Consider the following 127,916-nt stretch of genomic DNA (forward strand, 5'->3'; position numbering starts at 1 on the left):
ACCCAATGTGGGGCTCGAACTCATGACCCCGAGATCAAGAGTCACACACTCTGATTGAGCCAACTAGGTGCCCCTCCACAGTCCTTTCTTACCTAGCTTTTTTTTCAAGATTTTATTTATTTATTTGACAGACAGACAGTGAGAGAAGGAACACAAGCAGGGGGAGTGGGAGAGGGAGAAGCAGGCTTCCCACTGAGCAGGGAGCCTGATGCGATATGGGGCTCAATGCAGGGGCTCAATTCCGGGACCCTGGGATCACGACCTGAGCCTAAGGCAGACGCTTAACTAATGACTGAGCCACCCAGGCGCCTCTCTTACCTAGCTTTCTAGCTTTTTTATTTTCAACTCCCTATTTGTTCCTTATTATATGCCTTTAGTGAAGTTCCTTTCAAAAACAACAACAACCCTCCCCACCAAAATCTTTTCTCCAGTCCTCCCTCATTCACTGTCCTATTTTTCTCTCTCCTTTGCACCCTCAAGCCGCCATCTACACTCCTGTCTCTACTTCCTTACCCCCAGGCCATCCTCTCTTGGTGTAATCTGGCTTTCTCCTATCAATTCTGAAATTCTGCTCCTCAAGGATACCCATGACTTTGGAAGTGTCTTCCCCAGTATCCCCTTAAAGTGGTCTCTGAGAATGACTGGGTGGAAGGAATTAAAAAAAAAAAAGGAAGGAAAAAAACTATTAGAAATTCGATTTCAATTTGTTTATCTTAACTGTTAATATTTAATTTTTTTCTTTTTTTTAGATTTTATTTATTTATTTGAGAGAGAGAGTGCCCATGGGCACGTATGTACAGGAGCAGCGGGGAGGGGGAGAGAGGCAGAGGGAGAAGCAGGCTTCCTGCTGAACAGTGAGCCCGACGTAAGACTCGATCCCAGGACCCTGGGATCATGAGCTGAGCAGAAGGCAGACACTGAACCCACTGAGCCACCCAGGTGCCTCTAAATTTTTTGTTTTCTAACATACATAATATTTAGAATTATGCTTGTATATAGTTTATAAATAAGCATGACTTAAATACATGTATGTAATTTATAAACAAACGTGTAATAGTGTATATGCTAAAGACTTTTTACTGAAGGGGTGCACTTAAAGAAAATTTTTGAAGCCCACTAGTTTTCAGGATAAAGCTCAAACCCTTTATTATGGCATTCAAGGCTGTTTTAGCGTCAACTGATTTTGTGGCTTCCTCCAACTCCCCTCTATCACGTACTATGCTTTTAACTATAATTAGCTACTACACATCTTCCAGTTGTACCAAAACATCAAATTTTAGTTCAAAGTATTTTGCACAAAGTAAATGTTCAATCAATTCTGTTAAACCTCTCTGTAGCATTATTGTCTTCGTCAGCTTTGAAACTTTCCTCCTTGACTCCTCTCAAGGGCACTATCCTGGTTTTTCTCGGGCTGCTTTGACTATTGCTTCTTCATTGGCTACTTCTATACTCATTCTACAGATGCTTACCGAGCTCCTGTTAATATATTATGGTGACAGGCATGAGAGTTACTGTGGTGAACAAGGAGACTAGGTCCCTTACCCTAAAGCTCAATCTCTAGCCCCTTCCTCTCATTTACCTGTCTCCCTATGGCTCTGACTTCCCTTCAGTTTGTCTATTTCTAGCTACTTGTTGAATATTTCTCCCTGCAAATAGTCACATCACCATGTCTGAATTCATGGCTCCCCTCCTTCTAGCTTTCTTTGGCCTTCACACTCAGTTTGAATCTCCCTTGCATTGGCTCCTTTCTACATGTATTCCTAGTGATATTGCCGCCCCACCTGTTATTAGAATCTGCTTGAGGCCGTTTTCTAACTGTTCTTCCTGACTGCAGTCCATCCAAGTTGCCCTTCATCCTATGCCTTGCAGCCGAACTCATTATTTTACAAATTGTTGCCAGCTTTGCCTTTGAAAGGGTGGGAGGAAAAGGGGTTGAGGACAATTTGAGGTCTACTTTTTTTAGGGCATTTGAACCACTTCACCCAACAAATTTTAGGGACTTCTTAAAGACCATTTGGCCTGGGTTTGACCGGTTCAACTTATTCACTCCTGCCCTACTCCTCGCAAACTTGGTTTATGCGCATTATCTCCAAAAGACAATGAACCCATTTCTGGGTTTTCACTAGGTCCTCCCTTACCTGTCCTGGCCCCTCAGTCCAACTGTCCTCTCTCAGCTTGTCATTTAGTACACATTGCTTTGTTCTCTTTTAAATATGTCTTTTCTGTCCAAAGACACTGTGGGCAGAAATGGACCTTTGACTTTTTGCAATCTGAAGTATATTTAAGTTTACTACGTTGTAAGCACTGTTCTGCTTTACAAACGTGCTCATTTTTCCCCCAAGCCCAAGAGATGTGTACTTTTAACACCTTCATGTTATACAGAGGTTAAATAATTTGCCCAAGGTCACAAGAGGCCGAACTCAATTTGAACTCAGGTTACTCCAGAAATTGGGTTCCCTTCAGTGACTGCCTGCCTGACTCCACAGTGGGTGTGAAGTGCATGGTAGACCCGTCTTACCTCCAGGGACTCTTGGAACCAGGTTTGTACCTCAGAAAAAAGCAGATATCCTGTAGAGAATAAGCCTCAACAGATATTTATTGTGTGTAATACTCCCCTCCCACAGGAATTTCTCTTTGCTGTTAGTGATCTCCCACAGTGCCTGGGGTTTGAACTAAGCACTTTGGCACCTAATTGCCCATTGTCTTGTATTGCCATTTTCTAGTGCCTTTGCCTAATCATAGAGATTTTTTTTTTTCTCTCATAAAGTCCAGTCTAGTCCCACGGCTGGTGTGGACATGAGGTTATTAGGCCTTCACAGCAAGATCTTCCTAATCCATTGGTGAAGATAATCAGTGGCACTTAAATCTAAGAACCTTTTGGGGTTTTGTTAAAAATGCAGTCTTCCGATTAGATTTGGGGGTGGGTCCCAGGAATCTGCATTTTTAACACATTCTTAGGCTACAGTCAATGGATCTAGCTACATTCCTGCCTGTGAGGGCTGCCCCATTTACGCAGGATTATTTCCTGGTATAATGACTTCTCTAACATTGCACACAGCTGAAGAATTAGAAGCCGGGCCTCTTTTGTTTCTGGATTCACCACTTGGTAGGTGTAAGAACATCCCCTGACAGGCTGCTTGCCACAGGTGCATGCTCGCCACGTGTACCCCACTGGTACCATCCCCCATTCAGTCCTGGGGCCCAAGACCCCTCCAACCCAATCACCACCCCTGCCCTCTTCCAACTCCTCAAACACACCCTTGACCCGTTCCCTTCCCCCCACCTCAGCCCCTCCCTTCAGCCCCAGCCCAGCCCTTTTCCCTCCCCCATCTCTCCTTTGGGCCCCCCCAGGCTCCTCCCACCTTAGAACATTTTTTTTGTTTGTTCCTGGCCAAGTTTCCCCCGTGAGATTGGGTTGGGGGGTGGGGCTGGCTGGACGGGAGGACACACTGCCATTCATTGCAGTTCCTACCGAATGGGCTACTTTTTCCATCTCAGAAAACCCTTGTTTTCTACCAGAGAAATGGGCAGAGGCCTCTCTCTGGAACTTGGAGGGATGTCACTCTCCGGGAAAGCCCCTCCGTCTGCAAATATCCCAAAGCAGGCCGAGCCTGCTGTGTTCCTTTGTTGGAGCAGAATGGGAATGGAATCTTACCAATAGGTGAAAAGGGCTAGAGAGAACACCAAGGATGGGCCCACCCTTCTCCCTACAAAGGCCTAACGCTAAAAGGGAAGAGAAAAAAAACCACCAACAAAAGAGTTTAAGATAGTAGTTCCCAGCTTTTTCAAATATGAAGCATTTTTTAACCAATCCATTTTTTAATTTTTAAATTCTTGACATTACAGAACTAAACTGAAATTTATTAACATTCCACTCTTACATTTCTTATCGACAAACAGAAATAAAATTCATGAGCCAAAAACCCAAAACAACTAAAAACAGGGAAAAGCTTATAAAACTAAATATGGATCCCAGCATTAACAGCTGAACAGAGAATGTGATTTTTAAATTCTTAGCGGATGATAAAGTTGTGTAGAAACTGAACACTTACAAATTATTTAAAACCTGGAATCACTGACCAGAAATTACACAGTTGGATCATGGGAAAACAGCAGAAAGGGGTTATAAGTGAAACCTACACTGTTCTAGCTGCACCCCATGCCCTTCTCGGAGGAAAGCCTGGCATTGATTAGATATTGGGCCAGACTAATACTGGCAGCAGAACCAGTGATAGTAACCTGCCTACCAGAGGAGCCTTCCACTGGATTGGCAATTTTGATCTGGGCCCCGGACATCTGGCGGATCTCATTAATGTTGGCGCCTTGGCGCCCGATTATGCAGCCAATTAAGTTATTTGGAATGGTGAGTTCATGGGTGGTTTGAGTAGATGCATCCAAACTTGCCCAATAGCCTTTCACCTCTGGAGAGCTGGAGTCAATTCCGGCGAATCCGGTCCCGCCGTGCATCATGGCAAAGTGAGACTGTTGTCTTGCCACCTGGTTCAGCTTGGCCAGATCGAGCGGAGAAATGGTGTGTTGTCCTTGAATCGAGTAGGCATCTAGAGGTGGTCCCTCCAGGTCATGAGTGGCATGGGGGTAGCCCGCAGCGTCGCTGCACCGATCTTGGCCGCCCGCGCAGATGACTGGAGAGCTGGCCGGCATGGGCTGGTACGGAATGGTCATGACTCTCCCTTGCGGAGACTGGGAGAGCGTCTCCAGCATGACCAGGCAGATCTGCTTGACACACTCGGTGACAGACTGCGGCACGCCAGCAATGGTGATGGCCCGCTCGGTGGAGTTGGGCAGCATATCCCCCGCCACCTGGACTTGGGCCCCCGTACTCTCGCGGATCTCTTTGATCTTACACCCGCCTTTCCCAATCAGGGAGCCGCACTGGGTGGCCGGCACCACCAGCCTCAGGGTGACCGGGGGCCTGCTGGCCGCCGTGCTGTTGGTCATGGAGCTGTTGATATCTTCTTCCAGCTTGTCGATGATCATAGCGAAAGCCTTAAAGATGGCATTGGTAGGGCCGGTCAGAGTGATGATTCTCTCCGGGCAATTCCCCTCCGAGATGTTGATCCGCGCGCCACTCTCCTCGCGGATCCTCTTAACCGACTCCCCTTTCTTCCCAATGATGCTTCCTACTTCCTTTCCGTGCATAAGCAGCCGAATGGTGAGAGTCACATTTAGTCCACTTTCAGTCACACCGGCATCCATGGCGAGCGGCGGGCGGCGTTCGGGGGAGTTGGGCTCGTTACGTGGTCAAGTCTTTGGTGGCTGGCGGGGGGAGGGGAGGTGTAGGCCCAAAACTGCCGGCGCGAGGCGAGCGAGGGCCGCGGGAGCGAGCGGGCGCGGGCGGGAGGCCGCGGCGTCGTCGCAGGGGCGGGCGGCGGCGGCGGAGGGGGCGAGCGGGGCCGGGAGCGGCGGGCGGGCGGGTGGGCGAGGGCGCGGCGGTGGCGACTCCGGCGGCAGCCTCGGCGGTCTGGGCGGGGCGGGAAGCCCGCTTTCAACCCCGCGTACCCTCTGACCCCGGAAGTGCTTGCCGCGCAGGACCCCTTGAAAAAAAATGAGGACCCGTCTTTTTTAGGTCACAAGATTGCGCCAACCTCCACATGGTAGTTTTTAAAAACTCTTTTAACAGCCTAGCATTGAAAATAAAGCACCGATGGGCAGACGCTGTGAGCCCGGCAAGATTTTAAAACCAACATGCATTTTATTAGCTCTAGCGGCACTGGCAAATGTTTGGAAATGTTAGTGTTGTGAATGGTGGATGACACATTATTTTCCCGCCTTACAAAAGGGGTTTGGAAGCGGAGCGACACGGGCAGCCCCGACAGTAACTGCAGGCGGCAGCTGGGACGCCGCGGGTTTAAAACGTGCGCGTGAGGCGGCTAGAGCGCGTGCGCAAGGGTGTGGGGAGACGGGAGGGGCAGCCGCGGTCTTCCGGGGGGGAGGGGCGGCGAGGCGAGGCTTGTGGGGTGGGTGCGCGCGCGCGGGAGTGCGCGCGAGCAGGCACGTGGGGCCCCTTCGTCCCCGGTGCCCGGGCGCCCCGCGCCAGCCCCCACCCCTGCCCCGGTCCCCCAGCGGCGGCTGGTGAGGAGAAAGACCGAAACCCACCCCTACCGCCCCCCGAGTTGCGGCTCTGCTGTTGATTTCTGGGAAGTGCTGGAAACATGGCCGTAGAAAAAGAATGGCGTCCATTTACATAATGCTTTGTTTGCATTTTGCAAGTTTCTTTCGGTTGAACCTGCAGAAACCCCACCTCCTAGTGTCGTTTTAGTCGTGGCAGTCTTGTCAGACATTTAAGACAATGGTGTGCCGAGTAGTGCTGTGGGGGGGGGGGGTTCTTCCGATTTTCCCCACGCCGTTTAAGCTCCCGCTTCTGCCTTTTCCCCCGTTTCCCCCCTTGGTGCAGACGCCGCGCCCCGCTCTCTTCGGGGGCGGCCCCTCTCGGGCCCCGCCATCTTGGAAGGCCTTTCTTGCCGGTTCGCCACCGCACGTTCCTCTCACTAAAGAAAGGTCGCTTGCGTGCCTCGTGTACGTTTATTTCTATCCCTTTCTCTTTCCTTCGGCTAAGCCAGACAGTAAAGGCACACAGACAGATGTGTGCGCAACGTGCTTCAGGATCCCTCAGGGAAAGCAGCTAACGTGGCGGTCCCTCCGCCCCCCTTTCTTCCCCACGGGGTGGCCGCCATGTTTCCAGAACACAAAATGGCGACACGTGGCCTGGATTCTTCGCTAACGAGAAATTGGGGTCGACCCGAAAGCTCCAGAATGCCCCCACCCCCCATCCCGTGCGTCTTGGCTGGAGCCTTCCCCCCGCAGCGATTGCTCTGACCACCCTGGTCCAAACCTTGGCTGCTGAATTTTAATGCGTTTCCCCCCATTAATTTAAAATGGAAATGTTTATAACTGTAAAATGTAGGCATAATACTGAGTTGTTAGTTTTAAATTTAATAATGAGTAATGGGGGGCAGTACCAGTGGATAATTTGGGCCCCCAGTACCGAAGCATTTAGGAATAGCTGCTTTAAGAAATGAAATGGGAAATTACTGATTGGCTAGACTTTTAGCACAGGTCTGTGCTGGAGAGACCAAGAAATGGTCTTATAAAAAAACTTAAAGAAAAAAAAAGTTTCCATGAAGCAGGTCGGATACCAGTGACCTTTTTCGGAGGCCAGCTGGCTGGTGAACCTCAGTTTACCCACAACTGGTGTTAACTTTTAGTGTGGAGGGACAGAGACAGATGTTATTGTGCATTTACCAGTGCTAGATGCTGTGCTAGCATTTTACTGCATACTATCTTTAATTTTTACAATGATCTTCTGAGGTAGGTGTTACCTCTCTCTCTCTTTTTTTAACAGACGAATTCACTTAGGCCCAGAGAGATGAAGTGACTAATTCAAGGTCACACTATGGAGGATGGGATCCAGACCTTCTGATTTCCTTATTGGTGAGCACATTTTCAAATTTTTCTGTAAATCATGGTTTTAGAATTCAAGTGCTATTCGAATGTTTAGGTGAGCTTGTCATTTAAAGGAACCCCTCAGGTAAACTTTTGGTGCATAGTCACCCCCAGTTTGTATCTGTTTGGGGATTCCCAGATTTTCCTGGCGTGAGCTATACCTGTAAGAGGGTCAAATGCTATTTTTTTTTTTTTAAATGAGGTGTTTGGATGACAATAGGGAGGGGGAAATGATTCAGCCCTACCCAAAAGCTGAAGTATCTGTCAATCCAGCCTTGTCTGCAGCACATTTAAATCTACCTGGCTCTGTGGGAGCAAGCAGTTTCTTTGTGTGACTCACTTGCTTCCTTCAGCTACCCGTGGGCATGACTTCCGGCTTCCTCACCCTAATGTCCTAACCAAGTAAAAATAAATAATTTTACTTTGGTGCCAAGCCTTCATTTCTCTGCAAATATTGACAGAGCATGACAGCGTTAGGTAAATTGTAGTCTGTGAACTCTTCAGTTTAATGTAACAAATAACTTGTAGGCCAAACAAGGAATATGTGCCTGAATAGGGCTCTGTATGTGTGGGTATTAGAGATGGAGAGAAGGGCTTTTTGCTTCTTTTCACTTACATTAATGTCCTATATCATAGTTTCTGAAGTGCTTTTGCATTACCTTATATAATTCTACAAATAACTTCGGCAGGTGGGTACATAAAAGCAACAATGACAGAAATACTAAGTGCTTACTGTGCCAGGCACTGTGTGAAGCTTTATTCTGTATGATAATTCAGTGGCTCTCATATTTTTTTATTTTGCGGATTTAAGTAATCTCTACACCCAACGTGGGGCTCAAACTCACAACCCTAAGATCAAGATTGCATACTCCACCGACTGAGCCAGCCAGGTGCCCCAACCGTTTTAAAAGCAAACCACCATAAGAGGTAAATTTTACAAAATAACTCATATATGCACACGTATATAAAACAAACAAAATCTTTGCAAAACAACACTTATTCTTACTATATGCAGTGTACTCTGGTAGTTTCTTTTATGTGAAATAAAAAGGCGCATCAAAATTAAAATGATGAGAAACCCATTATTAGGTTGTGACCAGAATGATTAATGTACACATTTAGTCTTCACAAAACCTCCTGAGATGGGGGTGATGTTAATTTCCATTTTGCAGAGATACAGAGGGGTGAAGGATTTTGTCTAAGGCACAGTTATTAAATAGTAAAATAGGGATTTGAATCTAGGCAATCTGAATCCAGAGGCTGTGTATTTACCATTATGCAAGATGTGGTCTCTGCAGAGGGCCTTGTCTTATAGGGGAGACAAAATTGTTTAGGGAATTAAAATTAGTAAATGTTAAAAACTGAGGAGACAAAAAGAGAAATTATATATAATTAGGAATTATATTCCTGATTCAAACTATTCTGGTCCTCTAAATCTGCCACATACTTATTTTCCCTAAAGAAAATTGTATACATTGGGTGTTTCTTCCCAAGACTGCCTATTTTAAACCTTTTTTGCCTGAAGATTTCCCCCCACCCCCCAATAAAGACTTCCCCTTCCCAGCTCTCAGCCTCTCTGTTTCCCCCAGAGTCCTGCAAGCTCTCTCTGCTCCCATAGGCCACATTTAGCTGTTGGTTAAATTGTAATGTGTCTTGGTGTTGATAGTGTGTTGTACAGGCTACAGGTGCTGTGGGTGACCCGGAAATCTGGTAGAGGGCACTGGACTTGGGAATCTGTGGCTCTGGCCCCCAGCTCCAGCTCTCCCACTGTCTAGCTTTGAGAAGTTTACAACCCAGTTCAACACTGGGCTTTGGTTTTCCCATCTGTAAAACAAGAGATTAAATGATGTCTTCTAATTCTATCTAAATTTTATCTAGGGAGAGATGATATTTGATGATCTTGGTTCTTTATCTCTGGAGGGGGGGAGGATTATGTAAACATTTTACTCACTTATGGTAAATTCTCCACTCCCTTCCCCAGACCTGCAGTATCTTGTGGATATATGAGTGAATTCCACACCACCCATTTTACAGATGAAGCCACTGAGATATGGAACAATTGACTAAACAGTCACTGCCCCACCCCTGGAGCCTCCTGCATGACTCTTCTCCCATTTGAATGACTGCAGGTTAGTTAAGGAGTTTAATGAGGTTGTGAAGGTGAGTCAGGCCTAGACTTTGGAATTGAACCACAGGATTTATATTCCATTCAGAGGAAGGAGTTTTGCTCCCTTTTACTTCACATTGGCATGTTATGTGAAATATTTTGAAGTGATTTCACATTACTTAATCATCACAGACAACTTTGCCAGGAAAGTATTATTCCTATTTTATAGAAGAGCCCTCTATGGATCAGAAGAGTGAAGTGACTTGCCCAAGGTGACACAGCTTGTCAGAACCTGAGCTGGGTCTCTCTCTCTTTTTTTTTTTTTTTTTTTTTTGGGGTGGGTTTTTTGTTTTTTTTTTGTGTTTTGTTCTCTTCTTGGCTTCTGATGCTTTGACACATGGAATAATTTTATCTTTAACTCAAAAAGCTTTCAATCCAGTCTTTATTCTTCTGTCCCAGAGCAACCAGTCTACTTATGTTAGGTTCCTGATACTTTTGGTTTAAGAAAACCTCTTTCCTCTTTTTTTCTCTAATGTTGACATTTATGGGTTTGGGAAGTGGTGGGAATTATTCCTCTGGAAACTCGAGGTAGGGACCACATTTCCCCCCCTAATCTACCTGGTCCAGCAAGAATACTACAGCTTTTTAAATTTGCCCTACCAACATGCAGCATTTTTTCAAAAAAACCCCATGATTTCTTTTTTTTTTACTCCTTCAGAATTAGCTTCTCATTTTTCTTTTATTTGAAATTATAGTAAATTGAGGGGGCCTTGACCCTATCACTTTCTGGGATACTACAGAGTATAGCCTAAGAAATATATATATGTATGTATTTGTAACGATAGTTACCACTTTATTTATTTAAAAGATTTTATTTATTTGAGAGAGATAAAGTGGGAGAACACAGAGGGAGAGTGAGAGGGAGAACTGGACTCCCCACTGAGCAAAGAGCCCGATGTGGGGCTCGATCCCAGGACCCTGAGATCATGACCTGAGCCGAAGGCAGATTGATCGATCCTTTTCCTCCCTTTCTTCCTTCCTTCCTTCCCTCCTTCCTTCCTTCCTTCCCTCCTTCCTTCCTTCCTTCCTTCCTTCCTTCCTTTTCTTAAAATCTTATTTATTTATTTTTCAGTGGGAGAGAGGGCACAAGCAGGGAGAGTGGGAGAGGGAGAAGCAGGCTCTCCGCTGAGCAGGGAGCCCGATGTAGGGCTCCATCCCAGGACCCTGGGATCATGACCTGAGCTGAAGGCAGACACTTAACCGACTGAGCAATCCAGGAGCCCTACTACCTTTTTTTTTTTTTTTTTTTTAAGATTTATTTATTTATTTGAGAGCGAGAAAGTGCACCCATGCACAAGAGGTGGATGGGGAGAGGGAGAGTCTTTAGCAAACTCCATGCTGAGTGCAGAGTGCAACTCGGGGCTCGATCTCATGACCCTGAGATCATGACCTGAGCCAAAATCAAGAGTCAGATGCTTAGATGCTACCCTGGTGCCCCTCGCCTAAGAAATATTTCTTACCCATTTTGTGGATAGTAACAAGAGTAATAATACTAATCTCATATACTGATGATCTTGTGCTGCTGTTATGGGGTTATTACTGGGTTTGCTCAGAAACATAAGAAATATATTTGTGTGCTTTACAGAAGTGCCCAGGAGATACAGCAACATTCTTGTCCTTAAGTTCACCTAGTTGGTGAAAGTAATGCCTATGGATTCCCAGGGCGACTCTGACTGAAATAAAGCATGGAGAAGGGAGTGCAGAGAAAAGTTAAAGGGAAAACGAGAATAGAGTGCAAATGCAAAGTACAGAAAATAAGGAAAAAAGGTAAGAAAAGGAAAGAGAAAAGACCAGGGCGGAGGGAAGAGGAGAACACAGGATCAGTGGAAGAGATGTGAAGAAAACAGTTCCGAGGTCCGTTTGCCCCTTGTGTGGTGTGGGAAGCATAGGCTGCTGTCTTGCACCAAGAAAGAGCAGCTGATATGAGAACTTCTGAGCACCACATCTCTTTTTTATCCTCTCTTTGCAATGTCAGGTTGGGAAAATTTCTTTGTTTTTGCTATCAGCTGGGGATGTAATTAAGATGCCAGTAATTTTAATATGAGCCTCAGTTCAATTGGTTCATCAAGGAAAATGTGCTACAAAGATCACATAAAGTATTCCAGGTCAAATTTATCTTATTCATTCAGTCAGCAAATACTTTTTCCTTTTCTTAATTTTTTTTTTTTTTTTTAAATTAACTCAACTCCCAGCGTGGGGCTTGAACTCAGGACTCTGAGATCAAGTCTCATGCTCTACCGACCTAGCCAGCCAGGCACCCCAGTCAGCAAATACTTACAGATTGCTTGATATGTCCCAAACACTAAGGATATAAACATGAATGAGATCCTGTCCTTGCCCTCAAGATGTTTATGATCTGGAGAGGGGTACTGACAAGTAAACAGATTCACAGTACAGTAAGTTAATGTATTAGGATATGAGTAAGCAGAGGATGCTATGGGCTTAGAAGAGGGTCCTTGATTCAGCCTTGGAGGGGATCCAGAAAGGCTACCTAGAGAAGTTGGCATTCAGGCTGAGTCCCAAGTTGGCAAATTGCAAGGTGAAGGGCAGGAAAGGATAACTCTGAGAAGGGAAACAAGCCTGAAGACCGAGAGTGCACAATCCATTCAGAAGTTGAAGGCGTTTCAGAAAGGATGTTTGCATGATCCAGTTTTTGGTGATTATTGTTCTACTGCTTCAGAAGTGTACATTATGAAGACTTGATTATGCTTACTAGAGCACAGAAAATTCATCTTATTTTGTAGCAGTGATTCTCTTTTAAGATGAAGACATCAGAAATTGTACTTCTGGTCTAGAGATTCTAAGAAAATGTACATAAAGCAGTTTTTGAATTAGCAAATGATTGTTAACCCTCTGTGAGTAAAGGAAAGAAGGTATAGGGCATAGCATATCCCTTTCTTATCCAAGTTTTGGATTTGATTGTGTTCTGCTTTGTTTTCAAGGGGTGTGTGTGTGTGTGGAAATTTAGGGTCTTTGTTTAGCTGGTTAGGATGTTTGAGTTAGGGAGGAGGGAAAGGAGTTCAAGAATAATTGCTACTTTATGGCAGAACAAAAGAAATACATTTAAATAGCTCATTTCTCTGATCCCACCTACTGAGCACAAGCAAGACTTAGTTGGAAACTTTGTTGCAGAGACACAATTAATTCAACCAGACAAAGCATTTGTTCAGCATTATTTGCTGTGTGAAATCTTTTGTGTCCGGATTAAGCACATTGATTTTTGTTTTTTGTTTTTTGAGACATGGTTATAGTTGCATTAAATGAAAACCATATGTGTATTCATTAGATAATACTGGGATTTTACCTGAATTAAAAGAAAAAAAGTACTATGTGGAGTAGGGAAGAAGGTGCTTAGAAAGTAGCACACAGATTCAGTGCTCATTTCTCAGTCATCTTGACCTCTCTGTAGCACCTGACACTCCCTCCTTGCACATTAGTTTCATTTGGCTTCCAGGATGCCACTCCCTTGGTTTTCCCCCTGCCTCACTGGCCCGTCCTTCTCAACCTCATCCCCCTTTTTTGGCTTCTCATCTCCAGCCCCCTTTTGAATCCTCCTTATCTTCTTAGTCTCTAATGATGGAGTACTCAGATCAGTCTATGCATCCCTTCTCTGTTTACACTCATTCCCTAGGTGCTCTCTTTCAAGACTTTAAATACCATTTGTACCCTGACAATTCTCAAGTGTATATCATCAGCTTGGATGTCTTCCCCTGAACTCAAGACTCTCATATCTAACAGCCTTCAGGATATCATCTCCACTTGGTTATTTAATAGCTTCTTGAGCTTAACATATTCAGCAAATACTTCTCTCAAATATGTACCTCTGGGGGCTCCTGGTTGGCTCAGGCGTTTGAGCATCTGGCTCTTGGTTTCAGCTCAGGTCATGATCCCATGGGTTGTGAGATCTAGCCCCGAATCAGGCTCCGTGCTCAGTGGGGAGTCTGCTTGAGGATTCTCTCCAGCTCTCCCTCCCTCCACTCCTGCTCTCTCTCTTAAATAAATAAATAAATAAATCTTCAAATGTGTACCTCTGCCAATTCCTCCCCATTTTAGTTTCAGTTGTATTGAATCTATGGAGGACTCTCCTTTGATTCTGTTCTTTTTATTTTCTTTTTTTTAAGATTTTATTTATTTATTTGACAGAGAGTGAGAGAGCACAAGCAGGGGGAACAGCAGAGGGAGAGGGAGAAGCAGGCTCCCCACTGAGCAGGGAGCCTGGTGCGGGGCTCAATCCCAGGACCCTGGGATCATGACCTGAGCTGAAGGCAAACGCTTACCCAACTGAAACACCCAGGCGCCCTGACTCTGCTCTTTTTCTTACTTTCCTCATCCAGTCCACTAGCAGGTCCTATAAGCTCTACCTTAAAAAAAACCCAGGATTTGAAGACTTCTTACCACCTCCCCTGCTACTTTTGGAATAGACTTCTAAAATCGTCTTCCCTCTGTCTAATCTGAACAGTGACCAGAGTAATCCTGTTAAGTGTATATCAAATCATGCCACTCCTCTGCTGAAAACTGTCCTCTGGGTCCCACCCATGTTAAAAATTAAAGTCCTTACAGTGGTCTAGGAGGCCACATAGGATTTTCAGCAGCACCCTCTCCAGGCTGCTCTGACCTCATCTTCTACCACTTTCCCCTTGTGCTCTGGACACATTGGTCTCCTTGCAGTTGCTCCAAAATGCCAAGCTTTGGACTTCTATAGTTGTATTCTTTGTCTGGAACACTTCTTTCAGTTACCAGTATGGCCTCCTCCCTTACCTCCTTCAGGTTTCTGCTCTGTCATCTAGTTGGTGAAGCATCCCTTGACCATCCTATTTAAAGTAAAAGCCATCTCCTGCCCTCTGCCTTCACTCTTCCCTTTCCCTACTTTGTTTTTCTCCACAGAACTTATTACTGTTTGATGTACTGTTCATTTATTATTCATATATTTATTGAGGGATGCCTACTATGGCCAGGCACTGTTCTACAGACTCTCTCTACTATAATTTGTTTATTATTAGTCACCTGCCACTGGAATGTAAATTTCATGATAGCTAGGACTTTGTTTTGCTTGTTGCTGTATCACCATCTCCTAGAATAGTGCCTAGCACATGGGAGTTGAATGAATACGTTTTTCAAATTTTAAACAAAAATGTATTGAATGTATAGGGATCGTGTACCAGGTAATGAAGGAAAGATCTGTATGAGTAACATATTGTTTCTGCCTTCAAGTGACTCAGTCTAAAAAATGTTTATTTTGATCTGAATAGTGCTGTGCTCTCTAATAGGATAAAGTGTTACATCATTTTGGAATTGGGGAGGTAAGGACTGGTTTGCAAAGGTATGGATCTCTTCAGAGAGAAAGTCCTACTTTGTCAGGCTTATTGATAATTTGTACTGTTTCTGGGAGGGCAGGATTGCTGATAGCTCACTGCGTTACTGGCTTTTTGAGTTACAGTTTCTGTTTGGTCTTGTCTTACTAGAGCAGGAGTTTCTTTAAAATCCTGTTACCAGTCTTGGTTCATTTAGATATCTTCTAGGAACCCTCTATCATAGCCACTTCTTCTCAGCATAAGTGAAGGAGTTTACTATCTTTACCTTCCTCCATATCTGAAAATTCTTATCCAGAAACCCTGGTCACCCACGTACTAGCTATTTGGTCTTGAACCTCTCAGAACCTCAGTTTCTGCACTTGTCAAATGGAGATAATGATGGATGACACTTACCTTACTTCTTGTGAGGATTAAATGACTAAATAAAGACTGATTTTGAGAATGGGGGAGTGGAAAGGGGAAAGAGATAGAGGACAATTTCTTTTCTTTTTGGGGGGGCAGAGGGAGAAGGAGAGAGAGAGAATATCAAGCACCCAGCATGGAGCCTGACATGGGGCTTGATCTCACAACCCTGAGATCATGACCTGGGAGCCCAAATCCAAGAGTTGGACACTTAACCGAATGTCAGCCACCCAGGCGCCCCGAGGACAATTTTTTTTTCTTTAGTGAATAGTGTATATTTCTATTTTGAAAAAAAAAATTTTTAAAGATTTATTTTATTTATTTATTTATTTATTTTTTAACTTTTATCTGTTTATTTATTAGAGACAGCACAAGCAGGGGGAGCTGGAGGCAGAGGGAGAAGTAGGCTCCCTGCTGAGCAAGGAGTCCAGTGCGGGACTTATCCCAGGAGCCTGGGATCATGACCTGAGCCTAAGGCAGCCGCTTAACCGACTGAGCTACCCAAGCGTTCTAGAGTAGGAGATTTTTAGAAAATACTTCCTTGTCTTTCCACCCAGATACTTACTTCTGTATTATGAGGGCAGTGAAATACTAGAACCCCACCCCAGGCTGCCCAGTGAGCTGGTATGTAGGTATAGGCAAACAACCATTTCCTTTAAGTGAAGTTGGAACTCAGGAAGTAGTATTTGAAGAGTATCAAAGGGATTGATGATGATAATAGCAGCAATAATAGTAATGGCTAACTGATGAACCAGGTACTTTATGTAGATTGTTTTCTTTTAATAGCATAGCAACCACATGAAGGCTGGTGCTATGAGAAATAGAGCAGTGCAGACTTCCTGCCCTGACTTCTCAGCTTTGTCAGTAATTAGCTGAATGGCCTTGAATTAGAAAACTGCCTCTTTTTCCTTATCTATAAAATGAGCATAATAATAGTACCTGCCTCATAAGGTTGTGATTAAATGATGTAAACCATGTAAAGCACTTAGCATAGTGCTTGGCACATAGAAAGTGCTCACTATGGGGTACCTGGGTGGCTCAGTCGGTTAAGTGGCTGCTTTCAGCTCAGGTCATGATCCCAGGGTCCTGGCATCGAGCCCCACATCGGGCTCCTTGCTGAGCGGGGAGCCTGCTTCTCCCCTGCCTGTCATTACCCATGCTTGTGCTTGCTCTTTCCTTCTCTCTCTTTGTCTCTCTCTGTCAAATAAATAAAATCTTTATTTTTATTTTTTTTAAAAGATTTTATTTATTTATTTGACAGAGACATAGTGAGAGAGGGAACACAAGCAGGGGGAGTGGGAGAGGGAGAAGCAGGCTTCCCGTTGAGCAGGGAGCGCAATGCTGGGCTCAATCCCAGGACCCAAGGATCATGACCTGAGCGGAAGGCAGATGCCTAATGACTGAGCCACCCAGGCACCCCTAAATAAAATCTTAAAAGAAAAAAAAAAAAAGAAAGTGCTCACTAAATATCACGTTACAATAATTAAAGCAGTTGGAGAAGCAGAGGCTTAGAAAGAGGTAAGGTATGCCTAAGTGACATAGCAAATAAATGACAGAACAGTAATTTGCTCCTGGGCAAACTTCAGGGCTCTTGTTTCTTTCTTTTTTTTTTTTTTTTTCCAGATAGGCTCCACACCCAGCATGGGACTTGAACTCACTACCCTGTTCAAGAGTTGCATGCTGTACCAACTGAGCCCGCCAGGCACTCCGTCCAGCGCTCTTGTTTCTTACCATTATACTGTACCACCATCATGGATTGAAGGGAAGAGATTGGGCATGAACTGTATTTTGTCCAACTTGAGAGGTGAGCATAGATCTGAAGGTCACAATGGGTTCAGACCTACATAAGCTTTATTTGTGATCTTAAGCATCTTATCACCATAGCATGTACTGGTTATTCTCTGAAGTGATTTTTCCCTAGATCCAAAGAAATCAAAGAGTGATGGGTCATTTTTGGTCTTCTGCTGAGGGGTTGAGTGTTCCCTGGCTGGGGCCAGGAAATGGAGCTGAATAAACACCTGTATCTTACTGCCTTTGGACCTATGTAGGAGCTTGTCCTGTCTCTTGTTACTATGATTGTGTTTCCTAATACAACTGGTAATGATGAGAAGCAGAGCAGTGTATACATCGAGCACTTTATGTGCCATGCATTTGACATGGGTTATCTCATCTATTCCTTAATGTAACCCTAGAAGCTAGTCACTCTTATCCCTATTTTATAGAAACAAAGAGATTAGGAAACATGCTTAAACTCACATAGTCAGTGCTGGGATTTGAATATGCAATCTGGCTCTAGAATCTACATTCTTAACCTCTACACTCTACCGTTTCTATTCTTTCCTTACCTGTCTAAAGCACATAGTATGGGGCAGATGGCTTAGTAGGGCCAGTCCTATTTTTCCCATCTGAAAAATGGGAAGCTTTTGACTACTGGGCTAGAAATAAGGAGGCCTGTGATCTTGTCTTAACCTTGTCACCAACATCCAGGACTTCACTTTTCTCAGCCTTATTGTCCTCATTCATTAAACAAAAAGGTCACTCTAGATGGTCTCTTAGATCCCTTTTAACTCTGATGTTCTGATTGACTTTTTGAAGTGAGGAGAATAATATTTGCTCAGCTCCTTGATTTTGGAGTGGTGGTATTTGTGAGATTTTAGGGACTCTCTTTGTGCAAGGGAGGATGCCAGATTTCAGGACAGAGAATACTGCCTTCCTGAAGAAGGTAGGGCTGGGCTCTTTTTTTGAGGCTGGTTGCCTAGGGAACCTAGCCTCTGGCCAGCAACAGTCAGGAATGCTTTGGTTGAGAGTTGGGTACAGATAACTAAAACAAGCAGCACATTTAGGTTTCACTTTCCACCCTCCCCTGCCCCCCCCACCCCCCAGCTACCTTTCCTTTAAAGCTCCTAGTTTTATACACTTTCTGTATGTTAGTACTTTGTTAAGAAGTTTGCTATTTAATCTTCATAGTAATCTTATCAGATAAGTGTACTATTTTAAATTCACAGATAATGAAAGCGAGGCAAATAGAGTTAAATAATTTGTCTGTAGTTACTCAAGTGGAAAGTGGTATCCAACCCACTGTATTGTACTGCCTGGTTGGAACTTAAAAAAAAAAAAAAAAAAAGCAGAGGGAGGACTCTATTTATTAATGATGTTTGTTTTGGTTTTGTTTTATTTAGAATGATAGACTCTTGGAGCTGGAAAGGGCCTTTGCGGTAATAGTCAATCTCCTTGTCTCCTGTCTGCCATCCAGTTACAGGAATGCTTTCCATTATCCCCCTGACAGATGATCACCCAAGTTCTTTTTGAATGTTTCCATTGCTGGGGAGCTCATCACTTCTTGAGGAATCCCATTATATGTTGAATAGCTCTCTTTGCTAAGATATTATTTCTTGTTTTGAATTGAAATCCAATTGAGATGACTTCTCATCAGTTTTAGGCCTGTTCCCTGGAACCATGCAGGATAAATATAATCTATCTTTCACATGCCAATCTTGTGAATGTTTGAATACACTCTTCCTATTTATAAGGCATTTTGCAGTTTTCTCATAGCATCTAAACTTGATTTCAATTTGGATTGGTCTGCACAAAAGCAATCTCTGTTTTTTACTGCTTTACAAGTACAGCCTTGCAACAACAAATCTATACTTCATTTCTTATGGTTAGGCACAAAATACGGGCCCTTCCCACATCTTTGGAGAATGAATGGATAGTGAGCTGAGTCTCTACAATTGTATATGAGTCTGGAGGGTTTGCAGTCTCCTACTTTTGTTATCTCTAGGACATTAGACTGTCAGAGCTTCACGCTGTCAGAGCTCACAAAATGGCTGGAAGTTTATCCGGGCATTTGACAAAACTGCATTTACTTCATCAGGCCACTAGGTGATGAACAACTCACAAACCTAGACTTCAAGGATGGTTGTGTATAGGACAGTTTCTGTTTATACTTGGAAAGGCCGTCAGAAGTCATCTGGTACAGCCTCATTAAAAGGTCTTTTTTGGGGGAGGGAAAACATGTCTTGTGTACACTTTGTCTTTCCCAGCTTTGCTCCAGTTTTAAATATTAATTTGAATAGGATGCTTCTTTCTCTGATTTCTTTTTTTTTAAATTTTTATTTATTTATTTATTTATTTATTTATTTATTTATTTATTTATTTAAAGATTTTATTTATTTATTTGAGAGAGAGAATGAGATAGAGAGAGAGCATGAGAAGGGGGAGGGTCAGAGGGAGAAGCAGACTCCCCGCCGAGCAGGGAGTCCGATGCGGGACTCGATCCCGGGACTCCAGGATCATGACCTGAGCCGAAGGCAGTGGCTTAACCAACTGAGCCACCCAGGCGCCCTAATTTTTATTTATTTATTTTAAAGATCTTATTTATTTATTTATTTTGACAGAGAGAGACACAGCAAGAGAGGGAACACAAGCAGGGGGAGTAGGAGAGGGAGAAGCAGGCTTCCCGCTGAGCAAGGAGCCCGATGTGGGGCTCGATCCCAGGACCCTGGGATCATGACCTGAGCCGAAGGCAGACGCTTAACGACTGAGCTACCCAGGTGCCCCTTGGTTTGTGTCTTTTTAAAATAACTCTGCCTGCCACTTGTTGAACTGTTTAGACTTAAAAATTTGTCTTTTCTTAGTTCAAGGAAGTTTTATCGCTTTCCTTCCATCTGTTTCCAACCTCCTTACTTTACAGATGAAGAAACCAAGTCCAGAAAGGTTAAGTGACTTGTTCAAGGTCACTCAGCTAGTTAATAGTGAACCTCAAACAAATAGCTTGATTTCTTTGATGAACTAGACTTTCATTGTATTGACTATTGCTCTGTTGAGAGAGCCATCATGAAAAACGTGGAAATTTTTTAGTGAGACAGGGATTTTGCTGAGGGTTCGTGAGGAGATGAAGGAGGAGGAAGAGATGATAAAGTTCATTACGATTAAAATATGGCCCATTTGGGGTGCCTGGGTGGCTCAGTCAGTTGGGTGTCTGACTCTTGGTTTTTGCTCGGGTCGTGATCTCAGGGTTATGGGATTGAGCCCTGCATTACAGAGTCTTCTTGGGATTCTCTCCCTGTCTTTCTCCCTCCCCATCTGCCCCTCCCTCCCTCTAGGATAAATAAATAAAATCTTTAAAAAATGTGGCCAATTTGAAGGACTATAAAATTCACAAGGTATCTCAGTTACTAGAGTTACCCCAGAGCTCTAAAACTTAATAAAGCCAGGAAGTTGAGTGAATATTTGGAGAATTAGATATCTAATTGTCAGGAGTTGGATAAGCATGGTCATGCCCTGTTGTAAATATTGGAAAATATGTAAGTATCTGAAAGCTTGGAGACAGGCATCATAAACTGTCTTATCAGTGGTCTGGTTTCTGTTTTGAGTTACAGCCTGGGACCCTTTTCTACTGGGAACCACCTGTTCCTGGCTTTGTTGATCTTTGGATTTCCCCAGCTCTCAGTCCCTTTCAGTTTTGAAATGAAACCTACCCCAGAGGGTGAGGTCAGGTACTGAGAAGACTTTGACAGCTCACACCAGGTTGTTTTTTTCTAGAGTCTGGTATGTGACTGTGTGAAGTGTAAGGCTCAGCAGGCTGTGATATAGACTGATTGATGGTGAATCAGCTGTTGGGTAAGGGCCAGGTAGTGCTATTTCTTTGGGTAATCAGGAAAACATGTAGACCAAATATGTTGTCTTTCATCTTTAGACAGTTGAAAGTTAAGAGTACAGTCATCAGAGATCTGCCATGATCTTGCTGCCTTTGGTTTACTGAAGAAGGAAAGGCATTATTTCAGTGTCTTTTCTCCTCGTTTTTAGAGCCTCCTTTCTTTTCAGGAAGGAGCCAAGTCCTTGGCTTCTTTCTGCTGCTCCAGCTTCTAAACGTTTATACTGTGCCTCCTGGAATTGCTGCTTTGATGTGAAGTGACTCCTCTAGATACCCCTAGACACACATACCCCCATGTCCTGACCCCAAACCCTTCACAGAATTTGGCTTCCCTCTTCCCTTTGTTGTGAAACCGGTTTCCATGATACTCTAGCGCTTTGCTTGGAATCTTTATAAGCAGTACTGGCTCTTTCTTTAACTCACCCCATACCACTTCCCCCTGATTTTGCCTGACTGTCCCCCAGCCACATCCCTCAGTACTACAAAGCTGCTTGTAGACCTTCAAGTACCTTTTTTCTATTGAGATTTTTACTGGCCAGCAAGGCCACCTGATTCCTGTCCTTAAGGTTGGCATCTATACTCATTCTCCCATGGTGGTGGTGGTGGTTGTTTTTTTAAGATTTTATTTTTTTAAGTAATCTTTGCATAAATATGGGGCTCAAACTCACAACCCCAAGATCAGGAGACGCATGTTCTACTGACTGAGCCAGCCAGGTGCCCCATGTTTGTTTAAGACTTTGGTGTCTGACCTCTCTTCCTGGGACTCTGGCCCAGGCTAGGGGATTGATGGTCAGGCTTGGCCTGGGTCTAGTGATTCAGGGTAGACCATGGAATTAGGGAGCTTCCTGTTAATATCTTAGATGTGGGGAGATGGGAAGCCTTAAGATCTGAACACCAAGGCCATTGGGAGTGGAAGGGACAGAGAAAATTTAGCATCTGAAACAATGGATATCCTTTGTAGGCTCCCTCTTCTCCCATTTGTAGGCTCCCATTTAAAAAAAAAAAAAGGTTTTTTAGAACAGTTTTAGGTTCACAGCTAAATTGAAGGGAAGATACAAACATTCCCGTTATTACTGTACTTAAGTAAGCTCTGTGCCCAAGGTGGGGCTCAAACTCACGACCCTGAGGTCAAGAATCACATGCTCTACCTACCAACTGAGCCAGTCAGGCGCCCTGAGATTCCCATTATTTTTTGAAAAATTGATCTTTAGCTTTATAGGGAATGTAGTAACATAATCTAAAAAAAATTAAAATCTGTAGATATTTTGAATTCTCCTGCTCCCCCCACACCCATTTCAGTTATTTTTGTATTCCTCAGAGGTGGTAACCTGTTAGTGTTTGGAATTTGTACATACCAGACTTTTTTCTCTGTGTTTACATACATAATGTATGAACCCAGAAAAGTGTTATTTTTGTGTCTTATTTATACAAATGGGGTCACATTTTATGGATCATTTTGGTATTTCTTTGATTCAGTAAAGTGCCTTGACAATATTTCATATTGGTACATAAAGATACTTCTCATTGATTTTGGCTACTGTATAATATTTTCTAGTATAGATATGCTGTATTTAGCTATTTTCCTATTGAGAGACATTAAGGTATTTCCATTTTTTTGTTGTTATAAAGGATTCTTATTGTGTTTTAAGTGTCAGCGTTCTCTTCCTAGGCCTTTTATTTTCTCATACTCTTCCTGGGTGATCTCAACCCTTCTGACAGCTCCACTTAACCATCTACATATGGATGATGCCCAAATCTTTCTCCAGACCAGTGTCCAGCTTGCTCATGTGGACAGCATCACGGGGATGTTTTGCATACTCGCCATCATGCAGCCTCCTGCTTTTCCCACTTGCCTCATCCAGTGTCCTGTCACATGGTAAATAGCTTGCAGTTATTAGGCCCAAAGGCTAGTAGTTATTGTCACACTTCCCTTTCCTTCCACAGTCAACAACCAGCCTGTCACTGGGACTTTTCCTCCGTAGTGTTTCTTGGATCCAGTTGCTTTCTTTCCTTCTTCATTGCTACTACCTTGTACCTTAGTTTTATGACTTATAAAAGAGAATACTTGTGAATATTAAATAAATTAATAACATGTAAAATGTTTAGAAAAATAGATCAGCACCCAGTAAGTGCTATGTGAATGTTGGTTGTTGTCATCATCATCATCATCATTGTTGTTGGGTTCTTCTCATCTTAGTGTACATAATACATTTTCATCTCTACCTCCAGTCTTGATTTTATCCTTCCCCACCTTCATTTCACTCTGCACATTGCAGTCAGAGTGATCTTTCTAATATATATGAATGATCATGGTCTAACTTTCCTGCTTAAAAAACTTCAGTGATCTTGCCATTGGACTTTTACATGAATTGTCACCCCCACCTAGAAGGCTTTTTCCCTTGATCTTTTAATTACTGTTTTTTGGGGTTTGTTGTTGTTTTGTTTTGAGGTATATGTTTTTATTTATTTTTATTTTTTCTAAAGGTGTTATTTATTTGACAGAGAGAGAACACAAGCAGGGGGAGCAGCAGCGGGAGAGGGAGAAGTAGGCTCCCCACTGAGCAGTGAGCTCGATGCAGCTCGATCCCAGGACCCTGGGATCATGACTTGAGCCAAAGGCAAACACTTAACCGACTGAGCCATCCAGACGCCCTGAGATCTCTGTTTTTAAATGTCATGTCCTCAGAAAGGCCCTCCCCTGACCACCTAATTATTCCAAAGTAGCCACCCATATCCTTTCTATCACATAACCTATTTTAATTCTTTCCATAGCACTTATTAATATGTGATATTTTTCTAGTTTATCCATGTATTTGTTTATATAGTCTCCTTCAATTAATTTTTATTTATTTATTTATTTTTTTAAGTAGGCTGCACGCCCAGCCTCAGATCAAGAGTTGCAAGCTTTACTGACTGAACCAGCCAGGCACCCCTGGTCTCCTCCAGTTAGAATTAAATTCTCTGAGAACAGGGATGTTGTCTGTTTTATTCACTGTTATATTTCTAGTATGGATAACAATGTCTGGTACATTGTAGGCACTCAGTGAATACTTGTGAATTATAAAACAGTTTCATATGTCTTATGAGGCCCTTTTTGGTCTCTCCAGCATCTTCTGCTTCAGGACACCCTCTGCTTTGGCCTCTCCATCCCCCAGCTCATCTCTTCAGATGTGTTTTCTTGCTGCAAGACCTTTGCATATGCTGTTTCCTCTACTTAGAACACTTCTTTTTTTTTAAAAGATTTTATTTATTTATTTGAGAGAGAGAGAATGAGAGAGAGACATGAGGGGGGGAGGGTCAGAGGGAGAAGCAGACTCCCCGCAGAGCAGGGAGCCCGATGCGGGACTCAATCCAGGGACTCCAGGATCATGACCCGAGCCGAAGGCAGTCACCCAACCAACTGAGCCACCCAGGCGCCCCTAGAACACTTTTCCTCAAGCGCCCAGCCACTGCCTGGGTATCTCCTATTTATCCTTCAAATTTCACCTTAGGTGTAACTTCACTTGACTGCCCTTCTTAGTCTTACAGCTCTACATGCATTACCTTTAATTATACATACTGTAATTATTTGTCTGTCTCCCTCACTAGATGGTAAGTTTTGTTGGGCAAAGGCCTATGTCTTGCTCACCATGTATTCTTAGTCGTAACCGCTGTGGGCTGGAAGCATCTCTTGAGGTGGGGTGCTGGGTAGGGCTACCCAGACTACCAATTGAGTGCTAAGAAGGTGCGTCTTCGAATGCCAGGGTAAGGTCTAGGCATTTGGCCCTGGCTCATTGTCATTCTCCATCTTTGGTGATTTCAGTGTTTGCCTGGATGAACTATCTAACATGCTTGAGAGGAATCATCTAATACACTTGTCTCTCTCTGAGACGTATTCATAAAAATCAGTGTAGCTGGGGGGCACCTGAGTGGCTCAGTTGTTAAGTGTCTGCCTTCAGCTCAGGTCATGATCCCAGGGTCCTGGGATCGAGCCCCACATTGGGCTCTCTGCTCAGCGGGAAGCCTGCTTCTCCCTCTCCCACTCCCCCTACTTGTGTTTCCTCTCTCGCTGTCTCTCTCTGTCAAATAAATAAATAAAAATCTTAAAAAAAAAAAAAAAAAATCAGTGTAGCTGGCAGAGGACTTGCCCATGAATGGGGCCTGAGTGCTGAGGATAAAAGTTGGGGATCTGGGTAGGCAGATTATTTACTCTGAGTGGCTGATGGCAGAATAACTGAGAGTGGAGTGGAATTCTAAGCAAGGAAGGAAGCAAAAGGCCTTAGGGATAAGGTGAGGCAAAGATGAAACAGGAAGCTGAATCATTAAGTCAGAAACCTAGAGAATCAGGATAATGGGTGGAGTGTATGAAAGGACAGGGCAAGCAGTTCACGATTAGGGCCATAAATAATCTTGGGGATTACTTAAATCATCTTTTGGCATTCTTACCTCTTTAGTGTGGAACCAGCTTTTGGATTAGAAGAAGGATCAGGTAGTTGACATATAAAGGTTTGAGCTAGATTGCATATTACTTTGTATTTTATGTGTTAATTACCTGAAAGTCAAATCCTCAGAAATCCTACTGTACCTTTTCCCCCACGCTTCAGTTTCTGCTCCCTCTTAAATATACTAGGTTTAACTAGCTAATTTTTGAAAAAGTTTCCTGTATAGAAGCCTGTAGCAATCCTGGTGTTCCTCTAAGGTAGGCTGAGGATACTCCCTTCAGGTAGGGTGAGCACTCCTTCAGGCTGTACCTCCTCCCACCAGATCATGCATAGGAGCTGGCCTTAGCAGCCTCAGGAATTCAGGACTCTGCCTAGCCTGAATCTGTGGATTTCTCTCTGAATTTTGGGGAGGGACATGGGAGTGTAAAATATAGGGTGGTATTCTATCAGTGAGGCATAGTAGGAGTAGTAGAAGATTGGCTGGGTGTGCATAGATGGAGGATCTGAAGGTGTATAGGCAGTGGGCTTCAAAGATTCTGACCTGGAATGGTCCTTGAATTTATGGCAGTATTAGGTTGTTTTAATGTGTCAAGTAGAGAATCTTGGTGAGTGGTGCCTGTCATTAGCCCTTGGAGGTGTTCTGTATATTTTTCTGTGTGGCCTGGAGGTCTTCTATAGACTGACTGGTAGCTGGCATCTTGGTGGGTGCTTGGTGAGGGGGAATCATGGGGATAGGAACAGTACATACTGAAGAGAGGTATATTCTCTTTTGAAGGTTGGATAGAGTGATTGTGTGCACATCCTGGGCAGTCTAAGGGACTTAGAGCCCCTGCTCCCTGTCTTTGACTCCTCTTGTTCTCTAAGCCTCATGCTCTGATGTCCTGCCTTTTATTTTCTGCTTTGGTACCTTCAAATTTCATAATCCGTTCTGACTCCTCTTTCTAGATTACTCCATGTCCAGCTTGATTCTTGGTTCTACATGGTCCCCTAATTTTGACATTGCCAGCCAACTTCATGGAGGGCCTTCTCCATTAGTCCTGTTTGTAGAACTGTGATTTTGAAGCCTTAATGCATCAGAAATACCCATGGGGGCAAAAGAGGAGCATGCTGGATACTTATTTAAAATGCAGATTCCTGGGGCGCCTGGGTGGCTCAGTCGTTAAGCATCTATCTGCCTTCGGCTCAGGTCATGGTCCCAGGGCCCTGGGATCCAGCCCCGCATTGGGCTCCCTGCTCCGCGGGAAGCCTGCTTCTCCCTCTCCCACTTCCCCTGCTTGTGTTCCCTCTCTCGCTGTGCCTCTCTCTGTCAAATAAAAAAAAAAAGATTTAAAAAAATAAATAAAATGCAGATTCCTGGGGGTGCCTGGCTGGCTCAATCAGAAGAGCATGTGACTCTTTTTTTAAAAAAGATTTTATTTATTTATTTGACAGAGAGAAACACAGTGAGAGAGGGAACACAAGCAGGGGGAGTGGGAGAGGGAGAAGCAGGCTCCCCGCTGAGCAGAGAGCCCGATGTGGGGCTCGATCCCAGGACCCTGGGATCATGACCTGAGCCGAAGGCAGATGCTTAACGACTGAGCCACCCAGGCGCCCCGAGCATGTGACTCTTGATCTTGGGGTTATGAGTTTGAGCCTCATGTTGGGTGTAGACCTTACTTAAAAAAATAAAAAAGTAAAATGCAAATTTCCGACCTCTTCTCCCTAGCTTTTCTGATTCAGTAGGTATAAGGTGGTGATCAGGAATCTGCATTTTGATTGGCCTCCCAGATGACTTTGACTACAGTCATCATCTGCAGACCATATTTGGAGACACTGACAGAGGATTCTGCTGACCTCCCATCCCTAAAGGGGAAGAATAGGGTTTTGAACCCTTTACTTGGATTTAAAGGTCCTAGGAAACTTAGTCTGTCATCCAGTGGGAATAATGGATAACTATCTCTATGTACCAGCATCTCATCTCGTTGCCACAGTAGATGCAGAGCCAGATGAGGTGTAGAAGGCCTTAATGACTAACCCATGGCAGGTCAGCACCTCTGGGATTTACAGGAAGCTTTAACTTTGGACTCAGAAAACAGGCTAGAACATGGACCCTGAAGGCTATCGGTTGCACTGCAGATTTTCTCTAGGGTGCCTCTCTTTTCCTGTGCACATTGACCCTGTCCTAGTGTAGGCGGTCTTTATTTGGTTCCCAAGCTGTCTTCACTCCCTGTTGTGCCCATCCTATACACAGCTGCCACTATCCTCCTATAAGACAACCCAACCTTGTCTCTCCTTTTCAAGTCCTCTGTTGCATTCCTGTTACCTATATGATCAAGTCCAAATGTCTTAGGTTGGAATACATAGTCTTACACAATTTGGCCCAAATTGTGGCCTATAAGATCAAGGAAGATCTGGTCCCTGCCTTTTTCTCAAGTCTTAATCCCAAGCCCTTCTCTCATCTCCTGCGGCACCCTTACCTGCTCGTAGTTCCTTGATCTCTTCTTCTATTCTCTGGTTTCAGAGCCTTTGTAGTGCTCTAGCCTCTGCCTAAAACAGTCTTTACCCTGCTCTTCACCTCATTAACTATCCTTACTTTTAAGTGTCAGTTAAACATTATCTCCTCTTAGAAGTCTTTTCTGGCCACTCTATACAAAGCAACTCCATGTTACTTTTTATCTTCATACCTCATTTGTTTCCGTTAGATCACTTACTGCTTTTTACTAGTTTGTCTTTCTCTCCTATTAGATTATAAGTTCCATGAAGGTAGGGACCTTCTTGCTCGTGGTTATATATTCAGTGCCTAGAGGCACTCAGGGAGTATTTGTTGACCATAAATTACTTTTCACCTTCTTGTTAGTAGCTGTGTGGGTGCTTTGTGGCCCTGCACAACTCTCACCCTTTGCATGTGTTGTTGCCTCTGCTGGAAGCACCCTTTCTCTCATCAGCTGGTCAGATTTTTTTCTTGTCTTTTTCCATTTCTCTAAGCAAGTCTTTGACTTCCCCAAGCAGTGCTAGTTCAATAGAGGCAGCTTTTTGGTTCTCTCGAATGGACTTCTTGCCCTATGTAGTGATTTCATCTATGTAAGAGATAGATGGTATTGCCCTTGGTTTATAGGTGATAAGCCAGAAGCTCTAAAAGGTGGATTAACTTGTAAATGGCAGAACTGAGATTCTAGCCCCACTGTAGAGCCCTCACTCATTCTACCTTGCTGTGATCTAAAAGAAACCAAATAGCAGACCCAGAGACACTGAAATGAAAGAGATGTTTTTTTATTTGGGTAATGAAAGTGTGTGTGTGTGTATAGTTTATTTATTTGTCTTACACTTTTTTAGAGTTAAACACAGTAAAAGGTGTACTATTAATAAGCCGTTTATAAGGATGATGGAGTAAAGGGTAACCAGAATATTCAGAGGACAATATGTATTTCATGTGTTTTCTTGATCATCTTTGGTGACATGACACAGTCAACATATACCCTAGTAGAAATAAGTCAAGGTGAAACACTATTAAATTCAAACCAAAGCAAGTATCAATGATCATTAATAGTTGCTTGGAGGATATATAAAGAGTTAAATCTGAACATTTTTGTTGAGGGAAAAAATATGCAAAATTGGTATGCATAGTCTTTAACACATTTTGCTTAAAAATACATCTTACTATATATTGTTAAGATACTAGTTGAATAGGGATGCATGGGTGGCTCAGTCGTTAAGCATCTGCTTTTGTTTCGGGTCATGATCCCAGGGTTCTGGGATTGAGCCCCGCGTTGGGCTCCCTGCTCAGTGGGGAGCCTGCTTCTCCCTCTGCCTCTGCTGCTCCCCCTGCTTGTACTCTCTCTCTCCGACAAATAAATAAAATCTTAAGAAAAAAAAAAGATACTAGTTGAATAAATTGTAGTGAATATTGCCATATTATGTCGCTGTTAAAAAGAATGACACATACAGGCATGTACACACTCACACCCTGATATGGAACAATCTCTAAGATCTGTTATTAAGAGGAAACTAAGGCAAAGTGCAGAATAGTGTTTGTGGCATGCTAGTAGTAGTATTTGTGTGAAAAAGGGGGAGGATTCTATCTACTTATTATGCCCAGATTACCTCTTGTTTGTTTTGTTATTGTTTTTGTTTTGTTTTTAAAAATGTATTTATTTGAGAGAGAGAATGTGCATGTGTGAGAGAGAGAAAGTGGGGGGAGGACCAGAGGGAGAGGGAGAGAATCTCTAGCAGATTCCCCACTGAGCATGCAGAGCCCATTGTGGGGTTCAGTCTCATGACCCTGAGATAATGACCAGAACTGAAATCAAGAGTTGGATGCTTGGGCGCCTGGGTGGCTCAGTTGGTTAAGCGACTGCCTTCGGCTCAGGTCATGATCCTGGAGTCCCTGGATCAAGTCCCGCATCGGGCTCCCTGCTCGGCAGGGAGTCTGCTTCTCCCTCTGACCCTCCCCCCTCTCATGTGCTTGCTCTCTCTCATTCTGTCGCTCTCAAATAAATAAATTAAAAAAAAAAAAAAATCTTTAAAAAAAAAAAGAGTTGGATGCTTAACTGACTGAACCACCCAGACACCCCAAGTTTTATAAATGTTTAAGTACTTCGCTTTACCCTATAAATATGATCCTGAAAAGTTGAATGTAAATGTGTGTGTGTGTGGTGTGTGTGTCAACAGGGACGGGCTGGGGAAGCATCAAGTTGTATCTCTAAACTTCACAGGAAAGAGGAAGAAGGAAGATCCTTTTTGTCTAGTGAATGATCCCTAACTTAATATATTTGGACTTTTGTGTATGACATTTTTCTTGAAGTAAAACACATCTCTACTGAGAATGGAACAAAAAAAGGGGAGATTCTGTTTGAAATTGAAGATACCTGTGTATGTCAGGATACCCACTATTTGTCTCTTCTTCCTGTTCATGCACTAGAAATCTTGGAGCCCCCCTTTTATAATGTTTCCTGTGTGTTGATTTTGTCTTTCCAAATGGAGTAAGTTCTTGAAGGTGGGAGACATATTTTATGATTATATCTTATAGTGACAAGCATAATAGAAGTTGCTCAGTAACTACATATTCAAGGAAGAAAAGAGGGGGGTGGAGAGAGAAAGAGGCTCCTCTATCAAAGAGATGATTGCTTTTGGATTTTCTCTGACTGTCTTGTTCTCTTTACTAGTAAAGAATTTCTTCCACTTGTAGACTAAGTGTGTTGGAGGATTTCGTGTGTGTGTGTGTGTGTGTGTGTGTGTGTTGGAGGGATATTCCCTGCTGAAAGCCCAGGAAAGAGCAGAAGCTGGAATGGGGCATGAAGGCTGTTGACCTAATGGTGCGTAATGAGACTTCTGTGTTGTAGCCCTGAGGAGAATCTCAGATTTCTGACCTGTTCCTAATTTCAAGCTTGGGTATTCAACTGTCAGCAGGGCAACTGGACCTGTATGTGCCATAGACTTCCTAAACTTAGTAGCATGTGGTAGGAATGTTTGATTAAAGTGATTTGTTGTTTTTGGTGAGAGTATGTGAAAACTCTTAACATTGGGCCTTGTGTATTGTTGGTATCCAAGAGGTGACAGAGAGTATGTGAGAAATATTTTGAAACTGTTAAGTCTTTCCTTAGGTCCCCTGCCTCTGTTCACGTGCCTCCTACTCTCAGGCTAAATAGGAGATAAAAACATGGATTCCACCTTTGGGAAGTTGCCAATTCTTTACTGGTGGCTTTATGCTCAGGCAAGAGGTGTAATTGGCTTCCACATATCTGACAGCAAGTATATCTAGACCCTGTTCACCAGGTTACTCAAAACCTTACCCCAGACTGAAAATGTCACCTTGGGCAACATTCTTGGTAGGGACCTAGGCTTGAGCATCTTAGTAGGGAAGGCTGTGAATCTCTAGGGTAGTCATGCAAGGTGGTGAGTGTATGGGATTGGACATGAGTTTAACTTAGCCAGGGTAGCTTGTTGGGTGTAGCTATGGAGGAAGGGATAAAGTAGGGAGTGAAATGGACTCAGCTCTGTGTCATTTCTGCTCCTAGGAAGATGTAGGCACTTGTGTGCCAGGGGCAGAGCTCTGGACTGCTGTGGCTAGTCACTTCCCTTTGAGAGTCAGTCTTACCCCTGGCTGCCCTGCAAGGCATTTGGGGTTTAGAAGGAGATGAAACGGAATCTGAATCAGATAGCCTTGCTTCAGATCTTTTTTTTTTTTTTTTAAGATTTTATTCGTTTGAGAGAGAGAGCACAAGTAGTAGGAGAAGCAGAGGGAGATGGAGAAGCGGACCCCCTGCCTAGCTGGAGCCCGACATGGGACATGAGACTCAATCCCAGGACCTGGAGATCATGACCCAAGCTGAAGGCAGACGCCCAACCATCTGAACCATCTAAGCGTCCCAGCCTTGCTTCAAATCTTACAGATCTGCAAGGAGGAAGTGTGCGTCCTAGGATCTGTTTCCCATGTGCTGAAATAAGGAATCCCATCCAGGTGTATGGAGGTTTCCCTCCATCCTTCTTAGGCCCCTTCAGCTTGCCTTGATCTTAAGCTTTGATCCTTTTCGCACTATCACTGGCCTGGCATCTGGAAAGAGGAGGGAGAAGGGTGAGGAAGGAAGGGGAGAGTTAAAGAACTTGTAGGGGTAGGTGGATTTGTGGTCCTTAAATCCTTTCTGGAACAAAGTGTAGGGGGTGACTCACTTGGTTGGGATCTGACTTTTTTTTTTTTAAGATTTTATTTATTTTTTGACGGAGAGAGACAGCGAGAGAGAGAACACAAGCAGGGGGAGTGGGAGAGGGAGAAGCAGGCTTCCCGCCGATTAGGGAGCCCGATGTGGGGCTGGATCCCAGGACCCTGGGATCATGACCTGAGCTGAAGGCAGACGCTTAACGACTGAGCCACCCAGGCGCCCCAAGCATCTGACTTTTGATTTTAGCTCAAGTCATGATCTCGGGGTGTGGAGCCTGTTTGGGATTTTCTCTCCCTCTCCCTCTGCGCCCCTCCCCACAAGAAATAAATAGATGAAAGTGTAGTAGGTGTGGGGAGAAGGATGAGCACGGTGGAGAACAAATAAAGGCTGCCGGCACCACTGGTCTGCCTGGACCCTTGGTTGGTATTATCAAATTCTTCCTGTGTTGTTCCTCTATCCCATTTAAGGCATAAGCATGTATACACATGTAATTTCATATCAATGGAATCATACCTTAATACTGTTTTTCTTCTTTATACCATTTTGTAATCTTTTTTCACCTTTTCCCCCACTTTATTGAGATATAATTGGCATATAACATTGTGTAGGTTTAGGGTGTACAATATGATGATTTGAAACACATATATATTTTTAAATTATTATCACAATATGGTTAACACATCCATCACCTGACATAGTTCCCTATTTTTTGTGCGTGTGGTGAGAATCTTTTCTCATTTTGTAGTTTGTTGTAGACTCCTTATTATGTAAATAAATGTAGAATAAATGGCTAAATTATATTTTAATGTGAGGATGTACCATAATGCTTTTTATTTTTTAATATTTAATCTGTTCATCTGATCTGTTATCTATGGGGCCTTCCCTGACTCCCTTACTTAAAATTGTAGCAAACCCCCTTTCTTTCCTAACTCCCGTCTCTCCTTTATTTTTCTCTATGGCATTTAACACCACTTGATATACTGTATACTTTTCTTATTTGTTTATTGCCCAATATCTTCCATTAGAATGTAAGCTCCATGAAGACAGATTTTTTTTTCTTCTTTTTTTATTCACTGCTCTCTAGCTGTTACGTAGGACAGTTCCTGGTTGGTATTCAGTAAATATTTGTTGAATGAATGAACTTGTTGGACTTTTGGTGTATTTGTTGGACTTTTTATTTGCAGTATTTTTTTTTTTAAGTGATCTCTACAACCCAGTGTGGGGCTCAAACTCAGGACCCTGAGATCAAGAGTTGCACACTATTGACTGAGCCAGCCAGGTGCCCCTATTTGCAGTATTTTTGTTATTATATACATTCTGTGATAAACACCCTGTATATAATCTTTATACACTTGTCTACTTATCTCCTTAGGATAAATTCTAAGAAATAGAATGGATCAGTTAAAGGATACGCACATTTAAAAATTTTTTTTTTTTAAGATTTTATTTATTTGACAGAGACACAGCAAGAGAGGGAACACAAGCAGGGGGAGTGGCAGAGGGAGAAGTAGGCTTCCCACTGAGCAGGAAGCCCGAGGCAGGGCTCGATCCCAGGACCCTGGGATCACGACCTGAGCCAAAGGCAGATGCGTAACAACTGAGCCACCCAGGTGCCCCCATATTTAAAATGTTGATTCATGGAACCAACTACCCTTAAGAATGTTAACTTCTACCAATAGCACATGAGAGTGCCTAAATTGTCAGTAATACTGGGTTGTATGTTTTTCATCTTTCCCATCTGACAGGTGAAAAGTGGTCTTGTCACTATAATATGGTAGTTGAGAATGTGACTCTGATAGATGTGATGTGATACAGTATGTGACTCTGGAGCCAGCCTGCGGGGGCCTGAATTCTGACTCAGCCACTTACTGTGTGACCTTGGGTAAGTCATTTAATTTCTCTCTTTCTCAGTTTCATCTTTGATAAGGTAAGCATGATGATAGCACCTGTTTCAGGAAGAATAAGTCAATTAAGTAAAATGCTTCAAATAGTAATGGAGACATGTCACTCAATAAGTATGACTTAATGATGTTTTTTGTATATTAAAGATTGAACATCTTTTCAAATGTGTTTTGGTATATTTTTTGAGTCACTTACGTCTTTTTTTTTTTTTTTTTAAGATTTTATTTACTTTTTGACAGAAAGAGACAGCGAGAGAGGGAACACAAGCAGGGGGAGTGGGAGAGGGAAAAGCAGGCTTCTAGCAGTGCAGGGAGCCTGATGCAGAGCTTGATCCCGGGACCCCATGATCATGACCTGAGCCGAAGGCAGATGCTTAACCGCCTGAGCCACCCAGGCGCCCCACTTACTCATGTCTTTTGCATATTTTCCCGGTAATATTTTCTTAATAACTTGTAAGTGGTAAAGTGTTGACTATAATATAGCAGAACAGTTCCTAGTTTGTCATTTGTCTTTTGACTGTGTTTATGCAATTTTTTTTTCTTGGGAAGTTTTACATTTTTAGGTAGTCAAAACAATCTTTTTTCTTATGGTTTTTCCTGCTGCTAGGCCAGTATTTAGAACAGGCATATCTCCCTACCTCAAAAATATAAAAAATAGTTATTCATTCTCTTTGAGTACTTGGTGTGTGTGTGCACGCGCGCGCGTGCTTTTAAATCTTTAAATTTAATCTTTAAATCTTTGATCCTTCTGGAATTTATTTTGATATGAAGATAGCAGATGAGATCTGGCTCTATTTCTTTCCAGTTGTGTACTGTCCCAGACCTATTTATTAAAGAAGAAAGACCAGGAGCCTTTAATCTTTTCTCCCCTCCCCTAATCTGAAAGTAAGATATCCTAGAGATAGGAGATCTCCATTTCAGAGAATGAATTTCATGTTTGGAATCAGTCATTCAGTTGCTAAGCTATGGGATCAGAACTCACGGTTTGACTAAGCAGTGAAACTGCTGCATTCACTAGGGTAGCTTCTCTGCTGGCTCTTCTCTGGAGGCTTCTTCTAAATGGATCTTAGTTTGAGGACTGCTTTGAAGGGGCCATTGTTAGTTTGGAATGATAAGTTCTGTGTTTTTTTTTTTTTTTTTTTAAGATTTATTTGACAGAGACTCAGCGACAGAGGGAACACAAGGAGGGGGAGTGGGAGAGGGAGAAGCAGGCTTCCCGCAGAGCAGGGAGCCTGATGCAGGTCTCAATCCCAGGACCCTGGGTTCATGACCTGAGCCGAAGGCAGATGCTTAATGACTGAGCCACACAGGCGCCCCAAGTTTTGTGTTCTTAAACAAATGAAGTGATTATAGTGGATATTTCCTCACTCCAGCCTGAGAGTATTGGTAGGGTATTGATGAGGGGGTATTGAATGGTAATGAACACATTGTGTTCTACCTGTGCCCTCATCAGCTCTTTTTGGAACTCTTGTCCCATCTAGTTTCTTCCCTCCGACTCAAGATGGAGGGAGAGCGATACCTATATGACAGAGCATTCATATATCCCATGGCAGCTATCATTTGCCAAAGACGTCAAGGAAGGGTAGCTGACTCTTACATGGCATATGCTGTGTGCCAGCAACTGTTCCAGGCACCTTACATATATAAGGTTTTTATGAGATTGGTGCTCTGTACTAGGTTGAATAGTGTCCTCCCCAAATTTCATGTCCACCCAGAACCTATGAATGTGATCTTATTTGGAAATAGGATCCTTGTAGATGTAATCAAGTTAAGATGAAGTCATAGTGGATTAGGATGGGCCCTAATCCAGTGATTGGTGTTCCTATATGAAGAGGGAGATACATAGAGGGAAGACATCCGTGTGAAGATGGAAGCAGAGGTTGGAGTTGTGCTGCCACAAACCAAGGAATGTCAAGAATTACTGGCAACCACCAGAAGCTGGAAGAGGCAAAGAAAGATTCTTCCCTGGAGCCTTCACAGGGAGCATGGCCCTGCTGAAACCTTGATTTTGGACTTCTAGCCTGCAGAACTGTGAGAGAATAAATGTCTTTTGTTTGAAGCCACCCACTTTGTAGTGTTTGTTATAGCAGCCCTGGGAAACCAACACATGCTCTTTTATTATCTCCATTTTCAGATAAGGAGACAGGCCCAGAGAGATCAGATACTTTGAGATCTGTCTAGGCCACTGCTCTGCTGGCTGGGCACTTACTCTGAAGTTCTTGATGTTGCTGTTGTCAGCTCGGCACCTTCACCATGGCTGTCACACCTTCTGGTAGTGCTGGGACTGAGCTGCTGGAATGGCTCCTTCCCTAACACAGCAGGCCACAGACTTTCCCCATTCTTGCCCATTTCACGCCCTAAAGCAGAAACTCCTCTCAGAGGCTTCTGGCTGTAACCTGATCATTTCAGCAGGTTGCTTCATGACCCCACTCTTCCAGGTGAAATCAGGCTTTTATTTTTCATTTCCATGCAGTGTCAGAAAAATGTGGGTGACAGTTGTGGGGAGGGTCACTCAGCTTCTTCTGGCAATTATTTTTATGCTTCCCATTTCTGGCCTGCTATACTTCCTAGAATTTCTGTCAGTAGACAACTCAAGTCGTGGTTGTTTTTGGAGCTTTAGGATGTCACACACAGCTCACGTTGCACATATCACAGTTCATGGCTGTGAGCAGAGAAGGAACAGCATCATGACTGCAGTGACTCTGAGGGCCCTGGTCACCTGTTCTTGATAAACCCAACACACCACAGTGGCTCTCTTCTCTGCCCAAGTGAGTGGGGGGATAAGGATGTTATCTGACCCAGCCCACCCCCCTAAACAGCTTCTTGTTTGCCCATGGCCTCTTTTGCTGGCATCCCAGAAGGGATCTCCTCCCTTTGCATCCCATTGCTGGCTGCAGAATCTTGCCTGCTTTCCAATATGAACCTTTTGCTTTGGATCCTGCTCTTACTCTTTTTTTTTTTTTACTTATTTTTGAGAGAGAGTGCAAGAGAAAGCACGAGCAGGGGGAGGAGACGAGGCAGAAGGACAAGTGAGAGAAAGTGTGAGCAGGGTGAGGAGAAGAGGGAGACGGACAAGCAGACTGCACTGAACGTGGAGCCTGAGGTGGGGCTCAATCCCACAACCCTGAGACCGTGACCTGAGCTGAAACCAAGAGTCAGACGCTCAACCCACTAAGCTACTCAGGCACCCCAATCCTGCTGTCACTCTTTTTTTTATAAAGATTTTATTTGACAAAGAGAGACACAGCGAGAGAGGGAACACAAGCAGGGGGTAGTGGGAGAGGGAGAAGCAGGCTTCCCACTGAGCAGGGAGCCCGATGGGGGGGCTCGATCCCAGGACCCTGGGATCATGACCTGAGCCGAAGGCAGACTCTTAACGAGTGAGCCACCCAGGCACCCCTCCTGCTCTTATTCTTAACAACTCTCACTAGACTGAGCTCCAGGAATTCAGGAACCATATTTGTTTTGTTTGCTGCTGTATCCCAGGACTGAGCAAAGACCTGACACTTCTCTAGCCCCTGAAGAAATGTTTATTGAATGAAGAATTGAATATTGACCTTGAAGCTTTGGAATCCTGGTTTTTCTTGCTTCTTGATAAAGCCAAGGACCAGATGAAGAACTTTAGAGGCCTAAGCAATAGAAAGATTATGATGTCCCTCATATTTTCAGCCCTCAGTATGTATTTCAAAAACAATATTAAACACAAAATCAGTGTAAGGAAATCCAGTGAAGTATAAGGAAAATCCAGCAAAATTCTGTTTTTTACCATGGTGGCTAATTAGATAAATAGAATTTAAAACATTTGCTATTACTGTCTCTGCTTTGCTAGTTCTCTAAGCACATGCTTTTGGATAATCCTGCCTGGACCAGTGCTTTCCTCCCCTCGGACTTCACCTTCATTTCCTCTTTATTTCATCTGCTAAAGTTGCCAGCCAGTTCCTTTCACCTCATAGGGGTGTCTGGCTCCTGAGACCCCAGCCAAGGCTAAATGCCCTGGGCTCCCTGGGGGTTTGCCAAGAAAGTCAAGTAGAACATGCACACTACTAAAGAGTACCTCAGAGAACTTCCATGCTGAATTGTGATTTATAGTCAGCATAGCACATTGTGCCAAGTGATTACACTTGGGCCATATTTAGTTGTAATAATCTGCTCTTGTGATCCTATATGTCCAGCCCAGAAATGTTCCTTTGGTCCTTCTTCCTGGGTCACTGAGAAGTCAAGACGTAGTCCCACTCTACCGTCTGTATTAATCTGGCTTTGTTGAAACCATTCAGAGAAGCAAGGTATTCTGGAAGTGTAGAGCCCAGGCCTTATACAGGCTATTCCAAAGCTGTGACCGTAATCAAATCTGTTGCTGTTTCATTTCAAAGAGCTTAAAATAGTGTTGGAAACCTCCCAGGAAAAAAGCACCACTATAATTTCTTGGCTAAGGAAGGGTTGTGTGCTGGCCAGAGCAGAAGTGGTAGCCAAGGCTCCCAAGTTCTTTTCTGGACCTGTTGATTTGAGGTGTGATATTTGGCAATCTGAGATGCTGTCCTATAGCTCTGATGGTTCATCTTCAGCACAGAGAGTGATGTGGGCCATGCCTGTAGAGAGAGAGGCTGACATTGGTCCCCTGTGATCTAGGGGAGCCTCATCATTAGATGTCATTTCTTTCATTTGAATTTCTAGTTCTTTTTAAAAATTTTTTAAAGAATTTATTTATTTATTTATTAAAAATATTTTTATTTATTTATTTGACAGAGATATAGCAAGAGCAGGAACACAAGCAGGGGGAGTGGGAGAGGGAGAAGCAGGCTTCCCGCCGAGCAGGGAGCCCGATGCGGGGCTCAATCCCAGGACTCTGGGATCATGACCTGAGCCGAAGGCAGACGCCTAACGACTGAGCCACCCAGGTGCCCCAAGATTTTATTTATTTAGAGAGAGCGAGTGAGGGGAGAGGCAGAGAGAGAGGGAGAGAGAAAATGTCAAGTAGATTCTACATTGAGCGCAGAGCCCAGCGCGGGGCTCCATATCACCACCCTGAGATCATGACCTGAGCCGAAATCAAGAGTCCAAGCCACCCAGGCACCCCTAATTTTATTTATTTATTTTTTTAAAGATTTTATTCATTTATCTGAGAGAGAATGAGAGAGAGAGCATGAGGGGGGAGGGTCAGAGGTAGAAGCAGACTCCTGCCGAGCAGGGAGCCCGATGCGGGACTCGATCCTGGGACTCCAGGATCATGACCCGAGCTGAAGGCAGTCGCTTAACCAACTGAGCCACCCAGGCACCCCAGGCACCCCTAATTTTAAAAATTTTTAAAGGTTTTTATTAAGTAATTTCTATACCCAGTGTGGAGCTCAAACTCACAACCCTGAGATCAAGAGTTGCATGTGCACTGAGCCAGCCAGGCACCCCTCTAGCTCTTCTTTTTAATGTAGAAATCCTGCCCCTCCCCCGCAGAATTAATATAGGATTAATATCATCTACATTTTACTTGAATTCATTTCATCAGAATTGCTTTCCTTTTAGTGGAGATCAGTTCTTTTTTTTTTTTTTTTTTTGGTTTTTGTTTATTTATTCTTTTTTTTTTTAAGATTTATTTATTGAGAGAGAGTGTGCACGAGCAGGGGGAGGGAGACAAGCAGACTCCCTGCTCAGCAGGGAGCCTCATGTGGGGCTTGATCCCAGGACTCAGAGATCATGACCAGAGCCGAAATTAAGAGTTGGATGCTTAACCGACGGAGCCACCCAGGCGGCCCTAGATCAGTTATTCTAAGGGATGGGAATTTTAATAGGGTTTAGGAAAAGAAGGTTAGGTTTGTGTGGGGCACACACCTTGGCCTTGGACAGCCAGAGAGTAACATTAGGGCACCAGGTGCATGATGAGCCAGATGGGGGAGAACAAACTCCTATCCCTGGAGAGCCAGACATATATTAGTTGCTTTTCATATATTTTCTTATTTAATTATCATAATGCAAACCAGTGAAGTATCTTCACTTTTGCACATGGGCAAGCTGAAAGTCAAAGAAGTTATGTAACTTGTCCGAGGTCAGACAGCTAATAAAAGGCTGAGCTAGGATTCATTTCTCCTCAGGTCTGTCCAGTTCCAAAACCCATGCTGTTTTCACAGAGCTCTTCTGTCTCTGACAAGATTTAGGGAAAGGAGAGAAGATGGAGAGATGACATCTTTCTCTACCTCACAGTTCTACTCGTTGAGATGTGTTTAGCCAGAGCATCCTGTTTATAGAATGCTAGGTTCTATATATAGAGATGCTGCAACAACATATGTGGGAAGGATACCAATTGGCTGTAGGGGAGGATTTAAAAAAAAGCCTTTGTTCTTTACCTCTAAGTTTTCATTGCAGTGTAATCCACAAGTGTCAAAACACCACTGGTAACTCTGGTTTACTGCTTAAGAGGCCCTGTCCTATTCTCCAAATAAAATTTGTTGATGTCCCAAGGAGTAAGCCATGATGGGGGCAGAGGTGAGGGTGTGGTGTGCCCTTACTGTATGTTCTGGAGCTGGTGACACCTGTTATGTGACTATTTCAGTGAATTATGATTGAGTAAACAAGAGGTGTCTCTCTTTTGCCTTTCTAAGGGAGACCAGATGGCATTGGGTGCTGGCCCAGGTCCAGGGGAGCCTGGCCTCTGGGCTGGCAGAGGAGACAGCTTGAGTGTGTCAGGTGATGGAATAAGAAGAGACAAGGCTGGACTGTCAAGTGGTATAATTTGAGGGGCACCAAGAATGTGTGTTGTCCCTCAAAGACTTGCTTCAGCTCTTTGCTAGTGCTTGGAATTCTACAAGTGAAATTTATTTCCCTTGATTTAAGTCTTCAAGACCCTATTAAAAATGAAGAGACTCCAGGAAGGGGTCTGATTGTGAAGCATTTTGGTCATGTAAGTGGAGGAGTGAATGAGTGTATGTGATTGATTTCTGAGAACTGAACTAAGGGACAGAGAGGAAAGGGCACTTGGCCCTAGTCAAAGGGACAGGAAGGAGAAACTATTGAGTTTGAGATAAAGGCCCTGAAAAGAGAAGTTGAGTCCCTAAAGAAACAGTTTGTGTTTTTTACAGTTTTGACTGAGAAGCAGCTGAGGTCGATGGGGATGGAGGCTGATGGGGATGATTCCAAGAGGGCGTGTTGGGTGGAGAGACTTCCCATGAGCATGCTGGGTATTCAGGCATGATGTTGTCTGGAGAACAGCTGACAGGCAGAATGTAAAGTGTAGGACCTTTGGGTCTGTGGTTTGCTGTGATGTCCTCAGACAAGACCGGCACAGATCTTAGGAAGTGGGAGGCAGCTTCCCAGAAGTGATGTAAAATGGTGGCGCAAAAGAGGTTGCTGATGACAACATGGGCAGGGCACTTCCTCAGAGGCCGCTGGTCGCAGACAACTTCTGGTCTTGATTTCCCAATGTGCTGTGCTGAGATAGGGCTTAACCAGAAAGCAAAATACGCCATGTCAAAAACAATGACAAAGCATTTGGGGTGTCCACACAAAGGTGCAGTTCCCTCTTGTCCACTAACTTTCTGGAGCCAAAATAGCTAATCCAGAGGCTGCCAGAATAGCACCTGTGATTCAGATCTACAACTTTTTTGGCCTGAATTCCTGCAAAGAGAGCCTTTCTAGTTGACTGTTCTTCATCATTCATCCAGCACTGCTTTCAAACAGCCTTTGTGATCTGAATTCTCACAGAGAATTCACAAAGACTCCTGGGGAGTCTTTGACAGAAGGAACTCAAATCTCAGTGCCTTTTCCAGCTCCTCACAGTTGGGTTCATGGATGCCCTTCACCTTCAGGCTTGAACTTCTACTCTGTCCACGTTCCTACCCTAAGTCTAGAGCATTTTGTTTTAGCTCAGACTTTTGGTTTCATTCAGGCCTCTGGGGTCCTTCCAGCACATTTCCCTAGAAGGCTATTCTAGGAATAGTCTCCACCTTTCACCTCCTGAAGTTTGACAGGGTCTGGGCCTCCCTCCTTAGTGGAATTAGCACAACTCTGTAGAGTTTCTGGATGTAATATACCCCTTCATCTCTCCCCAACCATCATAGCCCCATACAGAAGATCTAGTGATGTAGTTAGATCTGCTGATCACCAGGATTTTGGAGCCAGTGCCCCCAGCAGGGGGGACTCCTGGATAGGTGTACTATACTGTGAGTGACAGCTCTCTCCATTACTCTCTGCCTCTCCTCCATCTCACCTTTATTTTGGCTTTTTCCTAAGAGGATCAAGCTCTGTCCAATTGCCCTGCCTGGACCCTCTAGCCTTGTCTAGGACTATAACTCTGCTGTCAGCCCCTCACCAGAGGCTGGGGCTTTTGCTTTCCAGCCTCTCTCAGGCCAGTTCCCTTCTGATACTAGAGACTCCCCCCCCCCCCCCTTGCCCCTACTAGAGACTTTTCTTGCATCTAGGCTTCTGTGGATAGAATCTTGCCCATGCACAGATCTCCCAGTTGTTGACTATCCTGAACTCTGCCTGCTACTCTTTGGGCTAATTGGATGTCATGCTAGTCTGCTCAGCTGTACTTCTGGAACAAGCTTCTTAGCTTAGTTGGGCCTGTCCTGAATTTCATGCTAGTTCTCCAACTGCCTCTGCCTCAAAGACAGTTTTTAATATGCATTTATAAAGCTTCAAAAGGGAGAGAATATAACATATTCCAAACTTATTTAACTAGAGAACCATTTTTTTTGAAGGAATATTAAGATCTCACAGAATATGGTGTTTGATAGAGCACAGTTTTGGAAAATATGAGGCTTTATCCTAAAGGGATGGACATCAAATGGAGGAATTCCAGGTGAAGGTAATGTGACAGTCGGTGAAAAAAACACTATTTGGGGGTAGGAAATCTCTCTTGGTCTCTTCATTCAACAAATGCCTACTGAGCACCTGGTATTTACGTCTTTCTGCTGGAATCACATCATGTGTTTGACTACTTAACTGGGTGTCGTCTGCATAAGGACAGCTCTGATCTGGAGTGTAGCTCTAAGGTGGGGAAGAGGTAGGGATTCTACATTCTTTCTCCCCCATTCAGATCTTCCTCCTTCCTCCAGTTAAAACAGGAAGTAGTGAATGGGATGATGCTATCATCAGCTTCTGGATCCAAGGAAGGAGGCTTCCCTGAGGCTGCTTTCCCCAGGTTTTACCTCTTCCAGGATTTCTCTGGCTCTCCTGAGCACCCCTTCCTTCTCACTCTGGGAGTATTCATCTCAGCATCAGTCTCAAGTCTCACTGCTAGTTCAAGATTTCGACTTCACATATGGGATCAGTGCCAAGTGGGATGGAGCTCATTCTTATGGAATGATTATTGCATTGTAAATTTTCTGCTTTGCCTGTGAAATCCGTCTTTTATAGCTCATGGGTAGTCCAGACTATTATTTTTTTCAACCCTTCAGTGGAGATAAACCCATGCACTGTAGGCAGGGCAGTCTTGCAGGTGGAGATCATTTAAATCTGGCAGGGTGGATGACCAAGTGCCAGGAGCTCCAGCTGGCAGAGCTGGTAACCAAAGAGGAAATTAGCTGCTTTCTCTGTATGCCATTCTCAACCAGGACAGCCAGGAAAAGACCACTTGAAGCAGACAGAAATCTCTAAGACTCCTGATTAAGAAATTTTAGGTCCCTTTGAGACCCTGATGTATGTATGTGCCTTTACTGTCATGAGTGAGATCTCTGGTTGGCCAACTTTAACTCAGTTGGATGAGCTAATCATGAAACAAACTATATGCAAAGGCTTAGCTTTGATCCTGCCCTTAGGTATGATGTTCATTTAGTAATTAGCATCTTCCTACCCACAGGCCCCACCACAGGGGCCTTGGTCCAGGGCCCATGTCCATTCCTTCCACTTCCTCTGAAATGCTCCAGTTTTAACTGAAGATCAGGGAGTGAGCTCACTTACAGGAAGATCAAAAGAGGGCTTGAAATGGGCATTTAGAGGTCTTCAATAGAGCCAGTTATTTGGTCCATCTATTATAAGTATTAGTTGGCACATAACTATATAAATGTAACTGTAACTTCATATAACTGTAGAAGGCTTGTTTTCCCCAACAGGCTTCCTACATGAAGACATTTCCCAAGATTCTATCCTTAGCCTCCTTCTCTCCTCCGTCTATATACTATCCCTGGGTGATATCACATGTGCTTATGGTTTTAGCTACCACTGATATGTTAGAAACTCTTAAATCTCCCTCTCCAACCTAAATCTCTCTTCTGCATTCCAGATTCGTGATGGCCAAACACTATTACCATCATAACCTGGGTGGCTTTTAGGTATTTCAAACTCAGCATGTCTCAAGCCAAATTATATTTTTCATTATGCCATCCTCTTCCCCCTATTCTTCTATTTCTTCCTATTCCTATTCCTCCTTCTTTGTTCTTAGGAGCATCACTATCCAGGGTCATTAGTAAACTTGCTTATGCATCACTGTCTTCCACTATTTCCCCACCAGGAATTAAGTAGGCTCTGAGTGTAATGTAAGATGTTTAGAATGTCCCTCCCTCCCACCCTCCCTCGCTTGTGCATGTGGACACTCTCTCTCTCTCTCTTATTGGGGTTCTTGTCTACAAGGCATCTGTAGTTGAATTTAATAGAGAAGGTAACAAATAGGGAAAAAAAGAACAATTAAAGTTACACTGAGGTTCAGATTCTAGGTAAAATGGAAGTTTTGGAAAAGAATCATCTGAGAGCTGAAACCTTGAGAGAAAGCTTCATGGAAGAGATGAGAGTTGACCGAGGACACACTAAGTAGGGTAGGGGCCAGAACACCTCTACAGGAGCATGTGTAATTGGCACCTCCCCCACTGGTTTCTTCTGTAAATCACCACTGAACCTCATATAGTTTGGTCCTTTTTAAAAGCTTCTGAGGATTGAGTATCCTAATGTATCCCATTAGTTAGCTGGAACCATCTTTTCCCTTAAAAATTTGGCTCAAAGTGTCATTCTACAGCTTATAGAGAGTCTGATTCCTTCACCCAGATTCTTCAAATTCCTGGGAGCTCATCTATTTATGGTCATTCTAATTTTGAGCTCTTGCTTCCACTAAATTAGTTCAGATTATAGATGGTCTTACCATCTCAAGCATGCTGTTCCTGTTTCCATCCATATTCACCCAGATGTAGAACTCAGATATCTCCCAGCTAAAGCCTTTATGTGTATAGCAGACTTTATTAAAGATTTAGGGTAATGTAGAGTGTTTTACATTGCCACAAAGCAAGCAACTTAAATTCTAATACTGGCTATCACTGTCCCTTAAAGTATTTTATTTTGTCTACCTCTCCATTAGGATTTCATCATTATTCATATCACGCATTTGTATGGCTTTGGCCTCTTATAATCGTATCTTTCCTCTGCAAATCTTCCTAACTCTATTGCCCCTTAGCATCCCAGATACTTCTTACTCTATTATGCAAAGCAATTGAATTCTACTCTCCCAAACTTCCTTCCGTATGTCCAAAGCCCACTGGAATGGGTCTGCTGAGTAAAAAGTTCATCCTCTTCTTTAGCCACACAAAGTATTTGTAGAACCTCTGATGTGTTCTTTTACATTATTTCTCTCCTTTGAAAGCATTTCTTGTTTGGGGCGCCTGGGTGGTGCAGTCAGTTAAATATCTGACTCTTGGTCATGATCTCAGGGTCATGAGATTGAGCCCCATGTCAGGCTCCAAGCTCAATGTGGAGTCTACTTGAAATTCTCTCTCTCTCTACCTCTGCCCCTCCTGCCCATGCTCTCTTTCTCTCTAAAATAAGTAAATAAAAATTTTTTTTAAAAAGGCATTTCTTGTTTTATTTTTATTTTTTAAGATTTTATTTATTTGGGGGGGAGAGAGAGAGAGAGCAAGTGCACAAGCAGGGAGGAGGGGCATAGGGAGAAGGAGAAGCAGACTCCCAGCTGAGCAGGGAGCCCAGCGCAGGACTTGGGGATCATGACCTGAGCCAAAGGCAGATGCTTAACCAACTGAGCCACCCACGTGCCCACATTTCTTGTTTTAAATAGCATTTACTACTTTTTCTCTTTTCTTTTTTTTAAGTAAGCTCTATACCCAATGTGGGGCTTGAACTCATGATCCTGAGATAAGGAGTTGCACACTCTGCCAACTTAGCCACCCAGGCACCCCAGCATTTACTACTTCTTACCTCAGAAATGGTTTTGCTTTGAAGGATCTGTGGAAGGAAGATAAGAGGATGTTCCAGGCAAGGACAACATTGTGTATATAGGTAGCAGTCTACATAAAACTTGTTGTGGGCAATGAAAAAAATATTCCAACTGGAAATAAGAATTTTTTAAAAGATTTTTTTTTTAAATTCATTTATTTGACAGATAGCACAAGCAGGGGGAGTGGCAGACAGAGGGAGAAGCAGACTCCCCACTGAGCAGGCAGCCTGATGCGGGGCTCCATCCCAGCACCCTGGGATCATGATGTGAGCCGAAGGCAGACGCTTAACCGACTGAACCACCCAGGTGCCCTGGAAATAAGAATTTTTGTTGGTGAGCAGAGCTCAAAATTGATTAGAAAGTCCAGAAACAGATCTAGGTTTTAGTGGGAAAGGATAGTGTTTAGGGTAAATGTCTAACCATTAAAAAAAATCCCTCTCACCTTCTAGCAAAACATATTCTAGATGGATTAAAGGTTTTTAACACAAAAACTAAAGTAATAAGTGTACTTGAAAATAGTTATTTTATTTTTTTAAAGATTTTATTTATTTGAGAGAGCATGAGCAGGGGGGAGGGCCAGAGAGAAAGGGAGAAGCAGACTCCCCACTGAGCAGGGAGCCCAACGTGGGGCTTGATCCCAGGACCCTGAGACCATGACCCAAGCCGAAGGAAGATGCCCAACCGACTGAGCCACCCAGGCACCCTGAAAATAGTTATTTTAGTATGGCACCCAAGGCAGGAACTATAAAGGAAAAAGTGCAGTGTATTAGCTAAAAAAAAAAAAAAAAAAAAAGGCAAAACAAACACCATAAAAAGTAGATGACAAACTGGTTAAGAAAAGTTTTTGGGGCACCTGGGTGGCTCAGTGGGTTAAGCACCTGCCTTCAGGTCATGATCTTGGGGTCCTGGGATGGAGCCCCGTATTGGGCTTCCTGCTCAGTGGGGATTTTGCTTCCCCTTCTCCCTCTGCCCCTCCACACTGTTCCTGTTTTTTCTTGCACCCTCTGTCTCAAGTAAATAAATAAATAAAATCTTAAAAAAAAAAGTTTTCAACATATCTCAGTGTGCACAAAGCTCTTATAAATCAATAGCAAAACAAAAACAAAAAGAAAATAGGCCAAAGTCATAGAAGAATAAATACTAATGACCTGTAAAACCCATAGAAAAAGGGTATTTACCTTATAATCTAGAAGACACAAATAGAAATGAGACATCATTTTTCAACTGTTAGATTGACAAATATTAAAAGTAATATTTATTGCTGGCGAGAGTTTGAAGAAACAGGAACTCATACTCTGGGAATTTAAATTAATACAGTCTATTTGGCAATATGTATCAAATTTGAAGTACACACACTCTTTTTTTTTTTAAGATTTTATTTATTTGAGAGAGACCGCATGAGTAGGGGGAGAAGTAGAGGGACAAGCAGACTCCCCACTGAGCGGGGAGCCTGACGCAGGGCTCAATCCCAGGAGCCTGACATCATGACCTGAGCCAGCCAGATGCCTAACTCACTGAGCCACCCAGATGCTCCTGAAGTACACACATTCTTAAACCAGCAATCTGACTTCTAGGTATTTATCCCCAGGGCAATGTACAGGATATATTTATGGGGATATTTGTCACTGCAGAATTTATAAAACAATCAAAATGGCCATCAATAGGGGATTGGCCAAATAAACTGGTAAATCCATACAATGATAAATGAAGTAAATCTATAATTATTGATACATAAAGATGGCTATAATATATACATGAAAAAATAAATAGCATATGAATCTGTTTCAGTTGAAATAAATACAGCAATAGCTATGTGTATATATTTTTAAAAAATCATACAGCAGGGGCACCTGGGTGGCTCAGTCGGTTGAGTGTCCAACTCTTGTTTTCAGCTCAGGTCATGATCTCATGGCTTTGTGCTCAGCGGGAAGTCTGCTTGAAGATTCTCTCCCTTTGCCCCAACCCCCCTTAAATAAATAAAAATAAATCTTAAAAAAATCATACAACACATTGTTAACGGAAATTATCTTTTCTGATTCAGGAAAAAAAAAAGGCATTTAAAAAATAGGAGGGGCACCTGGCTAGCTCAGTTGATAGAACATGCAACTCTTGATCTCAGGGTTCTAAGTCTGAACCCCCTGTTGGTTGTAGAGATTATTTGAAAAATAAAATCTTAAAAAAAAAAAAGGAAATAGATTCTGACTTGAGGGTGGTGGGTGGGCCAAAACCACAGTTATATTATGCCAAGGTGTGTGTCTATCCTGTGAAGTTGGAAAATTACTCATCATGACAGAAAGGGGGTAACTGGAAAGGAGAACCACTCTTCTAGAAAGGGGAGACAGATTTTTTTCTTGGAGTTAAATTTGAAGGGCCAGAGGTACATCCAAAAGGAAGTATTCTGTAGATTGGGGATTCCCATTTAGAGGAAAAGGTACTTCTAAAGTAGAGGCAATAAGTAAGAGTGGGACTCTAAATTTGACACCCTTGAGATGTTTAGGGGAGGGGTGGTCTTATCTTGGTTCTCCCTTTCTTGTTGGTAGTCTTGACAGACCCTGGAGAGGAGTGTGTGGCAGTGGTCTCAACTGGAACCTGAGAGTAGAGCTTGAGGAGAGGTAGGAGTGGGCAGTAATCACCATAATAAAACAACAGCCACAACATTATTTAAAAATCACTCTGCAATTTATGAAGGCCATTGTATAGTGACATGGCTAACAAAGTCCTGTATGCTGTGCATTATTTTTTTTCTTCTTTTATATGGACACTGAATCTCAATCAGAGAGTAGAATTAGGACTCAGACTCAGGTATTCAGGCCTCAAATTCCATTTCTCATATCTCCACTTTGCATTTCTTCGAGATGAATTTTCCAAGGAGGGAAAGACTAGAGTAAAAGTGGCAGTCTGGAGCTAGGGATACCCACAGTGAAGAGGTGGAAGGAAGAAGAGGGCCAGGGAAGATACCATGCTATTCACGGTCATCGTCCTGTCCTCCGGCCCTGTAGGTCCTGACATTCCTCTAAACCAGAGAATGTGGGATGTTCTGTTGATTTAAGGGGGATAAAAAGTCCTAATCTGTTCATAAATAGCTTGAGGTGTTTTGGAAGTAAGGCTGGCCAGTTTGGTTACAGCAGAGTTAGTGTGGTGGCTTCGTAGTTTATTGAATTCTGGCTTCATTTTTTTGAAAGCAATACAGTAGAAGCATATTGACTGAGACCCATGAGGGAAGGGCTTGTCTGATTTAATTACATGAAAAAAATATATTTGTGAAGTCATTAAGTTTGGAATCACATGTTAATTCACTTATGCATGTATGCACTAACTAGTTGAGATCCTAAGAGGACCTGCTTTAATCAGTAGAAAATCAGAAGTCTCAAGTTACTTCAGTTTTCCAACTGACAATCATATTTATGCAACTAAATATTTTAGCTAACCCATTCTGATAGCATAAACATAAAAGGCAGTTATCTCCAGTCAGAAATTCTGAACCAACAGGGTCCACTTTAGAGAGGTTCTTGGGCAATTGCTAGAGTGGTGTCTGCTAAGAGTTCTGCAAGGCATTCTTGCTGCCCAGTGCTTGGAGCATGTGGCCAGTCAGAAAACTGAGGTTGAATGAATGAGTGAGTAAGGAAAGGACTGAAGGAATCTTTATCTCTGAGGCATGTTGAGCTATGTAGAACAATCTTTGTACTATAGTTTGACTTGGGTGGTTCTGGGACTAGTCTCAGCACTTGGATTTTGTATTAGGGAGAGAGGAAACAAGTACCATGGGAAATTTCTGCTCTGTGAGCTGGTGACTCCACAGAGGAGAGATGTTTCCAAAATCAGTAAGCTGGTGTCCCTTGAGTCCCAGCCACATGATCTCTCCTTCTAAAAAGATCAGGCTGCTGAGAAAGACTATGGAACAAGTGAGGAGGCCCATGGAGGTAAGAGATTTCCTATTGGCAACCTGGATCTTACCCAAAGAGGGCAGCTACTTTATAAGTCCTCTGTGGGAGGCTCTCCACCACACTTCTTCTTTTCTGCTTGGATTCTAAATCAGGAGCCTCTCTGGCTCATTGCTGGCTTCTGTGTACCCAGCCTGGCCCTGCCCTCTGGCTGTGTGCCATTGGCGATTTTTAGCCCTGCTGGAAATTACACCGTCTGTGAGGGTAAAGCAAACTGGGAGGTTCTGGCTCGGGCTCCAGAGGGACTGGAGCCTGTCACCTGGCCCTGCCCTGTGTTTCCTGGCATGCATTCCTGGCCACCTTTTTGCCCTTAGCACAGTCCTCTAAGCCCATAATTCTGCCTCAATAAGGATTTAAGGACTGGCTTCTTCAGAGGGACTTTGGGGGGCAAGAATGTCAGTGCTTTGGATGAAGCTCCTGATACCAATCTCTGTGTCCTGCTTTAGGAGAATTATTGGTCTCACGTAGATGATCTAACAGTTATGTTGGGGGTGGTTGGAATATGAAGATTCTTCAGTATCACAAAAGGATTTACCACTGGGTTTCTTCAACCTGCTTTTCAAAATTGAACCTGCTTTTCAAAATAAAATTTGATTTTCACACTGTAAGTAGCGTGGAGTTATTTACATTAAAAAACCTTTGAGGGGCACCTGGGTGACTCAGTTGGTTAAGCATCCCACACTTGATTTCAGCTCAGGTCTTGATCCTAGGGTCCATGCTGGGTGTGGAGCCTACTTAAAAAAAAAAACAAAACTTTTGAGATTTTCTAGGCAAACTTCCTTGTTTCAGATATGAGCAAACTTTGGGAGGTTCAACAAGGGCAAAGCTGTGCCTTTGTTGAGGAGCTGACTTTCAGATTATCTGAAAGGAATTGGAGCAGAGGGGAGCAGACATTGTGTGAGAGGAAGTCTCAGTCCCTCCGGGAGGAGCATTTCTTGGGGTATTTTTTAGGTGAGGGAGTGGAAAGATGCATTCCTTCCCCTTGAATGCCCTGCTCACAACCCTTGGATTGGGTAATTCCTGCCTCATTGACTTTTACCTTAGTCCTTTCGGACTGAACCCAAAACGACATGGTAATACCTCAGTATTTGAAACTTTGCAAGGTACATTTAAGTAAGTGAAAACTTAAATTATAGGATATGAGTGACTGAATGTAACTTTATTAAATTCAATGTGTGAAAAAAGCCTTATATTAAGTTAGCAAAATGTCAGTAGAGGTTCTTTAGGCAGCCTGATTTAATTAGTTGATTAGATTGATTAGATTAGATTAGAATTATCTGATCTATAATAGGTACTTGTAAATTCTATTCATTTATCAAATATTTATTAACTGCAGAGAGTTTTGTGATAACTCAAGATAAAGTGGTAGGGTATGACAGATATAGACCAATGCTGTGGGAACTCAGAGGAGAGATTGTTTCTAGTTTTTGGATCTAGAGAATCAGGATAGTTTTGGGAAAACAAACAAAACATTTCTTTGTTTTAAAGAACACTTTAAATAATCTTGCTTATATTCTAGTCAGAAGTAGTATTGATATGAAGATAAATCTCATTTATATTATTAAAATTTATTTATTTTCATTCATATTATTAAAACTGAATAGCAACATAATGTATTTCCTTTTACTATGCTTCTTTGCTAATCTCTAAAGCAATTTTTTTCCCAAGGAACAGACCTTTGGCAAGTAAGAGCAAGAGCAGTCCAATCTTTTACTAGCCAGTACCTCTGCAGCTAGTGAATGGAGGCAAGGCTATGGACAGAGAGGCCACTCTTAACAAGAAGCTTATTTATGAAGTGAGGACAGTTCGTGAAGGGGCAACACAGGGCCTAGGGAGGGTTATTTATTTATTTATTTATTTAAAGATTTTATTTATTTATTTGACAGACAGCAAGAGAGGGAACACAAGCAGGGGGAGTGGGAGAGGGAGAAGCAGGCTCTCCACCGAGCAGGGAGCCCGATGTGGGGCTTGATCCCAGCACTCCGGGATCATGACCTGAGCCGAAGGCAGACACTTAACAACTGAGCCACCCAGGTGCCCCTTGGGTTATTTATTTTTTTTGAGATTGGAGCATGTCCTTGTGCTATGGGAGAAAGAGCTAGTTAAGAGGGAGAAGTTGAAGATAGAAAAGAGAAATAAAAATTGAGCAGGGCCCCTGAGGGAAAGGGTCTACTGTATCCTAAACACTGGTGGAGCGATGAAACTTGATTTGAACAAAGGACAAAGGCTGCCATTGAATTTAACTCCACCACCACCACCACCACCATTTATAGCTTTCCTACCTTTTGCTAGCACTCTGCTGAGAATTTTCAAGTCTTATTTGATAGGGGCAAGGGATGTGATGGGACAGAGGGACTTGTGAATATTTGGGGGAGACAGAAAGTTGGAGTTTCCTTCTGTTGGGCTTTGTTTTCTCTGAACAGAAGAATTTTTTTTTTTTTAAAGATTTTATTTATTTATTTGACAGAGAGAGACACAGCGAGAGAGGGAATACAAGCAGGGGGAGCGGGAGAGGGAGAAGCAGGCTTCCCGCGGAGCCGGGAGCCCGATGCAGGGCTCGATCCCAGGACCCTGGGATCATGACCTGAGCTGAAGGCAGACGCCTAACGACTGAGCCACCCAGGCGCCCCTGAACAGAAGAAATTAAAGTCATCTGCTGGGAGCAGGTGGGATAATGGGGACAGTGACATGGTTTTTAAAAGCTGTTGAGCTAATAGTGATCTGAAGACATGTAGGTGGATAGCTGAGTAGTGCTGAAGGCCCAGGTAATGTTGGAGATGATGACTTTCTAGAGGAAGAGCAGCCCTCATGACTTAATGGTTATTTTAGCAGTGTTCAGCAACTGAGGACATTTGTATTCAAATAGGGGCTGTATTTTGTGATCCAAGTGGAAGACTTGGAGTAAGAGGAGTCTAGAATATTGGTAGCAAAGTGGTTTTTGTCAAGGTGGTTAAGAGAAAGGAGTGACTCCAGAGGAGGACTGATAGGCAGCAAAATGATGGGGGTGGGTGTCAAGGGACTGGAAATCTCAATGAAGTTGAAGAATGAAACTATAGTAGTAAAGACAAGGAGAGGTAGAAATATAGAAGGATATAGGAGGTCATGACCAGGCCAGAGGTCTGACTTGGAGTGTAAAGGCACACTGTGATCAAGGGGCCAAAGGTCTTGATGACCGAGAGGTCAGTAGCTGACAGCAGTGAGGAGTGTAATTGTTTGGTATAGACGTTGGCAAAGGAAGGATTTTTTTTGTAAGGTGGTAGGAATAATGGCTTTGAAGCCACATTGAGACAGACCATCTGTTTTTCTTCTTGGTACCACTGGGTGCTGAAGAGTGATTTTATGGCAGAATCTTCATTGCCCAGAACCAAGTTCCTCAGGGAGTGCCAGGTTCCAACTAGTGGGGAAGGAGGCCAGAACCATCTTTTAGGCCTACATTTTGCACTGTGTGCCTAAATGTGATGTTGGGGGAGAGGAGAGATATTCTGGCCAAGTGGGACAACCTCCACAAAGTACTGGACCTTTAGGCAGAGTTTGCCAGAATAGGGACTAAGTGCTCTTCGCAGGGAAAATCCCATTTGGCCATGAGCGTTTTTTGAACTGTTCAGGATCAGATTGAGTCAGTGCTAATCCGTGAGAGGCTGAAGGGAAACTGAAGGTTTCTTGCTTAAAACTCCACGAGTCAATAGACTCTTGAAGCTTTCTATTCCTGTGGGGTCTGGAATTTATTTTTCCTTCCACAGTGACAGCAAATAATGCCCTAAAGCCCACACAGTTTGAAAGAGTCTGGAAATATTCAGATTTTTGTTTATAAAGATGTTTTTGGGTTTTTAATGGTTCAGGATTCTTTTGACATTGTTAGTACATGATTCCAAACGTTTAAGAAAGAGCCTCCAAATAGCTGGAAACAAAGTCTTTACAATAATTTTTGCTCGTTCTTTGCTTGATTCATTTACACCACCGCCCTGGCCAGATGTGAATAGCTCAGAAAATGATTGCTTAATCAGCCATTTCATCACAGGAACTCAAGCAAGATTGAGTTCCTGTGGCCAGCAGAAGAGGCTAGTGGCTCAGAGCTCGGGGTGTGCTGCTCCTGTGACAGTACTTTCTGAATCGTTTTTAACTGCTTTTGCCACATAAAAATGAGAAACTTCTGTCTGGCAAAAGTCATAAACAAAGTTAGAAGACAGCCCACAGAATGGGAGAAAATTTTTGCAATATATGTAATAGGTGATGAATTAATATCTATAATCTATAAAGGGTTTCTATAAATCAATAAGGAAAAGACAGACCCAATAGAAAATGGGTAAGAATACAGTAGGTGAGACACGACAGGGTAAACTGTAATTTCATCTAAAAAAATGCTTATATCCATTTCATCCATTCCAGATGAAACTAGAATTTCATTTAAGATATGAGCACAGACTTCTCTGGATAGGAATGTTCACTGTCTTGGTAAATATCCATGAATAGGGTACTATGAAATACTCTGTGGCTGTGAAAACTTTTTTTTCTTCTTTTGAATGAGCACAAATGTCCATGAGCGGGTTGGGGGTTGGGGGGCAGAGAGAGAGAGAATCTCAAGCAGGCTACACGCCCAGCACGGGGCTCGATCTCACAGCCCTGAGATCATGATCTGAGCTGAAATCAAGAGTCAGACACTTAGGGCGCCTGGGTGGGTCAGTCGTTAAGCGTCTGCCTTTGGCTCAGGTCATGATCCCAGGGTCCTGGGATCGAGCCCCGCATCGGGCTCCCTGCTTGGCGGGAAGCCTGCTTCTCCCTCTCCCACTCCCCCTGCTTGTGTTCCCTCTCTTGCTATGTCTCTCTCTGTCAAATAAATAAATAAATAACCTTTAAAAAAAAAAAGTCAGACACTTAACCAGCTGAGCCATTCAGGTGCCCCAGATGTGAAAACTTTGAAGTTAACTTTCTCTGTCAGTGAAAGGAGCAAGTGCAGAGGAATATGAATAGAATGTTCCCATTTACTTTTTAAAAACATTCCTATTTGATTTGGAATGTATTTATTCTGTTTTGAATTTTATAAAGGATTCCTATAGATTAAAAAATATTTAAGGTTGTATTCTTCTAATTACAGTATTAATGAATGAAATGTCAACTTTTGTCTTCCCCTTATGTAAAAGATTTATCTAGTATTATAAATCTTAGTCTCTGAGAAGAATTTAGAGGCTTTTCACTACCTTTCCCTTCCCAGAAACTAAAAAAAATTCCTGAAGGAGGCTACTGGGCCATGGTGTCTACAGTTGTACTTCTTGGTGTGAGGAACAACGGAATTCAAAGCTCAGAATTCTTTTTTCCTAGGATTTGCTACATTTTGGTATTCACAGCCTTCTAGAGCCTTTCTGCCTCCTGCCTATGAGGCAGTGGAAGGGGCTGAGACCTCCTCTGGTTGGAAGGCTTTGATGTTCCTTCCCTTGGAAGAAAAAGGAAAATTACCTGATAAGGCCCAGGTAGGCAAGACTTAGGGCCAGCCTCAGTCTTGGGAGAAAACCTGCTTCTTGCATTTGTCCTTGCCTCTTCTTTGGAGAAGCCTCTCAGCCAGTTTTAGTATTGGTCTCAGGCCCCCACCAACCTAGGTGAAAGGAAACCTTGAAGCAAATAGCTTAGTTTTGCCTATTTCACTGGACTTTGAGGCTCTAGAACTCTAGCCTGGAAACAAGAGGAATTCCATCACAGGGTGGCACAAGACCAAAAAACCTCTTTGTCTTTCAAAGACAGGCAACACTTTTGGGACATAAGCTCCGCTTTCCTTAATTACATTACTAGTGTCAGTAGACCTCAGTATGGATGTGTGAGGATTGTATCAGACTAGTAACATAGGCTTTTCTGTGAGCTGGTGAGTTTACATAGAGTGGTATAATAGAAACCTATTTAAAACCAAAATTGACTCCAGCCAGTTCTTTTGAAAGAGGGGTGGCCTAATTCATATTCATAGGGGGAAAAAATCATTCCATTCTCTCACCAGTACAGAATGGTGGTGCTGAGAGAGTGAAGTTCAAAACTTCCTTTTGTTCCTCAGTGCTGGTCAGGTGTGGAACCTGGAGTGGATAGTTCACAATGGGGCTGACTCTAGGTATGGGGCATTGGATGTCAGAGGAAGGGGGATGGAGAGCTAGGTTGCTCTGAATAATATAAGGGGAATTTAGTTTCCTGAGCAAAGGGAAATACAAGCAGTGTCTGCAGAGGGTGAAGGAGCCACGGAGCATGGTAATGGTAACAATATAAAACCACTCTGTCTCTTCATAACTTTAGGAAGGTCTGATGAAGACACAGTGTTTCGATTCAGGTTGTGTATGTGTATTTTTTTCTTTTTTGGTAGCGCATGGAAAAAGGGAACTGAGTCCCACCTCTGGGACAGCTCAGATCAGAAAGAAGAGATCAGCCTCAGTGAGTGAGATAAAAAAAATCCACCAGGAGCTGGAGTCAGAACCAAAAGAGGCTGTTTAGAGCATTAGCTGCTGGGAATTTGCAGACATTGTGGGAGGATCATTGGGTGGGGGGATCCAGGCCGATTTTAAAACATGCCCACAGACAGAGTGGTTGCAGCTGATTATTGTAGTGCTTGCTGTATAACTCATAGAATGTTTAGCCTTGATCCTCCCGCAGGATCCTTCTTATGGAGGTCTATTTGTTAGATGTTCCAGGAATTACCCTGATATTCCTCTTTCTGCCCAATGGAAGCCATTCGCAGTTCAGACTCCAAAAGGGAAGCAAAACTTCCCAACAAAGGGCTTCTTATTCCCTTTCCTCCCTATAATTTACACAGACCCTGTGATGCTGGTCAAAGAGCAAGAGAACTGCAGCTTTGCTGGTCACACCAGGACTGAGTAGGGCACATCATTTGGGAGTTGAAGGGAGGCAGAAAAGTCTTCCACAAAGTATTGGGACTTGGAGACTGCTCTGAGTAAGTAAGCAAATATTAAGACTCCAATAAGTGCCTCAGAGCAAGAAGCCAAGGTCTCTGAGCAGCTGGAGTAGGACCAGGGCAAATCCAGCCAGTGTCACACTAAACGAGAACTCTTGCTCACTTCTTAGGGAGGAATACCCAATTGATGGAGGAACATATGGTATAGTCTTAAAATCCACTGTAATTCCATACTTCGAGGACAATAGAGATTAGTGGACTTGAACGGCCCAGCATGCATTCTCTCTTCTTAGGTGAGAGCATATTGATTTTCCTTTGGGAGGGCCATGTCCTTCTCTCTTCTCAGACTGGATTCTGGTGGGGTCAGGTCTATCCCTTGGCTCTAGATGGAGGACACATGACTGCCAATCAGAGAACAGCAGTTGACATTGGTATGGTCTCAAATCCAGGCCAATTAAGGACTCTGGAGTTTTGTTGGAACTATTAAAAAGTGAGTTCTCATTTTTTTTTTCCAACTGAGTTGCCAAGCCTGTAGAATGTGCATAATTCTGAAGCTGCAAGTGGTCATCTTGACACCCCAGGGGGAGTGCTGAAGCCAGCACAGGTGAAAGCTGAGTTGTGAGTTGGAGACGGAGCCTAGGTGGCATCTTTGGAGCACCTGGATCTAACCATGCTTTATGCTAGTCTCACTCTGGCCATTTACATGAGTCCAGGCTTTCCTGTTTTATTTTTGAAAGTGTGATTGGGATATTTGTCACCTGCAGCCAATAGAGTCTTAATTCATGTTATGAATTGTATATAGTTCTCATAACAAAGTGTGGTTTGGCCTTTCTCATCAGACCCTTTTGTCTTAAAGTACTGAATTGTAAGTTTGTTATATGAACCAAATGAGACCATACATATAAAGAACTTAGCATTATCCTCTGTACATAGGAAAAAACCCAGTAAATATTTACTACAGGAAGCAAGGAGGGAGGGAGGAGGAAGGGAAGGAAGATCAGATGCTGAATTAAAAGGACCCTGAAGTCCCTAGGGTAATATTCTAGGAACCCTCAGGCCCTATCAGGTCCCTCTGATCTAAATGCCCCTAGTGCCCTACACGTTACCCTCCATAAGCCTTTATCATGGTTTGTAATGATATTTTTATGTAATATTTTGGTTAATGTCCATCTCTCTCACTGAACTGGCAGTTTTATGAGGGCAGTGATTTTGCTCACTCTTATGTCCATAGCAGGTGGTTAAATGTGTGGCATTCAGCAAACATTTTTTTTTAAGGTTTTTTTTTTTTTTTTTGAGAGAGAGAGAGAGTGTGTGTGTGTGTGTTGGGAAGGGGAAGTGAGGGGGTGAGAACCGGGGGGGGGGGGGAGGGGGGGTGGGGGGGGGGGAGGGAGAGGGTAGGGGAAAGAATCTCCAGCAGACTTCCTACAGAGTGCAGAGCCCTGCTCAATCTCATGACCCCAGATCATGACCTGAGCCAAAACCAAGTCAGACTTTTAACTGACTGAGCCACCCAGGTGCCCCTCAGCAAACATTTTTTGAAGGAATTGTCACCTGTAGGTACCCAAGTTGGACTGGCTATCCTCAATTATTGGGGATGGGACTGTGGCAGAATTGGCAAAATCAGGGAAAGCTATCCCTGTCCCCTCTGTATCTCCTACACTAGCGATATCCCCAACACACATACAGACAATTTTGTCTTAATGAGATAATTTTGATTTGGTTGTGAAATCTGGAGAGGCGGGAAAATGTTCCCTTCTTTCTTCCTAGAATGTTTGTCTGGTCTAATAACTAAATTGATATAAAATAGATTGCAGGAGAAAAACAAATTTTGTATGTATGGGAGCCCCATAAAAATATGAGGCCCAAAGGGCAGTCAAGTAATTGAAGTTTTATATAACATCCTGAGCTAAGGAAAGAGGTAGAGGTCTGGGGATACAAAGGGAAGGAAGGCCATTCACAAGAGGAGATGTTTGGGAAAAAAAAGGTTGTCCTTTTGTGCAGATAAGTTTCTTAGGTAAAAAGGTATCTCTGGTAATAGTGTCCTGGTATAGGCCCCCTTCCAATGTAAATTTAGGCAGTTGAGGGGGGAGGTAAAGAGCTTTTCCTAAATTTGCTGTGTTTTGATTGCTTTTAGCTCAGAAAAATCCTTATGCCAAAGAGACATATTTTGGGGTGGCAAAATCTGCTCCCCTTCCAACCCTTTACCAAATCTCTAGTTATTATATTTTTATTGGCTCATTTTATTGAAGAATTGAATAGTATGGTGGATGGAAATAAATGGAAAGCAGAGGAGTAGGTCAGGTCTCTGTGATTAACAAGCAGTCTTCCTTGCTCCTGTGTCTTAATAAAATCATACATTTAACGGGATAGTCCACTCTGAGTAAGGCTTGCTCAGGAGTGTGTTGGAGGCTGTTTGAAGATTCCAGGAAATTGAAGAGGGATGCGGATGCTGGAGACTTCACTCTTAGCAAGGAACAAAAGCAGTTAAAAGGTGGCCTGGGGAGGGCAGGTAACCTGAAGCTCACTCCTTTAGCCCTGGTGTCTGGGCCCAGCGGGAGCTCCAGGCATCCCACCCAACCCCCTGCCTGGATACACAAAGCAGCCTCCTTCCAGCTTAGGCTATGGTTCATCCCTTCCCCCAAGCCTGCTTTCCCTGAGGTGGGGAGAGTGTTTCCCAGGGCCCATGTGACTTCCACTGGCAAGTGACGATTACAGACGGTTTACCAGTCAGTAAAACTGCCAAAGGCTTTTGTGCTGTAATAATCCTTTTCCTGTTTAAAACTCTGGGGATTTTCTACTCTTGCCAATAGTTTCTCAAGTCAGCAATTACGTTGTGGATTATGTAATGGCTAGGTATTAAAAATAGAAAAGACCAGAGTTTGCATCTATTTTAACTAAATCAAAACAGAGCAGAGGGAGGGGAAAGGAGGAGAGGGAGAGACCAGAGGAGGAGGGAAAAAGAGATTACGTGACAAGAAGCAGCGAGATCCCATCATGTGACTGGGCAATCCAGCCCACAATTTACCGTGCTCCTTTCCTGCCATTCTTGGCCCAAGGGGCTGTACTCCTGTCCTTGGCCTCCTCCAGGGAGAAGACGCTGCGGAGAATTCCTTTATTCCTCAGCTCAGCCTTGGGTGTTTGCCTGCCTCTGACAGGCAAAATGACTAAGGGTTGGAGGGAGGGATTGATTTTGATGTGATTAAAAGCTATTTGCTATGAAAATGCACTTTTATTATAGATACTCCCAACCCTCCAACTTCCCCACCCTCACTCCTCTTCCCACTGGATTGCCATCCCTAAGCCCTCATCTAGGAATTCCAAGGCTGCCGTTCATTGTTCTAATGTGACTTCTCACTAATCCTCCACCTTCACCCCGAGTTGAGATCTTTGTGTTTTTCTGGGAACCTACTGAGTAACTTTAAGGGCCCTCTAATGAAATTTTAGGTGCCAGGTGGTCTGGAGTAGGGGGGATATTTTTGGAAGGGGGACTTCTTCTAAGGGCCTGACAGATCACATCAAAATATACCAGGCTTCTACTGTGTCACCTCCAAAGTCCCTCACTCCATCCCGCATACAGAGGCAGCTGCAGGGGGAAGTCTTGAGTTAATCACCTCTAGCCCTTGGGCCTACATAGAGCACATGCTGAGCAACCTGATTTAGTAGGTCTCCGGTTGCAGGGAGTGGTGGGTACTTTGAAGAAGCAGCTTACTGTTTCTGAATATTGAACCCAAATAGGTTTGGTGGGGTTAGGGAGAGAGACCTGGAAGTCTAGACCAGCAATAGAATCAGTAACTGGCAATATTAGAAAGCTGTGTCCCATTGTTACTTCCATCACACTTCTTCCTCAGAGTCTTCCTCTGTACTGGGGTGGAAGAGTGCCAACTGCTCAGAGTAACCCTGGTCCTAGCTTCACCCAGCACTGCCCAGACTAGTGGAAGTACAGTGAAAGGAAGAGAACTCTAATTTGGGGATTATAGGCATAATTTCACTAGATAGGTAGAGGGTGTGGGGACCTTCCTTAGGGCCTTTCAAATCATAATACCAGCCTGGACTAGGAAGTGCCTGTGACTCGGCACCTCTTTCTTACTCTTGTAGGTTTTCAGTTCTCTGTTGCGGATTCCTATCTGCGTTGTCCTCCAGAGGCTGACTTTGGTAAGGACCACCAAACAGCTGGTATGGTACGGATTTTAAATTGTTCCAACCCACCCTATTAATGCACTTGAACATGCCTAGTCAACTGGCCTTGGGTGTGGTCAGTGTCACTGCAGCATCGGTTTTCTGTTTTCTGTTGTCTGACAGGCTGGCTACTGCAGACCCAGGTAGTCAGCAGAAGTTGTAGGTCACAGTGAGTATCTGTCCTCTACAGCCCATCCCACCCCTGAGGCTTTGAGTAAGGTTAGGAGTTCACTGAAGCACCTGCCCTAGGGGCTGTTAGGGGCTAGGGTCAATCGAAGGCTAAAGCATTGCAGGGTCCACCAAGGAACCTTTTCTGTCTAAACTCAACTTTCTGTTGTGGCCTCCTTCCCACTCCTACTCCCCACGACCTCACAATTTGACCACAGCAGTGTTGTATACATTGGTCATTCCCATCCTGAAGATCACCTTTTCTGTCATTATTATAACATTTAATTGATTTCTACCCCCAACACACGCATGGACACACACACACACACACACACACACACACACACACACTGTAGTGGTGGTGCTTCTGGTGTCTGTTGCTTGAGATAATGCTAGTGGTCACAAGCTGGTGTAGACAGAGTAACATATTTTAACAGATTTAACTTTTATTCATCCAACTGACAAATTAGAGACACAGTAGTGCTTATATGTGTTGGACGTTCATTTGGGCCACAGACAGTGTAAGGTATAAAGGATAGATCTGTTGCATTAACTCCCAGTAACAGGGCTCAGAGCTAGACAATTACTTCCCTTTACTGCACACACCATCACATTCCTTGGACCCCTTCTCTATCCCATTCCAACATCAGACTCAGAAATGAATTTGGGGATGTCGGGTTGTGATCCCAGGGTCCCGGGATCGAGCCCCATGTCGGGCTCTCTGCTCTCTGCTCGATGGGGAGTCTGCTTCTCCCTCTCCCTCTGCCTGCTGCTCCCCCGGCTTGTGCTCCCTCTCTCTCTGTCAAATAAAAAATATTTTATTTATTTATTTGAGAGAGAGATAGTAGAGCATGAGTGGGAAGGAGAGGGAGAAGCAGACTTCCTGCCGAGCAGGGAGCCCGACGCAGGGCCCAATCCCAGGACCCTGGGATCCTGACCTGAACTGAAGGCAGACACTTAACCAACTGAGCCACCTAGGCGCCCCATAAATAAAATCTTAAAAAAAAAAAATGAGTTTGGGGAATGGACCAAGACAGGCTGAGGGTTATTAGGCTTCAGGCCTCCACATATTTGCTGCAATTCCTGTGGCCAGAAGTACCAGGTGGTGGGCATGGGAAGCGGGCTGGATGTGGGGAGAGGTGGTGTAGCACCTGATATGACTCCAGCCACACCTGGAGCTCCTGTGTCTTCCAACAGAAGATGGGGGAGAGGAGGTTGGGAGAGGGAAGAAGAGGAGAAGGAGAGGAGAGGAGGGAAGGAGGAATCAGGTAAGAGAAGAGGGGATTACAGGCTGACACTTCGGGCTAGGCAGAGCCAGATTAACAGAGGCATCTTAGTGCCCACCTGGGACTGACAGGGCAGGTGGAATCTCTTCTTGAAGGTGCTGAATCTTGTGGAAGCAAGCAGGGGATGTCTTGGCAGCCTGGTCTAGCCTGGTAATCTGACTTCAGGCCAACCAGGGTTGCCAAACAAGGGGCCGTGCTAACACCTCCTCTGTACTCTCAGCACCCTCTTCCATCCAGATAGGCCTAGGTTCCAAAGACCCATCTCTTGTGTCACAAAAGATGACCAAGGAAGGAACTCATGAGCACTTACTTCCCTGAGGGGTTTGCATTTAAGAGACACCCCAAAATATTACTTCTACTACTGCTATATAAATTTTACTATAACTATTACTTCTCTAGTCAAGTAATTTGGTAGTTTAAAATTTTTATCAAGGGGTACCTGGGTGGCTCAGTCGGTTAAGCATCTGCCTTCGGCTCAGGTCATGATCCCAGGGTCCTGGGTCCTCAGGGGAGAGTCTGCTTCTCCCTCTCCCTCTGCCCTTCCCTCTGCTCATGCTCTCTCTCTCAAATAAATAAATAAAATCTTAAAAATATATGTATTTTCTCAAAATTTAAAAATTATTAGCATAAAATGTTCATAGTCTTGTTTTTATATCTCTACTGTACTTTATTTTCCCTTTTTCATTCCCAATATTGTATATTTAATGATTCATGCTTTTTTCATGATTAGTTTTGTTAGACTTCTGTTTTGTAAGAACCAGCTTTTGTGTTATGTCTGTTGTTTGTTTCTCTTTTATTTCATTAACTTATACTTCTTAATCATTTTTAAAAGATTTATTTATTTATTTTGGGGGGCACGGGGTCGGGGAAGGGGCAAGGGAGAGGGAGAGAGAGAATCCCAACACAAGGCTCAATCTCACAACCCTGAGATCATGACCTGAGCCAAAATCAAGAGTTTGATGCTTAACTGACTGAGCCACCCAGGCACCCCACTTCTTAATCATTTTAAAACCAGTTTTGGAATTGAAAAGCAATACAAAGGGTCACTTTTTCTTACAAACTATTACAAAACGATCAGTTACCCAAAAGAATGAACAGAGGTTTAAAAGAAGAAATCTATGTGGCTTATAAACGTAAGAGAAGACTTTACATGTAAAATAATGCATCTTTAATGATGGACCTCTAGGCTTGAGTGGGGAAGAGAGGCATCATAGAGTTAGTGCCCAGTGGAAGGAACCCAATGCTTCTGCCCGCCCTCCCCATCTTTTGTTTACTGGTTGGTGTCAGGCAAGACACAGACCTGTTTCCTCCCCTGTAAATAGTGACTAATACAGAAAACCCCACCTGCCTTACTTGCTTCATTGGCTATTGTATCAAATCAGATACTGAATGTGAAGGAGATGACACCTGAACTCCCACTGAGCCCTCTGCCCCCAGTCTGTCTTCTCCCACAGGTGGCAGTAGGAAGGGGGTGTGGAGGAACCCAGCCTACCCTGGCAGGGTTAGTTACCAGGCCGTGGCCCTTAAAGGAACATTATTTTGAAGGGAAGGAAAGGGTCTTATTCTCTGCTTAGCTCACTGTACCTGCTGTCTCATCTCTTCTTCAGCTAAGTTTTATTTTTTATTTTGTTTTATAATTCTATATTTTACGGAGAAGTGCATGGGAGGGGTGGGTGTGCTAGAAATAAGCTCCTAGAACTGGGAGGCAGGAAAGGGTGGTCTATATTAATGGTTCTCAAGTATTTTGGTCTCAGGACCCTTTTACACTTTTAAAAATTATTGAGGACTTCAAACACCTTTATTTATGTGGGCTGTAGCTGTAGATATTTACCATAATACAAATATGGAAACAAATATTAGAAAAAGACTTTAAAAGTATTTATTAATTATGTAAAAATAACACTAATAAGTCCTTTACATGTTAACATACTTTTTATAAAAATATATTATCTAAAATGAAAAAATTCAGAGAGTCATTATTTTACAGTTTTGCAAATGTCTTTAGTGACTGGCTTAACAGAAGACAGTTGGGTTCTTGTATCTGCTTCTTTACCAGTCTATCATGATACGTTGCTTTGGTTGGAGTAGATGAATAAAAACCCACTTCATACAGATTTGTAGCTGAAAAAAGTAGGAGTATTTTTAGTAGCCTTTTCAGATAATTGTGGATACCTTCTTTGATATTTCACCAAAACTGGACAAATGGCAGTTTCTTAAAGGTAGTTGCAGTGTGAGATCTGAAACCATGTCATTGAACTTCTCATCCTCAGCTATATTAAACTCCATTGATTTGTCTTGCACTTTGAATGGTTCTTTAGTTCATGCTTGAGACATTATGCAGTGGTCATTTGGAAAATAATGGCTCAGTGATTTATGGAGATCTTCCCAATGTAGACACATTTCAATCCATAGTATTACATTCCTAGTATTACCACTGATGTCATCAGCAAAGTCTTTAAGTACCAGGAGGCTGTGAAGCTCATGGTGTGGAGACAAGTTTTTAAAATCCTAATTTTCAGGGCGCCTGGGTGGCTCAGTCGGTTAAGCGGCTGCCTTCGGCTCAGGTCACGATCCCAGGGTCCTGGGATCGAGTCCTGCATCGGGCTCCCTGCTCAGCAGAGAGCCTGCTTCTCCCTTTCCCTCTGCTTGTGGCTCTGCCTACTTGTGTTCTCTCTCTCTCTGTCAAATAAATAAATAAAAAATATTTTTTTAAAAAAAATAAAAATAAAATTCTAATTTTCGCTTGCCAGATCAAATTTTATCATTGGCAGAAAATACTGTCAGTTTTCCTTGATGTGACAAGCTCACTTCATTAATTTTTGAGAAAATGACTGCCAAAGGCCCACATCTGAGTAATCATAATTTGTCAGTCGTTCTTTCCTTTTTTGGGGGGGAGGGGGTCATTTTTCTAATAAAAATGTTTCATGAAAAAAAGAGGTGGTTCATTTCTCAATGCAAACAATCACATAAATTTATCTAGTACTTTGGTATATAGCAGAAGTGCTTTATGCACAGACTATTAACAAAATGTACTCACGGTAATTTTTTTTTTTTTAAAGATTTTATTTTTAAGTAATCTCTACACGCAACACGGGGCTCAATCTCACAACCCTGAGATCACGAGTCACAGGCCAGCCAGGCACCCCGAGGGTCATGTTAAAAAATCAGTAATTATTGTTCTATCATGGGCACTCTTATGTGAAGCTAGCCTTTTTTTAAACCAAAGTGCCTGGGGAGCAGAATATGACTTCACTAATTTGTGCTAAGTCCCCAGCAGTTTTACCCACTGTTGCTTTTGTATTATCAGTTCAAATGTCAACTAAGTGAGTACTGCAAAAAAGTCTTGGTATTTTTCTTTAAGATTTTATTTATTTATTTGAGAAAGAGAGAGCACATGAGAGGGGGAGGGTCAGAGGGAGAAGCAGACTCCCTGCTGAGCAGGGAGCTCTATGCGGGACTCGATCCTGGGACTCCAGGATCATGACCTGAGCCAAAGGCAGTCACTTAACCAACTGAGCCACCCAGGCACCCCAAGTCTTGGTATTATTATAAAAATGTTCTTTGCCTCTTGGGCCACACCGGAAGGGTCTTCGGGACCCCCAGGACTCCAGGGATCATAATTTGAGAGCCACCAATGTGTGTGATCGTGGGCAATAATAGTTTGTGGCTTTGAACACCTCAGTATCCCTAGACCTCAGTTTTCTCAACTGTTAAGGGGAGCCAGGGCTGGGGCCAGCTCTGTTTCTACATACTGTTAGACCCTGTTTACTACTCCTTGAAGCCACTTCTCCCTTGTGATACTGCTCTCTTCTCTCTTCCTATCTTATGTCTCCTTTCCCTTCCATAGCCCTCCCCCCCACACCTCTTACAGGTGGGGATCCTCCTTGTTGTTTTCCCTCCTCCTTTGCTCCCTGGGTTATCTTATCCCCTCCTTGATCTTTAACCATCACCTGTAGACTGACAGCTCCCAAATCTCTATCTTCAGTCAAGATGTCTGTCCTGGGCTCTAGTGCTATGATTCCAGCTGCCCTTGGGACCTCTCCACCTGTATGCCCTACAGGCATGTCAAAGTCAACATGTCTAAACTGATTTCATCATCTTCCCCAACACATTGCCTCCTCTTCCAGAATAGCCAGTCTTGGTTAATCTGTCATCTACCCACCGCTTAAGCCAGAAGCCCAGGAGCCCTCCTCTCCTTAGATAAGGAGATCCCCTCACTTCCCTCATCTAATCACCCAAGCCTATCAGTGCTGCCTTCTAAATATTTTCTCAATCTTTTTCTGCTCTCTAGTTCTACCACCACTGCCTCAGGTCAGGCCCTCGTTACTCCTTAACCAAACTATTGCATGAGCTGTCTCCCTGGTCCCCCTGTCTCCCCTTTCCAAATGTAATCTGCAGCTCTGGCTGGAAACCACAAGACTGTCTTCTCACAGGCTTTGTTGTTGTTGTTTTGTTTCCTACTAAATAAATGCATATTGAATACTTACCATGCCAGGCCCTGTGTGGGGTGCTGGGGATAGAACACAGAACACAGCAGATGTAATCCTTGGCCTCCAGCACTCACAGTGTATGAGGGGACAGAAAAAAGTACAGGGCACAGGTAATCAAGACACAGCGTGATGGGGAAGGAAGAGAGGGTGGTGCTTGGGAGCCTCTAGAAGCCTGAGCTGAGGGCTAGCTGTGTCCAAGAGGTGGTCAGCGAACACTTCCTGGAGGAAGCAACACTCTGAGACTGCACACTCGGTGGGAGTTAGCTAGCAGTGGTAGGAGTGTGGTGGTGAAAAATTTGCCTGGTAATGTGTTCATCTCATTTCCCTGCATAAAGCCCTCTTCTGAGCTTCACCATTGCCAGCAGGATAAAGTTCAAATTCCTTATCATGGAACACAATCTGTGTGGCCTCACTGACCACTCCCCTGTATTGAGTCTGAGGTGCTTTCAGATAGTTCCCCCAGTCTCTGGCTAGCTCCCTCACAGCTCCAGGCCTTTGCACATGCAGTTCCTCATGCCATCCACCCTTCCCACCCACTCTGAACTACCAACGTCAGTTGACTCAGGAGCCCTTCCCTGACCCCTCCCATGTAGACTTTGTGGCTCCCTCTCTGGTGCTCCCCGCCTGTGCACACACCTGGACACCTGTGCACTCATCACATCATTAGAGCTTGTCCACGTGTATCTCTGACTCTTGCTCCTACCTGCCAGTGCAGAATTCCAGGTCTTGCCTACCTCCCACAGCCTCACCCCGTGAGCATTTTGGGCGTCCCCAGGGTGTGTGTCTCCCATGTGCTGGTGGATAAGGTTAGACAGCTACACCCTCCCACTCCCAGCTATCTTTTCCCCTCCTCCACTCTGCAACCTCCCTTTGCCCCTGCCACACCCCATGAAGCTATCAGTTCTGCTGGACATTGCCCCACCCATTAGACACCCCACGCCTGCTGGGAGCCACTGCCACTCCTGTTGGCATGAGGTCAGCTGGCTCCTCTGTAGGAGCAGGGCTGTGAGGCTGCTCATGCCCCCATTGCTTTATAGGGTCTTGAGGTTTGGTCCCACAGGTGTGTGTCCATCACAACTACTGCTTCAGCTCAGGATTACTTCCTCCTTCCACTGAGCAAAGCTTTGGCCCTGGGTCAGTTCACTGTGCTCTTCTCCTTCTTCCCTTAGAAAGAATTCTTTTTCCTAACAAGTCTCTCAGCCCTTCATGCAAATACACTCCCCAAGGTTCTGCTCTTCAGTGGGCTAAACAGGTGTGACCTGCATCACCCTCCAACTCCAGCCTGGAGGGAAAAATATATATGTATTTGTATGTTTCAAATAGTAGATGATATATGCAATACTGAATAGAGCTTCATCACTAAAATACAAAAGCAGTTTAGAAATACATACAATAAAAAGGTAAAGCTCCCCTTCTAGCCCTTGCCCTGTCTTAAAAGCTTACCCTACTGGTAGACACTGTTAATTCTTTGGTGGGAATGTTCAGACTTTTTGCTCTGCATTTACACATCTGTGTGGCTGGCATAATATTTGAGAAATTAATCACTTTCCTCCTTGTGGATTTTCCCCTTTCCCACTCTCACATCCTTGGAGCTCATTTCCTCCTGAACTAGCTCCCCAGATTAGAAATTGGAATCAAGTTTCAGGTGTCTCTGGCTTTTGTGTGCCAAAAGCTTATGCGCTTAGGAGAACTTTAGGGTTTGTGGAATAGCTCATTGAAGGAAAAGGATTCTTTTGCACAGACTGAATACCTTGACTAGAAACAAGAAAGAAGAAGGATTTCACCTGGAGTGGCAAGACCCCCAACTCTTTGCAGAGCTCTCCTCCCCAGACAGGCTCAGGGCAGGAGAGACAGGGGAGAAAGATCTGTGGTCTCCAGAGTCCCACCTTGCCTTCTAGCAGATCACCTGGGCAGGCAGGAGTAAGATTCCAGAGAGTGGTGGCCACGTGGTGGCCGCATGTTGGGACCAAGCTGTAGGGACACGGGCAGCCTGGTCCAAGATTCTTGGATGCCCATGGGTGGCAGAGAGTGGCAGAGGCTATTGGATATGGCTTCAGCCAGCTTCACAGCCACCTCCTGTGTTCCATGCTGGCACTTCTCAGTATTCTGGAGAACTCAGACACACCTAGAGTTGAGTTTCCTGTTGGTACAATGGAAGCTTACCATAAACATTGAGTTGAGTTATAGAAACTAAAGTTTGGTTTCCTGCACACTTGAATTTGTGAACCGAGATTCATTCCTGTGGCTTGTGCTATTCATATTCTGCCACTTTTGAAAAAAAAGTGCAATAAATCTTAAAAATGTTTCCACATCAGTAGATATAAATTTATCTTGTTCATTTTTAAAAAACAATATTAGGGACGCTTGGGTGGCTCAGTCAGTCACTGTCTGCCTTCAGCTCAGGTCATCATCCCAGGGTTCTGCGATTGGGCCCCGCATCAAGCCCCACACTGGGCTCCTTGCTCAGTGGGGAGCCTGCTTCTCTCCCTGCCTGCCATTCCCCCTGCATGTGCTCTCTCTCTCTCTGACAAATGAATAAATAAAATCTTAAAAAAAAAATACTGTTTTCAAAAACATACATGCTCACAGTAGAAAATTTTAACAGTACCAAAGGAGAAAGCAAAAGTTCTCCAGTCCTCTGTTCCTACTCCCTAGATACAACTATTGCTAACAGCTTCTTCTTTTTTTATTTTTTAAGATTTTATTTATTTATTTGACAGAGAGAGCACAAGCAGGGGGAGCGGCAATCAGAAGGAGAGGGAGAAGCAGGCTCCCCACTGAGCAAGAAGCCCAATGCAGGGCTCAGTCCCAGGACCCTGGGATCATGACCCGAGCTGAAGGCAGACGCTTAACCGACGGAGCCACTCAGGTGCCCCACCAACAGCTTCTTGATGGTTCTTCTAGAAATTTTTCTATGCAGATAAAGACATTTATCCATTTCTATAGAGCTCTTTTTATATACAAATAATCCCAAACTATATATACTTATCTGCAACATATTTGATTATTTAGCAATTTGATCTTATTAAATGAATTCTATCATTTAAGTAGATATAGTTCAACTTCATTTCTTTTAATGATGCCCAGTATTCTATAGACTAGATGTGCCACATGTATGTAACCAGTTGATTGGCATAAATTTCCAGATTTTTAGCTATTACCAGTTAAGGGCACAATGAACATAATAATATCTAACATTTGTTGACCATAGACCTTATTCTTGGCATGTAGTAAGTCACATAACCCTTGTAATAGTCCAGTGACATAGGCCCTGTTATTGCCCCTGCTTCACAAATGATTGAATTAAGTCACAAGGAGATCAGTAACTTTCCTATAGTCACCATCTGGTAGGTGGTAGATCTGGGATTTGAACAGGGCAGTGAAGTCCCAAGCCTGTACTCTAGATGAGGACACCACAGGCCCTGTGTAGATGCTGTGCACCTGGCTAATACAGCCATAGAATGCATCTGTAGCAACTCCTGGGTCAGAATAAGTGCATGTCAAGTTTTAATAGTGCTATGTGGTCAGCAGGTTATTTTATGAAAAGAGTAGTGTATTTCTTTTCATAATCAAGTGCAGAGCCTGCTTGTTTCCTGAGAACAGAGGGGCTGCAGAGGCTCCTGTGCCCAGAGGCCTCACTAGGTGAGAGCATGTTTTCTGCCATGGCCAAGGCTTTAAGTTTGAATCCTATATGGCCTTCTCCCCTCTGGGCTCGACAGGGCTCTCTCTAATTAAGGCCACAGACACAAGCTGCCAGAGAAGTCAGCTCCTGGACTCCCTTTCTCTCTGTACCCTCTTAGTCTCTCAGGGGTGAGGGTCCCTCCCAATTAGAATGGCCCCAGTTTCCCATTCCATCTGCAGGGAGAGAAAATGGCAGCTATCTACAGAGACGGAACTGGCCACTCTTTACTTCCCCACCTGCAGCTCCTACATCAAACCACAAGGGGCCCCACTGTGGGACCTTCAGTCCGGGATCCATACCAGACCTGCTCAGAGTGTGTGGCATAGCTTCTTTTTTTTAGCAGTGGCTTTTTTTTTTTTTTTTTAAGATTTCATTTATTTATTTGAGAGAGAGAGAGCACAAGCAGGGGGAGGGGTGGACGGAGACAGAGAAGCAGATTCCCCGCTGAACAAGGAGCCCAATGTGGGGCTCAATCCCAGGACCCCTGAGATCATGATCTGAGCCAAAGGCAGCCACCCAACTGACTGAGCCACCCAGGTGCCCCACTCCCCTTTTAAGGTAAACTCTACACCTAATGTGGGGCTTGAACTCATGTCCCCGAGATCAAGAGTCAGGTGCTCTAGGGGCACCTGGGTGGCTCAGTAGGTTGAGCGTCTAACTCTTAATTTCGGCTCAGGTCATGATTTCAGGGTCGCAAGATTGAGCCCTGCATCAGGCTCCATCCATGCTGGGCATGGAGCCTGCTTCAGATTCTTTCTCTCCCTCTCCCTCTGCCCCTCCCCTCTAAAAAAGGAGTCCATGCTCTACTGAGTCAGCTGGGTGTCCCCATGACAGTGGCTTTTATAGGACTATATCAGTGGTTCTGAAAGGGGTGATTTCACCCCAACCCCACTGGCAGGGGACATTTAGCAATGTTTGGAGATATTTTTGGTTGTCGCAAATTGGTATGTGGGAGGGTTAGGGGGGTACTACTGGCATATAGTGGGTAGAGAGAGGCCAGGGATACTGCTAAACATCCTGCAATTCACAGAACCGCTGCTCACAACAAAGAGTTACCCAGCCCAAAATGTTAATAGTGTTGAGGCTGAAAAACCATCGGCTACAGAAGGGCAGACAGTTCAACATGGCTGTCACCGTGTGACTCCTTCTGTTAACAGCGGCAAACACTTATGTCTTGTTCACTTGTAGCAACTGTTCTAAGTGCTTTATCTCCATTAACTCATTTAATCCCCACAACAAGTCTGTGAGGCAGGTTCCACTATTATCATCTCATTTTGCAGATGAGGAAGCCGAGGCATGGAGCTGTGAAGTACCTTGTCCAAGGTTCCCATGGTGGCAGTCTAGGCTTGATCTCCAGATATGCTCATGGTAAGCACATGCGGGACCTCTCTCGCTTCTTTGCTACTTCTAGAACCTTTGGAGCACCAGGGATTGTTTATATCTTTACAAGGAGGGGAAAAAAAGCAGTTGACTGGTCTTTTCTCCCAGATTCTGACTCTCCCATTTCTGATGGCTTTTGTATTTTTTTTTCTCCAGACAGTTTAACCAAAGTGAGTACTGATTACAGAGATTATGGACAACCATGAAAATTAACTTACTGAATTTGCATAAAAAATCCTGTGTCCTTCCCACAGTGGTCTCTTAGGGCTCTTTCATTCTATAGGCTGGACTGCTTGGGTGACAGATTCGCTTAAATATGAGAGCAGACCTGATCACTCAGGAGGACAAGGAGGAGCTGGTGAGTCAAGCTTGGGATACCAGGGACACAGGACTATTCTGATTAGGCCCATAGTTTTGATGAAGGGGGTACTTTTCCAAAGGAGGCCTCCAACAGCCAAGATGGGAAGTTGTAAGTGGGGTGAGGGTGGCGGAAGAAGTAGGAAGGGATCTGTTGGATCAAAGCCAGAGGAAATACTTATTGGTTCATTAATTATAGGATGCCATAGGATTGGCTTTGCCTCTGGGTGTGGGGGCAGTAACCTATGCTTTAAACAAACAGCCCCATCACTCAACAATAATTAGCAGCAACAATAAGCATCTTCAATGGGGCAAGATTGACAGGTGGCCCACAACACGCAGTCTCAAGCCTGGCCTGAGCTTGAATGCCACACCTGTGGAGCCAACCAGTCCATGCTCAGGCAGCCCACAGGGTCATGGGCACAGAGGTGACATGTTCTTTCTTGGGCCATTTGCCAAGAACTTGCTATGTCCTAGGCACTGTACCCACGGTCTAGAGAATTGAAGAGACAAGATTAAGTTTGAAAAGTTAAATAGCAGCATAAGAAATACCACATATGTCCATATAAGGGATGTAGATACTCAGAGTCAAATGGGAATTCTGGACAGGGATTCCCCACCAGGCAGATGGTAGGGAAGGAGGTCTGTATCGCACCACCATGTTTCGTTTCTTTTCTTTCTTTCTTTCTTTCTTTCTTTCTTTCTTTCTTTCTTTCTTTCTTTCTTTCTTTCTTCTTTCTTCTTTCTTTCTTTCTTTCTTTTCTTTCTTTTCTTTCTTTCTGATTTTATTTATTTATTTGACAGAGACACAGCGAGAGAGGGAACACAAGCAGGGGGAGTGGGAGAGGGAGAAGCAGGCTTCCTGCTGAGCAGGGAGCCCGATGCGGGGCTCGATCCCAGGACCCTGGGATCATGACCTGAGCTGAAGGCAGACGCTTAACGATTGAGCAACCCAAGTGCCCCACCACCATTTTCTTTTAAAAATGGGAAACACAAAGAACAAAAAAGGAAGTAAATCATACTAATAATACTAGTCAGAAGTGTGTATTATCACTATTTTGGTTACATGCCTAAAGATCTTTTTTCTGTGCATGTATATGGATGTGTACACACTTACATATTTCATTACATAAGTGAGTTCATATCATACATACTGTTCTGTGACTTGCTTTTTATACTTAGCAATATATTGTAAACAGTTTTCCTTGAGAGTAAATAAACTTCTTACGGATCTGTAGTATTTCACTGTGCACCTACCATGATTTAACTAATCTCTTATTATTGCCCCTTAGGTGACTATCCCACTACTCGATCCCAGTAAGACTTATATGTAATACTGACTTTGTGTACATCGTTATTTTTATCCTTAGGATATAGTCTTGAAGTAGAATTGCTAGATCAAAAAATATGCACACTTCCAATGATTTTCATATTGCCCAATTGCCTTCCAGAAGGGATAGATCAGCTTAGGCTCTTACCACCAGTCTTATGAGAGCATCTCTTTGCCTACATCTTTCCCAATATTAGGGAATACTGCTTTTTTTTTTTAATTGTAAATTTGATAAGCAAAACTAGTATTTTATTGTTGTTGCTTTATTTTTCTTTTCTTATCTTTTTTTTTTTTAAGATTTTATTTATTTATTTGACAGAGAGAGACAGTGAGAGAGGAAACACAAGCAGGGGGTAGTGGGAGAGGGAGAAACAGGTTTCCTGCCGAGTAGGGAGCCTGATGCGGAGCTCGATCCAGGACCCTGGGTTCATGACCTGAGCCGAAGGCAGACGCTTAACGGCTGAGCCACCCAGGTGCCCCATATTTTGCTTTTCTTTTTAAAAAATTATTATTTTGGGGCTCCTGGGTGGCTCAGTCATGAAGCGTCTGCCTTTGGCTCGGGTCATGATCCCAGGGTCCTGGGATCGAGCCCCACGTAGGGCTCCCTGCTCGGCAGGAAGCCTGCTTCTCCCTCTCCCACCCCCCCTGCTTGTGTTCCCTCTTTCACTGTGACTCTCTCTGTCAAATAAATTTTTTTTTTAAAGATTTTATTTATTTATTTTGACAGAGAGACAGAGAGAGAGACAGAGAGAGAGGGAACACAAGCAGGGGGAGGGGCAGAGGGAGAAGCAGGCTTCCCACCAAGCAGGGAGCCCGATGTGGGGCTTGATCCCAGGACCCTGGGATCATGACCTGAGCCGAAGGCAGACGCTTAACGACTGAGCCACCCAGGCGCCCCCTGTCAAATAAATTTTTAAAAAATTTTTAAAAATTATTATTTTATTACTTGGGCTCTTTTTCTACAGGCCAATTAGTCACTGGTTATTCTCTTTTGAAGAATTGATTATGTGCTTTATTTAGTTTTCTATTGGTATGTTCTTTTTTTCATTTCATTTGTACAGTATTTTATTATTATTTAGTGTGGCTTATTCTTTTTTTGTCTTTTTGATTTTTTTTTTTTTTGACAGAGAGAGAGACAATGAGAGAGGGAACACAAGCAGGGGGAGTGGGAGAGAGAGAAGCAGGCTTCCTGCGGAGCAGGGAGCCCGATGCGGGACTCGATCCCAGGACCCTGGGACCATGACCCGAGCCGAAGGCAGTTGCTCAACCAACTGAGCCACCCAGGTGCCCCCGTCTTTTTGATTTAAAGGAGAACTTGATATATATTCAAGCTATTAACTCTTTGTCTTTCTTATGTAACAAATATTTTATCCTAGGTTGTCATTTGCCATTTAGTTTTGTTCATATTTAAGCATTCATAAATCTAAAATGTCCATGCAATCAAGGTGGTCTTTATAGGCTTTCCAAGCCATTGGGCTGGAGGTGGCTGTGACTAGAAGCAGAGAGGCCCATGGGCAGTCCTTGAGCTGGTAACAGGGTGGCAGGATGAGGCCTTCAGTCAGGGCCAAGCTGGAGAGGTTCAACCTGGACAGATTCAAGGCAGAATGAGAGGTGGCCAAGAAGGGGTAACCCTGGGAGGGGGGAATGAGGAGGGAGCAGGAGGAGTCTGGGGTGATTCAAGGATACTGACCTGGATGGCAGAGTGAGCAGGTGGAGGATGAGCCAGAATCAGGGATACATGAAAAGGTAGGGGTGGGGGACAGGGGTGGAGATTGTTATAATTCACCTTGGGATTGTTGATGGAGGTTCCTGGTGGAGAGAACTCATTGGTATTTGGATCTCTAGGCCGAGCCTATGTTTCTGTCTTTGTGTCAGGCTTTGAAAGGTTTTTTTCTGCTACAGAATTATATATTCATATAAATTCTCAATACTTAAATGGTTTCTTTTTAAAAATTTTACATTTATAAGTAAAAAAGGAAAAACAAAGAAAAAATTTACATTTAATTCTTAATCTAGATGGAATTTGTCATATTTTGGTGAATTGTGAGAATTAAGGATTTAACTTCTTTTTCCTAGTCACTGATGATTAAAATATTTATCCTTAGCCTCCTGATCTGAAATACTGACTGCAGGGCACCTGGGAGGCTCAGTTGGTTAAGCATCTGTCTTTGGCTCAGGTCATGATCCCAGGGTCCTGGGATCAAGCCCCGCATCGGGCTCCCTGCTCGGCGGGAAGTCGGCTTCTCCCTCTGCCCCTCCCCCTGCTTGTGCTCTCTTTCTCTCTCAAATAAATAAATAAAATATTTAAAAAAAATGAAATACTGACTGCATCTTACAGTACATTTCCATGTATACCTGGGTCTGCTCTAGGACTCTCTGGTCTCTTCCAGTGAATTGTCTATTTGTACACCAGTAACTTCTGTTTTGATCACATTTTCTTTAAATATATCTTAATAGGTGCTAGTGTGAGGTATACATCATCACACTGTTTTTTTCAGAATTTTCTTTGTTCTTTTAAGGTAGACTTCAAAATCAAAGTGCTAGGCTCTCCTCCCTTGGACTGCACAGTGGAGCTGGAAACATGGGTCATCCCAGTGGAGTCCTTTGTATTCATAAGCACCAAACATACCAGGAGCTGGATTTGATGGGCCTGGACTTTCTTCACGATGCAGAAATCACATGGCCTCTTTAAGGAAGAAGCCCCTCACTGCCATTGACCTCCACATGGGAAATTCCATGGTCTCTGACCCAAAGACAGTCCTGCGGACCTTCAGAGCCCCCGTGTCTCTGCTGCTGTGGCTGCTATAATGCCATATGCCCCCCACGGTAGCCCAGCCACCCTAGCCTGGGGTTTTCCTGTCCATCTTGCAGGGGACCCTGCCTCCAGCCAGGGCCCTCTCCAACCCCAATCTCCTCTGAGGATTTCCTGTGGGTTAGCCCTGGGGATCTTCTCTTAATCTGTTCTTAAATGTGTTATTCCAGAAAGAATTGTTCGTAATCACCAGCATTGTAATGGCTTCTTCCTAGTTTTTTTTTTTTTTTAAGATTTTTATTTATTTATTTATTTATTTGACAGAGAGAGAGAGCACAAGCATGTGGAGTAGCAGGTAGAGGGAGAGGGAGAAGCAGGCTCCCTGCTGAGCAAGGAGCCCAATGCGGGGCTCGATCCCAGGACCCTGGGACCATGACCCAAGCTGAAGGCAGTTGCTCAACCAACTGAGCCACCTAGGCCCCCCTTCTTCCTAGTTTCTAAGGTGCATGCATGTTTTTACCTATTTCACATTTGCTTGGTTCTTTCTTTTTGTTTGTTTGTTTGTTTCTGGATTGATTGATTGATTGATTGTTCTTTCTGAAGTGACTTTTTGCAGGATCTTTTTTACTGAGGAGTAATGAACATACAGTAAAGTCACAAATCCTAAGCATACATCTCAGTGAATTTTTATAATGTGTATACTCTATAACCACCACCCTGATCGAGATATTTCTTGTAGTGTTAAGAAGCTGTGGTGGGGGGGTGCTCCTGGGTGGCTCAGTCAGTTAGGCATCTGCCTTTGGCTCAGGTCGTGATCCTGGGGTCCTGGGATCGAGCCCCACATCAGGCTCCCTGCTCAGTGGGGAGCCTGCTTCTCCTTCTGCCTGCAGCTCCCCCTGCTTGTGCTTTCTCTCTCTCGCTCTCTCAAATAAATAAATAAAATCTTTATAAAAAAAAAAAGAAGAAGCTGTGGTGAGAGATTGATGGAGAGGGAAATCATGAATCTGTTCCTAAGCTCCTGTCTTTTTTAAAAAATATTTTTATTTTTTATTTTCTTAAAGATTTTATTTATTTATTTGAGAGAGAGAGAGAAAGCAGGAGCAGGGGGAGAGGCAGAGGGAGAAGGAGGCTCCCTGAGGAGCAGGGGGCCCAATGCGGGGCTCGATCCCAGGACCCCAAGATCATGACCTGAGCTGAAGGCAGGTACTTAACGGACTGAGCCACCCAGGTGCCCCTCTTTTTTTTTTTTTTTTAAGATTTATTTATTTTAGAGAGATAGAGCATGCACGGGGTTGGGGAGGGGAAGAGGGAGAGAGAGAATCTCAAGCAGACTCCCCACTGAGTGTGGAGCTTGACACCCGGTGCGATTTGATCACGACCCTGAGATCATGACCTGGGCCAAAATCAAGCGTCAGATGCTTAACTGACTGAGCCACCCAGGCACCCCTCCCATCTTTTTCTGGAACTGTCTTTAAAGGGTGTTAAGGAGGGAGCCACACTTCAAGTCAAGTGTATAAGTGGTGTAGAGAGCAGAATGGTAAGGAGCGGTGGGTTGTGTTCTGGTCCTCCCCTCACTGGCCATGGGACTTCTGTGCCTCAGTTTCAGCAACTGTAAAATGGGAGTAGATGATAGCTCCTACCTAACAAGGTTGTCATGAAGATTACATGAGGTAGTACATGTAAGTGCACAAAAAATGTTAATTGTTGTTTTGTTATTAATTAGGAGGAGGAGGAGGCGGCAGTGGTTCTTAATGAAGGGTACACATCAGAATCACCTGGGGCACTTTTGCAAAATACACGTGCTCAACCTGGCCAGATCTACTGAGTCAGAATCTATATTTTAAACACCTCTCCAAGTTACTCTGTTGCTTATCTGTGGTTAAGAACCACTGGGCTGGAGGTGGCCGTGACTGGAAGCAGGAAGACCAGTGGGTGGCCCCCGTGATAGTGAGGGCTGGAGAAGGTCAGAGCTGGGCAGATTCATGGCAGAATGGAGAGGTGGCCAAGATGTGGTGACCTTGGGTGGGGAGCAAGGAAGGAAGGGGAGGAGTCTGGGGTGACTCATAGGGTGCTGACCTGGATGATGGAGTGAGCAGGTGGAGGATGAGCCAGAAACCAGAATACAGGAAGGGGGTATGGGGCCAGCGAGCCAGCGATTGTTATAATTCTCCTTGGGATTGCTGATGGAGGCTCCTGGTAGAAATAACAAGTTAGAATTTGGGTCTCTAGGCCTGCACTTATGGTGTTTTTCAGGGAGTCATTGGTGTGAAGGAGATAGAGCCATGGACCTAGTCATAGAGCAAATGTTGAGGGCCAAAGAGGGCCAAGTTCATAAGCATCTACCTCTGGGAAGGCCTGTGTCCACTTTTTCTTACTCCCTCCCTAGAAATAGAAAAGTGCTTATTTCTTGTGTAATAACCCCCTTGCTGAGGACTATTGGGGAATAAACTCTCACCTGAAGATGAATAATAACTGTGGGTCACTTTGTCACAGTTCTCAAAGTTTTCCACATCCCCTGATAGAGGAGCTTATCTTTATTCTTCAGTATCCTCAGCACATTCGGCTAGGGCAATGTCTTCTGACATCCCTTCATTCCCACGTGCTGGCACACATACTCAGCCTACGATGGATGGCTTCTAAGGCTCTGGCTTTCTTCATATCAACCAGTTACTCTTTGGTAAGAATTTAGGTCATTCCAGTACCTCTCCCAGAGACATTTGCATTTAGAACTATAGGTATAATAGAAATAATGGAAGTTGTTGGATTCCTGAGGGAAGGCAATCCTGGAATAAATTTATCATTTGCTCATTCTAGAATACCCCTGTCCAGTAGACCTTGATGCATTGATGGAAATGTTCTGTGTTATACAACATGATGGCCACTAGCCATATGGGGCTATTGAGAGTTTGAAATGTGGCTAGTATAACAGGAACTGAATTTTTCATTTTAATTAATTAAAAGTTAAATTTAAATTGACAAAAGAAAAGCAGGCACTATCACTGAGAGGTAGGGGCACTAGGTCAGACACCACCCCCCTTGACCCTCCCACCCTCAAGTGTCCCCCAAAGGTAACTTTGGGTCTTTGGAATCAAATCAGGCTTCTTCCTCCCACTCTTCTAGCCTCAGCCCCTCGGTTTACCTCCCCAAGAATGCAGGCATCTATAGCTATCCCCCACAGGCCTTTCCCAGCCCTTGTTCACCCCACTCCTTCTTACCATAGGACACTGCCCATGCCTTTCCTTGTGCCCTTGCTGCCCCCTCCCTATTCCTGCTCATGCCACAGCAAGCCCCATTTCCCCCAAGAAGGCTTCCCTTACTCCTGTGCCTTCCAGATGAGGCCAATTTTAGGACCTTGAACAGATTCCTTTTGACTTCTCATCAGGGTGGGGAGGTAGCAGGGATGGGTCTCAGGAAGACGTAGGTACAGGATGGATGTGTGTCAGATTATTGCATTTCAAACTTCCTTGACCACCACTCCCTGTGAGAAATATATCTCATGTCCCAACCACCACACACCTACATACAGGTATATAAAACCGAAGCAAAAGTTTTATAAAAATAACACCCTCGCTGTATGTGATGCACTTGGATATTTTCTGTTCTACTTATTTTTTAAAGAAGATTGCTGGTTGTGACCCACTAAACTGATTTCATAACCCAGTAATGGGTCACAACCCATGGGGTGAAAAATGCAGAGTGAGCTTATTGCTCAGAACACCTGCAAACACAGGCTAAGTGGCCCCGTCTAGACATTGCCCTCTGGGTTCCTTGCGGAGCTGGCACATGATGGCACCGGCAGTTGGATGCCCCTGGTGGTGGTCCACCTGGTGGTGCTCTGCTCTCTCTGTGGAGTCTCCTTTCAAGGGCCCACCCAGTTGGTCATCCCACAAAGTGGCCATGGTCACGGATGCCGCTGCAGTGCCATGGCAGGAGGTTGAAGTCTGCCAAGTGCTCCAGAAACCTGAAAGATGGCAGCTCGGTGTCAGGTGTCACAAGGACGTACATTTCATTTCTCTTGCAGCTCCTCATGGAGGCAAAGCTCCCGGGCCGATTGGGGCTCATCAGTGCTGCTCACCTGGCAGGGCTATGCATAATAAACAGAATAAGGGCAAAACATGGAGCTCTGCATGCAGCATCACAATAATAGAAACATCTTACCAGCCAGAGGATGGTGGAAGGAACATTCTGGTGGGATTGAGTCTTGAAGCCTCATCTCTCTTTGGACTTTAGCCCTGAACTGGAAGTTATTGAAAATAGGATCTGCAGAAATAACTACGTCAAAATCCTTGCATCTAAACCAGGTGTTTAGCCTTTGAGGGCCTCAAGTCTGTTAACACTTAGCACACTGTTCAGACAAAAGTGTCTCTCTGATTTCCCAACCACTACGGAAGAAAAGAAACAGCCTGGAACGTTGGGGCTGGTAGGTTGTTTTTAGAGACAGACATGCAGATGACAGGAAAGTAAAGCCATGGGGAAGGACAGAGCAACAATAAGGAAACATAATCACATTATTGTCTAGTTCCATAGGGAATGCTCATAATGATGACCACTTCAGTGGGAAAAGGGTAGTTTTTTGTTTGTTTTTTAAAGATTTTACTTATTTGAGAGAGAGCACGAGCATGGGGCGGGGTTGTGGGGCAGAGGCAGAGGGAGAAACAGACTCCCTGCTGAGCTCAGAGCCCATGGGGCCTGACACTGGGCCCTGAGATCATAACCTGAGCCAAAGTCAGACACTTAACTGACTGAGCCATGCAGGCGCCCCAGAAAAGGATAGTTTTTTGTTTTTTAAAGATTTTATTCAGGGCGCCTGGGTGGCTCAGTTGGTTAAGCGACTGCCTTCGGCTCAGGTCATGATCCTGGAGTCCCGGGATTGAGTCCCACATCGGGCTCCCTGCTCAGCAGGGAGTCTGCTTCTCCCTCTGACCCTCTCATGCTTTCTCTGTCTCATTCTCTCTCTCTAATAAATAAATAAAATCTTTAAAAAAAAAAAAAAAGATTTTATTCATTCACTTGACAGAGATAGCGAGAGCGAGAGAGGGAGAGCACAAGCAGGGGGAGGGGGAGAGGTGGGCTCCCCACCTGAGCAGGGAGCCGGACACGACAGGGGGCTGGATCCCAGGACCCTGGGATCATGACCTGAGCTGAAGGCAGACGCTTAAGCTGAAGCCACCCAGGTGCCCGAAGCTTCACTTTTTAGGGAAGGTATTTTATTGGAACCTCAGTGATTCTGGATAAATTTGATGCTGTTGAGCTGATCCTGATTAGGGCTAGCCATATTCCTCATGGGTTTGAGGCATGCTGTGATCTCAGGTTCTCAGCGCAGGTCCTCCCCACCCAGCCCTGGTCTGACTCACAGCCTAAAATCCTTCCGTTTCTGTTGGATTCCTTTGTTCATCCGAGTGAATTTGTGCATAGATACTTTCTCATCTGCAAGCTTGCTGATGGTGGTTCCCTGATGCCCTGAAGATAGATGCAGAGGAGGCTCTGAGATGGACACTCCCTGGGGAAGGCAGGCCTGGATGGGGTGACCTATGAGCAGAGGGCAGGACAAAGCCACTGGGATTTGGGCTGGAATGAGTTTTTAGGGAGTAGCAGGGGGTGGGCGGAGGACAAACTCCCCCCTCTTCACTCTGCATTGCCTGAAGATGGCCCACTCACTGAGACAGGGCCAGGTATCTGTTTCTTTGGTAGCCTGTCCCCTCAAGTCTCCCTGGCCACCTAGTCCCCAGATCTGCTTCTGTGAGTCACCCCGCATGACTGCAGGGGTGCTCCAATCAGTGAGTGAAGAGAAAAGCCAAGTATTTCTGAGACAAAGATTATTTATTCCACACTATCTGAGAAAGGGACGTTAAGTAGAAGGCAGTGGGATTGGAGATGTGTTACGCCACCAGGAGGTTTCTGTCTTAACAATAGATGATTATATAGTATGCATGCATAATACATTACACATCCTCATGTTGGTATTTGCAAATGCTGTTTGATTACCAAATGATGAAACATTTCTTCTAATGGGGGAGAATAATAATAAACTAAAATAACAATATCAAAAGTCTTTGGAAATATTTCAGAGGTTTGCAGAGCCATTCATTGATGTGTCCCCAAGGCCAGAAGAAGAGTAGGGCTTGGCCAAGTGGTGGTTCTAAGAAACTGCATAATAAAATTCTTTATATTTTTTTTTCAGTAGGAATATAATGCGAGGGGTAGAGAAAAACCACCCAATTCCATCTAACTAGTGGAAATTAGATTCTGATGATGAAGTCAAAATGATTTTTATAGGGAGAAGGGTGGGCAGCAGCAAAAGAAGACAGATGAGCTTAGATTTTTAGTGAATCTACTGGTTTGTCACGTGTATATGATACCTTGCGTGTGATTCACCCATGTCAGACTATCCAGAAGGACCAAAGTCCAGAATTAGCAGTGATTGTAAAGGAAGTCTGTCCAGCACAAAGGTTGCTTGTCTGCTTCCTTATTGAAGTCTGTATGAGCAAGAGGATGAACAAGGCAAAAACAGGCCCTCTGTTAGGGAGAGGCACAGAGTGTTAGTGTAAGAGAGAAAGAAAAAGTGCCCTATTTCCATTTGTTTCCAGTTCTGCCTCCCTTGAGAATAGTCCTCAAATGACAGGAGGGTGGGTAGGTTGGGGGCATCATAGGGAGTGAAATGAAGTACCCAATAGTAGAGGAGACGTTAGTGGGACTCCCTCAACCCCTGCCTGGGGCAAGGTCCACCTGTCTTCAAGAAATCACAGCCCAGTGTGGAAACTGTCCCGAGAAGGGATGAGTTCAGGGCAGGCAGGGTGTGGCCCCTCAGGAAAGGCTCCTGGGGGCGGCAGGCAGAGGCTTCCTTCCTTGGAAACCAGCTCCAGAAACCGTGACTCGGCTCTAAAGCATTTTTAGGCATCTGGGGGCTGCTGCCTTTGTCAGTCCAGTGCTCTCCGTGGCTATTTGTTCTGGGGGTGGCTGTGCACGAAATGCTCCCCAAGTGAGTGCTAGGACTGGCCAGGCTGGCCTGGCAGGTTCAAGGGTGCGGGGCCTGCCCCACAACTGGGGCCCACGACACCATTCCTGAGCTTCAGGGCCCAAACACTAAAGTTCCTTGTGTGTGTGTCCTCTGTGCCTGGCACTGTGCTGGGCGTTGTCTGGTGGTGTCATGACACATCATATCCTGGGAGATGGGTGGTGTCAGGCTATCCCCATTTTACAGCTAAATAAAGAGGCTGGGACGTTTAGTGTCTTATAAAGGGCAGAGCCAGGACTTGGAGCCAAGGTTTCCAAGGCCAAAATAGGGGTGGGGGGGATGCTGTTTCTATACCCCATCCTGGTCAAGACCAGAAGTGACTCAGCTGAGAAAGCTGCCCTTGGGAGGAGATGGAGCCAGAGATCCAATAACTGACCACCTCAGCCCAGGGGAAGGGCTAGAAGGGCCCTGGATCCACTCATGGGACCCCTTACCCCCCACAGAGCCAGCACCTGCCTGCAAAGTGCTTAGGGGATCCCTCCTGCAGAGTAGTCCTTGCCGGCTCACTCTTCATGAAAAGTTCTCTCAACCAGTGGTCATTTTAGAGAAGGAAGGTAGTAGTTTAGAAACATGTTTTTAGGCAGTGGTGGCCTTTTCCTCCCCTAAAAACTATTTTTTTAGAACAGTTTTAGGTTTATAGCAAATTAAGAAGATGGTACAGAGATTTCCTTTATGCTCCCTGCCACCCAAACATGCATAGCTGTCCCCATCATCAACATCCCCCACCAGATCTGTACATTTGTTACAATTGATGAATCTATGTGGTGGCTCTTTTTTTCCAAACAAAATTTCCTCTGAACATGCTTAAAATTGAAAACAGATACAAAGGGGGCTGTTCTGTGTGAGAAGATTGTGGGGAAACCTGCTCCTGCCTCCTGTTTTCTACCCCCTCCTACTACCCCACCCAGATTCTCCAGGGCCCAGATGTAGTTTATGGCTCCTGTTCTGAGGTGAGGAGAAGTAATGCTACTCTATTAATGAGCTCTTCTCCCAGTCCGTGCCTCTAGAACATATACTGCAAGTGCCAGGTTTAAAAAAAATTACAGTAAAATATATATGACATAAAATTTACCATTTTAACCATTTTTGAGTGTATAGTTTAGTGGCATTAATCACCACCGTCCATCTCCAAACATTTTTCATCCTCCTGAACTGAGTCTCTGTACCCATGAAACAATAACACCTCATCCTCTCTCCCTCCCTCCAGATTCTGGCAACCACCATTCTACTCTGTCTCTGTGAATTTGCCTATTTTAGATACCTCATATGTGGAATCAAACAATATTTGTCTTTTGGTGTCTGGCTTATTTCACGTAGCATCGTGTCTTCAGGGTTTATCCATGTGGTAGCGTGTGTCAGAATTTCCTTCCTTTTTAAGGTTGAATAATATTCCATTGTATGTATATCCCATATTTGTTTATTCACTCATCTGTTGACGGACATTTGAGTTGCTTCCACTTTTTGGCTGTTGTGTGTGAATAATGCTGCTATGAACATTGGTGTATGTGTTCCGGTCTCTGCTTATAATTCTTTTGGGTATATACCCAGAAGTGGAATTGCTGGATCATGTGATAATTCAATGTTTAACCTTATTTATTTATTTATTTATTTGAGAGAAAGAAGGAGTGGGGGGGTGGGGGGGAGGGGCAGAGGGAGAAGCGGACTCCCCGTAGAGCAGGGATCCCGATGCAGGGCTCGAGCCCAGGACCCTGGGATCATGACCTGAGCTGAAGGCAGATGCTTAACCGACTGAACCACCCCGGTGCCCCATGCGGGGAGAGAGAGTCTTAAGTAGACTCCATGCTGAGCCAGGAACCTGATGCGGGACTCGATCCCACAACCCTGAAATCACAATGTGAGCCAAAACCAAGAGTCAGATGCTCAACCACTCAACCAACTGCGCCACCCCAGGCACCTCGTATGTTTAACCTTTTGAAGAACCATCATACTATTTTCCATAAAGGATGCACCTACCATAAAGGATGTACCTATATTCCTACCAGCAATGCACAAGGGTTTCAATTTCTCCACATCCTTGCCATCAGAGCAGGTGTTTTTAATCTCTTGTTCATAGCTGTATCTCCAGAGACAGGGACAGTGCCTAGCACATAGTAGGTACTCAATAAATATTTGTGGGGTCGAATGAGTGGGAGGCCTTGGTCTCTGGGCAGCTGTACCCGGGAGCCCTCCTACCTGTTAACCAGTCAACAGAACCTTCCCCTTCTAGTCCCTGCTCAGCTCTAGGAGAATCACCCTTTTGATTGGGTAAGTAACCTAGAAGTGCCCACTGGTGTCAAAGAGGAAATGGTGGATGTGGGGTGATGGATGTGATGAGGGACTCTAACATGCTGGCTAGCATAGGAGTCTTTCAGACTGTGGGTCTCAACTCATTTCTGGCTCCTGAAACCCCATTTTTAGTGGTTAAAACCAGCATTTATGAAAAATGAAATACAAAAAAAATACCAGGGTATACCACATGGAAGAAAGAGTAAATATTTTGTAAAACTCTTGTTTTTAGTGTGATATTTATGTATGTTTATAATGGATCACAAAGAATTTGAAAAACACTGTTGGATAGGGTATGCAGCCTCTGCTTAAAGAATTCCCCATGGGGGAGAGGGTTTACTGCCTTACAGGGGAGCACCTGCTGCTTGGGGGTCTGCTGGAACATTGGAATGTTCTTCCTTTATTGAGCAGAAACCATTCAGCTGAAAGATCTTTCCTTTGAGGTCCTTCTGTGTGCTAGGACTTGTAACAGGCACTTGAGATGAAGAGGAGTCCAGGGTGCCCTCAGGAGTTAATGGAGAAGAGAGATAGGAGAACAATAAAGGGACAGACTGATGTGGGAAGGGAGGGGAGAGGAGCGCCAGGAATGCTGCCTGGAGGAGTCCAGGAAGGAGCCAGAATGAGCCTTGAAGGATGGATAGGAATTTGCTACTCTCTACCAAGAGAAAAACTTATAGGAAAGTATGAAGATGAGAAAGGGCAGATTGTGTTCCAGAAATGGCAAGTAACCTGGTCTGGCTGGAGCCCAGGCTCCCTAAGGAGGTCAGGGGTAGGGATGGCCAACCTGGGGGACATGAGGCTGGAGAGCAGGCAAAGCTCAGATGTGAAAAGGTCTTTGTGTCAAGAGCTTAGATTTTCATCCTACAGGCAGAGGGGTGTCTTTTGAATATTTAAAAAACAAATACTTGTCAGGATGTATACTGGGCTCTGAGGAATTAGGGTGAATGAAACCTGAGAAGCCATCATCCTGGTGTAGGGAGCTGGTATGAAGTAAGGAAACACACAGACACAAATGGTTATAGAAAGGGAGACGAACAGGATGATGGGAAATAACAGGGTCCCATGAAAAAGGGTGAAGGAGGTACTTGGCTTACACTAGGGGGAAGGCCTCTGTGAGGAAGTAATGGCTCAGTTGCAGCCTGCAGGTGAGGAGCCTTCTCAGCAGAGGCGGTGGCTTGGGCAAAGGCCATGAGGTGCAGAAGGCCGGGGGCAAGAGGCAGCTGAGAGAGGGGGTGGGAGTGGCTGAGCCAGCCCAGGGAGGGCCCAGGGACCAGGTGGGGCAGGCCTAGGGTAAGGATTTGGGATTTTATCCCAAGGGCAGTGAGAAGCCATTGGAGTTTAAGCAGGTGTAGGTGTAGGGGTGTGTGGGGGGGAGGGGGGGAGGGAGAAGGGGAGAGAGAGATTGAGAGAGATTATTTATTTATTTTTAAACGAAAGGGTAAGTACATCCAGGGCAAAGATCAGAGTCAGGAGGTGCAGAGGAACGGAAGGAAGGGAGGCAGTGAGGGGCTGTGGAAAGCCCACCCTTGTTTTCTGTGGCTCCTGGAGCCTGGCTGTTTGGACCTGGGGTTGGGGATAGAAGTGACCGGAGATGCCCAGAGGATATGACACTTGGGGAAACACTGGTTTCTTCTGCCAGAGGGCGGAGAGTGGGGAGGAGAGTCTTTATTCTTCAGGATTCCTTTTCCTGGTTTCTTCTTATTCAGACTGGACTTCTGACTGAACACTGTGTTGCCACCTCTGCCTCTTTGTCCAGACTGTTCACCCTCCCTGGAACACCATTCCTCCTCCTTTCTCTTTCTTCTTGACCCAAGGTGGCTCATCCCTCAAGGCCCAAAGGAAGGCCCACGTCCTCTATAAGGCTTTCCCCACCATTCCGGCCCCCTGTCCCTGCCAAGCCCAGCCCTGCACTGTCTGTGGCCAGCAGGAATAGGAAGAATGGTGTTCCAGGCGTGTGTTATGACACTGCACTTTGGGGAACCCTCTTCAGCTCCAGCTTCGAACAGGACGAGAATCTTCCCCACTGAATGACCCTCACAATCCCCTCCTACTCTCCTGGCTCCCAGTGAGAGACACACATGGCAGGGGCCCCAGTCAGTGTGTTCCAGTCAGCATGAGACCAGCTGTGAAGTCCCCAGAGGGGGTTCTGATGGCCTTCATGTCCCTCACCATCTGGGTCCAGTGGTCCCTAGGCCCTGAGTGAGGAGGGGCTGGGGACTGGTGTCAGAACCACCTCCTGGGGTCTCTTTGGATGAAGTCTGGGAAACGCTGATCCCACTTCCAAATGAAGGCTTTCTATTGCTTGAAACAGTGGGCTGGGGACATAAAGGCTCAAGTTAAAGAAGCTTTTAGGTGTCCCCAAATGGACTGGCTGATCTGGGAGGCCTCAACCTACTCCAGGGGCGGCCTGTGATGAACAGACTCTGTCCTGAGCACAGTGAGCAAGAGAGAAAACAAGCTGGGGGAGGGGCAGAGGGAGAGGGAGAAGCGTGGGACTTGATCCCAGGACCCTGGGATCGTGACCTGAGCTGAAGGCAGTCGCTTAACCAACTGAGCCACCCAGGCGCCCTGTCCTGAGCACACATGTATCTAAGCAGAGGTGGTAGTGGTAAGGGTTCTCAGTGCTGCCTTCTTACCTGCTGGGCAGCTGGGCTGCTCAGGAGAACCATTCACCACTTTTAGCTAATCTGCCCCCACCGCCACCTATCCTGGACCACATGGAGAATTACCCTTGTGGGAAGCAGCCCAGCCATTACTCTCACCTGCAGGGCAGAGTCTTCTGTGTCTTTTGATTGGGATTTATATTAGATACCCTGTTTGTTTTCTCCAGTGAAGGCATCTGTATGTGGGGACATCCATGTCCCACTCGATAGGCCTCCCTTGGTCCCGGTCTCCACAGGTCTAGTCTAGGATGACTGCTTCCTTCTCTGAGTGTCTCTCTGGACTCCTCGCACTTAAATTTACTGCATGCCACATAGTCTCCATTTTAATTCTGGCCATCCCACACTTCCCCTCCAAGTGTGATGAAAATTCCACCCACCATTGTTGCATGATGCTGAGGCAAATGAGCGGAAACAAATATACTTATAGATTTATATTTCTTCATGATTTCTGGGATTAATGTTACTATCCAAGTCATGCCCAGGCCTGGATTCTGTCTACCCAGCTTTGCTCCATATCCCCTATCACAGCCTTGTGACAAAGGTTTAATTGCTTAATTGTCTTCTTCCCTAGTAGACTCTTAGCTCTTAGAGGGCAGCAACTGTTGCAGTCATCCTTCCTATCATTGGACCTGGCACATGAGGTCAGTTCTCCATATGTATTTTCAGTGGACCATTGTATGAATTTTAAACTTCTAGAGGGTAGAGACTGAGTCTTTCTCTTTCTTACCAGTTCCACATCTCATTCTAGCCCAGAGCTAAGCTAATAATAAGGCTAATAGGTTGGCTATTGGATGGGAGTGCTAGAGAGTCACCTGGAAAAGTTTCTCAGGTCAAACTAGATTTTGATCCTCAAGGAAACAAAGAAACCCAAAGTCTAGAGTCCCAAATATCTGGAGTGCCTGTCAGGAAGAGGTCAGACCCTATCACATGTGAACTGTGATCCTGGGCATTGGGAAGGTGGTGTGGTAGGGTGGGGAAAACTTGGGTGGTGAAACAGGAGAGGGAACCGGTGGTGCTCAAGTGCCAGGAACTGAGGAATTTGGTTAACTCAGCTCTCTGCCCCCAATGTCCACAAATTTAAAAGAAAGAGGAAGGGAAGGGAAGGGAGGGGATGGGAGGGGGAAGGAGAGAGAATGAGCCTAGGCTTGGAAGCTAAATTAAAGTGGATCTGAATCCCCTTTTCATCTCCTTTATTTTTTATTTATTTTTTAAAATGTTTTTTTAAAGATTTTTATTTAATAAATAAGATTATTTATTTGAGAGAGAGAGAGTGCATGAGATGGGGGAGGGTCAGAGGGAGAAGCAGACTCCCCACTGAGCAGGGAGCCTGACATGGGACTCGATCCTGAGACTCCAGGATCATGACCTGAGCTGCAGGCAGTTGCTTAACCAACTGAACCACCCAGGTGCCTCATCTCCTTTAAATATGGAACTCCAAGACATGGTATTAATCTCTCTGAGTCCTAGTTTCTGCATCTGTGGAGTGAGCATTAGGTTAATACATGTGATAGGCCCCACACTGTTCTTGGCACATGGTAGACACTCAGTAAGTAATGGGAATTATTAGTACCATGGCATCATGTTTCTTCTTTTTTAAAATTTTTTTAAAAGATTTTTTATTTACTTGACCGAGAGAGAGAGAGAGAGAGAGAGAGAGTGCATGTGCATGAGCAGGGGGAGGGGCAGGCAGAGGGGGAAGCAGACCCCCCGCTGACTAGGAAGCCCAGCATCGATCCCAGGACCCTGGGATCATGACCTGAGCCAAAGGCAGACGCTTAACGGACTGAGCCACCCAGGTGCATGGCATCATGTTTCTCATGTTGTATCAGTGAGGGTCCAGCTAACATAAGCCAAAAAATGTCATTTATTAGAAGACTCCCAGCTCGTAGCCTTGAAGAAAGGGTTGGCTCTGAGGCTTCAGGAAGACCAGAAAACTTGGGCCTGGGCTTTCAGGAAAAGGCAGGCTGCCTTAACTAGGGGCCATGCTAGCCTCCTTGTGTGATCGAGACAGAGTCTCACTGGCTGGTCTGGATCCTGTGCTGACAGTCCCGCTGGGGACTGAGGGAGATGGAGTTCTCCGTCAGAAAAGTGAGGTGCTGTATCCAGAAGAATGGAGGGGAGATTGCTAGACAGGCAGAACTGTTGACTATCACCCATGAGACTCCCCCCTGCCCCACCCTGGTGCTCCTGTAGGCCTGCCACGTGACTCCTCAAGTGCAAAACGATGTAACTACTGCTTACCTCACCTGTTTTCTTTAACTTCCTCCATCAGTTTTTCATTTCAACACTCTCTCTGTCCAGCCTGGCCCCGCTCCACCCTGAGCAGGAAGGTGGCATCTTTACTCAAAGGGCTACCCTGCTCCAGGGCCTCCAGCCTCCTCCCTGACCCTCCCCAAGAGTCCCAACCCCAAATCCTCACCTGATCTTTACAAAGTTCTATATGCCCTGCAGAAAAGAACCTTGGGCCAGTTTAAAATTTTTCATTTGCTTTTTCCTACTTTTACTTTTTCAATACTGACTCTTCTTTTTACTTTACCTTTGGCCCAGTCCTGGGGAGGGACCAACCCCTTGCTTTGTTCCTTTCCCCTTTTTTTGTGCCCAGTATTCTACTGCAGCAATGTCATCCACTCGGGGAGTCTAAAAGGCCTCTAAGCCGGAGGGTCAGACTTCGGAGGTGGAAGATTTCGTGATGACTGCCTCAGGCCTGATAAGGGAGAGAAGCAAGCCTACCTTCTCAGGACTGATCAGTCAGCATATATTGCCTTTGTGCCCCTGTCTTCCCCTCTCTCCTGGAAGATTCCTAGTACCAGTGCCCTCATACCCCACTGAGGCTTGTCCATTCCGGGAGCTATTGCCTGCTGTGGGCCTGCCCCATCCCTTTGCCCCTATTAGAGCTTCTCTCTGTATCTCTTGTCTTTTCAGCCTGCTGTATGTTAGATCAGTTAATTCCCACAGAGCTGGTAAGTTCAAAATCCCAGAAAACTTGTATTTTATAGGGGAGATTTAAAAGGACAGAGTGTCAGTTTTAAAGGGTAGCTAGCTATAAGGATTAGCTCCTCACTGTGGGGGCCCCCTGGATAGTATGGCTTTAGTGCTTGAGGGATGGAGGATAGGAAGGAAGGATAGATAGATGAACGAACTGGAGAGGATGGAAGGAACGATGGGGAGAGATTTCACAATCACAATCACAATCACCTTCTCAGGAGTCTGTCCATCATATAAATGGACGGCCACCTGTCTGCCTACATGGGCCTGGCTTGGGGGGCATTTGTACTCTACCAGCCTGAGCATCACTTAAAAGTAAGGAGAAGGATTTTGGGAAAGAAAATTGTGAGAAGCAGTGAAATGTGTCATTTGGACAAGGGAATTTTTTCCTTTTTCTTTTTTTTTTTGAGATATAATAATCCACAAACCACAAAATTCACCCTTTAAAGTGTACAACTGAGTGGTTTTTAGTGTATTCACGAGGTTGTGCAACCATCATCACCAATTGCAGACCATTTTCATCACCCCAACAAGAAACCTTGGACCCATTAGCAGTTGCTGCCCATCCCCCAGCTCCCAGCAACCACTAGTAGACTATACTCTCTGTCTGTAGATCTGCTTATTCTGAACGTTTCTTATGAATGAAATCCTATTATAAATGCCCTTTTATGTCTAGTGTCTTTCACTTAACATAGTGTTTATCCATGTTGTGGCTGTGTCCGTGCTCCATTCCGGTTTCCTGCTGAATAATATTCCATTGCATGGATATGCCACATTTTTTTTAACCTGTTGGACACGTGGAGGGTTTCTACTTTTTGGCTATTATAAATAATATTGCTATGGATATTTATGTATAAATATTATTGTGGACATATGTTCTCAGTTTTTTGTTTTGTTTTTTTAGTTTTCTTGAGTGTATACTAGGAGTGGAATTGCTGGGTCATGTGGTAATTCTGTTTAAATTTTTGAGGAACTGCCATAGGTTGGGGATTTTTGATACCTTTTTTTCCTGATTATAAGCAGAAGTCCATTGTAGAAAATTTACAATATATACAAATATACTCAGAATAAGATTCTCTATATGACTCATTAATAACTATCTTTAATATATCAGTGTATTTCTTATATTGTTTATGTACATCACTTAAAAATTGTATTGAGGGGCGCCTGGGTGGCTCAGAGGGTTAAGCATCTGCCTTCAGCTCAGATCATGATCCCAGGGTCCTGGGATTGAGCCCCATATCGGGCTCCTGGCTCAGCGGGGAGCCTGCTTCTCCCTCTCCCTCTGCCTCTCCCCCTGCTTGTGCTCTCTCTCTCTCTCTTTATCTCCGTATCTCTGTGTCTCAAATGAATAAATGAAATTTTTTAAAAAACTGTATTGAGTTTAAAATATATATAGTTTGTGTCTTAATTCTTTCACTTTACCTTCTATTGTAAGCATTTTCCATGTCAACAAATATTATAATATTGTTTCTGACCACATTCTATCATCATTTGATGCATTATAACTTATTTAATTAACGTGCTGTTCTTGGACATGTAGATAATTTCCACATTTTTGTCATTATCACAGGTGGTGCAGTATCTTTATAAGTAAATGTTCATCTACATCTCTGATAAGTTTTTTTTTTAATATACTAGGCATTACAGGGATGCCTGGGTGGCTCAGTCATTAAGCGTCTGCCTTCGGCTCGGGTCATGATCCCAGGGTCCTGGGATCGAGCCCCATATCGGGCTCCCTGCTCAGCAGGAAGCCTGCTTCTCCCTCTCCCACTCCCCCTGCTTGTGTTCCCTCTCTCGCTGTGTCTCTCTGTCAAATAAATAAATAAATAAATTCTTTAAAAAAATATGCTAGGTCTTTCTTTTTTATTTTGTTTTGTTTTAATCTGCTGGTGTTTTTTTTTTTTTTTAATTTTTTTTTTTTGGTGAGCTGTGTGCCCAACATGACGCTTGAACTCATGACCCTGAGATCAAGAGTTGCATGCTCAAGGGGCTTGGGTGGCTCAGTCTGTTGAACCTCCAACTCTTGGTTCTGGCTCAGGTCATGATCTCAGGGTGATGGGATCAGCCTCACATCAGGCTCCACGCTCAGCTGGGAGTCTGCTTGAGATTCTCTCCTTCTCCCTCTTGCCCTCCCTCTACTTGCACTCTCTCTCTCTCTCTCAAATAAATGTTTAAAAAAAAAGAGTTGCATGCTCTACTGATCGAGCCAGCCAGGAGCCCCATATATCTGTGATAAGTTTTGAGGTAAAATCTTAGAAATGAAATTTCTGGGTAAAAGACTTGTGAACATTTAAAAAATAAACTTTTCATTTTGAAATAATTTTAGATTTACAAAAAGTTGCAAAGATAGTACAGAGAGTTCCCATGTACCCTTCACAGAGCTTCCTCTAACTTTAATATCTTACCTAAAACTAATAAATTAACATTGGTACGTTACTATTAACTAAGCTCCAGACTATATTTGGCTTTTATTAATTTTCTTACTAATGTTCTTTATCCAGGATTCAGTCCAAGATGCCATGTTGTATTTAAGCATGTGAATACTTTTAAGGCTTTTGATGTGTCTCTGTGTGTGTAGGAAAGTTGTGTCAATTTATATTCCCATCAATAGTATAGTATGTTAATACCTAACAGGTATTATAGCAACAGCAATAACATCAATTTAGTGGGCATTTATTTTTCCTTTTTTTATGTATATGGATATGTTATTAGATAATATATGCAGGAGAGTTTTAAAACCACTTCATAAATGAGAACATTTAAATGGTATGATGCCAGCTATAGAAATAAACATACAGTTTTGGAAACAATGTTTGTCACTCTTTTTAAATATTGTTCTTTCTAGATTTTTTCTTTTTTTAATTAAAAAATTAAAAAATGTTAATTCCAGTATAGTTAACATACAGTGTTATATTAGTTTCAGGTGTACAATATGGCGATTCAACAGTTCTGTACATCACCCAGTGCTCATCACAAGTGCTGTCTTAATCCCCATCACCTATTTCCCCCATCCCCCCCCCCCCCCCCCCCCCCAGTTTGTTCTCTGGCTTTTGGTTTGTCTCTTTTTTCTCTGTTCATTTGTTTTGTTTCTTAAATTCTGTATATGAGTGACATCATATGATATTTGTCTTTCTCTGACTGACTTATTTCACTTAGCATAATACTCTCTAGCTCCATCCATGTTGTTGCAAACTGCAAGATTTCATTCTTTTTTACAGCTGAATAACATTATATTTTACACACACACACACACACACACCACCTCTTAATCCATTCATCTGTCCATGAACACTTGGGCTGCTTCCATACTTTAGCTACTGTAAATAAAGCTGCTTATAAACATAGGGGTGCATGTATCCCTTTGAATTAGTGTTTTTGTATTTTTGAGGTAAGTACCCAGTAGGGTGACTGCTGGATCATAGGCTAGTTCTATTTTTAACTTTTTGAGGAACCTCCATACTGTTTTCCACAGTTGTTGCACCAATTTGCATCCCCACTAACAGTGCATGAGGGTTCCTTTTTTTCCACATCCTCACAACAGTTGTTATTTCTTGTGTTTTTTGTTTTAGCCATTCTGACAGGTGTGAGGTAATAGCTCATTGTGGTTTTGATTTGCATTTCTCTGATGATGAGTGATGGTGAGCACCTTTTCATATGTCTGTTGGCTGTCTGTATGTCTTCTTTGGAGAAATGTCTCTTCATGTCTTCTGACCATTTTTTAAGTTAGTGAGCATTTCTTCATGGCTAGTGGGTTTACAGATTTTTTTCATCTGTTTGGTAACCACTTGTACTTTTTGTTTTTGATTTTCCAATCATTTATAGGGGCTTTTGTTAACATCTAAGACTTTAGCTTCCATTCAAGCTGACATACAACCAGTGTCAGGTAAACATCTAGAAAGCCATCCCTGCATCCTGCAGAGTCACCAAGGCAGTGTCACCCAGGAAGGGGAGGCCCGCCAGATGTTTCCTGCAGGCCTTGTTTCTCCTGCAGAGGCCTGCCCAGGGCCGTGGAACCTGGGTGACAGTGAAGTGTGCTCTCTGAGAGAGCAAGCTCTCCTAGTGACCCAGAGGCCAGCTGTGTACAAAGAGTGGTACAGGGTAGGCAGTGACATGTCGTAAAGAGCACTGTCCAGGAGTCCGGGGAATGGGGGTTTCGTCCTGGTTCTCTTACTACTTGTGTGAACTTGAGCAAATCTGGTCCGTTTTCTGGGGTCTCTTTTTATTTTTCATCTGGTTAATGGTCAGGATCTCAGGGACTAAATGGACTGTTGCAAAGCACTTTGTAAAGCACTGTACGGATGGGTGATACCGTCATGGGAAATGCTGTCATGAAGAGGACTGAGTAGTGCCTTCTGTGGGTAGTATGAATCTCAATCTACCATGCCAGGAGGGCAAGAAATGCTCCTGAGATCAACTCAGTTCCAACCCTGAACTCCCGTCTTACCTGACGGCGAGGAAACTCTATTGCTGTCATTATAGGCCCCCTCCTCATGAGGGTCACCCATGAATCCAGGAGGCCTCTGGTGCTGCCCAGGAAAGGGGCACTTCTATAGGCTGTACTCTCTCTCATGGGCCCTGGTACCCTGTGAGGTTCAGACTCTGCTGTCAGGCCCTGCTTGAGGCTTTTGTGCCCCGGGCCCTACCTCCCCAACTCCAAGGCCCACTGCTCGCTGAAGGTGCAGAGCACTAGTCTGGATCCTCTTCCCACTCCCCAGGGTCCCCTTTCCCTCTCCCCTTCCATTTTCTCCCTCCCAGGGTGGCCTTCAAGACACCCCTCTGAGTCTGCAAGGAGCTCGGGCTCAGGAAAACAGATGCAAAGGAGAGAAGGGCCTAGGGGTGGCTTCTGTCTCAAAGAGGACAGATCCCAGGCCTTCTTGGAATGAGAAGGCAAAGGAAAAATGCAACCCATCTAAACACAGATTAATATCTGAGAAAATAATCTGGCCACACCAAGAAGAAATTGGGAGATATGTCCTCTTGTCCAAATACTGTCACAAACCTGTGGGGTGTCCTCAGGCATGTCATACATTGTCTCCGAGCCTGTTTCCTCCACCGTGCAGTGAGGGGCTGGTTCCATAACCTCTAAAGCAGCCCTGGACATTCACCATTCTAGAGTCAGTACTTCTGGGAAGGGGTGAGGTTTTCTTTTATTTTGACATTCTTGGTCTTTCCTAGTCACTGTCACGTGACCTGACCACGGCCCCTTTAGCAGCACTGCCGACAGATTTTTCCCTAGGCCTATTGTTGGTCTAGTCTGTGAACGTTTCTTTTGTAGCTCTGTGTAATCATCATGGTAAATTTGAGCTAGCTTCAGGCTTGGCCTCAGTGCTCTCTCTGCATGATCTCATTTAATCCATATAACTGTTTGTTGGGTTGGTCCTACTGCTTTCATTTTATGAAAGAGGGAACAGAGGCCAAGTAGCTTTCCCACAGCCAGATAGTAGGTGAGGGACAGAGCTGGCTTGATTCTGAAGCTGGGTTTTCTAGCCCACTGGGTTTCTAGTTTTCTAGTTTTCAGCGAGGCAGAGGGGACTGGAAGGCAAATGTCCTGGGAAGACTGTGTGACCATCCTTAGAACCAGTCTAGGAAAACCCTCCCTGAAACAACTCCCAGGTACACGAGTCTCCCTGGGGCCCGAAGAGATGGAGAGAGTGTTGGGAGAAGCACAAGAGCCCCCTCCCTTGAGTTCTCTGGGGGTGAGAGCAAGCATTCCTCAGAGTTCCGGGGTTGCTACCTGGACGTAAGGCCCGGGACTCTGGCTGCATGCCGACTCTGCAGAGGGCTGTCCTCCTTTCTCCAGGGGCTGGGGACAGGCACATGGCTAGTTGTGTTCATGCAAAGGTGGTCTGAGAGTGCCCCAGCCTGCTTCCTTCTTGGGCTGGGGTGGGGGCGATGATGTCTGGGTTTACATCCACTCACTGGGCAGATACTTGGCACCGTCCTCACCACCCAAGGGCAGGGACCCACATGCAGGCTCATTACTAGAGTAGCAGGTCCAAGACTACTTGGAATGGTGTAGCTCACACTGACACAAGCAAGCCTCCCCCTCAGTGGTTCTGTCCCACCAATCCCTCCACTGTCCCCACAGAGTTATTCCTACTTCTCTCTTTTTACCCCATAGGCCAAAAATTGGCTATGGAAGAAGAGAAAACCCCAAGACCTTGTGACCTTCCAAAGATGCATTCTATCCAACTTCCCTGATGAACTTGTTAGGAAATGGTATCTTAAGCCAGGTTTGGAGTTATATTCACTCAAAAATCATGTTGGACAGGGCGCCTGGGTGGCTCAGTTGGTTAAGTCTCTGACTCTTGCTTTCAGCTCAGGTCATAATCTCAGGGTTGTGAAATCAAGCCCCGTGTCTAGCTCCACACTCAGTGCAGAGCCTGCTTCTCTCTCTCTCTCTCTCAGCCTCTCCCCCTGCTCATGCTCTCTCTCTCAAATAAATAAGTAAATCTTTTAAAAAATCACGTTGGACCATTTCTTCTCATTTGTACTTATTAAGCCCTCCCTAGGTGACACTGGGCCAGGCAGTGTGAATATAAGAAATCCAAGACAGAAGATTTAAAGCCCATCTTTCATTTTACAGATGGAAACAGGACAGCCCAGAGATGCTAACAAGCTCATTTAAGGTAACACAGCTACTTGGGCAGTTGCGGATTTGGAACTTGCGGTTCCTGCTTTTCAGCCCTGTGCTCTTTTGACAGCATCTTACACAACTTACAGTACGGTTGGTTGCAGGAGCAGGAACAATGGCTCTGGAACAATTATAGAACTCTTAGAGGGGAGCAGAGTTCCCCTTGCTGGTGATTTCCCACCCACAGTGGGCTTGCTGCCAGTGTCTTTATATTTTTACTTATAGATGCTTGTCTGGGAGTTGTAATTTTCTTTTGAGACACTGGGAAATCCCATAATTAAAAAAATGATTTGGTGAAATTGAATTCCTACATTTTTGCCCAGTTTGTGCTTCTTCAGAGTGAGTGAGTGAGTGTGTGTGTGTGTGTGTGTGTGTGTGTGTGTGTGTGTTATGGGGGGCATTCTAGCACTTCCTGTCCTCAGACAATTTCACATAGGTTGATCTGGTTAGGGCTCTCCATATGTGCTTTGACAGGGCACAGTGACAAAGAGGAAAGTAGGAATGAAGTGTGGAGAAGAGTTAACTCAGGGCCATATGGAAAGGAGATGTGATCTTACTGACTGGGACACTCTGTGGAGGGAGAGGGGGTCTGCATGGCTATTCACTGGTGGGGTGAGGTGGGGTCTCAGGGTGAGAAGAAAGAGGCTGATAAGGGTTTTTTTTTAACCCAGAAGTGTCCAGGTTCTGAAGGCTCCTGACTCATTGTCAATATCAGTCATTCATTCACTCAGATAATTCTGGAGACCATTCAACAAATAATGATCTAAAATCATTGGGCAAAGGCCCTGTATCAGGTTCCAGGAAGGATGTGTTCTATGTCCAGGGATATGTCTTGGTTGGTCTCTGTGGTATAGGAGAGAATAGTCTCCTCCAGGTCCCATGGCCTGTGTGAGGGCTCCCAACTCAATGTCATTGGCTCTGGAGCTGACTCCTGGCTCCCGGGGTTGGGATGGGGATGAAGACTGCACATCCACACTGCTGCCTCACCAAGATCAGATTGGAGGGAGCAAGGTACTGTGGGGCTGGGCCTGGCTTCTAAGGAAAAGTATTACCGCAACGCCTCTGAGAGGCCAGTGGGCCAAGAAGCAGGGGTTGGAGGATCATGGTTTTCCATCCCTCCCTGACTCACACTGGACTTTTTGTTAGAGAAGATGAAAACCAGGCCCACTATCTGGAAATGAACTCAGATTTGGATCTCATGAGAGATCAGAATAGAGTCTCAAGACAGAAGGCTGGGGAACTTGGTACAGGCAGGGATATAGGCCTGAGGTGGCCAGTCCTGGGTCAGAGCCTCCCTGGGCCACACAGTGGGGAGAGGCAGCACTGGGTGGGGCAGAACCACGCTTGGGTCACATTTCTAACTCCTGTTTTTTTGGAGCTATGAGTCGGACAGATTTTATCTTGCCTGTTTTGACCCTCCATGAGGCAACAGCTGGGGGCCAGGGGAGAGACAGAGAGCAGCAAGCATGCTGGTTCTTCTTTTGGTCCATTTAGCAATTTCCTGTAATTTTTGAGCAAGAACAGGTATAACCCTTTGTACCCTGAGGTGTGCAGTCTCCAACATATATGCCTGTGGCCCTGAGGCCATCTAGAAATTGACCTGGCTCAGTCCAATCAAGAACAAATTCATTGACCACGGGGAAAGGTCAGGCGTACGTTATATATGCAGCCTTGGCCAGGCTCTTACATTCATCTGGCTGTTCATTCAGCAAATAGTTTTGGGGCACTTATTTTGTGCAATGTGCAGTGAAGGTCAAGGTCCACATTTTACCCATGAAGACATGGGACCACAGGGAGAAAACCACGACCTGGCCTCAGTTTCTAAGTGAGTGAAGCTGGTGGCAGTTTCTTGGCAAATTCAAATGTATCTGCTGCAAACAGATTCTTTTCCTCAAGTAATTCTGGGTGCTTTCCAAACTTACCAATTCCCTCAAGAATGGGGGAGGAGGCCAGGAAGCTCTCCAGGAAGAGGAACAGAATGGTCGAAAGCCCTCTGTTAAAGGGAGCAAGGTCCCTTTAAAAAAGCTGAGGGAAGACAGTGTGACAAGGAAGGGAAGGTGAGTTTGCAGGTTGGGCTCTTGGTGGGTAAGTGGGGTCTCTCTGAGCCTCACTCACGATCCCACTTCACCATCCCTTCTCTTCACCTAGGACACCCCTTTCCTTCCTCAGATCTCAGTTCAGGCATCCTAGCTTCCAAGGAAAACTGCTACCATAGCTACTCTGAGAAGCCAGTGGGCCAGTTCCATTACCCGGCATCTTGATTCTTACCCTGTATCTCTCCATTATATTTCTCAAATCGATCTTTCCAAAAGACCTGTAATTCTTTTTTTTTTAAGTAGGCGGGGCTTGAACTCACCACCCTGAGATCAAGACCCGAGCTGAGATCGAGTTGGACACTTAATCGAATGAGCCACCCAGGGGCCCCAAGGCCTGTAATTCTAGACTGGGAAGACTTCCATTGCTCCCCATTGCCTTCATCAGTATCAGAATCACCATTTTTCAAGCTTTCTCCATGTGCCAGTTAAAACCCCTCTAGATCTCGTCTTGCCTTCCTTCATGGTCTTCTCTTGACCCCCAAGGGCTAGCTAAAGTGAATCACATGTAGTGGGACCTGCATTCTCATGCCTCAGGGCCTTTGTACCATCTTCCTGGAGTACTCTCCCACATTCCTCACCTAGCCAACTCCTACTCATCCTTCAAAGCTCAGATCAAGGGCTACAGCCCCCAGGAGACTTTGTAAGGGCATCCCCCTTCTGCTCTTCCCCATCACCCTCCACAGAGCTCTGTCTGTCAGGGGGCTGATTGCGCTAGTTCTGTTTTCCCTATTAGAGCTTTCCAAGAGCCTAGCTCATTTCTGCATCCTCGGTACCTAGCATAGAATCTGACACATAGTTAGCAATAAATAAAAATCAGTACTGAAGGAATGCATGAGTGAACAAATGAATGAATTCTGCTTGGAGTTGGGGTGCTCACTAGGGAGATAATATTTGAGGTCCAAAAGAATGACCAAGAATTTGTGAAGTAGGAATTTTAATTTTAGGGACAGGGAATGGCATGGGCCAGGCATGGAGGTTTGGGAGAATGGGATGTGTTAAGGGAACTACCGCTAGTTCTGTAGCTGACGCAGAAGTTGAGTGTGCAGGATATGCCAGAGATGGATCTGGAGAGACACGACAAGGAACACTGACTAGTCTGGACTTTGCCCGGTACAGAACAGGGCAGGACATAGAGAGTGCTTTTGATGCCATGAGGAAAGTGGGCAGGAATGGGCAGTGCCAGGCTGTAGGGGACTGGGAAGAAGGCAATGGGGGTGTGAGCCTGAGCAGGCCAGGCGATAAAGAGCAAGGGCGGACTTGGGTGGGCTTTAGATGACCGTGACCTGCAGCCAGAGGAGGTGTGGGGCTTGTGGGATGGTGACATTGTGGTTTCTGGCTTGGGTTCCTGTGTGGCTGGTGAAGCCATTCCCCAAGATGTCAGCCTGGAGAGGAGCAGATTTGAGAGCAAGAAAATGAGTTCAATTTTGCTTATAAGACCTGAAAAATGTACATTGGGAGGGGCCATCAGGTTTGGAGAGCTTTTTGAGGTCCCTGTTCAAGGCAGACCTGGGGGGATGGGGTCGATCTAGGTGTGCTCAGATGATACTAGCTCCCAAGAGCTGATGTTAAATATTCAGGAATTTTGCGAGACAATAATTAAACCTGCCTATTACTAAAAAAATTAAATTAGGGGGGTGGAGAAAAAATTAAATTACATAAAATTACAATTAAGTAAATTATATTAAAAACAAAGGTACTCAAATCATCACTTCTAAGAATTTCAGAATATTTTATTGTTTATGGCTTTAAGATTATTTACATCTGTTATGTCTCTGGAAATACTATATGATGTTGTTTTACTGTGCTTTTCTTCCTAATTCCACATTCAGTGGCATCACATTGGTAGCTTGAAATCAGCCATCGTGGGAATATTTGCACCATGGAAATTGACAAACACCACACATTGGGGCCTGATTTATTGCTTTGTTGACTGCCTTGACTTAGGAAAATTATGGAGAAAATGTTAATAATGCACTTTGAACTTTCATATATCTTGTGCCTATAGCCATTATGTTGTGAATGGTACAGAGAAATTGAGCAGATGTTCTTCCAGTATTCAAAAAGTATTACAGGATTCAGTAAAGAAGTTGCTTACACCATTGACAAAGGAGTGAAGTTGCAACACGTATCTTCGTTGTTTCACTTTTTCTTATTAGTCGGCATAAGCAAAAATATCAACCAATATTCACATTAGAACTACACTCATTTGTCAAGTATAATTATAGGTTAGTTATGGATTTAGCAGGTTGGTAAAAATCAATGAAAGCTTTCTCTAAGACTCAATTTGCTATATGCAATTTACAGTATAGACTACTGTATATTTTATTTTATTTATTTATTTGACAGAGAGAGACAAAGCGAGAGAAGGAACACAAGCAGGGGGAGTGGGAGAGGGAGAAGCAGGCTTCCCACTGAGCAGGGAGCCCGACATGGGGCTCGAGCCCAGGACCCTGGGATCGTGACCTGAGCCGAAGGCAGACGCTTAACGACTGAGCCACCCAGGCACCCAAGACTACTGTATATTTTATTGCTACTTGTAAATTGCTAAACATCCTTTATGTCAGTAAAGTTTAAAATGAACTCATATGTGATTACATTTTTTCTCCAGAGTGCCTGTTGTTATGTATTTACCAGCACACCACTGGGCAGATTGCCTTAGGCTGAGGAGTGACCAGAGACCAGATTGGACTCTTTGGAAAGATTCCCAGAAGAGGGAGGGAATCATCGATGGAAAGAAGCTTCCATCAGTGGAGGGACTAGGGGGTGGGTAAGTGAGGCTCAGGTGGAGGGATTGGGCTGGAGGGAGAGTTCTGAGAAAGGATGTAGAAGTGAAGAGAGCCTGGGGTGGGAAGCAGCTGGGCCCCACTATTTCCTCTGCCAAGGAGGGTTCAAGCTATGTCCTGAGAGTGAGAGGCAGACGGGTGAGGAGGTGAGGTGGGGTGAAGGTTTGGCCCAAGTGGGCAGCGAGGGACACAGAGGAGGGGCCTGGGAGGATGAGGCTGACTCAGGAAGCCAGCAGAGACCACAGCAACAGAACTGTAACCGTGAGGGTGACAAGATGGGGTGTGAACCAGATTCCGGCCACGGGCCAAGCACTGCCATGAGGATTGCTGTACTATCTCCCAGGACAATCCTAGAGGAAACCAAGGCTGTGAGAGGTTAAGTCCTTATCCAGAGCCCACAGCCAGTTAGTGGCTGAGTCAGGATGCGAACTCAGGCACCAGGCTCTGTTGACAAGACAGGAGCCTGCACTGTGGCACTTCTCTCCTTGGCAGAGCCCCTCAGACTATGCAAATAGGAATCTCTTCAGGGCAGAGATGGGCAGGGTAGGTGTGGCCGCATGTTAAGGGCTTATGGGCATCAAAGTTCTGGGAAAGCCTCCCCAGCCTGTAGCCCCAGGCTGGTGTCTGCCTCCCAGCACATTCTTGCTGCGCCACTCCACAGTGTCTACTGGAAGTTAATAATAATGAATTGGGGCTTGCATTTTTTAAAATATCTTTGTTACTTTATTTTCTAATAATTCATTTTATTGTATTTTTAAAAAATAAAGTACATGACAGATTGGGAACTTACAAAATTGGTCCTTCCCCTTAGAATATTTGAGAAGCATTGTTATAACCTACCCTTATTTTATTTTATTTTATTTTATTTTATTTTATTTATTTTGAAGTAATCTCTATGCCCGATGTGGGGCTTAAACTCACAACCCTGAGATTAAGAGTCGCATGCTCCACCAACTGAGCCAGCCAGGTGCCCCTCTAACCCCCGCTTCTAATCCCATTGCTCCCCTGCTAGAAACCTTTAGTGATCCCCACTGGCTATAGCAGAGGTTTCAAATAGTGGGTGGGGGCCAGTTTGTGGAACTTAATTGAATGTGTCATTACCAGCATTAAAAAAAGAAAAGGCAAGTGAATTAGAAGGTATCAGATGATACTACAGGTAGTAAATACATTTTTGTTTCAGTTACTTATATATTTCATGTATTATAATGCAGGTGTGTACTAGCATATGATGAAAAATGTTTGTCTTTCTATGCTTACAGTAAATAAAAATGTTTGAATGCCACTGTTCAGCAGCTACAGACAATCGCCAGGCCTGATATTCCAAGTCTGGAGGAGAGAGTGACCGCTGAGGAAGAGCAGGGTGAAGGTGAGCAGGGTTTGGAGGACGCCCAGCTTATGGATGAACAGAGGGAACAATATGAGCAAAGACAGAAAGACCATGACTTTCATGCCTAGATTGTGTCTCCAACTTTAAGAGGGCCTGGGTCATGCCACTGGGAGCTTGCAGGTGGCATAAGGGTTATAGTCCCTGTGATGGGAGCTTAGGGGGGAGCCCCTAAGTCTGCCAGGGAAATCAAGGGAGACTTCCCAGAGGTGGCAGTGCCTCAGATGGGAAGAGTTGGGGTTCTCCAGAAGAACAGGCCTGTGGGGAAGGCTTGCCTGGTAAGGTGAATGGCTTATGAAAAGGCACAAGCAAGCCCATCATGTCTGGGGAACCATGAGCCACTTGGTGTAGGCGGAGCATGAATTAGGGAGGAGGCCTTGTTGTGAGTTGAGATTTTATCTTGGGATGAGTAGCTATGGAGAATTTTGAGCAGAAGGATGACATGAGTGGACTTACATCTCAGGACTCGGGTGGCCGTGAGGAGAGTGGATTAATGGGGAGGAGATCTGCAGCACCATCACTGCAGTGGTGGGGCCCGTGAAGGAAGGCAGTGGGGGTGCAGGGGCAGGAGGACTCGGGAGGAGGAGCCGGCCGGCTGTGGCCACCCGTCCACGATGGGATTGGGCTCTGAGAAGAGGGAGGAGGTGAGGGTGCCCCCGCTGTGGCTGACTCAGGAAACTGGCTGGGTGGTGGTACCTTTTACCCAGAAAAAGAACACAGGGGCCACAAGGGCCTGGGGAGAAGATAAAGCGAGTTCACTGTTGAAAGGGGCGCCTGGCGGACTCAGGTGATAGAGCATGCGACTCTTGATCTTGGGGTCATGAGTTTGAGCCCCAAGTTGCATGTAGAGATTACTAAAAAAACCCACAAAACTTAGAACCAAATGGAAGCGGCAGCTGTAGGTGGATGTGGCGGTGGGCAGCGGGAGCAAAGCAGAGAGGTTAGGCCCGGGGTACAGTCTGGGGAGAGTGCAGAGTGAGAGAGAGGGCACTATCGAGGGGAGAAAGGAGCCCACAGGAGACTGAGGAGAGTGGTCTTGGAGGCACAAGATCCAGAAACTTGGGTCCCGGGAGCCAATGGGACAGAAAAGACTTAGGAGGAAAAGCAGTGATACAGATGCTTCAGAAAATCAAATTCCTTGAGGGAGCCATGGGATGTGGCCATTGGGAGGCCACTGACATGCTGGGCCGGGGTGCAGTGGGGGACCGGGGGGCAGGAGCCAGGGGCTTTGGGGGTGAGTGGAGTGACACAGTGAGGCAGGCAGGAAGCAGGGCTGCACCTTTGTGCAAATCAGAAAGGTGGGCTCCTTCCTCCAGGCCCTCATCCCGGCACGCTGGCCTGGCCAGAGGATGCAGGCTGGACTTCAGCCCTTCTAGGCAATGGGAAGGAAGGAGAGAAGGAGTCATTGACCAAGGGGGGTGCTGGACCATGTGAGGGATTTATTTTTTAAGACATGAGAGACTGGTGCATGTTGACTTGGCTGAGGAAGGGGAACCCATGACAAAAAAAAAAAAGTATAGGACAGGGACACCTGCAACAAGCAGTTGGTTGGGGCGGGGGGACGCGCAGCCAGGCAGGAAGGTGCACGCCTCTGGTGCATCAGGGGCAAGGCTGGTGTTGCTGCCATGAGGATGGGGCCGGGACTGAGGAGGAGCAGGGTTGTGTGCTGAGCCCAGAGCCTGGGGCCCAGTGTGCAGGTCAGTCCTGCTGGCAGGAGTTAGCTGAGAATCTCTTCAGGGGGGCCTGGGAGAGGATGCCGAGCAGGGACACTGAGACACAGCTGAGACTGCCTGTCCCGGGGGACCAGTGGTTGCAGTGCCCAGGACAGGGTGACATCTAGACTGCCCAGGCTTTGGGCCTAGAACTGGGCAGACCAGGCTGGAGAGGGTCTTGGCACAGAGCTTTAGTTTACTTATTTTACTTTTTACTATGGAAAATTTTCAAACACACCCAAAAGTTGTGGGAAACTGAAATGAACCCTCTTGTACCTATCATTAACCTTCAGTGATTATTATGATTGTCAATGTTATTGTATGACTTCCCCCTGTAAGTACCTTTTTAAAAACTTTACAAAAATAATTTAATAGATTTTATTTTTGGGGTGCCTGGGTGGCTCAGTTGTTAAGTGTCTGCCTTCGGCTCCTCAGGTCATGATCCCAGGGTCCTGGAATCGAGCTCCCTGCTCAGTGGGGAGTCGGCTTCTCCCTCTCCCACTCCCCCTGCTTGTGTTCCCTCTCTCGCTTTGTCTCTCTCTGTCAAATAAATAAATAAAATCTTTTAAAAAAATAGATTTTATTTTATTTTTTAGCGAAGTTTTAGGTTCACAGCAAAATTGAGCAAAAGGTATAGAGAGATTTCTCACATATCCCTGGTTGAAAACTTTCTTTGGAAATAATTTTAAGCTTACAGAAATTGTAAGAACAAGTTTCTTTATTTTTAAATAATTTTTTTCTTATTAGAGAATATATTCTCAGAATGTATATGGAAGAAAATTAAGATCATTCATGATCCTACCACCCCAAAATAAGTACTATCACTGTTTTGGTGTATTTCCTTCCAGTCTTTTTTCTGTGCTTTTATGTACATATTTTTAACTGGATTTTTTTATCCAGAAAATAACTCCATCCCCCAAAACCTTCCTGTCTGGTGTGTCCATATGAACTGGCTCAGTCCCAGGGCCCTCACCCCCAGAGCCCTCCACAGAGACTGCAGAGAGCAACCACAACTGATTCAAGTCTGTGGTTTGTGGGTGCCCTCATTCTTTGGTTTCAGTGCCAATGCAGGTTTCCCCTTAACATTCCTTTCATTTTTGTTTTTCTTGAGTAATATAGGTTGATTTCCGTGGGATGAGTTGCCCAGTGCTCCTTGGACCACTGTCTTGCCCACCTTCCACACTCATCTCTGGATTCAGGGCATCTGTGTCTGAGCCTGTCTCCCCAGCTCACCTGAGCACTGTGTGAGGGTAGGGCCCCGCTGATTCATCTCAATGTGAGGCACAGTTGGCCTCAAGAAATATGTATGGAATTGAATCAACCCACTTATTTGGCATTGCCCATTCCCATTTATGCTGCAGACTTGCCTTACACTAATTTACAGCCGGCAGCATGGTGTCTGGCACACAGTGGGTGCTCAATAAATGTTTGTTACTGCTACTCCCAATAACCTGGGGATTTCTATACATGTTAGGGCTCTGCTGTTTTTCCTCCTTCCCTTTCCCGCCTCCCCCCACTTCTTCCAGATGGCAAGGAAATGACACCACTTTGACATGCCAGAGGGAAGGTGTCCCCGCTTTGTCTCCGTCTTCTGTAAGTTAGGAGCAAATCTGAGTTGGCAGTGGATTCACAAGAAGCAGCTCCCTGCTCTGCTCACAATACCAGTTATCATTAGCAGCAATTAAAACTATTTCAGGATCAGTTCAAAGCTGCCTTTGAGGTATTTTAAGTTGGACCAAAGTCTCCATGTGTCTAGCTCTAAGCCAAGTTTCCTGGTGTCATTAGAAGCCCACTTGTATTTGGAGTATACCCAATCTGTATATTTTGATTGCCTGAATGTTTCATAAATTTCAGGGGTGTTTGCCACAAGTGGGTCAGTGTCCCCAGAGCTGTTGAGACTGTCTTACAAGTCCCACTCCCACCCTCAACTAAGTGAAGGGGACCATGGAGATGGGAGAGGAGGAGGGGGTCTGCCGGGCCCCTCTGGCCCGGCAGAACCCCTGGGCTCAGAGGGAGGGTGGCAGAAATCAGAGCAGGAAGAGATGAGGGCTTGGTCTAGGGTGGGGGCATCAGGGCTTGGGAAGAAGGTGGGAACCCAATTGGAGGGCAGGCTGTGGGGACGGGAGAAGGGAGGCCTTCAGAACACCTTAAGTGATACTCATATTTGATTGAAAGATAAACATAGGGAAAGAACCACTTTCGGCCTATTGGACTTGTAGGGAGTTAGTCAGTAATGTGTTCTGACTCTTGGCCATGGCCCTGACCCCAGGCCTGGAGGACTGGCAATAGCACTGAGGCCTGAGATCACTGTTCCGGAAACACCTCCAGGACCCTTTGGGACCCTCCAGGGCCACGATTGGCACCAGGCATCTTGCTGCCTGCTGACAGAGTGGGTTCAGCTGGTGGGCTGTGCTGGGCGGTTTTCTGGTAGAAGGGTTCTGAACTGATGGTAAAGGAGGGTGAGGGCAATCCAAATGGGCAAAGAGAGGTTCTGGAGAACTGGGCAAGGGCCCCACGGGCAGAAGTGCCTGTTTGGTCAGGGCAGTGGCAGGGACCAAGAAGGAGGACCAGTTAAGGAAAAGCTATCTCTGCTAAGTGCCTTTAGCCATGACTGTTGTGAGGACTGGGTACTTCCTGCTTGGGAACGGTGGTGCTGGTAGTCCGAGGCTTTGTGGTTGGAGAATAGGGAACCTGCTGGTGCCTTGGGTTTCCCCACATGTGTTGCTTTGGTCAGAGCCCACCAGCCCCACCTTGGTCTCTGATCTGAATCCCTAATTAGATTTTTGTGCAGAATTCACCTGTTTGCCCTTCTTTTCAGCTTGAAGACCCGATGCCAGGCCCCACTGAAGCAGAATGTCAGAACCAGCTGTGGCTCCTGCTCCTAGGAGCGGTGCGTCAACCCTACACCCCACGCACCCGCACCAGCCCCGGGACCAGGGCCTCAGCACGGGTGGTGAGGAGCTGCGCGGGAGGGGGGCCGGCAGTGAGGGCCTTGCTCATGGTGGCGAGTGCCCAGAGAGGGGAGGAGGGGAGGCCCCCGTGTCCTTGGCCCCGCACAGTCGAGGGGAGGCTGAGGGCAGAATGACCCACTTTCAGAGCGGCGTGGCTGTGACTGGGATTGCTTCACGCGGTCAGTCTGCATATACATGTCCGTCTTAAACTCTTCAAAACGGGCTGTTAAACATCTGTATCCTGTTTTTATTAGCTTGTAAGCCATGGTGATGGGGACCTGCCTAGTTCTCTGAGCCAACAAGTGTGCCCAGAGGCTAATAAACAGCAGGTGCCTCCAATAAATCTGATTTTAATACTCAGTGTAAATGTGTGTGCAAATACATCTGGGAAATGAAAGGTGGGAGCTGAATTCTATATGCAAGTTACACAATTTCATAGCCGTTTTGAACTGAGAACTGTAGTGTGACTGTGTTTGCATGGGTGGCATGGGGTTTACACGTACAGGAGGTGTGTGCAGTGTGCAGGGAGGACAGCCGATATGAGTGCAGTGTGAAGGGGTATGTGCGTGTGTGGATGGGGATGGGGATGTGGAAGAGAAGTCCCCATCAAATCAGGTGGAGACAACACCAGCTATGTACTTTATAGGGCCTGGGTCAGAATGAAAACATGGGACCCCTCGTTCAAAATTATTGGGAATTTCAGGATAGCGCAGCGCCAAAGCCAGGTTGGCCTTTCTGAGCGCAGAGCCCCACATGACGTCATATGCTAAACACCCACAGAACCTGCCCAGGCTGGAGAATGTGGACCTCCGATCTCCCCTCAGCCTACCTGTGCTGCCCTGGTAAGTCCTTGAATCCCTTTGCTCTCTCCCCATCCAGCTCCCAGGGTGACCCTGATTTGGGGGATGGCGGTGCTAGCCAGAGGCAACCTGGAGAGGAGCTGCAACAGGTGGCCTGTGCATCTCCTAATCCTCCTTACATTTCAGTTGGGACCTCATCACAGGCACCATAAGGTGTGTGTCTCTCTGCTCTTTGCTCAAAACAATCTCCTGAGGACATCCAGGCCCCCTTGCCCCCACTGCCCGCCGAGGGCTTCAATTCTTGGGGGCCCTAATGGGCCCTCTACTGATCTTGTGCGTAGCACAACTGCCCCGAGGGGGAAACGGCAGAGGGGGCCAGGGAGCTGGGGGCAACAATGGACCAGCAGAACTCACAGCCCCAGATTCTCAGTGAGGGGTTGTGGAGGGTGGGGATTCCCTAAGTCCTTCCTGTTTATTGTCCTGGTTTGCCTCCTTTCCGGTTGAGTATGGTGTGCCTGCTTCAGAGCACACTCAGGAGATGCTGATGGATAATAAAGAGGGTGTTCCCGCCCCAATACCTATACTTGTCAATAATTAACCATGATTTCCTAGGTTCTGGGAGGAGGCTGTGGCGCCTGGCCTGCCCCAGCTGGTTTAGCTCATCATCGTAGATTAGCATAGCAATTCCAAGGTCCCTCAGTGGTTCTGGGGTGTTCCAGGTATGGCTTCTCCCAAGGGTTAAGGGAACGGGAGAAGTTATTTCATCATGTTCCTGATCCTAGCCAGAGACCGGTCCCTAAACTCAAGGCCTTCCCGCTCTCCTAGTAACTGTGAGGGCCCCGTGTGCTTCGGTCTGGGGATCCAGATGGGTCTGTACGAACAGAACGCCTGCTGGGCCTCTGAGGAGGGTCCCCTGCCTCAAGCCAGAGGACCCAGAAGTGTAAAGGTTGTTTGGGCAAATGTCAAGGGCAAGGTGGGCAAGAAAGGGGATTTAGGCCCACGTGAGTGGGCAGGAGTGGAGATTTCGATAAATTTGTTAATCACTGGCCACGGGGCTTGGCCTGCCCCAGAGAGAGGGCATGACCGAGGCCCCCATGCAGGGGTGGGATGACCAGCTGGCTTTCCAGGAAAAAAAAAAGTCCTGGTTAAGAATTTGCTTATGTCTGTGGTGTCAATACTGCCACCAGGTCCAATTTCAAGCTACCAGCTGGTTTAAGAACTGACTTACAGAACTCTTGAACATTTAACAACCCTCTCTCACTGCCCATTAGCTCACCGTCCCCACCAGAGGCCATCAACCACACAAGCCCCCAGGACCCACCCGCATGTCTCCCTGAACCCGACTCCCACTTCCCTGCCTGTATTTGCAAAATATCCTTGCGTTGGACAGTGCGTGAGCCTGGGCTTGAGGCCAGCCGTCGCCCTTCACACCCCTTTGCTGCAGGCCTGGAGGAAGGCCGGCTGGTCGGCCTCGCGGGTTTCCGTGGTGCTGCGGAGGTGGTGGATGTGAAATGGCTTTGCCAAAGGGAACACCAAACCCAAGCAAGTGCCACAGCCCAAGTCTCAGGGACGACCTATCTCTAGTCCGGAGCAATGGGGAGGTATGACTCAATATCTGCCCGACGGTTTGACAAGCCCCAGTTTGGAGCATCTAGCAGTCTGCCAGGTGACAAGCCACCTTGCCTCTCACATGCCTCCATCACACGCAACCTCCTCACACACTCCCACTTCCAGGGGACCAGGTGCGCCCGGTGAGGAATACCAGGAAGCCAGGAAGCCACTACTAGGTCAGTTCCCTGGACCACAGAATGACACAGTGCCCATCCCAGGAGTTGGGAGCCTGTCCACAAAGTTCACTGGCAGATGGGGCTTCCTGGTCTTGTGGGTGGCCAGACCATTTCTCTGCGTGCAGGTTTTTCATGGTGCAATCTTCTTGGAGACCCACCTGCACTTGACACCTTCCCAGTGACTCCATTTCCCCCTCCGCTGGGCTTCTGGAATGACACGAGGGCCCCACCTTAGCCGGGCAGCTGTGATGAGAGGTGTTGACCCAGCTGCCTCTCTGCTAGCTCACTGTGTCAGGTGGAAGGGGCTGAGGCAGCAGCGGGGACTAAGGATCTTCCGGTATAGCCAGGGACCCTGGGCACGTCCAGAGGCAGGACTGGGGCCAGGGTCCTCTGGGAGTCAGCCAGGCACTGGGGGATGAGTGGTACAGGGAACCGATGAGAAACAGGCTCTGGGCCAGGAAAAACAGCCCCCAGCCACAGGTGTGCCACCGTTCCTGCTCCTCTCTTGTCTTAATCCCTCTTGCTTGGTGACAGCACTCAGCCAGGTCTGGAGCCCGGCAGGGAACACCTGCTGACCTGAGAGTAAGTTTCTGTGGGGGCTGGAGACAGTCACATGTGTCTGGTTTGTGTGAACCTCACACTCTGGTTCATTGCAGGAGACAGAGTTATGAATGAACCAGCACACCACACTGCAACACGTGCTCAGCCGGGAGTGGGCTCGTGTGTGAGATGCAGAGGAGAAGGCTCCATAGAGGGGATGACATTTGAAGGAGTTCATGAAAGTGGGTCCCCCCAACAGCCCCAGTCTCTCTACACAGGCCCAAGTCAGGCTCCAACCCTGGGTCTCACAGATCTGCCTTCTGGGAATCCATGGGGTGGCCCAAGGCAGCCTGCACTCCCCAGCCGGAGGTCACACAGCCAACTTCCTCCATCCAAAGCCTTCCAGAACCTCACCACTGGCTTTGCCAACATGGCGGACATTTCCCCTTCTCAGAACATAAGGGAGTGAGATTCCCTGGCTGCTCTTTCCACGCATGAGCACAGAATGGGGGGGGGGGGAGGGCTGCGGAGCTTGAGGAAGGGGCTCTTGGAAGGTTCCTGGAGGGTGAGAGGGAACAGGAGGGGAGGAGATGACATCGGTGGCTCAGAGGTTGGGGCCCGCCCAGTGCTGGAGCTGGAGCCCATCCGGATCCTGATGTACACTCCCAGAAGTTCAGGGTTGGCACCAACCCACTTCAGGGCCTTAATGAGGGTGCTCTGGCCTAGGCCTGCCCCCTTCCCCTCCCCTCCAAGTGCTGACTCTGAATTAGATGTGATCAACGAGGGAAAAATGACTGTAGCAGTCGAGTTCATGGTAAATGCTTGTGTGTGTGTGTGTGTCCCCTCACTTAAACAATTTCTGTGCATTCTTGATTCTGGGACTATCCTCTGTTTTCCCTCTAGAGAATCTTACAGGATTCCATACTTGGTTTAGAATGTATGAGAAACACCTACCCCATGCCTTGCACATAGTAAGAGCGTAGTGAATGTATGCTCCTTTTCTTTAGCCACTCAAAGTGGCCACTGGGGGTTGAGGGCAAAGGGGCTTCCCCAGGCTAGAAGCTGATGGGCCTTTGGTCCTTGCCTCCCCCTTCCTTCTCCAGCTGATGACAGACACCTGGATGTCATAACATACTCTGTGTCCTCATCTGTTATTCTCGGACACAAGCTAAACCCTCTGGGGAGGGTACCTGAGTGGGTCCCCTCTGACTGGGGCTGGACTTTCTTGCACTGTGGGCTGGCCTGTACCAGTCCCAGGGATGGATGCAGAAGGGTGAGGCACTGATCCTGCTCGTTGGGCAGGATGCTGGCAGGAGGGCGGGCTGAGCAAGGGCGGGGCTTCCAGAACAAAGGAGAATGGGGAGCCCTGGGGGCCTAGGCTAGGCATCAAAAAGGCTCTGCAGAGTGAGCAGGCCATAGCAGCTACCTGTCTCCGTGCCCAGCAGTCAGTCAGACAACCTGTGCCGGGCCCCTTCCACCTGCCCCAGACGGGCAGCAAACAACACTCTGCTCAGAGAGGCCTTGTTCTCCAGCGTGATTGCGCCCACACTGCTCTGTGGTTTGCTCTACTTGGCGTGGGTTGCTGCCGCAGTTCCAGAGGAGGGCAGAGGGATGGCGGGGAGTGGAGCCAGGAGCCGGGAAGGCCGTCAGGAGCGTGCCTTGATCCCGGAGCCCTTTGACGGGACCAATGTAGCCCCATACCTCTGGCTGCACCGCTTCGAAGTCATCAACGATCTCAACCACTGGGACCATGCCACCAAACTAAGGTTCCTGAAAGAGTCCCTCAGGGGAGATGCCCTGGAGCTCTACAGTGGACTCAGCCCCAAGGACCAGGAAGACTATGGGGCTGTGAGAGAGACCCTCCTGCAGGCCTTCGGGGGGCCCGAGGCCGCCCCCAGCCACCTGCCCAAGGAGATCGTCTTTGCCAACAGCATGGGTAAGGGCTACTACCTCAAGGGGAAAATTGGCAAAGTGCCCGTGAGGTTCCTGGTGGACTCCGGGGCCCAGGTCTCTGTGGTCCACCCCAGCTTGTGGGAGGAGGTCACGGATGGTGACTTGGACACCCTGCGGCCCTTTGAGAACATGGTAAAAGTGGCCAATGGGGCTGAAATGAAGATCCTGGGCGTCTGGGATACAGTGGTGTCCCTGGGGAAGCTGAAGCTGAAGGCAGAGTTCCTAGTGGCCAACGCCAGCGCTGAAGAAGCCATCATTGGTACCGACGTGCTCCAGGACCACAATGCCGTCCTGGACTTCAAGAATCGCACGTGCACCCTGAAGGGGAAGAAGTTCCGCCTCCTGCCTGTTGGAGGGTCCCTGGAAGATGAGTTCGACCTGGAGCTCATAGAGGAGGAGCCCTCCTCGGGGGAGGGGGGTCAGGAGCTCTCCTATTGAGAAGCCCCCTTTTCTTTACCCCCCAAACATTGGTGGGAAGACCTACCACAGTGGAGGGGAAGGGCAAATATCCTCAGGGGTCACTGGGTTTGCCACCTCTCTGGAACCAACTCTTGCCTCCTCCTCTCCCTCCTCCTCCATCTTCAGGGGCCTTCATCTGTCCCTGGTTGGGGAGGCTTCCATCTGAAAAGGCACAGGTGAGGGAGAATAGGCTGGCTAACTCAGAGGAAGGGAGAGTCCTCATGGGTGGTCAAGCTGCTATTGGTGGCAAAGATTTAAGGCTGGAAGGTTCCGAGAAGGCTAGAAATGACTGCCTTTCAGAGAGGACTGAGGTACCTCTTCAGATCCCCTGAGATGTGGCTCAGTCACCTCCAGCTCCATGCAGTCCTTCTCAGTTGGGCTGGGTCCTGGCTGCAGGGTCCTCACAAGCAAGACCCACTCTTGCAGGTGAGGGTCAGAGCTGCTCTGGGAGTCTTCCCTGTTGGGTCTTCCCACCTCCCTGTATGATGTAGTTTCCTTCTGTCATTTGCTTTGAAACTCATTGAGCCTTATGCCAATAATTCATTACTTCAAAAACCAATAAAAATTGACTCATGGAAAAACCATGTAATGTGTTGATTAGGGATGAATGGAATGGATGTGAGCAGCTGGGTAAAACAGGGAGAAAATGTCAAAGAGATGGAAGATCCAAGTGCTCTGTGAGTGATTAGCCTGGAGATGTAAGAGAATATATACGCAGTGCCTGTATCTGTCTTGGATTTTCTAAGATAGCCTCAATTTCAAGTATTTTTACTTATTTCTTCCATAATTCTTCTAATCATTTCAAACTACAATATTTTCGCATCCAGATTTCCTCTTCTACCCAAGAGTGACCCTAACGTTATTTGTGAGATACTGATTGGGGATTGGAAAATTACGGTTATTGCAAACAAGTGGGAAAGTACCTGCCTGGCAAGTAGTTCATACAGCCACCTGGGAGACAGAGACAACAGGGCAGGGGACAAGCATTGACCTGCATGGGGCAGCCCAAGGGTGTCTGGAGTACAGAGGTGGAGGTAGCCATGGGGGCTCTGGTATCTCAAAGACAGCTTCTTCCTGGAGTGATGTGGGGCCTGAGACTAGAGAGACGGGATGGAGTGGGGAGGACATTCCCAGATCTGGGAATGGGATGTTTGTTTTTTTAGGGGTCTTCCTCATATCTGCTTCTAAGTTCCTGCCTCTCTGTTTGGAACTCAGCCAGGCTGAGTATCTGGAAACACTCAGCCAAAAAGGACCTGCAGGGAGACTGAGGGTGCAAAGCCTCAAGAGCTTTTGATGGGAGGTGGGAGGGGACATCTTCCTTTCATGAGGGTGGGATGAGCCTCTTCTGGAAGTTTCCACCTGAATATCCCCAAGGGAGAGACAACTAGCTGGGCAGGAGCCAGAGGCACGGTTGAGTCCTCCGCCTCAGAAGCCCCTGGGGACTTGAGGCTGGCCCTCCAGCAGCTGTTCTGAGCCAGGGGCCCTTGCTCCCCTCTCTGATTTTAGCTGCGATTCTCCTGGGAACTGAGGCCCAGGCGCAGCCCCTCATCCTCATGATTACCGCAGCCCATCCCTGGGCAGCCAAGCCTATTAATAGGAATCCGCTCCAGCAGGCTCAGTGCATGGGGGGCGGTGCGTGGTGCTAGGTCAGTACAAACGAAGTCTTCTTCAGGGCAAGTGAGGCCTGGAGAGGCCCGGCCGTGGAGGAGGGAGGAGCCGAGAAGGAGGTAGGAGGAGGAGCAGAGGGAGATGGTCTCCTTGTGCCTCCCAGGTCCCTTTCTCAAGTTTGGTTTTCAGCTCCTAACAAATGTGGCTTCTCTCCTAGGCCAAACCCTCCTCTGAGGGGACAACCCAGGCAGCACCTCCCTGGACCTATTTTCTCCAGGTCCTTCAGATCCGAGGCACACGCTCAGCTGAAGGAGGGAGGGTGGGGAGGCGGACAGGGGATGGGGAGTTGGGTGCCAGGCCAGAATTTCAGGGCAACACCTGGGTTGCCCCCTCTCTACCCTTGCCCACACACGGCAGGCAGCTGAGCCCTGTCCTACGTGAACAGGAACAGGGGTGACCTGTGGCCCAGCTGCAGAGGTGCTTGCTCCTCTGTTCTGAGTGAAGGGAGCCTGTCCCCGAAGGAATGTGAGCCCTGGGGTGGGCCCAGCCAGGGGGTGGGGGGGGTCTGTGACTTTGTAAGCACAGACCCTCATGGAGGAAGGAACCAAGGGGTGGCTCTCATCCGGGAGTGAGACCGGAGACCAATGCTGTGTGCGTGTGAGGTGGTTACAGGTGCAAATGCGTGAAGGTGGAGCCTGGGCTGCAGGGGGGGGTGAATGGCTCTCCTGGGAACGGAGCATCAAGGGGGGAGCCCTGGAGAGCAGCTAGGAAAAGTAGGTTGTGGACACATGGCAGAAGGCTTGGTGCCTGGGGGAAGGGTTTGTGCATAACTTGAGTCTATGATGACATAAATAATAAACAGGAAGGCCTGGGTGGCTCAGTCAGTTGAGTGTCCAACTCTTGATCTCAGCTCAGCCCTGCCTTGGACTCCACGCGGGGCATGGAGCCTACCGCGTGTTTAAACCACGGTTGACCAGAAGATTCATCCAGCTTCTGGGTGTATGATGGATACAGCAGCAGCAGAGAATGCAGCTCTGGAAGCTAGGGTGGTATTCAGACTTAGGGTCTCAATGTGAGATGATGGAAAGGGAGAGGCATCAATGTAAAGGTTTAATCCTGGCTGCAGGGGAGAATCACCTGGGAAGATCAATGAAAGCCAGTTCTTCAGGGTCCTGCCGTGCAGCCAGGCTCGAGAACGTGTGGTCTGCATCCCAGCTGTATTTACCCCCTCGTGACCCACAGGGTGATACCCGGACCAGCAGAAAAGCAGCATTACTGTCACCTGGAGCTTGTTAGAAATGGAGAATCTCTACCCCCATCAAGACCTGCACCAGAGCCTCTGCTGGGGGAAAACAACAACAACAACAAAACCCAACAGAAACCCTCTCCAGGTGATTCTCAGGCACAGGAAAGTTTGAAAAGCTCTGGCCAAGAACATTCTGATACCTCTAGTTAAGGGGCAACTCAGGGCTCCCACAAGGCACCCACTTCTCTACTAATGACCACCACACCCTGAATGTCTGTTAATTCCCCAGACTATGCTAGATAATTCCTCATACCTTTATCCCACAAACATTTATTTTATTTTTAAACTTTTGAAATACTTTTAGACTTTCAGAAAAGTTGCAAGAGCACTACAAAAAATTTCCATCCATTTTACCTAGTTTCCCCAAATAGTAACTTTTTTTTTTTAAAAGATTGTATTTATTTGAAAGACAGCACAGCCGGGGGAGGGGCAGAGGGAGAGGCACAAGCAGACTCCCCGCTGAGCGCAGAGCCCACAGCATTAGATCTCATGACCCTGAGATCGTGACCTGAGCGGAAATCAAGAGTCTGACACTCAACTGACTGAGCCACCAGGCACCCCCACTCCCAAATAGTAACATACCAGTTAACCTTATTCTCTCATTCTCTCCTTGTCTGTATCTACATGTATATAAACTGTTTGAAAATTGCAAATATGATATGCATTTAGTTCTAAAAACTTTAGTGTGTATTTCCTAAAAAACAAGGAATTCTCTTTTAAAAAGATTTTATTACTTGAGAGAGATTGAGAGAGGGAGAGCGAGCACAGAGAGAGTGGGAGAGGGAGAAGCAGACTCCCCGCTGAGCAGGGAGCCCGACGCGGGGCTCGATCCCAGGATCCTGGGATCATGACCTGAGCCAAAGCCAGATGCTTGACTGACTGAGCCACCCAGGTGCCCCAGGAATTCCCTTATATAACCACAATACAGTGATCAAAATCGGGAAACTATCATTGGTATACTATTACCTGATCCGCCAACCTTACTACATTTTCCCGATAATCCCAATGGAAACCACTGTCTTCCGTCCATCGTTCAATCCAGCCACATGCTGCATTTAGTTCCCGTGTCTCTTTGGCCTCCTTAACCTGAACGAGTCCTCAGTCTGTCTTTGTCTTTCACACCCTTGACATTTATGAAGAGGCCAGGTCAGTTATTTTGTAGAGTGTGAATCTACATTTGGGTGACTGACGCTTTCTCATGAGCAAATTCAGGTTATGCATTTTTGGCAGGAGTGCCCAGAAAGGTGATGTGTTCTCCTCAGTTCGCAGCGGGAGGTACCGGCTGCCTCTTGGTCCCGCTACTGGTGATGTTGACTTTCATCCGTTGGTCAGAGTGTCTGCCAGGTTTCTCCACTGTAGACTATTCTGTCGTGTATAGTTAATGTTTTCTGGGTGGATGCTGTGAGACCATATGAATACCTTGTTTCTCGTCAGACTTACCCACTAGATCCATTGACGATCCTTGCCTGCCGATGGTGCTTTTCTAATTCTACTCCCTATGTGTACTAGCTGGCACTCAATTCTGAGCTTTCCCTTCCTGTTTGTTATTTATTAATTTAAATTAATTTACTTATTTTTAAGTAGGCTCCATGCCCCGCGTGGAGTCCAAGGCAGGGCTGAGCTGAGATCAAGAGTTGGACACTCAACTGACTGAGCCACCCAGGCCTTCCTGTTTATTATTTATGTCATCGTAGACTCAGACTCTTATTCAGTGAGTTATCCTCTGTACTACCATTATTTTGACACTCGAATTGTTTTAGATTTGGCCTCTTCAAACTGGCTTCTGTCTTCTTGGGCCATGTCCCCATCATAATCCGAGCCCCTCCTTATTTTCCTGTCATGAGATGTTCAGGTTCATCTTGTATCTTCCCTGGACCAGCCTGGGGATCGGCCATTTCTCCAAGGAACCCTGGTTCCTTCTGGTGGAGTCTGATATTCAGAAACCGGGATCTGGGTGTTCGGTGTGTTCGTTGTTACTGGGGTGTGCTTACATTACATGGCCACTGGTGTGGTCAGATCTAAGAAAAAAAAACCATATAGTTCGTCTATATATGTTTCTACATCTATCTCTATATGTATTAAAAATGAGTTCATACTGATACCTCCAATTCCAACCCAGGACGATTGGGTTTATTCTAACCTTCTCCCTTTCCATCTTAGCAACTTCTTTCTCCAGTGCGATATCTAGCTCCGGGTGACTTGCTGGCGCAGTCTTACCATACCCCGAAAGTAGTTTGAGAGCTGCCTACTCCTATGCCTACGAAAAACAAGCATACAAGCAACCAGTTATTAATCACCTACTCCATGCCAGGTGTGGGTGGTCCTTGGCAGCAAAGAAGAAAAATAAGTGGTGAAATCAGACCACAGTCATCTTAAGGAGAGCTAAGGCTCCCAGGTGTGTAAAGCCCTAGGTAGGTTTGAAGGTTTTACTTTATCTTGAGGACACAACGTGCCCGTCGGGAGAGCAGCTAGAGGCTGAGACTGGAGTCCTAAATCTTTCTCCCGTGGCGGTGCTGAGGGCGTGGCTGGCCTCCAGGCCCCAGAGCAGTGACCTGGCCCACCCACCCGGTCCTCTGCCACTGAGGAGACGCTGAGGCAGCTGTCAGCTGGTGCCACCACACCTTCTAGTCCCATCACGCTCCCCTGTTGCCAAGCAATCCAGGTAATGGAGGTGGCTTCGCTGGCCGGGCTGCCAGGAAGGCGAACTCTGGTCAGGCCTCTCTGACCACCCCCTCCACTCGGCTGTTCTGGTCCCCACTGCTCGGCCACTGTGCCAGCTTCCCCGAAGCCTGGACGGGGGCACTCCTCCAAGGCACGGGCTGTCCGTGGGACTTGTCTGGGGCCAGCCTTGCCCTGCCTCACTTCTCTGGGCTCCTGTTAGAGCATCTTCCTGCCCTATGGAGTGTGTGAGATGAGCCATGCCCTCTGAGGAAAGAGGCAGCCCTGCAAAGGAACCCCAGGCCTTAGAGTGGCCCGGTGCTGTGTCCCCTCCCCACTGCCCTCTGCACGGGGCCAGGAAGGGCTCCACAGAGCAGATCTTTAAGCTGAAGACAAGTGGTTGTTTCCCAAGAAGAAGCAAGGTGGAGGGAGGAGGATGAGGAAAGGGAGCAAGGACCAGTGGGGTCGGGGCTGGCTAATGGGGTGATTTGAGGGGAGAGACAGAAGGCCGGTGTGGAGGGTCTTGTATTACTTTTGAGGTGACTCCAGAAGGCCAGCGATAATTGATGGTGGATTTCTTCAGCTTTAAGATGCACTCAGTTAAAAAGTACATTATCAATTTATTTTAAATTTTAAAGTTACAAGTTTATTTTAATGTGTATGAGGAAAAAATATGTATGCTAATAGCTTATCCTTTTGTGAACATTTTAGCCTACATTGGGCCTGAAGTAGATAAAACTGTGAATCCACCATCCATAAGCCAGAGGAAGTAGAAGTACCATGATGGCGCAATGGGCACAGAGGCAGACATTTTGGAAGCAGTATGCAAATGGCTGACATTTGGGAAATACGTTGATATGTTTCTCCTCACTAGAATGTAAGCTCCAGAAAAGGGCTTTTTGGTGCCCCGTCGTCCCCACCAGGCTTGGTGCATATCTAGGCCTTAATAAATAGTTGTTGAGAGACTTGACAAGTGATTGAATGAACAATGTAATGACCCCTCAGGTGCCCCTCCCAAGGGACTTCAGGCCGGCCTAGATCAGACAGTACGAAAGAAGGCTGAGCTTTCTCTTGAGGATCATCCGTAGTGACTGCACACAGTGGAGACCGGTTGGAACTTTGTAGACTTAGAACGTTCAGCTTCAGATGCCCAAGGACTTCGTCGAGTCACAGGGCTGTAGGGGACCTTGGCAGTTATCCTGCCCCTAGTGTCCTGGGCAGGATGGGCTCCCCGAGAAGTGGACTGTGAGGTGAAGATTCGCCTGCTGGAAGCTGATTAGGGATCTGGGGATCAACACCTGTGGAAGGGCAGGAAGCAGGATAGGGCAGGAGAAGTGAGGCGGTCTCAGTAGGGGCCTCAGCCGACGTTATGGGACGGTCTGAAGCTGAAATGATCCTTGAGAGCTGTCTGGAGCTAAGCAAAGGAGCCGGGCAGTTATGCCCCTATGCAGACTGCCTCGGAGGGCCATTCCCTTGGGCAAGGCAGCTGTCTTCACCCAGGCCATTCCGGAGGGGTGCCCATGGCTTCATCTCTGCAGGGAGACGTGGGTGATGTGTCCGAGTCTACCACATGTGTCCATCCAGTCTCAGTACATTATCAACTTAATCCTTATTTTTGGAAAAAGAAAAAAACATCACTGTATGTACCAATGGTATATCCTGATTTAAGAAGCAGTAGAATGTGTGGGGGCAGGGAAGGGTGGTGGAGGTAGGTCTTAAAGTAGAGAATATACTTGACTTCATCTTGAGTAACACCTGCCCGGTGGGAGGCGCTGCAAAGCATTCTGGGACTGCCTGTTTGACCACAGCCAGAAAGAGGCCGTGAGGGATTAGTGAGGTCTGTCCTGGGAGCACTGTGGAGGGTGAGCACCTGATTCCTCTGCTGTGTGTAGTTAGGGGCCTTCATCCCTCGGCAATGGGGAGCTGTGGAAGGTTATAGGCAGGGAGGTGACATGATGACCTCTCCATGTGTAATGCATCCGAGCCCCAGTTCACAAATGCAGAGATGTATGGGAAATGGCAGTTTGGAATGTTTTTCCAAAATTAAAGTTAATTACATGCAACTCAGTCCCCAGTCAGCCAGGCTGTTGAGAAGGTCACTCTCAGTCCTTTTGGGGGCTCTCCCAGAACCTGACGCAGCCCCGAAGCTTTGTGCGGAGAGGGGCAACAGGTCACAGACGCCCCATGCATCGCGATCATGGAGAGGCCCGTGTCCCTGCTCACGTAATCCATGTGCAGGAGCACTAGTAGCCTGGGCCTCAGGTCTTGCCCTCCTAGGGACGCCAGGCAGCCCCTCCCTGGGATGTCTTGACACCTCTTCAGGGTGAAGCCACCGAGTGGTGTGTGGGTGCCTGTTCTCTCCAGCACTGACCGCCATCCCTCCCCTGTCCAGCCACCTGTCTTCCTCATCTCCTCCTATGCATCCGAGCCCACCCCACACCTCCCTGGCTGGGGCATTCGAACTCATTCTCATCCATGGGTTTAGGCAGGTACAAAAGTTGGGGAAGCAAAGTACCATATCTTCTAGGCAACGCGAGCTTGTAGCCCAGGACTGGAAGCAAACCCTAAAAGGCTAGACTACTTGCCTGAAATGGAAGAGTCAGGGGAAGAATCTGGAGCAAAAGCCCACACACTGGGGTGTTTGTGTCCTGCCCTGACGTGCATTCCAGCACCCTGTGGACGGGGCACAGGCATAAGACTGGATGGAAAGGGGCTGTGTGTGTGTGTGTGGGGGGGGCATCTGCACCTGCCCAGATGCAGGCCCCAGAGGCTAATAAGCAGGCTCAGTGGTGAAGGGGGACCAGTTGCTGAGGTAACAGGCGTGGTTTTGCCCCTCAGGGAACATTTGACAGGGTCTGAAGACCTTTCTGGTTGTCACAGATTTCGGGGAGGTGGGGAGGGCGGTGCCGCTGGTGTCTAGGGGGTAGAGCGAGGCCAGGGATGCAGCTCAGCCTCCCACAATGCACAGGGTGGCCCCCGACAGGGAATTCTCCGCACCTGAATGTCAACAGCAGTGCCAAGGTTGAGGAACTGGCTTGAGGCAACTTACAGTTTGCTGATTTGGCAATTTCTAAGTCTTACAAAACCCCTGGAATGTAGGTTTTCATTTCCATTTAACAGATGGGAAAATTGACATTAGGGGAAGTTATTTGGCTCAACGTTGCTCAAATGATTAATGGCTGAACTGAGTTAGAGTGTAAGCCTGCCTTCCTTCAGAATGTTCAGTTCGGTCTGCTGGAGCAGTCCACACAGAGATTTGGTAAATGAATTTGTTTTCATCTATTATAAATAGAGCCAGGAAGACAAAGTGGGTGGAAATGAATTTGAAAAGCGGAAATGTTCAACAAATGGGCCTTGGTTAGCTAAACAATATGTAAAGTACTTGTAAAACTTTTGAACATGTTCACTGTGGTTAGACACATTTTTAACAATTTATGAAAATTAAAAATTTATAAAAATTACCAAACGAGTAGAAGAGACATAATTGGCTGAGAATAAACTTGGGAGGAAGAACTCCTGGAAAACCTCCCCCAAATTCCAGATCCTTTTGTTACTTTATTGCTTGGTTAATTGGTCATTGTTTACATTCCTCTTAGTAATTGTTGTTGTTGTTGTTTTTACAATTGCAGTGAGTGCTCATTATAGGAAAATCATAAAATTAGGTCAATCCAAAAATAGATAAAGAAACTTGATGAAGAACCTTCTACCTACTTACCCTCCCGAGGTCAAACATGGCCTATTTTTCCAGGACCTTTTTCTATGGACATTTATATGAATGTATTTTCCTTCATCCTTTCACTCCCTCATTCTTGTTTTTTTCTTTCTTCCTTTTTAGTAAAAATAGGATTACACAGTGCTTTCTCCTTTGTAAACTTACATACTTTATGTAACTAATGCCCTATTTAGGACATGCAGATTGTCTCCGACATTTTGCTGTTACAAACCTCACCACACAGTGAAGAAAAGGCAGGTACGACAGCCACGTACAACACAGATCTCACAGCAACAACGTCGGGTGAAAAAAGCCAGACCAGATAGGTACAGTGTGATTCCATTTACATAATCTTCTGAAACAAGTAGGCAAAACTCAGCCACGGGGTGTAGAGATGCACACTCAGGAGACAAGAGTATAAAGGCAAGAGAAGGTACATGGTTAGGACAGACGGAGGGTGGCCAGGATGATGTGTCAGGAAAGGCATCTGGGGACACGTGGGGGCCAGCAGTGTCTTGATTCCTGACTGGGTGGTGTTCATGTGGGCACTCACTGTATAATAATTCACTAAGCAGAATGTTTATGCACCTTTATGTGCATGGCATTTCACAATACATTTTTAAAAATGAACAGAATTAAGATAGGTGGCGGAAATATTAACTAGAAATTTAAAAGAGGGTAAAACAATTCTGAAATTTAAGCAAAATACTTGAAGCTCAAAAGGATGCATTCCACCTCCGTACTACATCAAAATCCCAATTTTTGAAAAATAATGTGGACCATATTTTTATTTAAATTCAATTAGCCAACATATAGCACATCATTAGTTTCAAAGGTAGAGTTCAGTTAATCATCAGTTGCATGTAACACCCAGTGCTCATCACATCACGTGCCCTCCTTAATGCCCATCCCCCAGGCACCCCTCCATACCCACCTCCCCTCCAGTGACCCTCAGTTTGTTTCCCAGAGTCAAGAGTCTCTCATGGTTTGTCTCCCTCTCTGATTTCTTCCCATTCAGTTTTCCCTCCCTTCCCCTATGGTCCTCTGCGCTGTTTCTTATATTTGTGGACTCTATTTTTAGATCAAATTGTCCTTTGGGATGAATTGTGTGTCTGCCCCCCCCCCCCCACAACTTGTTCTCAACCAGATTGTTTTCTATCAAATTGCTTTTGTTTTTGACCAAGTCATGTGGATTATTCTAAAGCCCAGGTATTTTTCGGGGCCCTCTGCCCTGCCTTCCTACAACTCTGCTAGTGATAAAGTCCTTCATTTGTAGTAAACACCTCACTCACTGTGTTTTACCATCGGCCCTCTGGGGCACGTGACATTGGAGACTGTCGTCCTGCCTCAGCTGTGAGCCTGAAGTCTGTCTCTTGCTTGTGTTCACTCTTTAACTCACTTGTGCATCCATCTACCAATGTGGATGGCTGAGCACCCTGTGTGCCGGGCATGGTTTTAGGTTTTGGGACAGCATTGTTCTGGAGAGTTCTGTCTCTGCTCTTACAGAGCTGCATTGTAACATCAAACAGACAAAATAGAATGTCCCGTGGTAAGAAGAAATGAGTCAGGATGAGAGGGATAATGGGTAGAAGAGAAGGAGGGATGTGTAGTTTTGTACAGAGGGAGTCCTGGGAATCTCGTGGATAAAGTGACATCTGTGCAGAGACCTGAGCGAAGCAAGGGAAAAGCCATGAAAGTGTTGGGGGAGGACATTCTGGGCAGAAGGAGTAGCAAGTGCAAAGGCCCTGGGTATTCAGGGAGCTGTCCATGGAGTAGGGTGGTAGTTCCTGAGGTCCGGGAGGGTGGTCAAGGCCAGGTTGGTGGGGCTTGCGCTGAGGAGGCTCTAATGTGCTGGGAGATGGAGTTCCACAGGCAGCTTTTTCACTGAGGAAGGCTGGGATCTGATGGCTGTTTTAAAAGGATAACTGGGGAGCCTGGGTGGCTCAGTCTGTTAAGTGTCCGACTCTTGATTTTGGCTCAGGTCGTGGGATTGAGCCTGGCATTGGGTTCCATGCTGGGTGTGGAGCCTGCTTAAGATTCTCTCTCTCCCCCTGTCTCTGCCCCTTTGCCACTCTAAAAAAAAAAAAGGATAATGGGGGGCCGGAGGGGGATCCTGGGGGCAGAGTGGGGGAAAGATCAGCTTCCCGTGACCTAGGGGCTTCACTCTATGGTGGCCCCTTCACTCTGGAGACTTGCCACTGAGCCCCCTTCTCTCGGACCTGTGGCAGTAGGTGGCACTCCCCTCTGGGACTGGCATGTCCATAGCCAAGGATGGGGGGCCTGCACTCGTCTCCGAAAATGCATCTTGCCTGAGACGCCCCCTCACGTTAGCTGTTAAGAAGTTTTGGATCCTGATTCTGTTAGGCAGTCTGGGTGTCTTCTTACCCCCTTGGGGGTCATCCTCAGATGTGGAGAATGTGCCATCCATACCTGAGTCCAAATTATTGTATTAATGTTGAAAGGGACAGGGTTGGGGACAGTATCCCATTCATGTCACTGGATGCCTTCTTGTAGATAGACCTGCGTCCATTAATCTAATCTCAGTGGGACCACAAAGTATTTATTTATTTTTAAAGATGTTATTTATTTTAGAGCGAGTGAGTGAGAGAAAAAGAGAGCATAAGTGGGTGGCAGAGGGGGCGGGAGAAGCAGACTCCCCGCTGAGCAGAGAGTCCGATTCTGGGCCCGATCCCAGGACCCTGGGATCACGACCTGAGCCGAAGGCAGACGCTTAATGGACTGAGCCACCCAGGCGCCCCAGGGACCACAAGTAATTTACTGATACTGAAATTTGCAAGTGATTTTCTCTTTGTACAACAGAGCAGAGTCCAGGCTAGTCCTGTGAAAACAATATTCTCGTTTACTTGCAATCCGATGAGCTTTCTTGAGTTGGGGAGAAAGAGTGGTGTTCCTTCTGCTTCTGACAGGTGACTCAGACCCAGGCCAACTCTGCCGCTGCCTCCGGTCTCCGTGGAAACCCCCAGAGGAGCCCCAGTTCCTCTAGACAAGTAGGGATTACTTTCAGCCCTGAGGCAGCTCCCTTCTATTCTTTGGCAAGTTTATTTCCACTGCTTAAAAAAAACCCACACTCACCTTCCCTCTCCATGCTCTCCAATCCCAATTACCTTACCCATGCTTAGCCATCCTCACTGCCCTCTGCTTGCCAAAGAAAGGACCGGAGTGTTTTTGTTTGTTTGTTTTTTATACACAGGCTGCGCTCTTTACAACTGTGTTCTCCTTGTTCTCTACAAAGGTGAATCTGAAATGACTTCTTTTTTTTTTTTTTAAAGATTTTATTTATTCATTTGAGACACAGAGATAGAGCATGAGCAGGGAGAGAGCAGAGGGAGAGGGAGAAGCAGGCTACCCGCTGAGCCAGGAGCCCGATGTGGGGCTTGATCCCAGGACCCTGGGATCATGACCTGAGCTGAAGGCAGACACTTAACCATCTGAGCCACCCAGGCGCCCCTGAAATGACTTCTAAAATTACATATTATTAAGATAGAAGAAATTTTAAATAAAAATCAAGGTCAAGAAAAAGACTAGGGGGAATTTAAATATATATATATACACGCACACAAATCACAGGGTCTCATATAATTACTAACAGTGAGGTGTGAATTTGGCTCTGAGCTTCCTGGTAGCCTAAGCAATAAGAGAAAGGTGATCCATTTAATGATTCACTTTATCCCTGAGGAAACACACACCCATTCTTCAGGGAGAGCAATGGGATCCCTGCTCTGAGTTCTGACTAGTGGTTTCCCCCGCCACTGAGAGCTGTAAGCACGGTGAGGAGGCAATGCCTCACCCCAGTCCTCTCTTGGTCATCTGTCTCCACTGATGACTCTTCTGGGCCCCATGCTGTTCCATGGCCTGTGCTGGTCTGTGCTTGCCCTGCAGTTGTGCTAACCAAAGCTTTTCATTACAAAGTTGCAGAGAATTGTCACAACCTCGTGGTCACGCAGAGTTTACACTTGAAATGTGGCGTCTTCGTTGACTGGCTAGGGCTCTGGCGACTGTTGTTCTGAATTTGCCGTTGGAA

The 127,916-nt window shown here is 45.7% G+C and overlaps 2 protein-coding genes across 2 annotated transcripts; one reads left to right on the forward strand and one right to left on the reverse strand.

Moving 5' to 3' along the window:
* Nucleotides 1-3,799: 3,799 nt before the first annotated feature.
* On the reverse strand, nt 3,800-5,374 carry PCBP1 (poly(rC) binding protein 1). Its single transcript, XM_032410783.1, has one exon. The coding sequence runs from the start codon at nt 5,215-5,217 to the stop codon at nt 4,147-4,149; it is 1,071 nt and encodes a 356-aa protein (XP_032266674.1). The 5' UTR covers nt 5,218-5,374; the 3' UTR covers nt 3,800-4,146.
* A 761-nt stretch (nt 5,375-6,135) lies between these two features.
* Nucleotides 6,136-115,334, forward strand: ASPRV1 (aspartic peptidase retroviral like 1). Its single transcript, XM_032410785.1, has 13 exons — nt 6,136-6,537; nt 7,364-7,452; nt 8,276-8,391; nt 9,446-9,593; nt 16,969-17,149; nt 33,803-33,939; nt 61,014-61,096; nt 72,001-72,088; nt 102,830-102,988; nt 104,264-104,370; nt 108,919-109,053; nt 109,832-109,893; nt 113,711-115,334. Exons 11-13 carry the CDS (start codon nt 108,931-108,933, stop codon nt 114,567-114,569), a joined length of 1,044 nt encoding a protein of 347 aa, XP_032266676.1. The 5' UTR covers nt 6,136-6,537; nt 7,364-7,452; nt 8,276-8,391; nt 9,446-9,593; nt 16,969-17,149; nt 33,803-33,939; nt 61,014-61,096; nt 72,001-72,088; nt 102,830-102,988; nt 104,264-104,370; nt 108,919-108,930; the 3' UTR covers nt 114,570-115,334.
* Nucleotides 115,335-127,916: the final 12,582 nt, after the last annotated feature.

This window comes from Phoca vitulina, unplaced genomic scaffold (genome assembly GCF_004348235.1).
Source record: "Phoca vitulina isolate PV1807 unplaced genomic scaffold, GSC_HSeal_1.0 scaffold12, whole genome shotgun sequence".
Classification (NCBI taxonomy): Eukaryota; Metazoa; Chordata; class Mammalia; order Carnivora; family Phocidae; genus Phoca; species Phoca vitulina.

Excerpts from the sequence above, each read along its gene's own strand:
- ASPRV1 (XM_032410785.1), top strand. The coding sequence starts at position 108,931 with ATGCCAGGCCCCACTGAAGCAGAATGTCAGAACCAGCTGTGGCTCCTG. Across the intron at positions 109,054-109,831 it reads CCAGGGCCTCAGCACGGGTG|AACCTGCCCAGGCTGGAGAA; the intron begins GTGAGGAGCTGC and ends AAACACCCACAG. Across the intron at positions 109,894-113,710 it reads AGCCTACCTGTGCTGCCCTG|CGTGATTGCGCCCACACTGC; the intron begins GTAAGTCCTTGA and ends CTTGTTCTCCAG.
- PCBP1 (XM_032410783.1), bottom strand. The coding sequence starts at position 5,217 with ATGGATGCCGGTGTGACTGAAAGTGGACTAAATGTGACTCTCACCATT.